Here is a 142,846-nt window from a genome sequence, read left to right as displayed (position 1 = left end):
AAACCAAATCACATTTTATTGGTCACATACATCTTTAACAGATGTTATTGTGGGTGTAGCAAAATGCTTGTGGTTCTAGCTCCGACAGTGCACTAATATCTAACAAGTGATATCTAACATTTTCACAACATATACCCAATACACTCAAATCTAAGTAATTGAATCTAGGTTTTTCTGTAGACATGACCCATCACATCCATCCATCCCAGAGGGTGGAGGGGTACCTGTATCAGTGGTTTTGACCAGATAGACACCTGCAGACACACAGTATAGTGCCCCCCATGTACTCTCCTAAGATTGGACTTTTCTATACCACGTATCACATGCCTGTACATTAATGATCTGCCTTCTGTCTGTACTGGGTCTGAAGTTCTGCATTTATGCAGATGATACAGTGATATATGTGCATGTTCTTCACAAAGAGGGCAACATATGCTACTGAGCCAGATGTCTATGTGTCAGGGGAGAAGCTCCAGGTGGTATCTGATTTTAAGTACTTTGCCATCATACTTGATTCCAACCTCTTTTTTAAAAAGCATGTGAAATAGGTCATTCAAATAACCAAATTCAACATAGCTAATTTCCGATTTATACGAAATTGTTTGACTACAGAGGTAGCAAAACTGTACTTCAAATCTATGAAACTCCTCCACTTAACATACTGCTTGACTAGTTGGGCCCAAGCTTGCTGTACAACATTAAAACCTATTCAGTCTGTCTACAAACAGGCACTCAAAGTGCTTGATAGGAAGCACAATAGCCATCATCACTGTTACATCCTCAGAATGCATGAGCTCCTGAGTTGGGAAAATCTTGTGCAATACACCGACGCATGTCTTGTATTCAAGATCCTAAATGGCCTGGCTCCCCTTCCACTCAGTATTTTTGTTAAACAGAAAACCCAAACATATGGCAGCAGATCCACAAGGTCTGCCATGAGAGGTGACTGTATAGTTCCCTTAAGGAAAAGCACCTTTAGTAAATCCGTTTTCGCTGTGAGAGCTTCCCATGTCTGGAATACACTGCCATCAGACACACATAACTGCACCACATATCACACTTTCACAAAATGCTTGAAGACATGGCTAAAGGTCAATCAGATTTGTGAACATAATCCCTAGCTGTGTATTGCCGCCTTCCATGTTGTCTGTAGCTTGTGAGGTGTGGAAACACTTTGTTGCTTTTATGAATTTTGTCTTGCTGCTTTTTGTTCTATGTTGCTCTGTCTGTATGGTACGTCTTGCTTGTCTTATGTTGCTCTGTCTGTATGCTATGTCTTGCTTGTCCTATGTTGCTCTACGTGTGCTCACTGCTCAATGATTGTCTATATTGTAATTGTTTTTAATAACCTGCACAGGGACTGCGGTTGAAAATTAGCCGGCTGGCTAAAATCGGCACTTTTACTGAAACGTTGATTAATGTACACTGTCCCTGTAAAAATAAATTCAAACTCAAAATCTGAACATATTACTATGTAGTAACTATTAGTAGACCATATTACTATGTAGTAACTATTAGTAGACCATGTTAATATGTAGTAACTATTAGACCATATTACTATGTAGTAACTATTAGTAGACCATGTTACTATGAAGTAACTATTAGTAGACCATATTACTATGTAGTAACTATTACACCATATTACTATGTAGTAACTATTACACCATATTACTATGTAGTAACTATTAGAAGATCATGTTACTATGAAGTAACTATTAGTAGACCATGTTACTATGTAGTAACTATTAGACCATATTACTATGTAGTAACTATTAGTAGACCATATTACTATGTAGTAACTATTAGTAGCCCATATTACTATGTAGTAGCTATTAGTAGACCATGTTACTATGTAGTAACTATTAGTAGATCATGTTACTATGTAGTAACTATTAGTAGATCATATTACTATGTAGTAACTATTAGTAGATCATATTACTTTGTAGTAACTATTATACCACATTACTATGTAGTAACTATTAGTAGACCATATTACTATGTGGTAACTATTAGACCATATTACTATCTAGTAACTATTAGTAGACCATATTACTATGTGGTAACTATTACACCATATTACTATGTAGTAACTATTAGTAGACCATGTTACTACGTAGTAACTATTAGTAGACCATATTACTATGTATTAACTATTAGTAGACCATGGTACTATGTAGTAACTATTAGTAGACCATATTACTATCTAGTAACTATTAGTAGACCAGATTACTCTGAAGTAACTATTAGTAGACCATATTAATATGTAGTAAATATTAGTCGATCATGTTTCCCTCCCTAAAATCCTCTGACCATGTTACTATGTAGTAACTATTAGTAGACCATATTACTATGTAGTAACCTTTAGTAGACTATGTTACTATGTAGTAACTATTAGTAGATCATGTTACTATGTAGTAACTATTAATAGACTATATTACCATGAAGTGACTATTAGTAGACCATGTTACAAAGTAGTAACTATTAGTAGACCATGTTACTTTGTAGTAACTATTAGTAGATCATATTACTATGTAGTAACTATTAGTGGACCATATTACTATGTAGTAACTATTAGTAGACCATGTTACTACGTAGTAACTATTAGTAGACCATATTACTATGTATTAACTATTAGTAGACCATGGTACTATGTAGTAACTATTAGTAGACCATATTACTATCTAGTAACTATTAGTAGACCAGATTACTCTGAAGTAACTATTAGTAGACCATATTAATATGTAGTAAATATTAGTCGATCATGTTTCCCTCCCTAAAATCCTCTGACCATGTTACTATGTAGTAACTATTAGTAGACCATATTACTATGTAGTAACCTTTAGTAGACTATGTTACTATGTAGTAACTATTAGTAGATCATGTTACTATGTAGTAACTATTAATAGACTATATTACCATGAAGTGACTATTAGTAGACCATGTTACAAAGTAGTAACTATTAGTAGACCATGTTACTTTGTAGTAACTATTAGTAGATCATATTACTATGTAGTAACTATTAGTGGACCATATTACTATGTAGTAACTATTAGTAGACCATGTTACTACGTAGTAACTATTAGTAGACCATATTACTATGTATTAACTATTAGTAGACCATGGTACTATGTAGTAACTATTAGTAGACCATATTACTATCTAGTAACTATTAGTAGACCAGATTACTCTGAAGTAACTATTAGTAGACCATATTAATATGTAGTAAATATTAGTCGATCATGTTTCCCTCCCTAAAATCCTCTGACCATGTTACTATGTAGTAACTATTAGTAGACCATATTACTATGTAGTAACTATTAGTAGACCATGTTTCTCATCCTAATATCCTCTGACTATGTTACTATGTAGTAACTATTAGTACACCATGGTACTATGTAGTAACTATTAGTAGACCATATTACTATGTAGTAACTATTAGGAGACCATGTTTCTCATCCTAATATCCTCTGACCATGTTACTATGTAGTAACTATTAGTAGACCATATTACTATGTAGTAACTATTAGTAGCCCATATTACTATGTAGTAACTATTAGTAGAATACAGTAGAATACAAAAAACTGTCCCACAGCAAGATCCAGTATTTAAGTTGAAGTTCATCATATGACAAGCTTAACGTTATGACTATAACTTCTTATGGCTATAATCTCGTTAACGGGATGATATGACAACAGCCAGTGAAAGTGCAGGGCGCCAAATTCAAACAACTGAAATCTCAATAAAAATTTCTCAAACATACATGTATCTTATACCATTTTAAAGGTAATCTTGTTAATCCCACCAAAGTTTTCAGCGAAAGCACCACAAACGATTATGTTAGGTCACCGCAAAATCACAGACAAACTGTCACGCCCTGGCCTTAGTATTCTTTGTTTTCTTTATTATTTTAGTTAGGTCAGGGTGTGACATGGGTAATTTATGTGGGTTTTGTAGTGTCTAGGGTGGTTGTAAGGTTTAGGGGGTTTATTTAGAGTAGTTGGGTTTATGTTTAGTATAGTTGTCTAGCTGTGTCTATGTTGTGTGTAGTTGTCTAGGAAAGTCTATGGTTGCCTGAATGGGTTCCCAATTAGAGACAGCTGGTTTCTGTTGTCTCTGATTGGGAGCCATATTTAAGGTAGCCATAGGCTTTAGTTTGTTGTGGGTAATTGTCTATGGTGAACGTTTGTAGCATGTGTGTGTGCACTTCGTTTATAGCTTCACGGTTGTTCATTGTTTTGTTAGTTTGTAAGTGTTTTGTTTCGTTTTTTCCTTCTTCACAATAAAAAGAAGATGGCTTATTTTCCACATGCTGCGTTTTGGTCCGTCTCTCCCCCACACGATCGTGACAGAATTACCCACCAACATCGGATCAAGCGGCGTGTAAAGCGGCAACAGGACCCACCTACACAGGATTCTTGGACATGGGAGGAGATACTGGATGGTAAGGGACCTTGGGCACAACCGGGAGAATATCGCCTCCCTCGTGAAGAGCTAGAGGCAGCGAAAGCCGAGAGGAGGCGATATGAGGAGGCAGCACGGAAGCAAGGCTGGAAACCCGTGAGTAATACCCAAAAATTTCTTGGGGAGGGGCTCATGGGGAGTGTGGCGAGTCCAGATGGGAGATCTGCGTCAACTTCCCGTGCTACCCGTGATGACTCTAAGAGGGAACCTGAGCCAGTCGGGCTGATATTGGAGGTGAGCAATGGGAATGATACAGAGACTGTTAAGGATTTATTGGGGAGGTTGGAAGAGAGTGAAATGAGGGAGCTGCTGTGTTGGTGCGTGAGGCACAAGATCCACCCGACAGAGCGTGTGCGGGATGTGATGTTACCTGAGTCAGCGCTCCATGCTCGTCCTGATGTGCGTGCTAACCGTCTGGGAATGACAGTTCCACGAACCAGGCCTCCTGTACGCCTCCCTAGTCCTGCACCTCCTGTATTAGCTCCACGTACTAACTCTCCTGTGACAGTCTCCAGCCCAGTACCACCAGTGCCTCCTCCACGCACTAGCCCTATGGTGCGTGTCTCCAGTCCTTTACCACCAGTGCCTAAACCACGCACCAAGCCTCCTGTGTGTCCCCAGAGTCCTGTGCGTCCTGTTGCTGCTCCCCGCACTAGCCCTGAGATGCGTGTCCCCAGCCCGGTACCACCAGTTCCGGCACCACGCACTAGGCCTAATGTGCGTCCCCAGGGTCCAGTATGCCCTGTTCCTGCTCCCCGCACTAGCCCTGAGATGCGTGTCCCCAGCCCGGTACCACCAGTTCCGGCACCACGTACTAGGCCTAATGTGCGTCCCCAGGGTCCAGTATGCCCTGTTCCTTCTCCCCGCACTAGCCCTGAGATGCGTGTCCCCAGCCCGGTAACACCAGTTCTCGCGATACATGGCCCCATTCATCCTCCCCTCAATACGGTGCAGTCGTCCTGTTCCCTTTGCAGAAAAGCATCCCCAAAGAATTATGTTTCCACCTCCATGCTTCACGGTTGGGATGGTGTTCTTGGGGTTGTACTCATCCTTCTTCTTCCTCCAAACACTGCGAGTGGAGTTTAGACCAAAAAGCTCTATTTTTGTCTCATCAGACCACATGACCTTCTCCCATTCCTCCTCTGGATCATCCAGATGGTCATTGGCAAACTTCAGACGGGCCTGGAAATGCACTGGCTTGAGCAGGGGGACCTTGCGTGCGCTGCAGGATTTTAATCCATGACGGCGTAGTGTGTTACTAATGGTTTTCTTTGAGACTGTGGTCCCAGCTCTCTTCAGGTCATTGACCAGGTCCTGCCGTGTAGTTCTGGGCTGATCCCTCACCTTCCTCAGGATCATTGATGCCCCACGAGTTGAGATCTTGCATGGAGCCCCCAGACCGAGGGTGATTGACCGTCATCTTGAACTTCTTCCATTTTCTAATAATTGCGCCAACAGTTGTTGCCTTCTCACCAAGCTGCTTGCCTATTGTCCTGTAGCCCATCCCAGCCTTGTGCAGGTCTACAATTGTATCCCTGATGTCCTTACACAGCTCTCTGGTCTTGGCCATTGTGGAGAGGTTGGAGTCTGTTCGATTGAGTGTGTGGACAGTTGTCTTTTATACAGGTAACGAGTTCAAACAGGTGCAGTTAATACAAGTAATGAGTGGAGAACAGGAGGGCTTCTTAAAGAAAAACTAACAGGTCTGTGAGAGCCGGAATTCTTACTGGTTGGTAGGTGATCAAATACTTATGTCATGCAATAAAATGCAAATGAATTACTTAAAAATCATACAATGTGATTTTCTGGATTTTTGTTTTAGATTCCGTCTCTCACAGTTGAAGTGTACATACGATAAAAATTACAGACCTCTACATGCTTTGTAAGTAGGAAAACCTGCAAAATCGGCAGTGTATCAAATACTTGTTCTCCCCACTGTATATATAGTGTTTTATGACAAACCGTTTTTTACAAATCCGTCAAGACACCAACTTAGACTTTACCGTGAAATGCTTTACTTACAAGCCCTTAACCAACAGTGCAGTTCAAGAAGAAGGAAATGTTAACCAAGTAGACTAAAATAAAAAGTAATAATAAAAAGTAACACAATGAGAATAACGAGGCTATATACAGGGGGCACTGGTACCGAGTCAGTGTGCGGGGGTACAGGCTAGTTGTACAAGTAATCTGTACATGAAGGCGGGGGCGTAGTGACTATGCATAGATAACAAACAACCAGCGAGTAGCAGCAGTGCACAAAAGGGAGTGGGGTGGGTCAATGTAAATTGTCCGGTGGCGATTTTATGAATTGTTCAGCAGTCTTATGACTTGGGGGTAGAAGCTGTTGAGGAGGCTTTTGGTCCTAGACTTGGCGCTCCGGTACCGCTTGCCGTGCGGTAGCAGAGAAAACAGTCTATGACTTGGGTGACTGGAGTCTCTGACAATTTTGTGGGCTTTCCTCTGACACCGCCTATTATATAGGTCCTGGATGGCAGGAAGCTTGGCCACAGTGATGTACTGGGCCGTTCGCAATACCCTCTGTAGCGCCTTACGGTCAGATGCCGAGCAGTTGCCATACCAGGCGGTGATGCAACCGGTCAGGATGCTCTCGATGCTGTGTTACCTTTTCAGGATCTTGGGACCCATGCCAAATCTTTTCAGTCTCCTGAGGGGGAAAAGGTTTTGTTGTGCCCTCTTCATGACTGTCTTGGTATATACCCACGTGGGTGATTGAAAGATGAACTGAGGTCCATACTCCAGTCCAGTTGATGGTGGTAATGCACCTTAAAGTTGGTTTCCAATCGCCATATAAAGTCCAAAGAAGAAAAAGAAGCCTGAAGGAAGGAGAAATTACGAGAAACAAATTCTGTTTACCGTTTGGGGCGTCGCGACTTGTTACCTATTTTGATGTGATATTAAAGTATTAAGTGAAATTATTTTGATGTGATATGAAAGTACAGCGATTTATGTTTCTAGAAACGTATCGCAATTGAGAATCGATTCACATTTAGGTGGATTATTTGACTATTTTACCTGCCAGAGCCAGTCTACCTCTGAAAATAACATACAGTCCTTGGACCTTGAGGAGTAATGGGGGCATCAATCAGCAGTAGCAACAATAACAAAGCGTACTCCCTGCCCGTTTCGGTAAAAAGCTGAGGGATGGGGCTGGAGAAATGTAACCATCCATGATATCAACAATATAGTTTTAACCATGTTTTGAGGATATACGGTGTTTGTTTATATTTACTGACAACATTGGAGTAAAAAAAGCTTATATTTGGGGTTCTGATGGGGTATGACAGTTGAACTAAGCTCATGATGCATTTATAAGTGAATTCTTCAAGAAACAGATGTGAACATATTAATGTATAAATCCCTAAATGGATGTAACAACTGCTGATTGCCCCGTTAAAACTACATATTGGGCTAATCTAATAGGAGATATTGAGGACTACAGTATTTCAGGAATTGTCATTGGACGCATTTGATCAATTGTTAACGTTTGGTTGATGGTCCACTCTTGATGTTCTACACATTACAGTGTAGCTTCAGCCATTCCTACAGAACAACATTAAAGTGTAGAACCCCTAAACTGCATATTGGTTCAACGACTGCAGAGACGGTACTTACTGGTGTTAAACAGATCTCCAACCTCCTCTTCTTCCTCCAATGTGACAGTAATCTCCCCCTCCTCCTCTTTCACTCCAAAAACTGCCTCCTCCTCTTTCTCTTCCTCCACTTCTGTTACTGTAACATCCTCCTCCTCTTTCACTCTGAACGCATCTTCCTCTTCTTTCACTGAAACGTCTTTCTCTTCTTCTTTCACGGTAGCAGCCTCACCCTCTACTTGTTTTTGTACTGTAACATCCTTCTCTTCAACCTCCTCTTTCATGATAGCTTCTTTCTCCGTCCAGCAGACCCCCTCTTCTTTAGCAGGAGGAGAGTAGCTTAGTGAACTCATGGTCGGGGATGTTAGCTAGCTAGCATTAGCGACTAGCCTAGTTCTAAGCTAACTTAGCAAACCAGCTAGCTGATCAAAACAACGTAAATATATAATTGAATGGGCCAACAAGTACATACGACAGAAGTGTGTAACAGCGACTAATATACGCCAAAACAGTGTAAAGAGCGTGAATGTTGTAGCTATATTTGCTAGAAAGCTACCGAGGTGTCTGACTAGCTGTTGTTGTTGAAGGAGCGCCACGTCCACTAGATTATACGTCACACTAGCAGCATCGCCTGAACCTAAAAGACGCACGTCGCCATCTGCTGACTGGTGTGGGCAACGCAATTGAGGAACCAAAATTGTGTTTTTCATTGATTTCCTAAAAGTTGAATATTATATTAAGTAGTTCAAAGAGAAGCATTTGTTGATTGATTCGTGTTTAATGAGTGTGAAATTAAAACAAACTTTACACCCACTACATATTTGCATTGAACCATACTTCTGACATGGATCATTTTGACCACAGAGGCATATCTTTGATCATAGCCAAAATGTGGTTTATTCAAATCTTCCAATTTTTCATGACTTTGTCAATCAACTTGTTCTTAATCAATCTAAATCATGGTTTAGTGTTTCTGTATCAAAATGGACTTTTAACAAATTCAAATCCTTTGGAGTCATTTTGACCCCAGCCAAAATGCACCTTTGATAAATAGGACGTTTATTTCAAACCAAATCACATTTTATTGGTCACATACATCTTTAACAGATGTTATTGTGGGTGTAGCAAAATGCTTGTGGTTCTAGCTCCGACAGTGCACTAATATCTAACAAGTGATATCTAACATTTTCACAACATATACCCAATACACTCAAATCTAAGTAATTGAATCTAGGTTTTTCTGTAGACATGACCCATCACATCCATCCATCCCAGAGGGTGGAGGGGTACCTGTATCAGTGGTTTTGACCAGATAGACACCTGCAGACACACAGTATAGTGCCCCCCATGTACTCTCCTAAGATTGGACTTTTCTATACCACGTATCACATGCCTGTACATTAATGATCTGCCTTCTGTCTGTACTGGGTCTGAAGTTCTGCATTTATGCAGATGATACAGTGATATATGTGCATGTTCTTCACAAAGAGGGCAACATATGCTACTGAGCCAGATGTCTATGTGTCAGGGGAGAAGCTCCAGGTGGTATCTGATTTTAAGTACTTTGCCATCATACTTGATTCCAACCTCTTTTTTAAAAAGCATGTGAAATAGGTCATTCAAATAACCAAATTCAACATAGCTAATTTCCGATTTATACGAAATTGTTTGACTACAGAGGTAGCAAAACTGTACTTCAAATCTATGAAACTCCTCCACTTAACATACTGCTTGACTAGTTGGGCCCAAGCTTGCTGTACAACATTAAAACCTATTCAGTCTGTCTACAAACAGGCACTCAAAGTGCTTGATAGGAAGCACAATAGCCATCATCACTGTTACATCCTCAGAATGCATGAGCTCCTGAGTTGGGAAAATCTTGTGCAATACACCGACGCATGTCTTGTATTCAAGATCCTAAATGGCCTGGCTCCCCTTCCACTCAGTATTTTTGTTAAACAGAAAACCCAAACATATGGCAGCAGATCCACAAGGTCTGCCATGAGAGGTGACTGTATAGTTCCCTTAAGGAAAAGCACCTTTAGTAAATCCGTTTTCGCTGTGAGAGCTTCCCATGTCTGGAATACACTGCCATCAGACACACATAACTGCACCACATATCACACTTTCACAAAATGCTTGAAGACATGGCTAAAGGTCAATCAGATTTGTGAACATAATCCCTAGCTGTGTATTGCCGCCTTCCATGTTGTCTGTAGCTTGTGAGGTGTGGAAACACTTTGTTGCTTTTATGAATTTTGTCTTGCTGCTTTTTGTTCTATGTTGCTCTGTCTGTATGGTACGTCTTGCTTGTCTTATGTTGCTCTGTCTGTATGCTATGTCTTGCTTGTCCTATGTTGCTCTACGTGTGCTCACTGCTCAATGATTGTCTATATTGTAATTGTTTTTAATAACCTGCACAGGGACTGCGGTTGAAAATTAGCCGGCTGGCTAAAATCGGCACTTTTACTGAAACGTTGATTAATGTACACTGTCCCTGTAAAAATAAATTCAAACTCAAAATCTGAACATATTACTATGTAGTAACTATTAGTAGACCATATTACTATGTAGTAACTATTAGTAGACCATGTTAATATGTAGTAACTATTAGACCATATTACTATGTAGTAACTATTAGTAGACCATGTTACTATGAAGTAACTATTAGTAGACCATATTACTATGTAGTAACTATTACACCATATTACTATGTAGTAACTATTACACCATATTACTATGTAGTAACTATTAGAAGATCATGTTACTATGAAGTAACTATTAGTAGACCATGTTACTATGTAGTAACTATTAGACCATATTACTATGTAGTAACTATTAGTAGACCATATTACTATGTAGTAACTATTAGTAGCCCATATTACTATGTAGTAGCTATTAGTAGACCATGTTACTATGTAGTAACTATTAGTAGATCATGTTACTATGTAGTAACTATTAGTAGATCATATTACTATGTAGTAACTATTAGTAGATCATATTACTTTGTAGTAACTATTATACCACATTACTATGTAGTAACTATTAGTAGACCATATTACTATGTGGTAACTATTAGACCATATTACTATCTAGTAACTATTAGTAGACCATATTACTATGTGGTAACTATTACACCATATTACTATGTAGTAACTATTAGTAGACCATGTTACTATGTAGTAACTATTAGTGGACCATATTACTATGTAGTAACTATTAGTAGACCATATTACTATGTAGTAACCTTTAGTAGACTATGTTACTATGTAGTAACTATTAGTAGATCATGTTACTATGTAGTAACTATTAATAGACTATATTACCATGAAGTGACTATTAGTAGACCATGTTACAAAGTAGTAACTATTAGTAGACCATGTTACTATGTAGTAACTATTAGTAGACCATGTTACTTTGTAGTAACTATTAGTAGATCATATTACTATGTAGTAACTATTAGTGGACCATATTACTATGTATTAACTATTAGTAGACCATGGTACTATGTAGTAACTATTAGTAGACCATATTACTATCTAGTAACTATTAGTAGACCAGATTACTCTGAAGTAACTATTAGTAGACCATATTAATATGTAGTAAATATTAGTCGATCATGTTTCCCTCCCTAAAATCCTCTGACCATGTTACTATGTAGTAACTATTAGTAGACCATATTACTATGTAGTAACTATTAGTAGACCATGTTTCTCATCCTAATATCCTCTGACTATGTTACTATGTAGTAACTATTAGTACACCATGGTACTATGTAGTAACTATTAGTAGACCATATTACTATGTAGTAACTATTAGGAGACCATGTTTCTCATCCTAATATCCTCTGACCATGTTACTATGTAGTAACTATTAGTAGACCATATTACTATGTAGTAACTATTAGTAGCCCATATTACTATGTAGTAACTATTAGTAGAATACAGTAGAATACAAAAAACTGTCCCACAGCAAGATCCAGTATTTAAGTTGAAGTTCATCATATGACAAGCTTAACGTTATGACTATAACTTCTTATGGCTATAATCTCGTTAACGGGATGATATGACAACAGCCAGTGAAAGTGCAGGGCGCCAAATTCAAACAACTGAAATCTCAATAAAAATTTCTCAAACATACATGTATCTTATACCATTTTAAAGGTAATCTTGTTAATCCCACCAAAGTTTTCAGCGAAAGCACCACAAACGATTATGTTAGGTCACCGCAAAATCACAGACAAACTGTCACGCCCTGGCCTTAGTATTCTTTGTTTTCTTTATTATTTTAGTTAGGTCAGGGTGTGACATGGGTAATTTATGTGGGTTTTATAGTGTCTAGGGTGGTTGTAAGGTTTAGGGGGTTTATTTAGAGTAGTTGGGTTTATGTTTAGTATAGTTGTCTAGCTGTGTCTATGTTGTGTGTAGTTGTCTAGGAAAGTCTATGGTTGCCTGAATGGGTTCCCAATTAGAGACAGCTGGTTTCTGTTGTCTCTGATTGGGAGCCATATTTAAGGTAGCCATAGGCTTTAGTTTGTTGTGGGTAATTGTCTATGGTGAACGTTTGTAGCATGTGTGTGTGCACTTCGTTTATAGCTTCACGGTTGTTTATTGTTTTGTTAGTTTGTAAGTGTTTTGTTTCGTTTTTTCCTTCTTCACAATAAAAAGAAGATGGCTTATTTTCCACATGCTGCGTTTTGGTCCGTCTCTCCCCCACACGATCGTGACAGAATTACCCACCAACATCGGATCAAGCGGCGTGTAAAGCGGCAACAGGACCCACCTACACAGGATTCTTGGACATGGGAGGAGATACTGGATGGTAAGGGACCTTGGGCACAACCGGGAGAATATCGCCTCCCTCGTGAAGAGCTAGAGGCAGCGAAAGCCGAGAGGAGGCGATATGAGGAGGCAGCACGGAAGCAAGGCTGGAAACCCGTGAGTAATACCCAAAAATTTCTTGGGGAGGGGCTCATGGGGAGTGTGGCGAGTCCAGATGGGAGATCTGCGTCAACTTCCCGTGCTACCCGTGATGACTCTAAGAGGGAACCTGAGCCAGTCGGGCTGATATTGGAGGTGAGCAATGGGAATGATACAGAGACTGTTAAGGATTTATTGGGGAGGTTGGAAGAGAGTGAAATGAGGGAGCTGCTGTGTTGGTGCGTGAGGCACAAGATCCACCCGACAGAGCGTGTGCGGGATGTGATGTTACCTGAGTCAGCGCTCCATGCTCGTCCTGATGTGCGTGCTAACCGTCTGGGAATGACAGTTCCACGAACCAGGCCTCCTGTACGCCTCCCTAGTCCTGCACCTCCTGTATTAGCTCCACGTACTAACTCTCCTGTGACAGTCTCCAGCCCAGTACCACCAGTGCCTCCTCCACGCACTAGCCCTATGGTGCGTGTCTCCAGTCCTTTACCACCAGTGCCTAAACCACGCACCAAGCCTCCTGTGTGTCCCCAGAGTCCTGTGCGTCCTGTTGCTGCTCCCCGCACTAGCCCTGAGATGCGTGTCCCCAGCCCGGTACCACCAGTTCCGGCACCACGCACTAGGCCTAATGTGCGTCCCCAGGGTCCAGTATGCCCTGTTCCTGCTCCCCGCACTAGCCCTGAGATGCGTGTCCCCAGCCCGGTACCACCAGTTCCGGCACCACGTACTAGGCCTAATGTGCGTCCCCAGGGTCCAGTATGCCCTGTTCCTTCTCCCCGCACTAGCCCTGAGATGCGTGTCCCCAGCCCGGTAACACCAGTTCCGGCAACACGCACCAGGCCTACAGTGCGCCTCAGCCGGCCAGAGTCTGCCGTCTACACAGCGATGCCTGAACTGCCCGTCTGCCAAGCGCCATCTGAGCCATCCGTCTACCCAGCGCCATCTGAGCCATCCGTCTACCCAGCGCCATCTGAGCCATCCGTCTGCCCCGAGCCATTAGAGCCGCCCGTCTGTCCCGAGCCGTCAGAGCCGTTCGTCAGTCAGGAGCCGCTAGAGCCATTCGTCAGACAGGATCTGCCAGAGCCGCCAACCAGACAGGATCTGCCAGAGCCGCCAACCAGACAGGATCTGCCAGATCCGCCAGCCAGCCATGTGCAGCCAGATCCGCCAGCCAGCCATGTGCAGCCAGATCCGCCAGCCAGCCATGAGCAGCCAGATCCGTCAGCCAGCCATGAGCAGCCAGATCCGTCAGCCAGCCATGAGCAGCCAGATCCGTCAGCCAGCCATGAGCAGCCAGATCCGTCAGCCAGCCATGAGCAGCCAGATCCGTCAGCCAGCCATGAGCAGCCAGCCATGAGCAGCCAGCCATGAGCAGCCAGATCCGTCAGCCAACCATGAGCAGCCAGATCCGTCACCCAACCATGAGCCGTCCAACCAGGATCCGCCAGAGCCGTCCAGCCAGGTTCCGCCAGAGCCGTCATCCAGCCAGGATCCGTTCCTCAGTCCGGAGCTGCCGTTCCTCAGTCCGGAGCTGCCCCTTATCCGGGTGCTGCCCCTTATCCTGGTGCTGCCCCTTATCCTGGTGCTGCCCCTTATCCTGGTGCTGCCCCTTAGTCCGGAGCTGCCCCTTAGTCCGGAGCTGCCCCTTAGTCCGGAGCTGCCCCTTAGTCCGGAGCTGCCCCTTAGTCCGGAACTGCCCCTTAATCCAGTGGGGTTAATGTGGAGGGTGGCCATTTGGAGGAAGCTACGGAGGCGGGTAGTGACTGTGGTGGGGTGGGGACCACGACCAGTGCCGGAGCCGCCACCGTGGAAGGACGCCCACCCAGACCCTCCCCTAGACTATGTGCTGGTGCGCCCGGAGTTCGCACCTTAAGGGTTATGTCACGCCCTGGCCTTAGTATTCTTTGTTTTCTTTATTATTTTAGTTAGGTCAGGGTGTGACATGGGTAATTTATGTGGGTTTTGTAGTGTCTAGGGTGGTTGTAAGGTTTAGGGGGTTTATTTAGAGTAGTTGGGTTTATGTTTAGTATAGTTGTCTAGCTGTGTCTATGTTGTGTGTAGTTGTCTAGGAAAGTCTATGGTTGCCTGAATGGGTTCCCAATTAGAGACAGCTGGTTTCTGTTGTCTCTGATTGGGAGCCATATTTAAGGTAGCCATAGGCTTTAGTTTGTTGTGGGTAATTGTCTATGGTGAACGTTTGTAGCCTGTGTGTGTGCACTACGTTTATAGCTTCACGGTCGTTTATTGTTTTGTTAGTTTGTAAGTGTTTTGTTTCGTTTTTTTCCTTCTTCACAATAAAGAGAAGATGGCTTATTTTCCACATGCTGCGTTTGTCCGTCTCTCCCCCACACGATCGTGACACAAACACAGTCATTTTTCCAGCCAAAGACAGTAGTCACAAAAAGCAGAAATAGAGATCAAATTAATCACTAACCTTTGATGATCTTCATCAGATGACACTCATAGGACTTCATGTTACACAATACAGAAATGTTTTGTTCGATAAAGTTAATATTTTTATCCAAAAACCTCTGTTTACATTGGCGCCATGTTCAGAAATGCCTCCAATAGGCCTCATTCTTTCCATGTACTGTGTGGTTGTGTTATCTAGAGGGAACCCATTAGCACGGTAGACTCTGGTGCCTTCTTTCCGTGGGCACAAAACTAAAGAGAAAATCAACTTGCTTGCTCCTTTTTGTTCTGTCAACATTTCGGTAGGGATGTTACGTTTGATACCGGAGCTACGAGGCATGCGTCCAAATCTCTAAGCAGTAAACTTCAAAGCAGTGTGCTGATGCCTGTATCACTTTATCAGCAGCACGTCATCAATGAAGTCTGAAGCTTCATTTCGTTGAATAACCACCTGATTGGTTTGGTATTGGGCTTGTTCGACACTGCAGGCGACGGCTAACTGACTGATCTACAAATCACCTTACATCAGAAATAACTACTTATTATTATTTATAAATCATTCAGCTAGTCACCATTTACCCACAATGCAGCATGTACTTGATGCAAAATGAATAGGAAATATAGTCAAGGCGTTGACAAGGTTATAAATAATAATTTATATTTGGAATAATAATTGTGTCCTTCAAACTTTGCTTTCGTCAAAGAATCCTCCATTTGCAGCAATTACAGCCTTGCAGACCTTTGGCATTCTAGTTGTCAATTTGTTGAGGTAATCTGAAGAGATTTCCCCCCATGCTTCCTGAAGCACCTCCAACAAGTTGGATTGGCTTGATGGGCACTTCTTATGTACCATACGGTCAAGCTGCTCCCACAACAGCTCAATAGGGTTGAGATCCGGTGACTGTGCTGACCACTCCATTATAGACAGAATACCAGCTGACTGCTTCTTCCCTAAATAGTTCTTGCATAGTTTGGAGCTGTGCTTTGGGTCATTGTCCTGTTGTAGGAGGAAATTGGCTCCAATTAAGCACCGTCCACAGGGTATGGCATGGCGTTGCAAAATGGAGTGACTTCTTCAAGATCCCCTTTACCCTGTACAAATCTCCCACTTTACCACCACCAAAGCACCCCCAGACCATCACATTACCAGCCACCATGCTTGACAGAAGGCATCAAGCACTCCTCCATCATCTTTTCATTTTTTCTGCATCTCACGGATGTTCTTGTTTGTGATCCAAACACCTCAAACTTAGATTCGTCTGTCCATAACACTTTTTTCCAATCTTCCTGTCACGCCCTGGCCTTAGTTATCTTTGTTTTCTGTAATATTTTGGTTAGGTTAGGGTGTGACAGGGGGGATGTTTGTGTTATTTGTCTCATCTTGGGTGGTTGTATGGTATAAGGGGTTTTGGTAGAGTGTATGGGTTTGTGTTGAGTGTAGGTATCTAGGTATGTCTATGGTTGCCTGAATGGTTCTCAATAAGAGACAGCTGTCATTCATTTGTCTCTGATTGGGAGCCATATTTAAGGCAGCCATAGGCATTGGGCTGTTGTGGGTAATTGTCTATGTGTAGTGTTTAGTGTCAGCACTATTTGTTTGAATAGCTTCACGGTCTTCTGTTTGTTGTTTTTGTTCGTTTGTTTCATCTTCATAATAAAGAAGATGTCTTTCTATCACGCTGCGCCTTGGTCCACTCTTTCACCTCAAGACGATCGTGACACTTCCTCTGCCTAACGTCTGTGTTACTTTGCCCATCTTAATCTTTTATTTTCTTTAAAACAGTCTGAGATATGGATTTTTCTTTGCAACTCTGCCTAGAAGGCCAACATCACGGAGTCGCCTCTTCACTGTTGACGTTGAGACTGGTGTTTTGCGGGTACTATTTGATAAAGCTTCCAGTTGAAAACTTGAGGTGTCTGTTCCTCAAATTAGACACTAATGTACTTGTCCTCTTGCTCAGTTGTGCACTGGGGCCTCCTTCTATTCTGGTTAGAGACAGTTTGCGCTGTTCTGTGAAGGGAGTAGTACACAGCATTGTACAAGATCTTTAGTTTCTTGGCAATTTCTCGCATGGAATAGCCTTCATTTCTCAGAAAAATAATAGACTAACGGTTTTCAGAAGAAAGTTATTTGTTTCTGGTCATTTTGAGCCTGTAATCGAAACCACAAATGCTGATGCTCCAGATACAACTAGTTTAAAGAACGACAGTTTTATTGCTTCTTTAATCAGCACAACATTTTTCAGCTGTGATAACATAATTGCAAAAGGGTTTTATAATGATCAATTAGCCTTTTAAAATGATAAACTTGGATAATATAAAATATAGATTATATTTTGATTTCTTTAACACTTTTTTTGGTTACTACATGATTCCATGTGTCACGTTCCTGACCTGTTTTCCTTTGTTTTGTATTCATTTTAGTTGGTCAGGGCGTGAGTTGGGTGGGTTTGTCTATGTTTGTATTTCTATGTGGGGTTTTGTGTTCGGCCTGGTATGATTCTCAATTAGAGACAGGTGTGTATTGTTTGTCTCTAATTGAGAGTCATACAAAGGCAGCCAGGGTTTCACTGGTGTTTTGTGGGTGTTTGTTCCTGTGTCCTCACAGGACAGTTGAAGGTTAGTCACGTTTGTTGTTTTGTAGTTTGTAGTGTCTTGTTTGCTGTTTGTTCATTAAAAGATGGCTTATTTCCCTCAATCCGCATCTTGGTCCTATCCATGCTCCTCCTCGTTAAAGGGGGAGAACAACATTGACTGCCTTTACAGAAACACCCACCACAACAGGACCAAGCGGATTGAGGAGAGAGAAAAGGAACTACAGCAATGGGGAAAAGAGGAATGGACTTGGGAGGAGATTCTGGACGGAGAAGGACCCTGGGCACAGCCAGTGGAGTGTCGCTGCCCCAAAGCGGAGCTGGAGGCAGCGAAAGCGGAGAGGCGGCATTATGAGGCGCTTGCAAGGCAGAGTGGCTGGAAACCCGAGAGGCTCACCCAAAAATTTCTTGGGGGGGGGGCTAAAGGGGAGTGTGGCGAAGCCGGGTTGGATACCTGAGCCAACTCCCCGGGCTTGCCGTGGAGTAAGAGGGCGTCGTACTGGTCAGACACCGTGTTATGCGGTGAAGCGCACGGTGTCCCCAGTACGCGTGCTAAGCCCAGTGCGGGCTATTCCACCTTGCCGCACTGGGAGGGCTAGGTTGGGCATCGAGCCGGATGCCATGAAGCCGGCCCAACGTATCTGGCCTCCAGTACGTCTCCTCGGGCCGGCGTACATGGCACCAGCCTTACAGGTGGTGTCCCCAGTTCGCCTGCATAGCCCAGTGCGGGCTATTCCACCTCGCCGCACTGGCAGGGCTACGGGGATCATTCAACCTGGTAGGGTTGGGGAGGCTCGGTGCTCAAGAGCACGTGTCCTCCTTCACGGTCCGGTATATCCGGCGCCACCTTCCCACCCCAGCTCAATACCACCAGTGCCTACACCACGCACCAGGCTTCCAGTCCATCTCCAGAGCCCTGTTCCTCCTCCACGTACTCTCCCTATGGTGCGTGTCTCCAGCCCAGTGCCTCCAGTTCCGGCACCACGCACCAAGCCTCCTGTGCGCCTCCAGAGCCCTGGACGCACTGTTCCTTCTCCCCGCACTCGCCCTGAGGTGCGTGCCCTCAGCCCGGTACCTCCAGTTCCGGTACCACGCACCAGGCCTAGAGTGCGCCACGAGAGTCCAGTGTGCCCTGTTCCTGTTCCCCGCACTCGCCCTGAGGTGCGTGCCCTCAGCCCGGTACCTCCAGTTCCGGTACCACGCACCAGGCCTATAGTGCGTCTCAGCCGGCCAGAGTCTGCCGTCTGCCCAGCGGTGCCTGAACGGCCCGTCTGCCCAGCTCCGTCTGAGCCATCTGTCTGCCCAGCGCCGTCTGAGCCATCTGTCTGCCCAGCGCCGTCTGAGCCATCTGTCTGCCCAGCGCCGTCTGAGCCATCTGTCTGCCCAGCGCCGTCTGAGCCATCTGTCTGCCCAGCGCCGTCTGAGCCATCTGTCTGCCCAGCGCCATCTGAGTCAGCCGTCTGCCACGAGCCATTAGAGCCGCCTGTCTGTCCCGAGCCAGTAGAGCCGTCCGTCAGTCAGGAGCCGCTAGAGCCGTCCGTCAGTCAGGAGCTGCCAGAGACGCCCGCCAGTCAGGAGCTGCCAGAGACGCCCGCCAGTCAGGAGCTGCCAGAGACGCCCGCCAGTCAGGAGCTGCCAGAGACGCCCGCCAGTCAGGAGCTGCCAGAGACGCCCGCCAGTCAGGAGCTGCCCGCCAGTCAGGAGCTGCCCTACAGTCAGGAGCTGCCCTACAGTCAGGAGCTGCCCGCCAGTCAGGAGCTGCCCGCCAGTCAGGAGCTGCCCTACAGTCAGGAGCTGCCCTACAGTCCGGAGCTGCCCTACAGTCCGGAGCTGCCCTACAGTCCGGAGCTGCCCTACAGTCCGGAGCTGCCACTCAGCCCGGACCTGCCGGAGTCCCTCAGCCCGGACCTGCCGGAGTCCCTCAGCCCGGACCTGCCGGAGTCCCTCAGCCAGGACCTGCCGGAGTCCCTCAGCCAGGACCTGCCGCCCCTTATCCCGGTGCCGCCCCTTGTCCCGGTGCTGCCCCTTGTCCCGGTGCTGCCCCTTGTCCCGGTGCTGCCCCTTGTCCCGGTGCTGCCCCTTGTCCCGGTGCTGCCCCTTGTCCCGGTGCTGCCCCTTATCCCGGTGCTGCCCCTTATCCCGGTGCTGCCCCTTCATTTAGGTGGGGTTAGTGGGAGGGTGGTCATTGGGAGGGGGATAAAGAAGCGGGGATTGATTATGGTGGGGTGGGGACCTCGTCCACCGCCAGAGCCGCCACCGTGGACAGACGCCCACCCAGACCCTCCCCTAGACTTTGTGCTGGTGCGCCCGGAGTTCGCACCTTAAGGGGGGGGTTCTGTCACGTTCCTGACCTGTTTTCCTTTGTTTTGTATTCATTTTAGTTGGTCAGGGCGTGAGTTGGGTGGGTTTGTCTATGTTTGTATTTCTATGTGGGGTTTTGTGTTCGGCCTGGTATGATTCTCAATTAGAGACAGGTGTGTATTGTTTGTCTCTAATTGAGAGTCATACAAAGGCAGCCAGGGTTTCACTGGTGTTTTGTGGGTGTTTGTTCCTGTGTCCTCACAGGACAGTTGAAGGTTAGTCACGTTTGTTGTTTTGTAGTTTGTAGTGTCTTGTTTGCTGTTTGTTCATTAAAAGATGGCTTATTTCCCTCAATCCGCATCTTGGTCCTATCCATGCTCCTCCTCGTTAAAGGGGGAGAACAACATTGACTGCCTTTACACCATGAGTTATTTCATAGTTTTGATGTCTTCACTATTATTCTACACAGTAGATAATAGTTAAAATAAAGAAATAACATTGCATTTTTAGGTGTGTCCAAACAATTGACCGGTACTGAATATGCATTGTGGAGGAGAACTGATCCTAGATCTGTACAAAGGCATAACATCTACAGCAGGAACAACTGTCTGTGTTAAAAAGGCCCAGCTGGATTGAATTGAGCTATTTAAAATGACATATGAGTCTGAAATTATTTGTAATATTTTTTTAAAGGAGTGGGGAATTTTTTACAATTAGGAAATAATATTTCATATTTTACTCATACCTCAGCCAGCATTGTGAATGGTTAGGAAATAATATTTCATGTTTTACTCGTACCTCACCCAGTATTGTGAATGGTTAAGAAATAATATGTCATGTTTTACTCGTACCTCAGCCAGCATTGTGAATGGTGTCTGAGGCGGTGACATACGAGACCATGGCAGTAAATCTAATACTTAGGTGTTTTTAGTCATGCATGAAAGGTCTGGGGTGGTTCTGTGGGAATAAGTTACTGACCTTGGAATAAATTTCTGGCGATGCTGGAAAGGCCTGAATCAAACCCAATGTCCATCTGGCACACTGGCAGGGTCCGAATCAACCCAATGTCCACCTGGTACACTGGCAGGGACTGAATTAAACCCAATGTCCACCTGGCACACTGGCAGGATCTGAATCAAACCCAATGTCCATCTGGCACACTGGCAGGGTCCGAATCAACCCAATGTCCACCTGGTACACTGGCAAGGACTGAATTAAACCCAATGTCCACCTGGCACACTGGCAGGATCTGAATCAAACCCAATGTCCACCTGGCACACTGGCAGGGTCTGAATCAAACCCAATGTCCACCTGGCACACTGACAGGGAATGACCACCTGGCACGCTGGCAGGGAATGTCCACCTGGCACACTGACAGGGTCTGAATCAAACCCAATGTCCACCTGGCACACTGGCAGGGTCTGAATCAAACCCAATGTCCACCTGGCACACTGACAGGGTCTGAATCAAACCCAATGTCCACCTGGCACACTGACAGGGTCTGAATCAAACCCAATGTTAAGGGGAGGGAAGATTGGTCAAGAGGGTGATGATTATTGTTGTTCTACTGCCTGATTGTTATGCAAAAACACTGTTTATAAAAGCTTTGTTAAAGAACAAGAAGGGTCACAGACTGTTTACAAAAGCTTTTGTTAAATGTGCACAACAGTTTTCAGCTGTGCTAACATAATTGCAAAAGGGTTTTCTAATGATCAATTAGACGTTTAAAATGATTATCTTGGATTAGCTAACACAATGTGCCATTGGAACAGAGGAGTGATAGTTGCTGATAATGGGCCTCTGTACGCCTATGTAGATATTTCATAAAAAATCAGCCGTTTCCAGCTACAATAGCCATTTACAACATTAACAATGTCTACACTGTATTTCTGATCAATTTGATGTTATTTTAATGGACAAAAAATGTGGTTTTCTTTCAAAAGCAAGGACATTTCTAAGTGACCCCAAACTTTTGTACGGTAGTATACATCTACATGATGTATTGTTACACCATGTAGAAGCAGTATAGACCTAGTCTGTTCCTTATATACATCTACATGATGTATTGTTACACCATGTAGGAGCAGTATAGACCTAGTCTGTTCATTATATACATCTACATGATGTATTGTTTCACCATGTAGGAGCAGTATAAACCTACAGCAGCTACTTATTTAGACTTGATTCTGCCTTAAATGTGCTGTAGTAAACATTTTTTATTCGCACTAATCAATCAACACATTCCTGTCTTTGTACGTCTCAATGTGATAGTATTAAATCCATTTAAAACAATCATTGTCTGTACATAAGAAAAAAAATATTTAACTGCGTTTCCCACTCCAGTCAACAGACGGCGATGTGCGTCTTTCAGGCAATGCTGCTAGCATGACGTATAATCTAGTGGACGGTTCTTCATAAACAGCTAGTCAACCACCTCGGTAGCTTGCTAGCCAAAATAGCCGAAAGATTCAAGCTATTTATACGCTTTTGGTCTATATTAGCTATTGTATTTTAAACACATTTGTCGTATCTACCTGATAACATATTTGATTTAATACTTACGTTATTTTGTATTAGTCAGCTAGTCAGCTAGTAGCTGGCTGGTTAAGTTAGCACTAGCCTAGTCGCTAATGATAGCTAACTAGCCAATATCCCCGACCATGAGCTCCCTAAACTACTCTCCTCCTGTTAAAGAAGAGGATGTCTGCTGGACGGAGAAAGAAGCTCTGGGGCTGAACATTGTCGTGAAAGAGGAGAAGGAAGAGGAGGATGTCACAGTTAAACAAGAAGTAGAGAGTGAGGCTGTTACAGTAAAAGAAGAGGAAGACACGTTCAGAGTGAAAGAGGAGGAGGAGGAGTATGTTATGGTGAAAGAAGAGGAGGACGATAAAGAGGAGGATGTCGTTTTTGGAGTGAAGAAGGAAGGAGAGATTACTGTCACATTGGAAGATGAAGAGGAGGAGATAGGAGAACTGATTAACACCCGTAAGTACCGCTTTAAATTTGTTTTTAACTTTGGATATTTTGTGTCAATATTTTGTGTGGCCACCATCATTTTCCAGCACTGCCTTAACCCTCTTGGGCATGGAGTTCACCAGAGCTTCACAGGTTGCCACTGGAGTCCTCTTCCACTCCTCCATGACGACATCACAGAGCTGGTGGATGTTAGAGACCTTGCACTCCTCCACCTTCCGTTTGAGGATGACCCACAGATGCTCAATAGGGTTTAGGTCTGGAGACATGCTTGGCCAGTCCATCACCTTTACCCTCAGCTTCTTTAGCAAGGCAGTGGTCGTCTTGGAGGTGTGTTTGGGGTCGTTATCATGTTGGAAAAGTGCCCTGCGGCCCAGTCTCCAATGGGAGGGGATCATGCTCTGCTTCAGTATGTCACAGTACATGTTGGCATTCATGGTTCCCTCAATGAACTGTAGCTCCCCAGTGCCGGCAGCACTCATGCAGCCCCAGACCATGACACTCCCACCACCATGCTTGACTGTAGGCAAGACACACTTGTCTTTGTACTCCTCACCTGGTTGCCGCCACACACGCTTGACACCATCTCGGTCTCATTAGACCACAGGACATGGTTCCAGTAATCCATGTCCTTAGTCTGCTTGTCTTCAGCAAACTGTTTGCGGGCTTTCTTATGCATCATCTTTAGAAGAAGCTTCCTTCTGGTACGACAGCCATGCAGACCAATTTGATGCAGTGTACTGCGTATGGTCTGAGCACTGACAGGCAAACCCCCACCCCTTCAACCTCTGCAGCACTCATACGTCTATTTCCCAAAGACAACCTCTGGATATGACGCTGAGGACGTGCACTCAACTTCTTTGGTCGACCATGGCGAGGCCTGTTCTGAGTGGAACCTGTCCAGTTAAACCGCTGTATGGTCTTGGACACCGTGCTGCAGCTCAGTTTCAGGGTCTTGGCAATCTTCTTATAGCCCAGGCCATCTTTATGTAGAGCAACAATTCTTTTTTTTCAGATCCTCAGAGAGTTCTTTGCCATGTTTGAGCGTGAGAGCAATGACACCAAATTGAACACACCTGCTCCCCATTCACACATGAGACCTTGTAACACTAACGAGTCACATGACACCAGGGAGGGAAAATGGCTAATTGGGCCCAATTTGGACATTTTCACTTAGGGGTGTACTCACTTTTGTTGGCAGCGGTTTAGACATTAATGGCTGTGTGTTGAGTTATTTTGAGGGGACAGCAAATTTACACTGTTTTACAAGCTGTACACTCACTACTTTACATTGTAGCAAAGTGTTATTTCTTCAGTGTTGTCACATGAAAAGACATACTCAAATATTTACAAAAATGTGAGGGGTGTACTCACTTTTGTGATATACTGTATATATTTGAGAAGGGTCTATCTGCTGACAACTACTATGGGATCCCCTCCTTTGTCGTCCGCTCTACACATATTCCTCTCCTTTTGATATCTTTAAAATATTAATTTGAGATATTTAGATGTTTTATTTACTACATTTTAGTAGCTTCCTGTCCACATAACATTGAGATCTACAGCCAGTTTGGGTGATGTCACTGATCTCGCTCAGTAATGCCCATTATAATGCTACCAGGGTTTCCGTGACGGGAAGATTTAAATTTACTGGCCGTTTTGAGAACTTTACTCGACACATCTTGGGTGCATAACCCATTAGGGTTGTTCACCCACGGTGCTCAGAATGACAGAAATCACATTTAGATGAGGGTAATGGATCTGAACAGAACGTGGAACTCCTGTAATGAAGCAGTTTGGGCCTTTCGTTTCTGGACAACGGAATAAAGTTGATTTGAAAACCAATAGAACAGGAGAGAAATGGCATAGTGGTGGGTCCAATAGAACAGGAGAGAAATGACATAGTGGTGGGTCCAATAGAACAGGAGAGAAATGACATAGTGGTGGGTCCAAAGAACAGGAGAGAAATGACATAGTGGTGGGTCCAATAGAACAGGAGAGAAATTACATAGTGGTGGGTCCAATAGAACAGGAGAGAAATGGCATAGTGGTGGGTCCAATAGAACAGGACAGAAATGGCATAGTGGTCAGTCCAATAGAACAGGAGAGAAATGACATAGTGGTGGGTCCAAAGAACAGGAGAGAAATGACATAGTGGTGGGTCCAATAGAACAGGAGAGAAATGACATAGTGGTGGGTCTAATAGAACAGGAGAGAAATGACATAGTGGTGGGTCCAATAGAACAGGAGAGAAATGACATAGTGGTGGGTCCAGTAGAACAGGAGAGAAATGACATAGCGGTGGGTCCAATCGAACAGGAGAGAAATGACATAGTGGTGGGTCCAATAGGTAAATACATTTGCCCAAATTATATAATTACTCCTGTCTATACAGAAATAAATACTTTACCAGAAAGCATGACGTTTCCACAGAGGAATCAGGGATCATTAGCTTCTTTAAAAAAATACCTGTGTATGGTTTCAAAGCACAAGCTTGTAGACTTATGCCTATTTGGGCAGTGTGTGTGGCAATAGACCTCACTGATTATTGAGGTTCAGCTGTCAGTGAAAAGCATCTCAAATATGTGTGAAGATAATGTATCTTGAGTATTATTTAAAATGTTGAGACAAGAAGGGGAGGGTTGTGTGGTGAAGATATAAGTGAGTCTCTCTTCAGAATGTCCTCCGCTGGCTTCCACCAATTCTTGCTCCTTCATTGTTTCATTGTGTGAATTGATTGCCCTTAGATTGAGTTTATTATATCAATTCCCCATTACAAATGTCACCAGTAGTAAATGTACCGTTAATTCCTGTCATTTGGTTACATTCATTTCTGTTAATGCATGTATTAATTAGTCATTTTTTAAAAACCTTTATTTAACCAGGTAGGCCAGTTGAGAACAAGTTGTCATTTACAACTGCGACCTGGCCAAGATGAAGCAAAGCAGTGTGACAAAAACAACAACACAGAGTTACACACAAACAAACGTACAGTCAATAGAAAAATCTATGTACAGTGTGTGCAGATGTAGAAGAGTAGGGAGGTAAGGCAATAAATAGGCCATAGTGGCGAAATAATTACAATTTAGCATTAACACTGGAACGATAGATGTGCAGATGATGGTGTGCAAGTAGAGATACTTGGGTGCAAAAGAGCAAGAGGATAAATAACTAAGGGGATGAGGAGGTTGGGTGTGCTATTTACAGATTGGCTGTGTACAGGTGCAGTGATCGGTAAGCTGCTCAGACAGCTGATGCTTAAAGTTAAAGAGGGAGATATGACTCCAGCTTCAGGGATTTTTGCAATTCGTTCCAGTCATTGGCAACAGAGAACTGGAAATAAAGGCGGCCAAAGTAAGTGTTGGCTTTGGGGATGACCAGTGAAATATACCTGCTGGAGCGCGTGCTACAGGTGGGTATTGCTATGGTGACCAGTGAGCTGAGATAAGGCAGGGCTTTACCTAGCAAAGACTTATGGATGACCTGGAGCAAGTGGGTTTGATGGCGATTATGTACTGAGGGTCAGCCAACGAGAGCATACAAAATTACCAGCACAAACTGAATTAAACTCCTTTTCTGGATGTATCTCAGCAAAAAGAGGGGAGAGGGAAACATCTTTACTCTGTTCAGCAATCTGCTGCTTCCTAGTAGAAACATCTGTACTCTCTTCATCAATCAGCTGCTTCCTAGAAACATCTTTACTCTGTTCAGCAAGCTGCTGCTTCCTAGAAACATCTTTATTCGGTTCATCAACCAGCTGCTTCCTAGAAACATCTTTACTCTGTTCAGCAACCAGCTGCTTCCTAGAAACATCTTTACTCTGTTCAGCAACCAGCTGCTTCCTAGAAACATCTTTACTCTGTTCATCAACCAGCTGCTTCCTAGAAACATCTTTACTCTGTTCATCAACCAGCTGCTTCCTAGAAACATCTTTATTCTGTTCATCAACCAGCTGCTTCCTGGAAACATCTTTACTCTGTTCATCAACCAGCTGCTTCCTAGAAACATCTTTACTCTGTTCATCAACCAGCTGCTTCCTAGAAATATCTTTACTCTGTTCAGCAACCAGCTGCTTCCTAGAAACATCTTTACTCTGTTCAGCAACCAGCTGCTTCCTAGAAACATCTTTACTCTGTTCATCAACCAGCTGCTTCCTAGAAACATCTTTACTCTGTTCAGCAACCAGCTGCTTCCTAGAAACATCTTTACTCTGTTCAGCAAGCTGCTGCTTCCTAGAAACATCTTTATTCTGTTCATCAACCAGCTGCTTCCTAGAAACATCTTTACTCTGTTCAGCAAGCTGCTGCTTCCTAGAAACATCTTTACTCTGTTCAGCAAGCTGCTGCTTCCTAGACATCCAAGTGTCAACTGTAGGGATCTTCTCTTCATTGAGGTTCTACAAACTCTCACCTTTGGGGTTTTCAAAGGAGAGGTCAACTCAGGAGTTTACCAAAATCAGGATCCCCCATAAACGTCTCAGACAGATCGACCATGGTGGGATCGCGAACATCCTCAACACTAGACTTGCCCCCGGTGACTTTCTTAGACAGAGCACGTGTAACGGCACATGCTGGGAACACTGTAGGGTACTTTTCTGATAACCCATCAGGTTCCTCAATTCTGGGTTCCTTACAAACGACAGGATTTGGCACAACCTTCCCTCCAGCCAAATCCTTTCCGAATATGAATGAAACCCTCTACTAACACACTGGAACCAGTTGCTGAAGTGTCAAACGCAAAACACGCTCCAACATGAAGGGCTTCCCCAGTATAGTACGGTAGAAACACCCTCCAACGTGAAGGGCTTCCCCAGTATAGTACTGTAGAAACACCCTCCAACATGAAGGGCTTCCCCAGTATAGTACTGTAGAAACACCCTCCAACATGAAGGGCTTCCCCAGTATAGTACTGTAGAAACACCCTCCAACATGAAGGGCTTCCCCTGTATAGTACTGTAGAAACACCCTCCAACATGAAGGGCTTCCCCAGTATAGTACTGTAGAAACACCCTCCAACGTGAAGGGCTTCCCCAGTATAGTACTGTAGAAACACCCTCCAACGTGAAGGGCTTCCCCAGTATAGTGCTGTAGAAACACCCTCCAACATGAAGGGCTTCCCCTGTATAGTACTGTAGAAACACCCTCCAACATGAAGGGCTTCCCCGGTATAGTACGGTAGAAACACCCTCCAACGTGAAGGGCTTCCCCAGTATAGTACTGTAGAAACACCCTCCAACGTGAAGGGCTTCCCCAGTATAGTACGGTAGAAACACCCTCCAACATGAAGGGCTTCCCCGGTATAGTACTGTAGAAACACCCTCCAACGTGAAGGGCTTCCCCAGTATAGTACTGTAGAAACACCCTCCAACGTGAAGGGCTTCCCCAGTATAGTACTGTAGAAACGCCCACCAACATGAAGGGCTTCCCCAGTATAGTAGTGTAGAAACACCCTCCAACATGAAGGGCTTCCCCAGTATAGTACTGTAGAAACACCCTCCAACGTGAAGGGCTTCCCCAGTATAGTACTATTGAAACACCCTCCAACATGAAGGGCTTCCCCTGTATAGTACTGTAGAAACACCCTCCAACATGAAGGGCTTCCCCAGTATAGTACTGTAGAAACACCCTCCAACATGAAGGGCTTCCCCAGTATAGTACTGTAGAAACACCCTCCAACATGAAGGGCTTCCCCAGTATAGTACTGTAGAAACACCCTCCAACGTGAAGGGCTTCCCCAGTATAGTACTGTAGAAACACCCTCCAACGTGAAGGGCTTCCCCAGTATAGTACTGTAGAAACACCCTCCAACATGAAGGGCTTCCCCGGTATAGTACTGTAGAAACACATGGAACAACAGTAACCATAGTAACACATTGGATAACATTCACAACATGGAACAACAGTAACCATAGTAACACATTGGATAACATTCACAACATGGAACAACAGTAACCATAGTAACACATTGGATAACATTCACAACATGGAACAACAGTAACCATAGTAACATTGTTTCCCCCAAAAAAATCTAAAGGAAGTTTGTTCTGAAGTGTTTGTCCTGTATCTGAGATAAATATAGATGTAAAATATATAAAATAAAATTATATGTCTTTAACCCCTTATTTATGTCACTAAAGTCTTTCCACATTTTGTTACGTTACAGCCTTATTCTACTATGGATTAAATAAATAACAATCCTCATCAATCTACAGTCATGGCCAAAAGTTTTGAGAATGACACAAATATTAATTTCCACAAAGTTTGCTGCTTCAGTGTCTTCAGATATTTTTGTCAGATGTTACTATGGAATACTGAAGTATAATTACAAGCATTTCATAAGTGTCAAAGGCTTTTATTGACAATTACATGAAGTTTATGCAAGAGTCAATATTTCCCGTGTTGACCCTTCTTTTTCAAGACCTCTGCAATCCGCCCTGGCATGCTGTCAATTAACTTCTGGGCCACATCCTGACTGATGGCAGCCGATTCTTGCATAATCAATGCTTGGAGTTTGTCAGATTTTGTGGGGTTTTGTTTGTCCACCCGCCTCTTGAGGATTGCCCACAAGTTCTCAATGGGATTAAGGTCTGGGGAGTTTCCTGGCCATGGACCCAAAATATCAATGTTTTGTTCCCTGAGACACTTGGTTATCACTTTTGCCTTATGGCAAGGTGCTCCATCATGCTGGAAAAGGCATTGTTCGTTACCAAACTGTTCCTGGATGGTTGGGAGAAGTTGTTCTCGGAGGATGTGTTGGTTCCATTCGTTTTTCATGGCTGTGTTCTTAGGCAAAATTGTGAGTGAGCCCACTCCCTTGGCTGAAAAGCAACCCCACACATGAATGGTCTCAGGATGCTTTACTGTTGGCATGACACAGGAGTGATGGTAGCGCTCACCTTGTCTTCTCCGGACAAGCTTATTTTCCAGATGCCCCAAACAATCGGATTTGGGATTCATCAGAGAAAATGACTTTACCCCAGTCCTCAGCAGTCCAATCCCTGTACCTTTTGCAGAATATCAGTCTGTCCCTAATGTTTTTCCTGGAGAGAAGTTAGTTGTTTACTGCCCTTCTTGACACCAATCCATCCTCCAAAAGTCTTCACCTCACTGTGCGTGCAGGTGCACTCACACCTGCCTGCTGCCATTCCTGAGCAAGCTCTGTACTGGTGGTGCCCCGATCCCACAGCTGAATCAACTTTAGGAGACGGTCCTGGCGCTTGCTGGACTTTCTTGGGCGCCCTGAAGCTTTCTTCACAACAATTGAACAGCTCTCCTTGAAGTTTTTGATGATCCGATAAATGGTTGATTTAGGTGCAATCTTACTGGCAGCAATATCCTTGCCTGTGAAGCCCTTTTTGTTCAAAGCAATGATGATGGCACGTGTTCCCTTGCAGGTAACCATGATTGACAGAGGAAGAACAATGATTCCAAGCACCACCCTCCTTTTGAAGCTTCCAGTCTGTTATTCGAACTCAATCAGCATAATAGAGTGATCTCCAGCCTTGTCCTCGTCAACACTCCCACCTGTGTTAACGAGAGAATCACTGACATGTCAGCTGGTCCTTTTGTGGCAGGGCTGAAATGCAGTGGGAATGTTTTTGGGGGATTCAGTTCATGTGCATGGCAAAGAGGGACGTTGCAATTAATTGCAATTCATTTGATCACTCTTCATAACATTCTGGAGTATATGCAAATTGCCATCATACAAACTGAGGCAGCAGACTTTGTGAAAATTAAAATGTGTCATTCTCAAAACTTTTGGCCACGACTGTACACACAACAGCTCATAATGAAAAAGCTAAAATAGGTTTGTAGAAAACATGTCACATGTATTAAAAAGAAAAAACAGATGCCTTAATTTACATAAGTATTCAGACTGTTTGCTATGAGACTTGAAATTGATCTCAGGTGCATACTGTTTCCGTTGATCATCGTTGAGATGTTTCTGCAACTTGATTGGAGTCCACCTGTGGTAAATTCAATTGATTGGACATGATTTGGAAAGGCACACACCTGTCTGGCTACCACAGCATTCTGAAGCGATACGCCATCCCATCTGGTTTGTGCTTAGTGGGACAATCATTTGTTTTTCAACAAGACAATGACCCCACACACCTCCAGGCTGTGTAAGGGCTATTTGATCAAAAAGGAGAGTGATGGAGTGCTTCATCAGATGACCTGGCCTCCACAATCACCTGCCCTCAACCCAATTGAAATGGTTTGGGATGAGTTGGACCACAGAGTGAAGGAAAACAGCCAACAAGTGCTCAACATATGTGGGAACTCCTTCAAGACTGTTGGAAAAGCATTCCAGGTGAAGCTGGTTGAGAGAATGCAAAGAGTGTGCAAAGCTGTCATCAAGGCAAAGGGTGGCTACTTTGAAGAATCTAAAATATATTTTGATTTGTTTACCACTTTTTTGGTTACTACATGATTCCATATGTGTTATTTCATAGTTCTTATGTCTTCACTATTATTCTACAATGTAGAAAATAGTAAAAATAAAGAAAAACCCATGAATGACTAGGTGTGTCCAAACTTTTGACTGATACTGTATATCTCATGAATGTTTTTGCATTCAGTTACAAAAAGTGACTTTTTTACCACTTCTTCCATATGCAAACATGTAAGGAAAGCTTCTTTTTTTTAATCAAAAGGAATGTTGTCAAAAATGTATTGAATTCAAATGGATTTACCCAGCCTACAAAGCACTACAGCCACTCTGTGATGACCAGTTCTGCTCTTTTATTGAGGGATCTAGTCTAGATTAAACCTCATAGGAAGACAGTTTTATCATGTGGAGGTTTCAGTTAGGTCTCTGTGTAACTAGATACTGTTTGTCTTTGACAGGAGAAAGAGCAGACTCTCACTATGACAGCAGGAAGAGTCCTTCAGGGGAACCAGATCCAGAGACGCCCAAACCAGCGGGACAACACCACTGCTCCCACTGTGAAAAGAGTTTTCGCTGGTTAGGGAACCTAAAACGCCATGAGAGGACACACACAGGAGAAAAGCCATACCACTGCTTCCAATGTGAAAAGAGATTTTCCAGATCAGGGGACCTAAAAGCTCATGAGAGTACACACACAGGATTAAAGCCTTACCACTGCTTCTTATGTGAAAAGAGATTTTCCCGATCAGGGGACCTAAAAGCTCATGAGAGGACCCACACAGGAGAAAAGACTTTCCAATGTTCCCAGTGTGGAAAGAGTTTTACCCTGTTAGCTAATCTGAAAAGGCATGAGAGAATACACACAGGAGAAAATCCTTATCACTGTTCCCACTGTGGAATGAGTTTTATTCAGTTAGCAAGCCTGAAGGCACATGAGTGGACACACACAGAAGAAAAGACTTTCCAGTGTTCCCAGTGTAGCAAGATTTTTACTCTGTTAGCTAACCTGAAAAGGCATGAGAGAATACACACAGGAGAAAAGCCTTACCACTGCTTCCAGTGTGAAAAGAGATTTTCCCGATCAGGGGACTTAAAAGCTCATGAGTGGACACACACAGGAGAAGAACCTTTCCATTGTTCCCAGTGTAGAAAGCGTTTTACTGTGTTAGCTAACCTGAAAAGGCATGAGAGAATACACACAGGAGAAAAGCCTCATCGCTGTTCCCACTGTGGAATGAGTTTTATTCAGTCGAGGAGCCTGAAGGAGCATGAGTGGACACACACAGGAGAAAAGCCTTTTCAATGTTCCCAGTGTGGAAAGAGTTTTATTGTGTTAAGTAACCTAAAAAGACATGAGAGAATACACACAGGAGAAAAGCCATTCCAATGTTCCCATTGTGGAAACAGTTTTACTCAGAGAGGGCACCTACAAGAGCACGAGAGAATACACACAGGAGAAAAGCCTTACCACTGCTCCCAGTGTAAAAATAGATTTTCCCGGGTAGGGGACCTAAAAGCTCATGAGAGGACACACACAGGAGAAAAGCCTTTCCAATGTTCCCAGTGTAGAAAGAGTTTTAACGCGTTAGCTACCCTGAAAAGGCATGAAAGGATACACACAAAAGAAAAGCCGGGCACCGAAGACGTGGATGTCGATTAAGGCAGCCCCCCGCACCTCTCTGATTCAGAGGGGTTGGGTTAAATGGGGAAGACACATTTCAGTTGAATGCATTCAGTTGTACAACTGACTAGGTATCTCCCTTTCCCATTCCCTATTATAGAGCTCTGCTCAGTCTATAAACATGCAAGAAAGGTTAGATTTTATGTTCTACATTATTATTATTATTATTATTAGGGCAGCCACCAAGTTATGAAAATTATGGTATGTTCTGAAAACTGACTTCAGGTTTTTGAGGATTCTAGCCTCGCAGGAAGACGGTTGTATTTTATGGAGGTTTAATTCAGTTCTCTTTTTAGTATTTAACTAAATACTCTGTCTTTGGTAGGAGAGGGACCAGACTTATCACTGTTCCCACTGTGGAATGAGTTCTCTTCAGTTAGGTTCTCTTCAGTTAGGGAGCCGGAAGGAGCATGAGTGGACAAACACAGGAGAAAAGCCTTACCATTACTCCCAGCGTTAAAAACAGATTTAAACGAGTAGGAGACCTTAAAGCTCATGAGAGAATACACACAGGAGAAAAGCCTTTCCAATGCTCCCAGTGTGGAAATAGTTTTATCTGGTTCAGGAGCCTGAAGAAGCATGAGAGAATACACACTGAAAAAGCCCTATCACTGCTCTCTCTCTGTGTGGAAGAACATTTTCCCAGTCAGAGAACCTGAAATCACATGAGAGAATAGAAAGGCTGTATTCCGACTTATATTTTTGACTGAGAATTTGTGTTTTTGTTTTGTGCCACATTAAATCATATTAGGATTATACCTGTCTATATAAGGTCCCACAGTTTACAGTGCATGTCAGAGCAAATTCCAAGCCATGAGGTCGAAGAAATTGTCCGTAGAGCTCAGAGACAGGATTGTGTCAAGGCACAGATCTGGGGAAGGGTACCAAAAAATGTCTGCAGAATTGAAGGTCCCCAAGAACACAATGGTCGCCATCATTCTTAAATGGAAGAAGTTTGGAACCACCTAGACTCTTCCTAGAGCTGGCCGCCCGGCCAAACTGAGCAACCGGGGGAGAAGGACCTTGGTCAGGGAGGTGACCAAGAACCCGATGGTCACTCTGAGCTCCAGAGTTCCTCTGTGGAGATGGGATAACCTTCCAGAAGGACAATCATCTCTGCAGCACTCCACCAATCAGGCCTTTATGGTAGAGAGGCCAGACGGAAGCCACTCCTCAGTAAAAGGCACATGACAGCCCGCTTGGAGTTTGCCAAAAGGCACCTAAAGACTCTCAGACCATGAGAAACAAGATTCTCTGGTCTGATGAAACCACGATTGAACTCTTTGGCCTGACTGCCAAGTGGCTCGCCTAGCGTAAAGCGTGGTGGTGGCAGCATCATGCTGTGGGGATGTTTTTCAGCGGCAGGGACTGGGAAACTAGTCAAGATCGAGGGAAAGATGAACAGTGCAGAGAGATCCTTGATGAAAACCTGCTACAGAGAGCTCAGGACCTCAGACTGGGGTGCAGGTTCACCTACCAAAGGGACAATGACCCTAAGCCCACAGCCAAGACAATGCAGGAGTTGCTTCAGGAGAAGTCTCTGAATAACCTTGAGTGGCCCAGCCAGAGCCCGGACTTGAACCCGATCGGAGACCTGAAAATAGCTGTGCAGCGACGCTCCCCATCCAACCTGACAAAGCTTGAGAGGATCTGCAGAGAAGAATGGGAGAAACGCCCCAAATACAGATGTGCCAAGCTTGTAGCGTGATACTCCAGAAGACTCAAGGATGTAATCGCTGCCAAAGGTGTTTCAACAAAGTACGTAGTAAACGTCTGAATACTTATGTAGATTTTTCAGTTTATATTAATAAATTAGCAAAAAGATTTAAAAACGTGTTTTTGGTTTGTCATTATGGAATATTGTGTGTAGATGGAGTATTTTAAAATTTTTAAATCCATTTTAGAATAAGGCTGTAACGTAACAAAATTTGGAAAAAGTGAAGGGGTTTAAGTACTTTTCGAATGCACTGTGTTGTTGCATCATGTAGGAGCAGTATAGACCTAGTCTGTTCATTATATATACACTTGTTCTTGTTAACAAACTATAGTTTTGGCAAGTTGGTTAGGACATCTACTTTGTGCATGACACAAGTCATTTTTCCAACAATTGTTTACAGACAGATTATTTCACTTATAATTCACTGTATCACAATTTCAGTGGGTCAGAAGTTTACATACACAAAGTTAGTTGTGCCTTTAAACAGCTTGGAATATTCCAGAAAATTATGTCATGGCTTTAGAAGCTTCTGATAGGCTAATTGACAATTTGAGTCCATTGGAGATGTACCTGTGGATGTATTTCAAGGCCTACCTTCAAACTCAGTGCCTCTTTGCTTGACATAATGGGAAAATCAAAAGAAATCAGTCAAGACCTCAGAAAAAAATGGTAGACCACAAGTCTGGTTCATCCTTGGGAGCAATTTCCAAACGCCAGAAGGTACCACGTTCATCTGTACAAACAATAGTACACAAGTATAAAAACCATGGGCCCAAGCAGCCGTCATACCGCTCAGGAAGGAGACGTGTTCTGCCTCCTAGAGATTAACGGACTTTGGTGCGAAAAGAGCAAATGTATCCCAGAACAACAGTAAAGGACCTTGTGAAGATGCCGGAGGAAACGGGTACAAAAGTATCTATATCTACAGTAAAACAAGTCCTATATCGACATAACCTGAAAGGTCGCTCAGCAAGGAAAAAGCCACTGCTCCAAAACCGCCATAAAAAAAGCCAGACTACGGTTTGCAACTGCACATGGGGACAAATATTGTACTTTTTGGAGAAATGTCCTCTGGTCTGATGAAACAGAACTGTTTGGCCATAATGACCATTGTTATGTTTGGAGAAAAAAGGGGGAGGTGAAGAACACCATCCCAATCGTGAAGCATGGGGGTGGCAGCATCATGTTGTGTGGGTGCTTTGCTGCAGGAGGGACTGGTGCACTTCACAAAATAGATGGCATTATGAGGGAGGAAAAATATATGGATATATTGAAGCAACATTTCAAGACATCAGTCAGGAAGTTACAGCTTGGTCGCAAATGGGTCTTCCAAATAGACAATGACCCAAGCATACTTCCAAAGTTGTGGCAAAATGGCTTAAGGACAACAAAGTCAAGGTATTGGAGTGGCCATCACAAAGCTCTGCCTTCAATCCTCTAGACAATTTGTGGGCAGAACTGAAAACATGTGTGCGAGCAAGGAGGCCTACAAACCTGACTCAGTTACACCAGCTTTGTCAGGAGGAATGGGCCAAAATTCACCCATCTTATTGTGGGAAGATTGTGGAAGGCTACCTGAAACGTTTGACCCAAGTTAAACAATTTATAGGCAATGCTACCAAATACTAATTGAGTGTATGTAAACTTCTGACCCACTTGGAATGTGATGAAAGAAATAAAAGCTGAAATAAATCATTCTCTCTACTATTATTCTGACATTTCACATTCTTAAAATAAAGTGGTGATCCTAACTGACCTGAGACTAAATGTCAGGAATTGTGAAAAACTGAGTTTAAATGTATTTAGCTAAGGTGTATGTAAACTTACGACTTCAACTGTTTATGTACCTAAATGTTTCAAATCCATCATTTTTATGATTATAAATTTGATAATAATGGAATATCTACATAGGCGTACAGAGGACCATTATCAGCAACCATAACTCCTGTATTCCAATGTCTCGTTGTGTTAGCTAATCCATGTTTATCATTTTAAAAGGTTAATTGATCAGTAGAAAACCATTTTGCAATGATGTTAGCACAGCTGAAAACTGTTGTGCTGATTTAACAAAGCTTTTGTAAACAGTGTGCTTGTTCTTTAACAAAGCTGAAAACTGTTGTTGTTTTGATTTGAAGAAGCAATAAAAATGAAATAACTTTTTTTTTCTGGGACAAAAGTCCTACTGTATTATAATATAATAATAATATAAATTATATATAGTCCAGTGTTATGGGTCTATATTATTGTTAGGTGAAGTTATGGGTCCTACAGTCGGTCTATGTTGTTGTTAGGTGAAGTTATGGGTCCTACAGTAGGTCTATGTTGTTAGGTGAGGTTATGGGTCCTACAGTAGGTCTATGTTGTTGTCGGGTGAGGTTATGGGTCCTACAGTAGGTCTATGTTGTTAGGTGAGGTTATGGGTCCTACAGTAGGTCTATGTTGTTAGGTGAGGTTATGGGTCCTACAGTAGGTCTATGTTGTTGTCGGGTGAGGTTATGGGTCCTACAGTAGGTCTATGTTGTTAGGTGAGGTTATGGGTCCTACAGTCGGTCTATGTTGTTAGGTGAGGTTATGGGTCCTACAATAGGTCTATGTTGTTAGGTGAGGTTATGGGTCCTACAATAGGTCTATGTTGTTAGGTGAGGTTATGGGTATTTCAGTAGGTCTATGTTGTTAGGTGAGGTTATGGGTCCTACAGTAGGTCTATGTTGTTAGGTGAGGTTATGGGTCCTACAGTAGGTCTATGTTGTTAGGTGAGGTTATGGGTCCTACAATAGGTCTATGTTGTTAGGTGAGGTTATGGGTCCTACAGTAGGTCTATGTTGTTAGGTGAGGTTATGGGTATTTCAGTAGGTCTATGTTGTTAGGTGAGGTTATGGGTCCTACAGTAGGTCTATGTTGTTAGGTGAGGTTATGGGTCCTACAGTAGGTCTATGTTGTTAGGTGAGGTTATGGGTCCTACAATAGGTCTATGTTGTTAGGTGAGGTTATGGGTCCTACAGTCGGTCTATGTTGTTAGGTGAGGTTATGGGTCCTACAGTAGGTCTATGTTGTTAGGTGAGGTTATGGGTCCTACAGTAGGTCTATGTTGTTAGGTGAGGTTATGGGTATTTCAGTAGGTCTATGTTGTTAGGTGAGGTTATGGGTCCTACAGTAGGTCTATGTTGTTAGGTGAGGTTATGGGTCCTACAGTCGGTCTATGTTGTTAGGTGAGGTTATGGGTCCTACAGTCGGTCTATGTTGTTAGGTGAGGTTATGGGTCCTACAGTAGGTCTATGTTGTTAGGTGAGGTTATGGGTCCTACAGTAGGTCTATGTTGTTGTCGGGTGAAGTTATGGGTCCTACAGTAGGTCTATGTTGTTAGGTGAGGTTATGGGTCCTACAGTAGGTCTATGTTGTTAGGTGAGGTTATGGGTCCTACAGTAGGTCTATGTTGTTGTCGGGTGAGGTTATGGGTCCTACAGTAGGTCTATGTTGTTAGGTGAGGTTATGGGTCCTACAGTCGGTCTATGTTGTTAGGTGAGGTTATGGGTCCTACAATAGGTCTATGTTGTTAGGTGAGGTTATGGGTCCTACAATAGGTCTATGTTGTTAGGTGAGGTTATGGGTATTTCAGTAGGTCTATGTTGTTAGGTGAGGTTATGGGTCCTACAGTAGGTCTATGTTGTTAGGTGAGGTTATGGGTCCTACAGTAGGTCTATGTTGTTAGGTGAGGTTATGGGTCCTACAATAGGTCTATGTTGTTAGGTGAGGTTATGGGTCCTACAGTAGGTCTATGTTGTTAGGTGAGGTTATGGGTATTTCAGTAGGTCTATGTTGTTAGGTGAGGTTATGGGTCCTACAGTAGGTCTATGTTGTTAGGTGAGGTTATGGGTCCTACAGTAGGTCTATGTTGTTAGGTGAGGTTATGGGTCCTACAATAGGTCTATGTTGTTAGGTGAGGTTATGGGTCCTACAGTCGGTCTATGTTGTTAGGTGAGGTTATGGGTCCTACAGTAGGTCTATGTTGTTAGGTGAGGTTATGGGTCCTACAGTAGGTCTATGTTGTTAGGTGAGGTTATGGGTATTTCAGTAGGTCTATGTTGTTAGGTGAGGTTATGGGTCCTACAGTAGGTCTATGTTGTTAGGTGAGGTTATGGGTCCTACAGTCGGTCTATGTTGTTAGGTGAGGTTATGGGTCCTACAGTCGGTCTATGTTGTTAGGTGAGGTTATGGGTCCTACAGTAGGTCTATGTTGTTAGGTGAGGTTATGGGTCCTACAGTAGGTCTATGTTGTTGTCGGGTGAAGTTATGGGTCCTACAGTAGGTCTATGTTGTTAGGTGAGGTTATGGGTCTTACAGTAGGTCTATGTTGTTAGGTGAGGTTATGGGTCCTACAGTCGGTCTAAGTTGTTAAGTGAGGTTATGGGTCCTACAGTCGGTCTATGTTGTTAGGTGAGGTTATGGGTCCTACAGTCAGTCTATGTTGTTAGGTGAGGTTATGGGTCCTACAGTCAGTCTATGTTGTTAGGTGAGGTTATGGGTCCTACAGTCGGTCTATGTTGTTAGGTGAGGTTATGGGTCCTACAGTAGGTCTATGTTGTTAGGTGAGGTTATGGGTCTTTCAGTAGGTCTATGTTGTTAGGTGAGGTTATGGGTCCTACAGTAGGTCTATGTTGTTGTCGGGTGAGGTTATGGGTCCTACAGTAGGTCTATGTTGTTGTCGGGTGAGGTTATGGGTCCTACAGTAGGTCTATGTTGTTGTCGGGTGAGGTTATGGGTCCTACAGTAGGTCTATGTTGTTAGGTGAGGTTATGGGTCCTACAGGAGGTCTATGTTGTTAGGTGAGGTTATGGGTCCTACAGTAGGTCTATGTTGTTGTCGGGTGAGGTTATGGGTCCTACAGTCGGTCTATGTTGTTAGGTGAGGTTATGGGTCCTACAGTCGGTCTATGTTGTTAGGTGAGGTTATGGGTCCTACAGTAGGTCTATGTTGTTAGGTGAAGTTATGGGTCTTTCAGTAGGTCTATGTTAGGTGAAGTTTATTTTTTTTATTTCACCTTTATTCAACCAGGTAGGCAAGTTGAGAACAAGTTCTCATTTACAATTGCGACCTGGCCAAGATAAAGCAAAGCAGTTCGACACATACAACAACACAGAGTTACACATGGAGTAAAACAAACATACAGTCAATAATACAGTAGAAAAAACTATTATATACAATGTGAGCAAATGAGGTGAGATAAGGGAGGTGAAGGCAAACAAAATATATATATAAATAAATAAAAATATAAAAAAGGCCATGGTGGCGAAATAAATACAATATAGCAAGTAAAACACTGGAATGGTAGATTTGCAGTGGAAGAATGTGCAAAGTAAAGATAGAAATAATGGGGTGCAAAGGAGCAAAATAAATAAATACAGTAGAGGGAGCGGTAGTTGTTTGGGCTAAATTATAGATGGGCTATGTACAGGTGCAGTAATCTGTGAGCTGCTCTGACAGCTGGTGCTTAAAGCTAGTGAGGGAGAAGTGTTTCCAGTTTCAGGGATTTTTGTAGTTCATTCCAGTCATTGGCAGCAGAGAACTGGAAGGAGAGGCGGCCAAAGGAAGACTTGGTTTTGGGGGTGACCAGAGAGATATACCTGCTGGAGCGCGTGCTACAGGTGGGTGCTGCTATGGTGACCAGCGAGCTGAGATAAGGGGGGACTTTAGTGGGTTTGGAGACGAGTATGAAGCGAGGGACAGCCAACGAGAGCGTACAGGTCGCAGTGGTGGGTAGTATATGGGGCTTTGGTGACAAAACGGATGGCACTGTGATAGACTGCATCCAATTTATTGAGTAGGGTATTGGAGGCTATTTAGTAAATGACATCGCCGAAGTCGAGGATCGGTAGGATGGTCAGTTTTACAAGGGTATGTATGGCAGCATGAGTGAAGGATGCTTTGCTGCGAAATAGGAAGCCAATTCTAGATTTAACTTTGGATTGGAGATGTTTGATGTGAGTCTGGAAGCAGAGTTTACAGTCTAACCAGACACCTAGGTATTTGTAGTTGTCCACATATTTTAAGTCAGAACCGTCCAGAGTAGTGATGTTGGACGGGCGGGCGAGTGCAGGCAGCGATCGGTTGAAGAGCATGCATTTAGTTTCACTTGTATTTAAGAGCAATTGGAGGCCACGGAAGGAGAGTTGTATGGCATTGAAGCTCGTCTGGAGGGTTGTTAACACAGTGTCCAAAGAAGGACCAGAAGTATACAGAATAGTGTTGTCTGCGTAGAGGTGGATCAGAGACTCACCAGCAGCAAGAGCGACATCATTAATGTATACAGAAAAAAGAACGGTCCAAGAATTGAACCCTGTGGCACCCCCATAGAGACTGCCAGAGGCCCGGACAACAGGCCTTCCGATTTGACACACTGAACTCTATCAGAGAAGTAGTTGGTGAACCAGGTGAGGCAATCATTTGAGAAACCAAGGGTATCGAGTCTGCCGATGAGGTGATTGGCAGAGTCGAAAGCCTTGGCTAGGTCATTGAATACGGCTGCACAGTATTGTTTCTTATCGATGGCGGTTAGGATATCGTTTAGGACCTTGAGCGTGGCTGAGGTGCACCCATGACCAGCTCTGAAACCAGATTGCATAGCGGAAAAGGTATGGTGGGATTCGAAATGGTCGGTAATCTGTTTATTGACTTGGCTTTCAAAGACCTTAGAAAGGCAGTGTAGGATAGATATAGGTCTGTAGCAGTTTTGGTCAAGAGTGTCCCCCCCTTTGAAGAGGGGGATGACTGCAGCTGCTTTCCAATCTTTGGGAATCTCAGACGACACGAAAGAAAGGTTGAACAGGCTAGTAATAGGGGTTGCAACAATTTTGGCAGTTAATTTTAGAAAGAAAAGGTCCAGATTGTCTAGCCCGGCTGATTTGTAGGGGTCCAGATTTTGCAGCTCTTTCAGAACATCAGCTCAGCTGACTGGATTTGGGAGAAGGAGAAATGGGGAAGGCTTGAGCGAGTTGCTGTGGGGGTTGCAGTGCTGTTGACCGGGGTAGGGGTAGCCAGGTGGAAAGCATGGCCAGCCATAGAAAAATGGGTCCTACAGTAGGTCTATGTTGTTGTTAGGTGAAGTTATGGGCCCTACAGTAGGTCTATGTTGTTGTTAGGTGAAGTTATGGGTCCTACAGTAGGTCTATGTTGTTGTTATGTGAGGTTATGGGTCCTACAGTAGGTCTATGTTGTTAGGTGAGGTTATGGATCCTACAGTAGGTCTATGTTGTTGTTAGGTGAAGTTATGGGCCAATTTGGCATACACTTGGTGTACAAACCATCAGTTTCAGGCTGATGGAAAAGCTAGCAAAAGAGCCTTTTACTGGTTGAAGTGTTTTTTTTAAGTATAAAGCAGTTGATTTGCAACAATAACACAATAACACACAGGACATTCAAATGAGACTTATAATTATAATCCAAAAGTAGTGTGAAATGCACTCATATCAGCACTTTTAATAACTTTCTTCTAGCCTACAATCATCGATGTTTCTACTGATGTGAAAACAAGACAAAATAGGACTTTCTCACTTGACTGTCTTAAGACAATTGTGAAATAATTTTAACATTCATTACAGACGTCAATTGTTGTACAACATGGCTACGCTGTTGGCATCACCTTTTACAGTGGATTTCTGCTGTTGTGGGCCTTTAACCATCTGTCTGACTTTGTTCACGCAGGAGAGAGATGGGACTATCTTGGATCCTCTGGGGAGCCTCAACAACTTCATGATGCTGACGAGGCAGAGAAGAGTCTCTCCAGATCAGAACACCTCAAGACACACCTGCAGAGAACCACAGGGAAGAAATCGCATTGCTGCTCTGACTGTGGGAGGAGATTCACCTCTTCAGCAGGCATTACAATTCATCAGAGAATCCACACAGGAGAGAAACCTTATAGCTGTGATCAATGTGGGAAGAGATATCTTACATGTAGCAGTTTGACTAAACACCAGAGAACACACACAGGAGAGAAACTTTTAAGCTGCTCTGACTGTGGAAAGAGTTTTGTTTCTTCAAGATGTTTAGAATCACACCCGAGAACACACACAGGAGAGAAACCTTATAGCTGTGATCAATGTGGGAAGAGATTTGTTACATCTAGCAGTCTGACTAAACACCAGAGAACACACACAGGAGAGAAACCGTATAACTGTAACCAATGTGGGAAGACTTTTAGTCAGTCATTCAGCCTGATATCACACCGGAGAACACACACAGGAGAGAAGCCTTATAGCTGTGATCAATGTGGGAAGAGTTTTGTTACGTCTAGCAGTCTGACTATACACCAGAGGACACACACAGGAGAGAAACCTTATAGCTGTGATCAATGTGACAAGAGATACTCTAGTAAAAGATCTCTGATCAAACATCAGAAAAAACATACATGAAGGAGTTATTTCACGATATCAATTAAATAAAATCTCACAATGTAGAATGTTTAAACATTGTAGAAGGAGTATTTTAAAAATGTCACAATGTAGAACCCTAAACGTTTGCCCCCTGTTCAATTGATTTCAGCATGATATGGATATTAGCCTCACGGAAAAATCTAGGGTCTGAATTGAAAAGAGTACTATTTATGTGATTTAACAAAAAGTGACTAACAAAAAAAAGAGTTGCATTACACTTACCACGTTGGCGACCCACTTGAATCAAAATGTAGCTAGCTGTTTTCCACAAATTGTCCTCTAACCAGGGATGTACAAATTATTCCCAGATTCCGTGTGTTTTTTGAGCTGTTAGTTTTAACAGGACGTGCAACCTCATCTCCCTCCTCTCGCACAAATGATTTCAACGTGATATCGATGAGAGATGACAAATAAGTGTTGCGTTCCTTTGTTTAGCGACCCCTACATTTCAATGCATCACTCCAAAATGTAGCTGACTGTCTTCTGCAGGTTGTCCTCTAACCAGTGAGGTAAAAGATATCTCCCATTTCAATGTTTTCTTTAGTTGTTAGTTTCAACAGCACGTAGAACTGATTTCCCCCCTAATCGATATCAGTGATTTATTGCTACTTGTCAAAGCAACAGCGTTGCTGGTGCTTGTGCAGTTTATTAGGTGCTTGTTTAAAAAAAAACATACAAGTCATATGATTATTGTGGCAGATGTTTGTGTACATAGCACATGTTATGTTTAGGTTTTGAATATATCACAAACTGTTTCTGCATATTGGTTATTGATTTAGACATGTTAAAACTGTGTTTTTACATTGGGGCTATTCCACCGAGCAAAATGTCATTGAAAAGAAGACTATGCCCGACGTCCAATATCCGTTCGGTTGTAGTTGAAAGTGAAAGTTGAAAATATGTATTTTCGGGTCGTTTTGTCAATGACTTGAAAATCACTTAATTTCAACGTACTTGCAGCCTATATGGACGCAGTATAATAAATGGGTCTGTAATCAATTTTATTAACAATCATACATCACTCCAGTATTTATTGACAACATTCAAGTGCTAATTGTCTTTATTCCACTACTGAAGAAGCATGATTCAAATCACCTCATATTTCAAACATTCAGCCTGACAAAATATACATTTTTATTATTCCATGCCTCACCATTAAGTTAATTACTGCCAATACATATTCACAAAGGGGTGTACATTTGATCACAATTTATTTTGACTGCACGTTTTTCCATATTGGAGATGAGTTTTGTTTGGACTCGTTCCAAGTGGAATAGAAGCTAGTGAGTTTTAGGATTCTATAAAAAGAGAAAGGAGAAAAGATACGATTGTATATTATAATTTAGAAGTACGTCAGAGTAACACCAGTAAATACTAATATTTGTACACACATGTGGTTTTAAAGCAGCAATGGTTTTTGTTTTGCATACATTTTAAAGTGAAAAAATGCTTACTTAACCATAGTTCCTCACAGAGATCTATAGTTCCTCACAGCGATCTATAGTTCCTCACAGAGATCTATAGTTCCTCACAGAGATCTATAACTCCTCACAGAGATCTATAGTTCCTCACAGAGATCTATAGTTCCTCACAGAGATCTATAGCTCCTCCTAGAGATCTATAGTTGCTCACAGAGATCTATAGTTGCTCACAGAGATCTATAGTTCCTCACAGAGATCTATAGTTCCTCACAGAGATCTATAGCTCCTCCTAGAGATCTATAGTTCCTCACAGAGATCTATAGTTCCTCACAGAGATCTATAACTCCTCGCTACTCCCTCTGCTGGGAGTATGTTTGGAGAGCTGCTTCGTAGCTATGGAGTCCTTGAAAAAGCAAATGGAATGGTTGTTGTGAGTACCTAAGAATTTCTTACATTTTATATCGATTTTGTGAATATATGAAAATATGATACATTGTATGTGTGTATAATCGATTGCTAGAGATTTAATAAAGTAATACTGGGAATATAATTAGATACAATTTAAACAACCCATATGTAGACCAATGTAGGTTTTGAGTTGGTATCTTTAATGGATAATTTGATCAAGTTGAGGTTTAAGCATTATTAAACTGTCTACAAAGTCTGGGCAATTGTCTCAGAAACTGATGTGAGTGTGTCCACTTTAGGGTAAGTTACCCTAACAAAACGCTTATTGGATTTTCGCCGTCCGGGTTCTACATTTGAAATAAAACTGCACTTAAACTTCTTATTGCTGCAATCCCGTTAACGGGATCGATATGACAACAGCCAGTGAAAGTGCAGGGTGCCAAATTCAAACAACAGAAATCTCATAATTAAAATTCCTCAAACTTACATGCATCTCATACCATTTTAAAGGTAATCTTGTTGTTAATCCCACCAAAGTGTCCGATTTCAAATAGGCTTTTCAGCGAAAGCACCACAAACGATTATGTTAGGTCACCACCAACTCACAGAAAAATTCTGCCATTTTTCCAGCCAAAGAGAGGAGCCACAAAAAGCACAAATAGAGATCAAATTAATCACTAACCTTTGATCTTCATCAGATGACACTCATAGGACTTCATATTACACAATATGTATATGTCTTGTTCGATTAAGTTCATATTTATATCCAAAAACCTCAGTTTACATGCGCCATGTTCAGAAATGCCTCCAAAATATCCGGAGAAATTGCAAAGAGCCACGTCAAATAACAGAAATACTCAATCAATCAATCAATCAAGTTTATTTTATATAGCCCGTCGTACATCAGCTAATATCTCGAAGTGCTGTACAGAGACCCAGCCTAAAACCCCAAACAGCTAGAATGCAGGTGTAGAAGCACGGTGGCTAGGAAAAACTCCCTAGAAAGGCCAAAACCTAGGAAGAAACCTAGAGAGGAACCAGGCTATGAGGGGTGGCCAGTCCTCTTCTGGCTGTGCCGGGTGGAGATTATAACAGAACTATGCCAAGATGTTCAAAAATGTTCATAAGTGACAAGCATGGTCAAATAATAATCATGAATCATTTTCAGTTGGCTTTTCATAGCCGATCATTAAGAGTTGAAAAACAACAGGTCTGGGACAGGTGGCGGTTCCATAACCGCAGGCAGAACAGCTGAAACCGGAACAGCAGCAAGGCCAGGCGGACTGGGGACAGCAAGGAGCCACCACGCCCGGCAGTCCCGACGTATGGTCCCAGGGCTCAGGTCCTCCGAGAGAAAGAAAGAGAGAAGGAGAAAATTAGAGAGAGCCAAGATTTTCAAAATGTTCATAAATGACAAGCATGGTCAAATAATAATCAGGAATAAATCTGTTGGCTTTTCATAGCCGATCATTAAGAGTTGAAAACAGCAGGTCTGGGACAGGTAGGGGTTCCGTAACCGCAGGCAGAACAGTTGAAACTGGAATAGCAGCAAGGCCAGGCGGACTGGGGACAGCAGGGAGTCGTCATGCCCGGTAGTCCTGACGTATGGTCCTAGGGCTCAGGTTCTCAGAGAGAGAGAAAGAAAGAGAGAACGAGAGAATTAGAGAAAGCATACTTAAATTCACACAGGACACTGGATAAGACAGGAGAAGTACTCCAGGTATAACCAACTGACCCTAGCCCCCCGACACAAACTACTGCAGCATAAATACTGGAGGCTGAGACAGGAGCGGTCAGGAGACACTGTGGCCCCATCCGAAGATACCCCCGGACAGGGCCAAATAGAAAGGATATAACCCCACCCACTTTGCCAAAGCACAGCCCCCGCACCACTGGAGGGATATCTTCAACCACCAACTTATAATCCTGAGACAAGGCCGAGTATAGCCAACAAAGATCTCCACCACAGCACAAACCAAGGGGAGGCGCCAACCCAGACAGGAAGATCACGTCAGTAACTCAACCCACTCAAGTGACGCACCCCTCCCAGGGACGGCATGAAAGAGCACCAGTAAGCCAGTGACTCAGCCCCTGTAATAGGGTTAGAGGCAGAGAATCCCAGTGGAGAGAGGGGAACCGGCCAGGCAGAGACAGCAAGGGCGGTTCGTTGCTCCAGAGCCTTTCCGTGCACCTTCACACTCCTGGGCCAGACTACACTCAATCATATGACCTACTGAAGAGATAAGTCTTCAGTAAAGACTTAAAGGTTGAGACCGAGTCTACGTCTCTCACATGGGTAGGCAGACTGTTCCATAAAAATGGAGATCTATAGGAGAAAGCCCTGCCTCCCGCTGTTTGCTTAGAAATAGGGACAATTAGGAGGCCTGCGTCTTGTGAACGTAGCGTACGTACTGGTATGTACGGCAGGACCAACTCGGAAAGATAGGTAGGAGCAAGCCTATGTAACGCTTTATAGGTTAACAGTAAAACCTTGAAATCAGCCATTGCCTTAACAGGAAGCCAGTGTAGGGAAGCTAGCACCGGAGTAATATGATCAAATTTCTTGGTTCTAGTCAGGATTCTAGCAGCCGTATTTAGCACTAACTGAAGTTTATTTAGTGCTTTATCCGGGTAGCCGGAAAGTAGAGCATTGCAGTAGTCTAACCTAGAAGTAACAAATGCATGGATTAATTTTTCTGCATCATTTTTGGACAGAAAATTTCTGATTTTTGCAATGTTACGTAGATGGAAAAAAGCTGTCATTGAAACAGTCTTGATATGTTCGTCAAAAGAGAGATCAGGGTCAAGAGTAACGCCGAGGTCCTTCACAGTTTTATTTGAGACGACTTTACAACCATCAAGATGAATTGTCAGATTTAACAGAAGATCTCTTTGTTTCTTGGGACCTAGAACAAGCATCTCTGTTTTGTCCGAGTTTAAAAGTAGAAAGTTTTCAGCCATCCACTTCCTTATGTCTGAAACACAGGCTTCTAGCGAGGGCAATTTTGGGGCTTCACCATGTTTCATTGAAATGTACAGCTGTGTGTAATCCGCATAGCAGTGAAAGTTAAAATTATGTTTTCGAATAACATCCCCAAGAGGTAAAATATATAGTTAAAACAATAGTGGTCCTAAAACGGAACCTTGAGGAACACCGAAATGCACAGTTGATTTGTCAGAGGACAAACCATTCACAGAGACAAACTGATATCTTTCCGACAGGTAAGATCTAAACCAGGCCAGAACTGGTCCGTGTAGACCAATTTGGGTTTCCAGTCTCTCCAAAAGAATGTGGTGATCGATGGTGTCAAAGGCAGCACTAAGGTCTAGTAGCACGAGGACAGGTGCAGAGCCTCGGTCTGACGCCATTAAAAGGTCATTTACCACCTTCCCAAGTGCAGTCTCAGTGCTATGATGGGGTCTAAAACCAGACTGAAGCATTTCGTATACATTGTTTGTCTTCAGAAAGGCAGTGAGTTGCTGCGCAACAGCTTTTTCTAAAATTTTTGAGAGGAATGGAAGATTCGATATAGGCCGATAGTTTTTTATATTTTCCGGGTCAAGGTTTGGCTTTTTCAAGAGAGGCTTTATCACTGCCACTTTTAGTGAGTTTGGTACACATCCGGTGGATAGAGAGCTGTTTATTATGTTCAACATAGGAGGGTCAAGCCCAGGAAGCAGCTCTTTCAGCAGTTTAGTAGGAATAGGATCCAGTATGCAGCTTGAAGGTTTAGAGGCCATGATTATATTCATCATTGTGTCAAGAGATATAGTACTAAAACACTTAAGTGTCTCTCCCGATCCCAGGCCCTGGCAGAGCTGTGCAGATCCAGGACAGCTAAGCCCTGGAGGAATAGGCAGATTCAAAGAGGAGTCCGTAATTTGCTTTCTAATGGTCATGATCTTTTCCTCAAAGAAGTTCATGAATTTATTACTGCTGAAGTGAAAGCCATCCTCTCTTGGGGAATGCTGCTTTTTAGTTAGCTTTGCAACAGTATCAAAAATAAATTTTGGATTGTTCTTATTTTCCTCGATTAAGTTGGAAAAGTAGGATGATCGAGCAGCAGTGAGGGCTCTTCGCTACTGCACGGTACTGTCTTTCCAAGCTAGTCGGAAGACTTCCAGTTTGGTGTGGCGCCATTTCCGTTCCAATTTCCTGGAAGCTTGCTTCAAAGCTGTATACCAGGGAGCTAGTTTCTTATGACAAATGTTTTTCGTTTTTAGGGGTGCATCTGCATCTAGGGTATTGCGCAAGGTTAAACTGAGTTCCTCAGTTAAGTGGTTAACTGATTTTTGTCCTCCGACGTACTTGGGTAGGCAGAAGGAGTCTGGAAGGGCATCAAGGAATTTTTGTGTTGTCTGAGAATTTATAGCACGACTTTTGATGCTCCTTGGTTGGGGTCTGAGCAGATTATTTGAAAACTAGGTCCAGAGTATGACTGTGGCAGTGAGTAGGTCCAGAGACATGTTGGACAAAACCCACTGAGTCGATGATGGCTCCGAAAGACTTTTGGAGTGGGTCTGTGGACTTCTCCATATGAATATTAAAATCACCAAAAATTAGAATATGATCTGCTATAACTACAAGGTCTGATAGGAATTCAGGGAACTCAGAGAGGAACGCTGTATTTGGCCCAGGAGGCCTGTAAACAGTAGCTATAAAAAGTGATTGAGTAGGCTGCATAGATTTCATGACTAGAAGCTCAAAAGACGAAAACGTCATTTCTTTTTTTGTAAATTGAAATTTGCTAACATAAATGTTAACAACACCTCCGCCTTTGCGGGATGCACGGGGGATATGGTCACTAGTGTAACCAGGAGGTGAGGCCTCATTTAACACAGTAAATTCATCAGGCTTAAGCCATGTTTCAGTCAGGCCAATCAGATCAAGATTATGATCAGTGATTAGTTCATTGACTATGACTGCCTTTGAAGTGAGGGATCTAACATTAAGTAACCCTATTTGGAGATGTGAGGTATCATGATCTCTTTCAATAATGGCAGGAATGGAGGAGGTCTTTATCCTAATAAGATTGCTAAGGCGAACACCGCCATGTTTAGTTTTGCCCAACCTAGGTCGAGGCACAGACACAGTCTCAATGGGTATGGGTATGGCTGAGCTGACTACACTGACTGTGCTATTGGCAGACTCCACTAAGCTGGCAGGTTGGCTAACAGCCTGCTGCCTGGCCTGCACCTTATTTCATTGTGGGGCTAAAGGAGTTAGAGCCCTATCTATGTTGGTAGATAAGATGAGAGCACCCCTCCAGCTAGGATGGAGTCCGTCACTCCTCAGCAGGTCAGGCTTGGTCCTGTTTGTGGGTGAGTCCCAGAAAGAGGGCCAGTTATCTACAAATTCTATCTTTTGGGAGTGGCAGAAAACAGTTTTCAACCAGCGATTGAGTGCTGAGACTCTGTTGTAGAGCTCGTCACTCCCCCTAACTGGGAGGGGGCCAGAGACAATTACTCGATGCCGACACATCTTTCTAGCTGATTTACACGCTGAAGCTATGTTGCACTTGGTGACCTCTGACTGTTTCATCCTAACATCGTTGGTGCCGACGTGGATAACAATATCTCTATACTCTCTACACTCGCCAGATTTAGCTTTAGCCGGCACCATCTTTAGATTAGCCTTAACGTTGGTAGCCCTGCCCCCTGGTAAACAGTGTATGATCGCTGGTGATTCGTTTTAAGTCTAATACTGCGGGTAATGGAGTCGCCAATGACTAGGGTTTTCAATTTGTCAGAGCTAATGGTTGGAGCCTTCGGCGTCTCAGACTCCGTAGCGGGAGGAGTAGAGACAAGAGAAGACTCAGCCTCAGACTCCGACTCGCTACATAATGGGGAAAACCGGTTGAAAGTTTCTGTCGGCTGAATGAGCGACACCAGTTGAGCATTCCTACAGCATTTCCCTCCAGAAGCCATGAGAAAGTTGTCTGGCTGCGGGGACTGTGCGGGGGGGTTATACTAACGTTACTATCTGTACTTACTGGTGGCACAGACGCTGTTTCTTCCTTTCCTACACTGAAATTACCCTTGCCTAACGATTGCGTCTGAAGCTGGGCTTGCAGCACAGCTATTCTCGCCGTAAGGCGATTGTTCTCCTGTATATTATGAGTACAGTGACTGCAATTAGAAGACATCATGTTAATGTTACTACTTAGCTTCGGCTGTTGAAGGTGCTGACGAACCATGTCCAGATAAAGCGTCCGGAGTGAAAAAGTTGAATGAGGGGAAAAAAAAGTTGCGATGGAAAAACTAAAAATATAAACGGTAATTAAAAACAAAAACAAAAACAAAACGTAAAGTTGTCAGCTAGCAAAGTAAAGTTGTCAGCAAAACACACAGCAACGCACAGCAACAAAACGCACAGCAGACACGTCTCATCCTAAACTTTGATTAAAGATTCAAGTTTTACATAGAATTAAAGATACACTTGTTCTTAATGCAACCGCTGTGTCAGATTTCAAAAAGCTTTACGGCAAAACACAATATTCAATAATCTAAAAACAGCGTTCAGCCACAAAAGCAAGCCATACAGTTACCCGCCCAAATTGTGCAGTCAACAAAACTCATAAAAAGCATTATAAATCTTCACTTACCTTTGCTGATCTTCGTCGGAATGCACTCCCAGGACTCCCACTTCCACAATAAATGTTTTTTTTTTTCGGTAATGTCCATCATTTATGTCCAAATAGCTATTTTTGTTGTGTGTTTGGTATACAAATCCAACGTCAGGAAAGCGCGTTCACTAAAACCTGACGAAATGTCCAAAAGTTCCATAACAGTCCGTAGAAACATGTCAAACGATGTATTGAATCAATCTTTAGAATGTTTTTAACATAAATCTTGAATAACGTTCCAACCGGAGAATTACATTGACTTCAGATGAGCGATGGAATGGAGCTCCCTCTCATGTGAATGCGCATGGTCAAAGAATGGTCACCTCATGGCAGACCTGACTAATTCTCCTCTCATCCGACCCCCCTTCACAGTAGAGTCATCAGACAAAGTTCTACAGACTGTTGACATCTAGTGGAAGCCGTAGGAAGTGAAAACTCATCCATATCTCGTTGTGATTTCAGTTTCCACTTCCTGTTTGGATTTTTTCTCAGGTTTTTGCCTGCCATTTGAGTTCTGTTATACTCACAGACATAATTCAAACACTTTTAGAAACTTCAGAGTGTTTTGTATACAATACTAATAATAATATGCATATATTAGCAACTATGACTGAGGAGAAGGCCGTTTACTCTGGGCACCTCTGAGCACGTTTCATCCAAGCTACCTCAATACTGCCCCTGCAGCCATAAGAAGTGTCCACCCCCCAGATTATACGTCACACTGGCAGAATCACCTGAAAGACACACATCGCCATCTGCTGACTGGAGTTGGTATCGCAGTTGATAAAATACTTTCAGACAAAAAGCTAAAAAGCGACTGCTCCTAAAAACCAACGACTCCCTTTGAAAACGGGCAATGTGGCATCAGAAACATGTATTATAGTGTTAAAATGTACTACACAGTGTAGCTAAATAGAATACTTTTGGTCATACCCACTCAGCACGTGACATTCAAGGACGTCGAATTATGGGAAATATCAGGTCTGTCCTTTGTGGCCGCTATTTCGCCCCAAAATAGTCATCCCAAATCGAGCTGTGTATAACTATGTAAATGTCTCTCGGACATGGTGGCTTTCATCAATATACACTATAAAAAGTAAAGGTTCCCGGAGAATCTGAGGGGAAATTGAAACTGTGGGGGAACCCCTTAAAGTAATTTAAAGAATATTTTGTGGGAACCCCTATAAGTTATTTGAAGAACCCCTTATCATGGTTCCTCAAAGAATCTTTTGGGGTACATTTTTTAAACTCCCTGTCCACCCTCCCTCCATAATTATTTTTTTTTTAAATAATAATAACAATATTGACAACAATAACTTCACCCCAACTTCTCTTATCCCCAGAACACAGTAACATAAGTGCTTTTCTGACATTTTGGGGAAATTGAAGGGAAAATAAAAATACAGCCCTAGCAGAGCCCCAGGTCCCATGGGGACGTCCTCGAGGGCGTGGATGTTCTCCCCATCAAAGGCCAGCGGGATTTCACTCTCATGGTGAAATGGATTTCCGCCGATGTGCAGGAAAGGAGTGAAAAGCGGTGAAATCTGTGTCAAGAAAAGATTAATACACATACAATTATCAAAGAACATAACAAATATTCAGCTGTAGTTTTATATAAGCATTCACACCTATGTTTATGAAGAAACAGATGATTTGTGCAAAGGCATACTTTTTCACGGACATAAAGGCCACTCAGGTCCTCATTGAAGAGGTAGGGCAAGAGCAGAATCGCTGCTGTGGTCTCCAGTCCAAGTAAAGTAAAGCAAAGCAATGATGTTACTACACTTGCTAATTTTATTACAAAATACATATGAGAAAGGGGAGGAATAAGAGCAAATCCCTCTTCTGTATTGTCCTTCAGGAACTGTCAAAATAGCAGGATGATGTCCTCACCCCTGCCTCGCCTCTCTACCTCTGATAATCCTTGAATTATCTTTTTGTCTATATCCAATCCATGGACTTGATTCATTTCTGACAAGATCTGAAAAGATAATTTGCACACATCTGTATCCTAATGGATTTCAGTTTGTATTGACTGCTATGTAGGTTAAATGTACACTTCAAATGCAGCTGTCCTACAACATATCTGTACCTTCTTCTTGATCCCAATTGCATTGTGTCCATGTTCTGTCCTATAAGAATTTCAAAGGAAGAGAAAATGTGTCAAAGAATAGTCTTGCAAGCATAACAAAAATATATATATTAAATAAATATTGAAAAATAAATGGCATCGACATACAATTGAATGCAAAATAGAAGAACATATTGGAGAAAGCACTAGCCAATGCAGTACTGCTATACAGGCCTAATATCACATTTCAAGATATCTTTGTACACAAATTGTTCAATATTTTAGCAGACTGACTTGAAAGATTATACGCAACATTGTGCTGCGTGGCAATACTGTGTTTGGATTCTGAAGGGCATTTATACAATAGAGGTAGTCTAGACACTGTATTAATACCATTATGCATTTGAATCCCATCTACAGCTACCATCTAAGATATTAATTTCCCTCCACAAGGGGGCGTACATGTAACGTTTCCAAAATGGGATAGTATTGTACATGTAACGCTTCCAAAATGGGATAGTATTGTCCATGTAACGTTTCCAAAATGGGATAGTATTTTACTTGAAACGTTTCCAAAATGGGATAGTATTGTACATGTAACGTTATGCCCCCTATGAGTGAATAGTATTGCATGCTGTAGCAGGCTATATAAAGAGGAAGACCTCCATTGACGATTCAGTTCGTTGTAACATCTCGTCTGGACAGGTCGCCGTCCTTAGTTAGTTAGTTAGTTGGTTAACGAAGCTAACATTAGCTAGTTCATTCTCACAAAAGTGAGAACTGCTCTAGATTGGAAACTTACGTTAATGAGTGTAAAGCCATATTAGCTTTATGGAAACGAAATACAATATATGGGAAAGAATATAGTTCAGGGAAATAATCCAAACCTAGTTCTTGCTAGTTAGGACATAACCTTAGCTAGTGTTAGGATTTATGTTTATGCACTATAGCCTGTTAGCATATTGTTTGAAGATGAATATTGTGTGTGTAAGGACTGACAAACACAGGCCATAAAAGCTGTGGTCAGTCTGGAGAGGGGAGGGGTGCATCACTCTAGGCCAACCTGGGTGGTTGGGAGACTGTTCAGTACCATATTAGGAATTGTGTGAGTGAAGAATCAAAGGGAGACACAAGACGGAGCTAATCTACCCAGCAACCAGATGTGGACAAAGGAACGCGCCAAGGGGCTTGGACAAGTCCGAGGGCCAGCAAAGGCGGGGCAAAGTCTAAACCGCGCCCAGCCTCTACTGTGATAGGCCAACAGACGCGTTGGAACTACGTCATCACTGTATAAGAACAGCTGTTTACGTACTTCCTGCCAGTTCCCTGTTTACCCTGCGCGGTGAATACAGCGAACCCGTATATACAAAAATTGCATTTGCCATTCATTGTTTGCGGTAATTAAACATAATTAAAGAAAGTTAGCAGACCTTGCTTTTTATTTATCCGGACACCGGATGTGTTACACGCAGCGTTCACACTAGCTAGATCTGAAAAGATCATTTGCACACATTTGTATGCTAAAAGATTTCAGTTTGTATTGACTGCTATGTAGGTTAAATGTACACTTCAAATGCAGCTGTTCTACAACTGTGAGAAGGAGGTGAGAAGGCGAACTGACGGGTTCAACGTCAGTCATTCATTCTGTACTATGAGTCTGGTCTAACATTGTTAGTACTGAAAAACCCTACTGCACATTGTGGTGGAAATTCTAACCAATCAGGAGAGAATTTGTCATTTCTTCAAACAATCAACCTTTATTTGATAAGAATTGCAATAATGTAGCTGGTCAGCCCTGCACTCTGAGGTGGAAGGCCGAGAGCTCGATGACACAAGGAGTTCAGAAGCCTTATATAGTCAAACTATCTTGTGCATATAGAAAACACGTGAATGAGACACAAACTAACTGTGAATTGGTAGTCTCGTTCTGTAGCAACAGATAGTTATTCTAGTCTTCTAGTGAGGTGTCAAAACAACAGGAAATCACTCTAGACACAGTTCCTCTGCAGTAGATCAAGCTCCTTTGGCCTGTCTGCCCAGAGGGTGTGTCTAGAGCTAGTCTAGAGATAAATCAAGAGATAAATCAAACCCAGCCTGAACTGTGTGATGTAGTAGGGAGTTGTAGTTTCTCTAGAGATAAATCAGATCCAGCCTGAACTGTGTGATGTAGTAGGGAGTTGTAGTTTCTCTAGAGATAAATCAGATCCAGACTGAACTGTGTGATGTAGTAGGGAGTTGTAGTTTCTCTAGAGATAAATCAGACCCAGACTGAACTGTGTGATGTAGTAGAGTTGTAGTTTCCAACAGGCCAATATTCTACATAGTTTAGCGCATAAAACGTAATTAACTACAATGAACATAATCCATTGTGTGCCTACTTGTCTTATCTGTGTTTCTTTTACACCTTCTATGTAAAAGAGACAGAAGAATGCATGATGGTCAATGCTATCTGGGACATCCCTACCCTAAACCCTTAACCCCTACCTTAACCATTTTAAATGTCAACTTCAATGGGCTAGGGACGTCCCAAATATGTATCTTTACCTGAAAATACATGATCTGTGGTATTCAGCAGTCATAAAGCCTTAATTACTTTAATGAACTACTAAAATAGTGATTTTGTCAGACAGTATAGACAGCAGCTCTACACTTTATTGACTGACTGATCCATTCATCCTTCCATCCCTCCTAAGCCTTCCTCTCCTCTGAAGACCCAGTGAGGGTGGAGCTCAGTCAGAGAGCTGTTGAGGGACTGGTTAGGAAGAACACTTCTACAGCCAGAGAGGTGAGGTCACACATGGTTTAGATGGTAAATATTTATGTCCCCTTAGTGGTTCATCACGTCAGCAAAAGGGAATATGTTCCATCATTTATTATTTTTTATTTACATTACTGCAAATTGTCCACTGATATTGGTGCAGTGGTGGGCCGTCAGGGCCTGCAAGGCCTTCTCTGCTGGCCTAAACATCATCAGAATATAATTTTTTTTTAAATATATTTTCCCACAAATATCTATTAAATTATTCCCCAGAGTAAGAGTTATACTCTTCATTTCATAGCTTTCCTCTTGGTTGCACTGCTTCCAGCCCCAGGTTGAGATTTGGAGGGCTTGTCTTTATGTTAGATCTTTTATCCAATCATATTTAGCCATCATGTGTTGCCAGGGGTCTAAAATCTGCCCTCATGCCTTCAGAATCAACAGTGCGGGCGCTTGTCGCTTATAGTGAATGGAAATGAAAATTTAGTGTCAACCAATCAGCTTTAGAGTTGGCTATTGTACGCCTGCTGGCTGGCTCCAGTGTTACACAGGAGCCAGCTGGCAGGCGTAGTGCGTGCACGTCTTTTGATTGGATTACCAATATTGAGAGGCAGGTCCTATGGAGATCTAGGAAACTGAATTTGATAAACGAATTAATTTGCGTACTACTAAGCTGTTTTTTCAACCCACAATGGCGGAAGGAGGAGAAGATATCGATTTGGTCGAGGATATAATTATAACGCCATTCTCAAGACGAACTTTTCAAGAAAAGTTAGACATTGTAAGGAGAGGTCGCCCGACGCCACAAAGCCTGTCACAGGCGGGAAAGGGCTTCGTTCGCTCGCCACTTTCAAAGTTTCAACTACGAGCGCTGTCAATGGGGTGAGCGCTGTCAATGGCTCCTTGGCTCCGAGAAGCACTGCAAACTGTACTGCTGGGAATGCCTATTATTTGCAAGTGATCGATTTGGTGTTTGGAGCCACACTGGCTTTGCAAACTTGAGTTGTCTAACCAAGGCAGCAACGAGACACTAAAGTACGGCTGGGCACTAACAAGCAATGGTGCTTTTGAAAACTTTTGGAGACACCGGAGTGGATCTACAGCTCAAAGAACACGCGCGCAGGGCAACGGAACAATGAAAAGGTGAAGGGAAATATTGAAAAGACTCATTGATTGTGTCATGTTTTTGTCAAATGTCAATTTGTCAATTTCAAGGTGACGCAACGCCTGGTTATACTGCGTTTCTGTCTAAATGTATAGTGTCTAGAGCCATGGCATCATAATGAGGTGGATTAATTCGGGTGGGACTGTGTAGTACCTCACTGAAGGCCCAGGCCCCAGGCCCACGGCACGCCACTGTATTGGTGTAATTTCTCACCCCTTTTGGCTGAATGAAAGTTAATTTCCCCTCAGGCACATGCACTTGTTCTTTGATATTATGAAGGTCATTTGTGTCAAATGTACTTTTCCCCACATCTCTTTACATTGCTTATGCATATTTGGTGGCCAGACTCAAATTCCAAACACAATGCCCATCCTGGCAGATCTAAACCTAATGCGAGCACATTGTGACTTTTGTGCATTCAGACCTAATGCAGACCTTGTGCATCCAGACCTATTGCAGACGTCACATTTAGGTGCCAGGTGTAACTGAGGCCATAGATGCTCCATATCCATTACTTTGAGTGTTTTATATAATATGACTAAATGTGTTTCTTTCTGTGTTGCAGGGGCAGTCAAGAAATGGAACAGCAAGGCCACAGAACATGACATAAGCAGAGCTGTGGGAGACCACCTCAAGCCCCTGGTAGAGCCGGGGGTGGTGTTTACCACTCCATTACGCCTTCAGCGGGCTTGAAAAGTGGGATTGATCCATTTCTTTACTTCAGTTCTCAATAGTTGAATCCTTTGACATATTGTTGAATTCAAAGATATTCATTTTCAACAAATGCACTAGGTTGGTTGAAAAGTGATAAACTATATACTGTTTTTCATACTAAGATGGACAAAGATATGTGTTGCTTTTGCACATATTTGTTCATTGGTTTAGCAAGATTCTGGTTATTGGTCAGTCATTGGGTTCATTTGTTTTGCAATATGATCAAATCAAGCTTTATTTATACAGCACATTTCAGACAAGGATGCAACAATGGCTTCCTAGGAAAAAACGATTTACAACAAACAGAAGATAAAAAAACGATTAACAACTGAGAGACTAATGAGCATTCTAAGGAAATGCCATTTGATTCAAATATTAATAATTGGATGCAATATCCAACCCAAAATAGAACCATGTTTTTTTAGGGGGGGGGGGGGGGGGGGGTCTGTAGACACAATGGGGGTGTCCACTGAAAATTGACTAGTAACAACAACTGGGACCTAAAAGACACCCACCATGAGACCCACTAAATCTGCCCAAGAAGAAGCAAACAAAAGAAAAACCCACACCAAACTAAAAGACAGGAAGCAAACCAAAAAAGTGGAGCAACTAAAGGTGTTGACTCTCCACATTGATCAAGACAACTGGAGCACTGGGCCAGACACTCTTAAATAGAACCTGGACCAGCTCAGGTGAAACACCTTCCCACTAACAAGATGGACAAGCCAGTACAGGTGTAACACATACTAACTAAAGAGGTGACACCAATCAGTGAGCCCTACGTGCTAATGAGCTATACGTGCTAAAGACCAACCTAAAAACATAAATGGAAAAACCAAAGACAACAAATATATCCCCCCCCACTATCTTCTAGAATTCCCGTCTTCCTAAAACTCACTAGCTTCTAGGACTCTTGTCCCCTTGAAACGAGCCCAAACAAAACTAATCTCCAATGCAGAAAAACGTGCAGTCAAACTAAATTGGGATCAATGGCAACGCACTGGCTAAACGCAAAACGTGTTGACTGCCCACCCTTGAGACAATCAGCAACCAACTCCTGCAATATCCATAGTAACGTTCCACCTCACTGCGGAGCTTCTCTCCCTTTTCAGGGTTCACTCGATAGGCATGTTGTTGGATCGGGGCCCAGTCCCCAATGTCATGCTCTAGTACATTTGGGTTGGCACATCTGAGAATGAACCCTGATATTCTAAAAGCAGGGCAACAACGTCAATATAATAGTACCCAAAAATTGTCAGTTGGTTGCAGAAATAATTATGATTACTAAATGTTACATGACTTGTAAAGATGAAATATCAAAACCAAATGTACACCCCTTTGTTAAAATGTATTGGCAATAATTAACTTAATGGTGATGCATGGAATAATAAAACGTGTATCTTTTGTCATGCTGAATGTTTGAAATATGAGGTGATTTCAGTCCTGCTTCTTCAGTAATAGAATAAAGACAATTAGCACTTGGATGTTGTAAAGAAATACTGGACTGATGTAAGATTGTTAATAAAATTGATTATAGACCAATTTATTATGCACGTTTGTGGCCTGCTGGAGGTCATTTTGCAGGGCTCTGGCAGTGCACCTCCTTGCACAAAGGCGGAGGTAGCGGGCCTGCTGCTGGGTTGTTGCCCTCCTACGACCTCCTCCGCATCTCCTGATGTACTGGCCTGTCTCCTGGTAGCGCCTCCATGCTCTGGATACTACGCTGACAGACACAGCAAACCTTTTTGCCACAGCTCGCATTGATGTGCCATCCTGGATGAGCTGCACTACCTGAGCCACTTGTGTGGGTTGTAGACTCCGTCTCATGCTACCACTAGAGTGAAAGCACCGGCAGTATTCAAAAGTGACCAAAACATCAGCCAGGAAGCATAGGAACTGAGAAGTGGTCTGTGGTCACCACCTGCAGAACCACTCCTTTATTGGGGGTGTCTTGCTAATTGCCTATAATTTCCACCTTTTGTCTATTCCATTTGCACAACAGCATGTAAAATCTATTGTCAATCAGTGTTGCTTCCTAAGTGGACAGTTTGATTTCACAGAAGTGTGATTGACTTGGAGTTACATTGTGTTGTTTAAGTGTTCCCTTTATTTTTTTGAGCAGTGTATATATATTTTTTTACAAGTTTCCAAATCAATAACCAATATGTAGAAACAGTTTGGGATAAATTGAAAACCTAAACATAAAATGGGCTATATACACAAACATCTGCCACAATAATCATATTACTTGTATTTTTTAAAACAAGCACCTTGTAAACTGCACCAGAAATGCTTATGTTTTGACAAGTAGCAATAAATCACTGATATCGATTAGGGGGGAAATCAGGTTGTATGTGCTGTTGAAATGAACACAACTAAAAAAAACACATGGAAATGGGAGATATCCTTTACCTCACTGGTTAGAGGACAACCTGCAAAAGACAGTCAGCTACATTTTGGAGTGATGCCTTTCAATGTAGGGGTCGCTAAACAAAGGAACGCAACACTGTTAAGTTTAACAACACTTTTTGTTAGTCACGTTTTGTGTTAAATCACATAAATAGTACTCTTTCAATTCAGAGCCTGGATTTTTCCCCTGAGGCTAATATCCATATCATGCTGAAATCAATTGAACAGGGGACGACATTGTGACATCATTAAAATACTCCTTCTACACATTTAAAACATTCTACAGTGTGACAATATTTCATTGATATCATGAAACAACTCCTTCATGTATGTATTTTCTGATGTTTGATCAGAGATCTTTTATTAGAGTATCTCTTGTCACATTGATCACAGCTATGAGATTTCTCTCCTATGTGTGTCTGCTGGTGAACAATCAGATTGCTAGATGTAGTAAAACTCTTTACACATTCTTCACAGCTATAAGGTTTATTTCCTGTGTGTCTTCTCTGGTGTGATACCAGGTTGCCTGACTGAGTAAAACCTTTCCCACATTGATCACAGCTATAAGGTTTCTCTCCTGTGTGTGTTCTCTGGTGTGATTTTAATTGTCCTGAGCGAACAAAACTCTTTCCACAGTCAGAGCAGCTAAAAGGTCTCTCTCCTGTGTGGATTTTCTGGTGAATTTTAATGTCTGCTGAGGAGGCGAATCTCTTCCCACATTGCGCACAGATATAAGATTTCTCTCCTGTGTGTGTTCTCTGGTGTAATATCAGGCTGAATGACTGAGTAAAACTCTTCCCACATTGAATACAGCTATAAGGTTCCTCTCCTGTGTGTGTTCTCTGGTGTAATATCAGACTGGATGACTGAGTAAAACTCTTCCCACATTGGTTACAGTTATATGGTTTCTCTCCTGTGTGCGTTCTCTTGTGTTTAGTCAGACCGCTAGATGTAACATATCTCTTCCCACATTGATCACAGCTATAAGGTTTCTCTCCTGTGTGTGTTCTCTGGTGTGATTCTAAACATCCTGAAGAAACAAAACTCTTTCCACAGTCAGAGCAGCAGTGAGTTCTCTTCCCTGTGGGTCTCTGCTGGTGTTTCTTGGGGTGTTCTGATCTGGAGAGGCTTTTTTCTGCTTCATGATGTTGAGGTTCCCCAGAGGATCCATGATAATCATGTCTCTCTCCTGTGTGAGCAACAAAGTCAGACAGATAGTTAAAGGCCCACAACAGCGGAAATCCACTATAAAAGGTGATGCCAACAGCATAGCCATGATGTTGTACAACAATTGACGTGTGTAATGAATGTTACATTTATTTGAAATTTGTCTTAAAATGAGCAAGAACAGTCATATTTTGTCTTGTTTTCACATTAGTAGTAACATCTAAGATTGTAGACTAGAAATAAGCTATTCATGTTGTTGAAACTCTAAGCAGTGTGCCAGACAACTTTTAGTCTCCAATTAAGGACCTTTCTGTGTTTGCTAAAATTGTGGCACGAGGGCGATGCACACGCAATCTGGTTGTAGAAACTCTTCCATGCTAATGAGGAAACCACTATTTAAATAAAGGTTACATTTGAAAACTTTTTATAAAACATACAGAGCATTCAGAAAGTTCAGACCACTTCCCTTTTTACACATTTTGTTAAGTTACAGCCTTATTGAAATGTTTAATGCCTGTCCAAGAGACTGTTGACCAATCGCGTTCACATTGTCATGCTGTGACGAGCAGTTCCTAAGCAAATTCTCACAAAAATCCCTTTTTAAAGTCAGGGTATGAGTCGATAAACATGCCTATTTTCCCCAAAAGTACGAAATGTCACGATTGAAAAGCTATATTACAGAGAAGTAAATTATCTCACACCTTTGAAAATATTTGTGAGATAATGTAATGTTGTGCTTGTTCACGGAGGGTAATTCATGCTAATGTAATTTTTTAAGCTGTTAAGAATTTGTTCTAGTTAAATAAAGGTAAATAAAAATAAACAATTGAAATAGTGTTTTATGATAAACCGTTTTCTACAAATCCGTCAAGGCACCAACTTTGAGAAGGTTCTAAAACAAAGGTTTCAAACCAATTCATGAATGTAATTGAATCTAGGTATGTTTCACCTTTAATGTAATGGAATCTAGGTATGTTTCACCTTTAATGTAATTGAATCTAGGTATGTTTCACCTTTAATGTAATGGCATGAAAAAATAAATGGCTGAATATTATACAATGACTTATAAACAGCTCTAACAATTTCACCTCCACAGGAAATCTACACTGGCAATTCTAGAATATACTATATAGTCTATAAACCTGGTTAAACTATGATTATGACTTCATGGATGAATTCTAAAATATAGTATATATATTCTATAAACCTGGTTAAACTATCATTATGACCTCATGGATGAATTCTAGAATATACTATATAGCCTAGAAACCTGGTTAAACTATCATTATGACCTCATGGATGAATTCTAGAATATACTATATAGCCTAGAAACCTGGTTAAACTCATTATGACATCATGGTCAGTGAATTCAGCCCTGAGCTGGACTCCAACCTGGGTCCAGTGACCGTCAAGCCAACACCTTATTACTGTTACGCCAAGATGTCTGAACTTCTTGACGAGGTCGCTAGGTGTTGGGTTAAGGTTGCTACAATAGCTTTCTCTATGAATTTGAGAGTGGTTACATTTCTCCAGCCCCAAGTCTCTGGGCAGCCATTTTGTTTCTGTTTAAATACTAGGTTGTCCCTTTAAAAAATCCACACAACAATCAACCAATCGGCAGTTGAAACCATAACAAAGCTGTAATTCCACCACTGTTTCAGTAATAAGATGATGATGGGGCTGGAGAAATGTAACTACTCTCAAATTCATAGACAGACCTATGATGGAAGGACTGACCATCCATGATATCAACATTATAGTTTTAACCATGTTGGGGCTATACAGTGTTTGTTTATCATTTACATTGTTTCTAAACATTGGAGTAAAAAAAGCTTTTTTGTGGTTCTGATGGGCTACAACAGTTGAACTAACTCATGAGGCATGTGTTATATTCTTCAAGAATCAATGGCTATAAATAAATAATTCAAAAGTCCCAATATGGATACAGCAATTGCAGATTTCCGCTTTAACACCAAACATCAGTTCAACACCTGCAGAGTTTGTGCCTCTGTTTTTAAGACAGTACTTACTAGTATTAATCAGGGCCCGGTGTCCCAATAGCATCTTATGGCTAAGTTCATCATTAGAACCATTGGATGCCTTAAGATGCGTTTGGGAAACCGGGCCTAGATATCCAGTTTCCTCCTCTTCATCCTCTTCTTCTTCCAATGTGACAGTAATCTCCCCCTCCTCCTCTTTCACTTCAAAAACAGCATCCTCCTCCTTTTTCACTCTCAATGCGTCTTCCTCTTCTTTCACTGAAACCTCTTTCTCTTCTTTAACGGAAACGTAAATCTCCTCTTCTTTCACGGTAACAGCCTCACCCTCTTTCACTCTAAACGCGTCTTCCTCTTCTTTCACTGAAACGTCTTTATCTTCTTCTTTCACGGTAACAGCCTCACCCTCTACTTGTTTTTGTATTGTAACAGCCTCCTCTTCCACCTCCTCTTTCACGAGAGCTTCTTTCTCCGTCCAGCAGACCCCCTCTTCTTTAGCAGGAGGAGAGTAGCTTAGTGAGCTCATGGTCGGAGATGTTAGCTAGCTAGGCTAATGCTAACTGACTAATTACAACAACGCCGTAAATATGAAATAAAATCGGATAACTAACTAGACAACAGAAGTGGGTTTAAAACACAGTGGCTAATATACACTAAAGCGTCTAAAGAGCTTTGTTAGTTCGGCTATTTAGGCTAGCAAGCTACCGAGGTGTCTGATTAACTGTTGTTGCTGTTGAAAGAAGCGTTCCGTCCACTAGATTATACGTCACACAAGCAGCATTGTCTTAAAGTCGCACATCTGCTGACTGGAGTGGGTAACGCAGTTGAGTAAATGTACATTTTATTTTCAGACAACAAGTTAAAGTGTAGGAAGCATGAGTTTTTACTCACCAGTGTAACAACACAGTGTGGTTAAAGACTTAGTAACCTAGTTGTATTCACGATCTGGTTACCTATAAGTATTTGAATTATCACATATCTTAAATGTTTTATTTCACCTTTATTTAACCAGGTAGGCTAGTTTAGAACAAGTTCTCATTTACAACTGCTACCTGGCCAAGATAAAGCAAAGCAGTGTGACACAAACAACAACACAGAGTTACACATGGAATAAACAAACGTACAGTCAATAAAACAAGAGAAAAGTCTATATACAGTGTGTGCAAATGAGGTGAGATTAGGAAGGTAAGGCAATAAATAGGCCGTAATGACGAAGTAATTACAATTTAGCAATTAAACAATGGAGTGATATTTGTGCAGAAGATGGATATGCAAGTAGAGATACTGGGGTGCAAGGGAGCAAAAAATTAAGAACAATATGGGGATGAGGTACAGTTGAAGTCGGAAGTTTGCATACACCTTAGCCAAATACATATAAACTCAGTTTTCACAATTCCTGACATTTAATCCTAGTAAAAATTCTCTGTCTCGGGTCAGTTAGGATCAACACTTCATTTTAAGAATGTGAAATGTCAGAATAATAGTAGAGAGAATTATATATTTCAGCTTTTATTTCATTAATCACATTCCCATTGGGTCAGAAGTTTACACTCAATTAGTATTTGTTAGCATTGTCTATAAATTGTTTAACTTGGGTCAAATGTTTCAGTTAGCCTTCCACAAGTTTCCCACAATAAGTTGGGTGAATTTTGGCCCATTCCTCCTGACATAGCTGGTGTAACTGAGTCAGGTTTGTAGACCTCCTTGCTCGCACACACTTTTTCAGTTCTGCCCACAAATGTTCTATAGGATTGAGATCAGAGCTTTGTAATGGCCACTCTAATACCTTGACTTTGTTGTCCTTAAGCCATTTTGCCACAATTTTGGAAGTATGCTTGGGGTCATTGTCCATTTGGAAGACCCATTTGCAACCAAGCTTTAACTTCCTGACCGAAGTGTCAGGAAGTTAAAAGCAGATGTCCTAACCGACTTGCCAAAACTATAGTTTGTTAACAAGAAATGTATGGACTGCTTGAAAAATGAGTTTTAATGATTCAAACCTAAGTGTATGTAAACTTCCGACTTCAACTGTACGTGATCAATAACTGTAGTTGGATAGGCTATTTACAGATGGGCTATGTACAGGTGCAATGATTTGTAAGTTGCTTTGACAGCTGGTGCTTCATTAAAGTTAGTGAGGGAGATATGAGTCTCCAGCTTCAGTGATTTTTGCAATTTGTTCCAGTCATTGGCAGCAGAGAACTGGAAGGAAAGGCAGCCAAAGGAGGTGTTGGCTTTGGGGATGACCAGTGAAATATACCTGCTGGAGTGCGTGCTACGGGTGGGTGCTGCTATGGTGACCAGTGAGCTGAAATAAGGCGGGGCTTTACCTATGTATTTATTTATGTATTCATTTATTTCGGGATTAATCCACAGCAGATTTATGGAGAATTGCTGTGGGTGAGTTGAAAATTGAATGGTCCCGGCGTATAAATGTATAAAGTTGACATTACATCATAAAATGTATTTCATCCATACTGTGTGTATCCCATCTTTGCAACTTTGGAAATAAATGAACTATCCATCCATTGCTCCTTCCTGTGTTGACTCACTGACTTCAGGGACTAGGAACTAACTCGATATCTAGCTCAAGCTTGCCATCGTTAACCACCTTGTGCTTATGTTTTCTACTGGGAACCCGTTAGCATGGTAGGCTCTGGTGCCTTCTTTCCGTGGGTTCAAAAGGACAGAGGAAATCAACCTGCTTGCTTTTTGTTTTGTCAACTTTTCATTAGGGGGGTTACGTTTGATACCAGAGCTACGAGGCATGCGTCAAAATCGCTAAGCAGTAAACTTCAAAGCATTGTGCCGATGCCTGTATCACTTTATCAGCAGCATGTGATCAATGATGTCTGGAAATGAATTTCATAGTATTGGTATTGGGCTTGTTCGATATTGCAGCCGACACTGCAGGCGACTGGCGACTGACTGATCTTCAAATCACCTTGCATCATAAATAACTACTCATTATTACTTATAAATCAGTCAGCCAGTCACCATGTACCCACAATGCAGCATGGATTTGATGCTCTCAAACACGGCCAGTGGTTTAGTAGATGACATAAAGGCTATGCTATGCACATGCTACACTGTGGGACATAATCTATAAAAATGTGTCTGTTCTAAATTCTGTGTTGCTCAAAGCCTTGAGTAATGAACCTATTTTTGACACAAATGGCTCGAAAGCGTCAATGCTTCAGGAAGCTTTCTTTCCCCATCACTACTTTTCAGCATGTTCTCTGTGAAATAGACTACGGGAGTTTTGTAACTTTTTCCACCTTGGCTTAGTGCTACCGCGCTAGCTGACTGACATCTGGAATCTATCTATTTTGGATGTTGGGGATTTTCCCTGCCATCCTTCTGTATGTCTCTGCTCTTTTGATCTGCAGTTATTTTTTAGATGTGTTTTGTTCGATGGCGTTATGTATTTACAAAACAGTAGTTTACTTTAATTACTCAAGTCATGAGTTCAAACGATTGGTTTAATTTGAAGTTCTACATTTGAAGTTATTTCTGTTGTAGTTTACATCATAGAGAATAGGCTGGTCCTTCATATTACTTTACACCTGACTTTGGCATTCTTCTGAATTCTGATTGGTTTTATGTAATAACTCCAAAAATAGAACAGTGAGGTGTAACTTTGCATTGGGACTTTATTTTATATTTTATAAACAATACAAAACATACACATACACATACAAACAACAACATCATACAAACATTACCTACATTAACTAGAACACACCCCCATCTCCATTAACTACATCACACCTGCCTAGACCCACTAGAACACACCTACATCTCCATTAACTACATCACACCTGCCCAGACCCACTAGAACACACCCCCATCTCCAGCGCCCGCATCACTCTCCGTCACATGGCCTCAAACTCCACCATTTTATTTCTCTCTGTCGCCCAGCACTTTACATTTTTAGATAATAAAGCATTTGACCTTTCCATTGCATTAACAACGGAGGATTTGTTGATTTCCAGTATCCCTCTACACATGTACTGAATTGGAATTATCCCTCTACACATCTACTGAACTGGAATTATCCCTCTAAACATGTACTGCACAGAAATTATCCCTCTACACATGTACTGCACTGGAATTATCCCTCTACACATGTACTGCACTGGAATTATCCCTCTACACATGTACTGCACTGGAATTATCCCTCTACACATGTACTGCACTGGAATTATCCCTCTACACGTGTACTGTACTGGAATTATCCCTCTACACATGTACTGCACTGCAATTATCCCATTGGCTGGCAGAAACTTGCTGTTTTTTTTATTGAGCAATCAAGGCTGGCTCAGTGATTTTTGTGATTGGTTGCATTTCAGTCACATGTGCATACGGGTGAGGGGTGTCTGATGTCTGCAGGTCAATGCAACTGAGAATGGTTGGAAAAATTACTTGTGTCATGCACAAAGTAGATGTTCTAACCAACTTGCCAAAACTTTTTTCAATGACTTAACAACTTAATGTCAACGTACTTGCAGCCTATACACATGGACGCAGTATAATAAATTGGTCTATAATCAATTTTATTAACAATCATACATCACTCCAGTATTTCTTGACAACATTCAAGTGCTAATTGTCTTTATTTAACTACTGAAGAAGCATGATTCAAATCACCCCATATTTCAACTATTCAGCCTGACAAAAGATACATGTTTTATTATCCCTTGCCTCACCATTAAGTTAATTACTGCCAATACATATTCACAAAGGGGTGTACATTTGGTTTTGATATTTCATATTTACAATTCATGTAACATTTAGTAATAATTATTTATGCTACCAACTGACAACTGTTGGTACTATTATAATGACATTGTTGCCCTGCTTTTAGAAGATCAGGGTTCATTCTCAGATGTGCCAACCCAAATGTACTAGAGCATGACATTGGGGACTGGGACATGTCTGTGGTAAGGACAACTTGGTTGCTGATTGTCTCAAGGGTGTTGCATCCATGTATGAAATGTGCTGTGTAAATAAAGCTTGATTTGATTTGATTTGAACATATTGCAAAACAAATGAAACCAATGACTGATTAATCAATAGACTCTTGCAAAACCAATGAACATATCTGTGCAAAAGCAACATGTATCTTTGTCCATTTTACTATGAAAAATAGTATACATTCAGTATATCTTACACTGTGTCAAAATAGTGCATGGTATGTAAATTTTGTTTCACTTTTCAACCAACCCAGTACGTTTGCTGAAAATTATAAATGCCCCTGCAACACAGAAACACATTTAGTCATATTATATAAAACACTCAAAGTAATGGATATGGAGCATCTATGGCCTCAGTTACACCTGGCACCTAAATGTGACTTCTGTCATCTGATCACTCCTAGCTGCATTAGGTTCAGATCTACCAGGATGGGCCTTTGACATAGTCAGTCAGGCCACCGAATATAAATAAGCAATGTAAAGAGTAGTGGGGAAAAGTACATTCTACACAAATTACCTTCATAATAACAAAGACTTAATGTGTGTTCCTGAGGGGAAATTAACTTTCCTACTGACAAAATGGGTGAGAAATTACACCAATACCAGTGGACAATTTGCACTGCTGCTGAAAAACATCTCCACAGTATGATGCTACCACCACCATGCTTTACCGTAGGGACGGTGCCAATTTTCCTCCAGACATGACACTTGGCATTCAGACCAAAGAGTTCAATCTTGGTTTAATCAGACCAGAGAATCCTGTTTCTCATTGTCTGAGAGTCCTTCAGGTGCCTTTTGGCAAACTCCAAGCGGGCTGCCATGTACCTTTTTGCTGAGGAGTGGCTTCAGGAGTGGCTCTGACATGCACTGTTACCTGTGGGACCTTATATAGAAAAGTGTGTGCCTTTCCAAATCATGTCCAATCAATTGAATTTATCACAGGTGGACTCCAATCAAGTTGTAGAAACATCTCAAGGATGATTAGTGGAATCAGGATGCACCTGAGCTCAATTTCGAGTCTCATAGCAAAGGTTCTGAATACTTAAGTAAATACATTTGTAAAAATGTCTAAAAACCTGTTTTGGGTTTGTCATTGTGGGGTATTGTGGGGTATTGTGATGTCATTATGGGGTATGGTGATGTCATTGTGAAGGTTGATGAGGTTGAAAAATTATTCAAATTTTTTCTATTTAATAAATTTTAGAGTAAGGCTGTAACGTAACAAAATGTGGAAAAGGTGAAGGGGTCTGAATACTTTACGAATTCACTGTATACCGCTGGCCGAGTTTTCTACCATTGGCAGTTTTGTACACAGTCACATGATACGTGGTATAGAAATTTCCAATCTTAGGCGAGTACATGGGAGGCACTATACTGTGTGTCTGCAGGTGTCTATCTGGTCAAAACCACTGATACAGGTGCCCCTCCACCCTCTGGTGGGATGGATCATGTCTACAGAGAAACCTAGATTCAAATACTTAGATGTGTGTGTATTGGGTATATGTTGGGAAATTGTTAGATATTACTTGTTAGATATTACTGCACTGTCGGAGCTAGAACCACAAGAATGTTGCTACACACGCAATAACATCTGCTAAACATGTGTATGTGACCAATAAAATGTGATTTGATTTTGATTTGATATAAATGTCCTATTTATCAAAGGTGCATTTTGGCTGGGGTCAAAATGACTCCAAAGGATTTTAATTTGTTAAATGTCAATTTTGATACAGGAACACTAAACCATGATTTAGATTTATTAAGAACAATTTGATTGACAAAGTCATGAAAAATTGGAAGATTTGAATAAACCACATTTTGGCTCTGATAAAAGATATGCATCTTGGGTCAAAATGATCCATGTCAGAAGTATGGTTCAATGCAAATACGTAGTGGGTGTAAAGTTTGTTTTAAATTCTCACTCATTAAACACGAATCAAACAACACATGCTTCTCTTTGAACGACTTAATGTAATAGTCAACTTATATGAAATAAATGAAAAATACAATTTTGGTTCCTCAACTGCGTTCCCCACTCCAGTCAGCAGATGGCGACGTGCGTCTTTTAGGTTCAGGCGATGCTGCCAGTGTGACGTATAATCTAGTGGACGGGACGCTCCTTCAACAACAACAGCTAGTCAGACACCTCGGTAGCTTTCTAGCAAACATAGCTACAACATTCACGCTCTTTACACTGTTTTGGCGTATATTAGTCGCTATTACACACTTCTGTCGTATGTACTTGTTGACTCATTTAATTATATATTTACGTTGTTTGTCAGCTAGCTGGTTTGCTAAGTTAGCTTAGAACTAGGCTAGTCGCAAATGCTAGCTAGCTAACATCCCCGACCATGAGTTCACTAAGTTTCTCTCCTCCTGCTAAAGAAGAGGCGGTCTGCTGGACGGAGAAAGAAGCTCTCGTCAAAGAGGAGGAGGAAGAGGAGGCTGTTTCAATACAAAAACAAGTAGAGGGTGAGGCTGTTACCGTGAAAGAAGAAGAGAAAGACGTTTCAGTGAAAGAAGAGGGAGATGCGTTCAGAGTGAAAGAAGAGGAAGATATGTTCAGAGTGAAAGAGAGGGAGGATGTTACAGTAAAAGAAGAGGAGAAAGAGGAGGATGCAGTTTTTGGAGTGAAAGATGAGGAGGGGGAGATTACTGTCACATTGGAGGAAGAAGAGGAGGTTGGAGATCTGTTAAACACCAGTAAGTACCGTCTCTGCAGTCATTGAATCAATATGCAGTTTAGGGGTTCTACATTTTAATGTTGTTCTGTAGGACTGGCTGAAGCTACACTGTAATGTGTAGAACATCAAGTGTGGACCATCAACCAAACGTTAACAATTGATCAAATGCGTCCAATGACAATTCCTGAAATACTGTAGTCCTCAATATTTTCTATTAGATTAGCCCAATAGGTAGTCTTAAAGGGGCAATCAGCAGTTGTTTCATCCATTTTGGGAATCATACATTAATGATATGTACCCATTTGTTTCTTGAAGAAATCACTTATAAATGCCTCATGAGCTTAGTTCAAATGTCGTACCCCATCAGAACCCAAATATAAGCATTTTTTTTTTACTCCAATGTTTGTCAGTAAATATAAACAAACATTGTGTATCCTCAAAACATGGTTAAAACTAGAATGTTGATATCATGGATGGTTACATTTCTCCAGCCCCATCCCTCAACTTTTTACCGAAACGGGCAGGGAGTACGCTTTGTTATTGTTTCTACTGCTGATTGCTGCCCCCATTACTCCTCAAGGTCCAAGGACTGTATGTTATTTTTAGAGGTAGACTGGCTATGGCAGCTAAAATAGTCAAATATTCCACCTAAATGTGAATCGATTCTCAATTGCGTTACGTTTCTAGAAACATAAATCGCTGTACTTTCATATTACATCAAAATAATTTCACACAATACTTTCATTTCACATCAAAATAATTGAATAATTTAATAATAACTGCTCGGTAAAGCATTTTCACGGTAAAGTTTAAGTTGGTGTCTTGATGGATTTGTAAAAAACGGTTTGTCATAAAACACTATATATATTTTTTTTAAATGTTGCTGACACCCCTCCCTAGAGGTGTGTCATTATTGGGATTCATTGCTGATTCCTTCTTGTAGTTCACTATGAGGTGTCTAGTGATACAGGTTAAGGGCCCTGTTGGAGATTGGTGGTTGGTAGTGGAGTCGAGGGAACAAGCAGGGTTGGACAGGGCCATGTTATTATCCCACACACAGTCTCTGTGGTTCATATGAACCCCATTCCTGGGAATTAGATTTGATTACAAATTGCCCCTGTCTGTTACCACAGAAGGGTTCCGTCTGTCCCATTCCCAGCTAGGTTACGAGGAGCTTTGTCACCAGTACCTATGACTGGTTGATAGGGGAAACCTCCATGCTTATTATAGAAAAAGTAATTAGGGGGAAACTATTTAGTAAACTGAAATAGAACAACAAACCTGTTTGAAAAATGAAAACTATTCCAAAACTATATTTGACTCCAAAACTAAAATAGCCTAAAAAAATAACCAGCATGAATTATGTTCAGTTTGAATAATTTATATCTTAACTTCGGGCAAAAATATAATTGAGTTTTAAATCAAGTTTATTTTATATAGCCCTTCGTACATCAGCTAATATCTCGAAGTGCTGTACAGAAACCCAGCCTAAAACCTCAAACAGCAAGCAATGCAGGTGTAGAAGCACGGTGGCTGGGAAAAACTCCCCAGAAAGGCCAAAACCTAGGAAGAAACCTAGAGAGGAACCAGGCTATGAGGGGTGGCCAGTCCTCTTCTGGCTGTGCCGGGTGGAGATTATAACAGAACATGGCCAAGATGTTCAAAATGTTCATAAATGACCAGCATGGTCAAATAATAATCAGGAATAAATGTCAGTTGGCTTTTCATAGCCGATCATTAAGAGTTGAAAACAGCAGGTCTGGGACAGGTAGCACGTCCGGTGGACAGGTCAGGGTTCCATAAGCGCAGGCAGAACAGTTGAAACTGGAACAGCAGCAAGGCCAGGTGGACTGGGGACAGCAAGGAGTCATCATGCCCGGTCGTCCTGACGCATGGTCCTAGGGCTCAGGTCCTCCGAGAGAGAGAAAGAAAGAGAGAAGGAGAGAATTAGAGAGAGCGTACTTAAATTCACACAGGACACTGGATAAGACAGGAGAAGTACTCCAGATATAACCAACTGACCCTAGCCCCCCGACACATAAACTACTGCAGCAAAAATACTGGAGGCTTGAGACAGGAGGGGTCAGGAGACACTGTGGCCCCATCCGATGATATCCCCGGACAGGGCCAAACAGGAAGGATATAACCCCACCCACTTTGCCAAAGCACAGCCCCCGCACCACTAGAGGGATATCTTCAACCACCAACTTACAATGGTCAGGCGCCAACCCAGACAGGAAGATCACGTCAGTAACTCAACCCACTCAAGTGACGCACCCCTCCTAGGGCCTCATGAAAGAGCACCAGAAAGACATTGACTCAGCCCCTGTAATAGGGTTAGAGGCAGAGAATCCCAGAATCCCAAAATATTTTTTATGTGGTTTTAAAGCTTCTGGACCTGGTGGCTGGTAAATGCTGCCATGGGAGGGCAATGTGTCAAATAGACCTAGCCATCCTTCACTATCACTTGCTATCACCAGAAATACTTTAAGAAATGAGGATATTGGAAACTCCTTTCGATTCGTATTAACACCTTAAAGAAAATAATATTGGCATGAATTACCCTCTCTAAACAAGAAGCACAACAATACAAATATTTTCAGAGATGTGAGATAATTCACTTGTTCTCTGTAATATCGTATAGCTTTGCAATCGTAACATTCCCTATTTTCCTTGAAAGTACGAATGTTTCTCGACTCATACCCTGACTTTAAAAAGGGATTTTGTGAGAATTAGCTTAGGAACTGTGTGTCACAGTATGACAATGTGAACACGATTGGTTGACAGTCTCTTGGACAGGCTTTATATACGCGTTGACATTTTCTGGAATAGTTTTTATTTGAAAACGTTTTTGTTTACTTGCCTGCCTATTGAATTTGGAATGCATTGTACTGTTCATCTGAAACTCTCTGAGATAATTCATTTGATACAGCAGTAGCAATACAGGGATATAACATCTACAGGAAAGACAGGAATGCTTATGGGGGAGCTGTTGCTGTATACAGTCCATTTGGAAAGTATTCAGACCCCTTGACTTTTTCCACGTTTTTGTTACTTTAACCTTTACTTAATATCCGTCCCGGATCCGGGATCCTCCTCATCAAAAATGCTGACTAGCATAGCCTAGCCTAACGGGACAGGGATATCATATAATATAATTTTCACGAAATCACAAGTCCAATACAGCAAATGAAAGATAAACATCTTGTGAATCCAGCCATCATTTCCGATTTTTAAAATGTTTTACAGCGAAAACACTATGTATTTCTATTAGCTAACCACAATAGCCAAACACACAACCACATATTTTCACCATGTTTCCACCGCATATGTAGCTTTCACAAAACCGACAAAATAGAGATATAATTAGTCACTAACCAAGAAACAACTTCATCAGATGACAGTCTTATAACATGTTATACAATACATTTATGTTTTGTTCGAAAAATGTGAATATTTGAGGTATAAATCATAGTTTTACATTGCAGCTACCATCACAAATAGCACCGAAGCAGCCAGAATAATTACAGAGAGCAACGTGAAATACATAAATACTCATCCTAAAACATTTATGAAAAATACATGGTGTACAGCAAATGAAAGATAAACATCTTGTGAATCCAGCCAATATTTTTTTTAAAGTGTTTTACAGCAAAAACACAATGTAGAATTATATTAGCTTACCACAATAGCCAAACACACAAATGCATTTATTCACCACAAGGTAGCTTTCGCAAAAACCAGCAAAAGATATAAAATTAATCACTAACCTTTGGACAACTTCATCAGATGACAGTCTTATAACATCATGTTATACAATACACTTATGTTTTGTTCGAAAATGTGCATATTTAGCGCTGCAATCGTGGTTATACATTGTGAATATGTAGCAACATTTTCCCAGAATGTCCAGAGATATTTTGGACACTCACCTAATCTGACCAAAGAACTCATCATAAACTTTACATAAAAATACTTGTGGTATGGCAAATGAAAGATACACTGGTTCTTAATGCAACCGCTGTGTTAGATTTTTTTAAATAACTTTACCATAACATACAGCTTGCGTTATTGTGAGACAGCACTCACCAACACGGCGGAGAATAGGAGTCAATATTTTACACAGAAATACGAAATAACATCATACATTTTTTCTTACTTTTGTTGAGCTTCCATCAGAATGTTGTACAAGGAGTCCTTGGTCCAGAATAAATCGTTGTTTGGTTTTAGAATGTCCATTTCTTCTGTCGAATTCGCGCCACAATGCTAGCCAAGGTTACTAACATTCCCATCCTCTCTTGGCGCAAAGAACGGAAAACTCCAAAAGTCCCAATAAACGTTGAATAAACTGATAAAACTCGGTTGAAAAAACCTACTTTATGATGTTATTATCAAATGTATCAAATAAAATCAGAGCCGGAGATATTCGCCGTGTATACCGACCGCTTTTCAGAAGACAATGTGGAGTTCCTTCGCGCGCCTTGGAAAACTGACAAAATGGCTGACCTGTCACTCCAAAAGCTCTTGTTCGACCTCAGATCAAGTTAGACACCCCATTCCACCTTCCACTGCCTGTTGACATCTAGTGGAAGGCGTATGAAGTGCATGCATATCGCTAAATATAAGGCAATTGAATAGGCAGGCCCTGAAACAGAGCCTCGTTTTCAGATTTTTCACTTCCTATATGGAAGTTTGCTGCAAAATGAGTTCTGTTTTACTCACAGATATAATTCAAACTGTTTTAGAAACTTGAGAGTGTTTTCTATCCAATAGTAATAATAATATGCATATTGTATGATCTAGAATAGAGTACGAGGCCGTTTAAATTGGGCACAATTTTTTCCAAAGTGAAAACAGTGCCCCCCTATTGACAAGAAGTTTTAAAGCCTTATTCTAAATTTTATTAAATTTGTTTTTTTCCCTTTCATTTAGCTAATTTATTTGGCACACCTGCATTTGGGGAGTTTCTCCCATCCTTCTCTGCAGATCCTCTCTAGCTTTGTAAAGTTGGATGGGAACATCACTGCACAGCTATTTTCAGGTCTCTCCAGAGATGTTAGCTCGGGCTCAAGTCCGGGCTCTGGCTATGTCACTCAAGAACATTCAGAGACTTCTACTGAAGCCACTCCTGCGTTGTCTTGGCTGTGTGCTTAAGGTCGTTGTCCTGTTGGACGGTGAACCTTTGCCCTAGTCTGAGGTACTGAGCACTCTGGAGCAGGTCTTTCATCAAGGATCTCTCTGCACTTTGCTCTGTTAATATTTCCCTCGATCCTGACTAGTTTCCCAGTCCCTGCTGCTGAAAAATATCCCCACAGCATCATCCTGCCACCACCATGCTTCACCGTAGGGATGGTGCCAGGTTTCCTCCAGACGTGAAGCTTGGCATTCAGGCCAAAGAGTTCAATCTTGGTTTCAACAAGCCAGAGAATCTTGTTTCTCATGGTCTTAGAGTCTTAAGGTGCCTTTTGTCAAACTCCAAGTGGGCTGTCGTGTGCCTTTTACTGAGGCGTGGTTTCCGTCTGGTTGGTCTGATTGGTGGAGTGCTGCAGAGATGGTTGTCCTTCTGGAAGGTTCTCCCATCTCCATAGAGGAACTTTGGAGCTCTGTCAGAGTCACCATCAGGTTTTTGGTCACCTCCCTGACCAAGGCCCTTCTCCCCCAATCGCTCAGTGACCAGCGCTAGGAAGAGTATTTAATTTAAGAATGATGGAGGCCACTGTGTTCTTGGGGACCTTCAATGCTGCAGAATTTTTTTTGGTACCCTTCTCCAGATCTGTGCCTCGACACAATCCTGTCTTGGAGCTCTACAGACAATTGCTTCGACCTCATTGCTTGGTTTTTGCTCTGACATGCACTGTCAACTCTGGGACCTTATATAGACAGGTGTGTGCCTTCCAAATCATGTCCAATCAATTGAATTTATCACAGGTGGACTCTGAACAAGTTGTAGATACATCTCAAGGATGATTAATGGAAACAGGATGCACATTAATGCAATTTTGAGTCTCATAGCAAAGGGTCTGAAAATGTATGTAAATAAGGTATTTCAGTTTTTTACCTGTTTCCACTTTTTCTTTATCGTGTGTAGATTAATGAGGATTCTATTTTTTTTTAAATCCATTTTAAAATAAAGCTGTAACATAACAAAATGTGTTAAAAGGGGAGGGGTCTGAACTTCCTGCATGAACTATGTTTATTTAATTTAAAATGTAACCTTTATTTAATTCACAATCACGGCCGGTTGTGACACAGCCTGGACTCGAACAGGGGGGTCTGTAGTGACGCCTCAAGCACTGAGATGCAGTGTCTTAGACTGCTGCAACACTCAGGAGCCCCAAAATCATGTTCTAGTGCTGTCCCCACCTAAAATAAATCTTAGTCACCCAAGAGTCGTCTGTTCATTCTAATTCAATCGATTGGTTGAAATGTATGTATTTTTCCATATATATACACACCCCATGTGTTTTAATAAGATCAACTATATGTACTGAACTGGTCTGATGCTTTAAGCATGCGTTTGATTAAATAATTAAGACACGCAAATGACTCGAGGGAGCCAAGATAACCAAGATAACCTAACCAGAAGGAGAAAAATACTGCCGTTATGCTCTTGAAGTTTCCGGTAATGGGCTACACCAGAGGTCAGCAACCTTTTCCATTTGGAGTGCCAAGTTATCTTACCATTTCTACCTATCTGCGTCCCAGTAAGGATTTTCATCTGCACATTTTACTGGAACAGTTTAAAATAATTCATAATAGTATATCAAAATCATAGAATGTAGATTAATCATAGAATGTAGATTAATCTACATTCTATCTAAATCTAAATGAAAATTATACAAATTTAAAAGTAACTTTTATTGCCATTGCCAACTATGTAAAAATATCCTACATAAAGCCAACAAATTTAAATATTGCAGCCTGCAGGTAGAAAATATCCTATAAATCACATTGGCTGCACATGACCTGTCTACAACTTAACTGGAAACATTGTATCAACTATCAACTTGGTCGGCCCAAAACTGGAGATAGCAAGCTTGCAACATTGTATAAAATATTGTATAATATAAAATATTCCTGCGCCAGTGAGTTTGGGACAGACACAGCTGTCGGCTATTTGTGCAAAGAATAAGAAGTAATCAGGTATTTTATGACATTTCCACTGGATCAGAGCGTTAAATTTTTCCCTTTTATGCTGAGTGGTTATCGAAAGGGCGAGAGCTGGAAATATTTTACGAAAATACTTTGAGGAACTATTGTCATTCACAATTGATTTTAATTAGACTTTGTTTACTTGCTGTTTGAGGTGAAGAAAAAATTACTTTCAGAAGCTCCACAACTCATTAGTGGTGGTGCGTTAAGACAATCAGAAATACTATCAGACATCTCCAAATGGGCACATTCATAGGCCTAAATTTGCGTGTGACCTTTCTCAACATTGGCAGGAGTGTTTCAAACGAAAGACAATGAATACATTGACAAAACTGCCGCATCTTTTGCTGGGTCAGGTCTGGATGGTCTGCCAGGGGCCGTTTCATTTAGTGTCCGTTTGGGTCGGTTGGGGAATGATTCTATTTCCCCATAGTATGTTGTACCGAAGTTGACCGACTGAAAGGGAGTGTAACTTTGATTATAATTACACTTCCCTGAAGGAGGGAAACAAGGTACAACACCAGTTTGGCCCCACCCCTTCCTGGGTCGGTGAAGAGCCGTTATAAATTTAAGGAAGAAATCCGAGCCTCACACTCATCACCTGTAGAATAGTATGTTGTACCTAGTTTCCCTCCTTCAGGGAACAGTAGTTTAACGTGTGGATTTAATAGTATGTTGTACCTAGTTTCCCTCCTTCAGGGAACAGTAGTTATAGTCATAACGTTAAGCTTGTCATATGATGAACTTCAACTTAAATAGGGGATCTTGCTGTCAGACAGTTGTTTTGTATTCTGAAATGCACTCAAACTACGTATCATTTAGTGGCTCCTTATGTTATGCTGGGAAAACGGTTTTCGTGGGCACAGAAATACTAAATAATTTCAGAGTTTGCTAAATCCAATGGTTTTTAACTGAGAGCCGTCTTGTAATCCAAGATAGCGTAGCAGTAAATTGTGTTTGTTGTTATGTTTTTTTCATCTTCTTTTGTATATTTTGCAATATATTTCAATATTTTTTTCCATTTTAAAATTAAATATACCTTCCGGCAACCCGCCTGACCCAGTGTGATACGGATCTGCTATTTTTTTGACCTTATAGTAAGAACCTCCATCAGCAGCTAGCCATCAGAAGCTATCCAGCTAATTAGCTACTAGCTATTTAGTCATTGTTAGCCACTGCTAGCAGTCTTTACCTTTTTTAGCTCGGACACCAGCTGCTTTTAGCCTGGATAATACCTGCCAGTCTGCACAGCGCGATATCAACCCTGAGCATATCGGACTGTTTTACTCCATTACATCACCGTATTACTGCCGTAAGCTCTGGACCATTACACCAGATAATCGCAGCTAGCTAGCTGCTACCGAGTGGCCCAGCCTCGAAGCTAGCCTTGAGCCAGGCCCATCACCCGGCCTGCTCAGTGGACCCTATGATCACTCGGCTACACAGCTGATGTCTCCCAGACTCTTCACTAAGACAACTAGAAGCCACTACATCACCGGATTCCTGCCGTAAGCTCTGGACCTTTGCACCGGATTGGCTATAGTGGCTAACGCCCTTGTCCCGAATCTAGCACCAGTTAGCCTCGAGCCAGATGCTTCTCCCGGCTAGCAAAGAAAATTTCTCCAGCTACAATACCTCTTTTTCCAATTGGCCTGGACCCTTTGTCAACACCGAGCCCCGCCGATCCATCACGACTGGTCTGCCGACGTAATTCTGTCCTATGTGCCCTCAACCGGCCTTTGCAGGACGTCGGTGACGCCTTTGTCCCGAAGCTAGCACCAATTAGCCTCGAGCCAGGCGCATCTCCCGGCTAGCATAGTAACGACTACCTAACGGCTTCCCTGTTTAATATATTGCTGTCCACTGGGCCCTATGATCACTTGGCTACATAGCTGATGCCTGCTGGTTTGTTCATTAATCACGGGTCTCCATTTTGTTTATTTTGTTTATCTGTCAGCCACAGCCTCGAACTCAGGCCCTGTGTGTAGTTAACTGACCCTCTCTGCCCATTCATCGCCATTTTACCTGTTGTTGTCTTAGCTAGCTCTCCCAATCAACACCTGTGATTGCTTTATGCCTCGCTTTGTCTCTCTCTAATGTCAATATGCCTTGTATACTGTTGTTTAGGGTAGTTGTCATTGTTTTATTTTACTGTGGAGCCCCTAGTCCCACTCAACATGGCTCAGAGAGCTCTTTTGTCCCACCCCCCAGACATGCGGTGATCTCACCTAGCATAACTAGTGCCTCCAGAGATGCAACCTCTCTTATCGTCACTCAATGCCAAGTTTACCTCCACTGTACCCGCACCCTACCAAACCCTGTCTGTACATTATGCATTGAATCTATCCTACCACGCCCAGAAATCTGCTCCTTTTATTCTCTGTTCCCAACGCACTATTCGACCAGTTCTGATAGCCTTTAGCCATACCCTCATCCTACTCCTCTGTTCCCCGGGTGATGTAGAGGATAACCCAGGCCCTGCGTGTCCCCAGGCACCCTCATTTGTTGACTTCTGTGATCGAAAAAGCCTTGGTTTCATGCATGTTAACATTAGAAGCCTCCTCCCTAAGTTTGTTTTACTCACTGCTTTAGCTAACTCCGCCAACCTTAATGTCCTTGCTGTGTCTGAATCCTGGCTTAGGAAGGCAACCAAAAATTCTGAAATTTCCATCCCCAACCACAACATTTTCCGTCAAGATAGAACTGTCAAAAAGAGAGGAGTTGCAATCTACTGCAGAGATGGCCTGCAGAGTTCTGTCATACTTTCCAGGTCCATGATCAAACAGTTCTAGCTTCTAATTTGAAAAATTCATCTCTCCAGAAATAAGTCTCTCACTGTTGCCGCCTGTTATAGACGCCCCTCAGCTCCCAGCTGTGCCCTGGACACCATATGTGAATTGATTGCCCCCTTTCTATCTTCAGTTCGTTCTATTAGGTGACCTAAACTGGGATATGCTTAACACCTCGGCCGTCCTATAATCCAAGCTAGATGCCCTCAATCTCACACAAATTATCAAAGAATGCACCAGGTACAATCCTAAATCCGTAAACATGGGCACCCTCATAGATATTATCCTGACCAACTTGCCCTCCAAATACACCTCTGTTGTTTTCATTCAGGATCTCAGCAATCATTGCCTGCATCCGTAATGGGTCTGCGGTAAAACGACCACCCCTCATCACTGTCAAACGCTCCCTAAAACACTTCTTTAAGCAGGCCTTTCTAATCGACCTGGCCTGGGTATCCTGGAAGGATTTTGACCTCATTCCGTCAGTAGAGGATGCCTGGTTGTTCTTTAAAAGTCATTTCCTCACCACCTTAAATGAGCATGCCCCTTTAAAAAATGTAGAACTAAGAACAGATATAGCCCTTCGTTCACTCCAGACCTGACTGCCCTCGACCAGCACAAAAACATCCTGTGGCGTACTGCACTAGCATCAATTAGTCCTCGTGATATGCAACTTTTCAGAGTCAGGAACCAATACACACAGTCAGTTAGGAAAGCAAAGGCTAGCTTTTTCAAACAGAAATTTGCATCCTGTAGCTATAATACCAAAAGGTTTTGTGACACTGTAAAGTCCATGGAGAATAAGAGCACCTCATCCCAGGAAACACTGTCACCACCGATAACGCCACGATAATCGAGAATCTCAATAAGCATTTCTCTACAGCTGGCCATGCTTTCCTCCTGGCTACCCCAACCCCGGCCAACAGCTCCACACCCCCTGCAGCTACTTGCCCAAGCCTCCCCAGCTTCTCCTTCACCCAAATCTGAGAGAGCTGCAAAACCTGGACCCAAACAAATCAGCTGGGCTAGACAATCTGGACCCTCTCTCTCTAAAATGATCTGCCTCCATTGTGGTAACCCCTATTACTAGTCTGTTCAAACTCTCTTTCGTATCGTCCGAGATTCCTAAAGATTTGGAAGCTGCCGCGGTCATCCCCCTCTTCAAAGGGGGTGACACTCTAGACCCAAACTGTTACAGACCTATATCCATCCTGCCCTGCCTTTCTAAAGTCTTCGAAAGCCAAGTTAACAAACAGATCACTGAGCATTTTGAATCCCACCGTACCTTCTCCGCTGTGCAATCCGGTTTCTCAGCTGGTCACGGGTGCACCTCAGCCACACTCAAGGTTCTAAACGATATCATAACCGCCATCGATAAAAGACAGTACTGTGCAGCCATCTTCATTGACCTAGCCAAGGCTTTCAACTCTGTCAATCACCATATTCTTATCGGCAGACTCAACAGTCGATAAGAACAACCGATCAATCAACAACCGATCGCTGCCCGCACCTGCCCGACTAGCATCACTACTCTGGACGGTTCTGACTTAGAATACAGTGGGGAGAAGAAGTATTTGATACACTGCCGATTTTGCAGGTTTTCCTACTTATAAAGCATGTAGAGGTCTGTAATTTTTATCATAGGTACACTTCAACTGTGAGAGACGGAATCTAAAACAAAAATCCAGAAAATCACATTGTATGATTTTTAGGTAATTAATTTGCATTTTATTGCATGACATAAGTATTTGATCACCTACCAACCAGTAAGAATTCTGGCTTTCACAGACCTGTTAGTTTTTCTATGTGGACAACTACAATACCTAGGTGTCACGATCGTCCATGGGAGAGAGAAAGGACCAAGGCGCAGCGTGTAAATAATACATCTTCTCTTTATTTAGGAGAGGAACTAACGAAGCAAAACAACAAATCCAAGAACGTGAAACCAAAACCGACTAAATGCAAAACATGCAAACCTGAAACAGACCTAGACACAGACTAAGACAATGACTAAATCAATGACCCAACAAACACATGATGCCTATGGCCGCCTAAAATATGGCTCCCAATCAGAGACAAATGAAAGACACCTGTCTCTGATTGAGTAACCACTCAGGCAACCATAGACATACCTAGAAACCCTCACTAAACCATAGACATACCTAGACATACTCACTCAACACAAAACCACACACACAAAACCCAACAACCCCTTAACCATATAACCACCCAAACACAAACCTTCCCCATGTCACACCCTGACCTAACAAAAATAATAAAGAAAACAAAGATAACTAAGGTCAGGGTGTGACATAACCCCCCCCTTAAGGTGCGAACACCGGGCGCACCAACATAAAGTCTAGGGGAGGATCCGGGGTAGGCCTTAATATGGCGGCGGCTCGGGTGCAGAACGTGGCCCCCACTCCACCATAGTCGATCTCCGCTTCGGTGTCTCTGGTAGATCCTGGCTGAATGGCGGATTCAGCCGATCCTGGCTGGCGGGCCACTCTGGCTGATCATGGCTGGTGGGCGACTCTGGCTGATCATGGCTGGTGGGCGACTCTGGCTGATCATGGCTGGCGGGCGACTCTGGCTGATCATGGCTGGCGGGCGACTCTGGCTGATCATGGCTGGCGGGCGACTCTGGCTGATCATGGCTGGCGGGCGACTCCGGCTGATCATGGCTGGCGGGCGACTCCGGCTGATCATGGCTGGCGGGCGACTCCGGCTGATCATGGCTGGCGGGCGACTCTGGCTCGTGGCAGACGGATGGCTCAGACAGCGCTGGGCAGACGGATGGCTCAGATGGCGCTGGGTAGACGGATGGCTCAGATGGTGCTGGGTAGACGGATGGCTCAGACGGCGCTGGGTAGACGGATGGCTCAGATGGCGCTGGGTAGACGGATGGCTCAGATGGCGCTGGGTAGACTGGCAGCTCTGACGACTCGGGGCAGACTGGCAGCTCTGACGGCTCGGGGCAGACTGGCAGCTCTGACGGCTCGGGGCAGACTGGCAGCTCTGACGGCTCGGGGCAGACTGGCAGCTCTGACGGCTCGGGGCAGACTGGCAGCTCTGACGGCTCGGGGCAGACTGGCAGCTCTGACGGCTCGGGGCAGACTGGCAGCTCTGACGGCTCGGGGCAGACTGGCAGCTCTGACGGCTCGGGGCAGCTCTGACGGCTCGGGGCAGACTGGCAGCTCTGACGGCTCGGGGCAGACTGGCAGCTCTGGCCGGCTGAGACGCACTATAGGCCTGGTGCGTGGTGCCGGAACTGGTGGTACCGGGCTAGGGACACGCACCTGAAGGCTAGTGCGGGGAGCAGCAACAGGAAACACTGGGCTCTTAAAGCGCACTGTAGGCCTAGTGCGTGGTACCGGCACAGGTGGTACCGGGATGAGGACACGCACCTCAGGGCGAGTGCGGGGAGAAGCAACAATGCGAACAGGGCTCTGGAGACACCCTGGAATCCTGGGGCGTGGTGCCGGAACTGGTGGTACTGGGCTGGGGCGGAAAGGTGTTACAGGAGGTGTAGGACTAGGAATGCACACAGGAGGCCTGGTTCGTGGGACTGTCATTCCCAGACGGTTAGCACGCAACTCAGGACGAGCATGGAGAACTGACTCAGGTAACATCACCTCCCGCACACGCTCTGTCGGGTGGATGTCGTGCCTCACGCACCAACACAGCAGGTCCCTCTTTTCACTCTCCTCCAAACTCCTCATTAACTCCTTAACAGTCTCTGTATCCTTCCCATTGCTCACCTCCAGTATCTGCACAACGGGCTCTGGTTCCCTCCTTTCACGCTGCTTGGTCCAAATTGGTTGGGTCATTCTGTCACGATCGTCCATGGGAGAGAGAAAGGACCAAGGCGCAGCGTGTAAATAATACATCTTCTCTTTATTTAGGAGAGGAACTAACGAAGCAAAACAACAAATCCAAGAACGTGAAACCAAAACCAACTAAATGCAAAACATGCAAACCTGAAACAGACCTAGACACAGACTAAGACAATGACTAAATCAATGACCCAACAAGCACATGATGCCTATGGCCGCCTAAAATATGACTCCCAATCAGAGACAAATGAAAGACACCTGTCTCTGATTGAGAAACCACTCAGGCAACCATAGACATACCTAGAAACCCTCACTAAACCATAGACATACCTAGACATACTCACTCAACACAAAACCACACACACAAAACCCAACAACCCCTTAACCATATAACCACCCAAACACAAACCTTCCCCATGTCACACCCTGACCTAACAAAAATAATAAAGAAAACAAAGATAACTAAGGCCAGGGTGTGACACTAGGTGTCTGGTTAGACTGTAAACTCTCCTTCCAGACTAATATATAGCATCTCCAATCCAAAATTAAATCTAAAACCGGCTTCCTATTTCGCAACAAAGCCTCCTTCACTTACGCTGCAAAACATACCCTCGTAAAACTGACTATCCTACCGATCCTTGACTTCGGCGATGTAATTTACAAAATAGCCTCCAACACTCTACTCAGCATATTGGAAGCAGTCTATCACAGTTCCATCTGTTTTGTCACTAAAGCCCCATATACCACCCACCACTGGGACCTGTATGCTCTTGTCGGCTGGTCCTCGCTACATATTCGTCGCCAAACCCATTGGCTCCAGGTCATCTATAAGTCTTTGCTAAGTTAAGCTCCGCCTTAACTCAGCTCACTGGTCACCATAGCAACACCCACCCGTAGCATGCGCTCCAGCAGGTATCTCTCACTGGTCATCCCCAAAGCCAACACCCCCTTTGGCCACCTTTATTCCAGTTCTCTGCTGCCAATGACTGGAACGAATCGCTGAAGTTGGAGACTTATATCTCCCTCACTAACGTTAAGCATCAGCTATCTGAGCAGCTTACCGATCGCTGCAGCTGTACACAGCCCATCAGTAAATAGCCCATCCAACTACCTACCTCATCCCCATGTTTTTATTTACTTTTTTTGCTCTTTTGAACACCAGTATTTCTACTTGCACATCATCATCTGCACATCTATCACTCCGGTGTTAATTTGCTAAATTGTAATTACTTCGCTACTATGGCCTATTTATTGCCTACCTCCTCACGCCATTTGCACACACTGTATATAGACTCTTTTTTTCAATTGTGTTATTGACTGTACTCTTGTTTATTCCATGTGTAACTCTGTGTTGTTTTTGTCGCACTGCTTTGCTTTATCTTGGCCAGGTCACAGTTGTAAATGAGAACTTGTTCTCAACTGGCCAACCTGGTTAAATAAGGGTGAAATAAAAAATATAAAAAGTAAATATACAAATATCGTAACTTTATTGACAACACCTAAATAGATACTGTCATTAACGCGGTTCTTCAATAATTACACAGAATTCTTAATACTGTAGCTGTTTTGTTAGTCACATGTTCAACTATTATCAGCTGATCCAGGAAATCATTTTCTGAATGATAATCGCATGACAAACATCACGACATGCAACAACAACCAAAGTGCTTCTTCAGTCATTACTCTGGTAAAGACAGTTATGCCGTGCTCCACGTTGGATCCAACATCCCTACTTTGGTCATAATGTGTAGAGAACTGTTCCATGATGGATGGGCTATTGTACAACACACAGAGCTATTTTCCTATATTTGTTGTTAGGTGAAGTTATGGGCCAATTTGGCAAACCGTGTACAAACCCTCATTGTCAGGCTGATGGAAAAGCTAGCCAAAGAGCATTTTACTGGTTGAAGTGTTTTTTTAAGTATAAAGCAGTTGATTTGCGATGATGACACAAACATTATATTAAGCAGGACGTTAAAACAAGCCTTAAAATTATAATCCAAAGTAGTGTGAAATGCACTCATAAGCAACCTGGAAATGGAGGTTACTCCCCTGAGTTTTCCCCCGTTCACATTCAGAATACATTGTGAAAACTAAAATCTTTGCTCACCATTTTTGCTCCAGGCAGCTATACTACATCCATAACTATCGGTTTCCTCATTAGTGGGGAGGAGTTTCTACAACCAAATTGCATGTGCATCGCACTCATGCCGCAATTTTAGCAAACCCAAAATGGGGCCTATGTTGGAGACCAAAAGTCGTCTGGCACACTGCTTAGAGTTTCAACAACATTAATAACTTATTTCTAGTCTACAATCTTAGATGTTACTACTAATGTGAAAACAAGACAAAATATGACTATTCTTGCTAATTTTAAGACAAATGTCAAATAATCATTACATTCATTACAGACTTGGCTACGCTGTTTTACAGTGGATTTCCACTGTTGTGGGCCTTTAACCATCTGTCTGACTTTGTTGTTCACACAGGAGAGAGACGGGAATATCGTGGGTCCTCTGGGGATCCTCAACAACCTCATGATGCTGACAAAGCAGAGAAGAGTCTCTCCACATTAGAACACCTCAAGAAACACCCGGAGAGATCCACAGGGAAGAGATCTCACCGCTGCTTTGACTGTGGGAAGAGTTACTCAAGATCAGGTTCACTAAAGGTACACCAGAGAATTCACACAAGTGATAAATCTCACTGTTGCTCTGACTGTGGGAAGAGTTTTACTCGGTCAACCAGCCTGATATCACACCAGAGAACACACACAGGAGAGAAACCTTATAGCTGTATTCAATGTTTGAAGAGTTTTGTTTCATCTGGCGGCCTGACAGCACACCAGAGAACACACACAGGAGAGAAATATTTTAGCTGTAATCAATGTGAGAAGAGTTTTGTTTCATCTGGCAGCCTGACAGCACACCAGAGAACACACACAGGAGAGAAACCTTATAGCTGTGCTCAATGTGGGATGAGTTTTACTACCTCTAGCAAGCGGACTAGACACCAAAGAACACACACAGGAGAGAAACCTTATAGCTGTAACCAATGTGGAAAGAGTTTTGCTTCATCTAGAGTTCTGACTGTACACCAGAGAACACACACAGGAGAGAAATATTTTAGCTGTAATCAATGTGGGAAGAGTTTTGTTTCATCTGGCAGCCTGACAGCACACCAGAGAACACACACAGGAGAGAAACCTTATAGCTGTGCTCAATGTGGGAAGAGTTTTACTAAGTCTAGCAATCTGACACGACACCAGAGAACACACACAGGAGAGAAACCTTATAGCTGTAATCAATGTGGGAAGAGATACTCTGATAAAAGATATTTGATTAAACATCAGAAAGTACATATAGTTGTTTCATGATATCAATGAATTAATGTCACAATGTAGAATATTAACACATTGTTGTAGGAGTATATTAATAATGTCACAATGTAGAAGCCTAAACATTTGCCCCCTTATCAACTGATTTCAGCATGATATGGATATTAGCCTTTTAACAAAAAGTGACTGACAAAAATAGAGTCGTTACACTTACCACGTTGGTGACCCACTTGAATCAAAATGCAACACTTCAAAATGTAGCGATCTGTTTTCTACAAATTGTCCTCTAACCAGGGATGTACACATTATTCCCAGATTCCATGTGGTTTTTGAGCTGTTAGTTTTAACAGGACATGCAACCTCATCTCCCTCCTCTCGCACAATTGATTTCAACATGATATCGATTAGTTATGACATGTGTTGCGTTCCTTTCTTTAGCGACCCCTACATTTAAATGCATCACTCCAAAATGTAGCTGACTGTCTTCTAACCAGTGAGGTGAAAGATATCTCCTTTTCCATGTGTTTTTTTAGTTGTATTGTTTTCAACATCACGTACAACCTGTTTTCCTCCCTAATCGATATCAGCGATTTATTGCTGCTTGTGCAGTTTATAAGGTGCTTGTTTAAAAAAAATACAAGTAATATGATTATTGTGGCAGATGTTTGTGTACATAGCACATTTTATGTTTAGGTTTTCAATATATCACAAACTGTTTCTGCATATTGGTTATTGATTTGGACACGTTAAAAGTGTGTTTTTACATTGGGGCTATTCCACGGAGCAAAATGTAATTGAAAAGAAGACTATGCCAAGGTCCAATATTTGTTCGGTTGTAGTTGAAAATATGTATTTTCGGGTCATTTTTTAAATTACTTTAAAACGTACTTTCAGTAGCCGAGTGGTTAGAGCAGTAACCGAAAGGTTGCTGGATCGAATCCCCAAGCTGACAAGGTAAAATTATGTTGTTCTGCCCCTGAACAGGGCAGTTAAGCCACTGATCCTAGGCCGTCATTGTCGATAAGAATTTGTTCTTAACTGACTTGCCTAGTTAAATAAAAAGTGGACTAGAGTTCTTGAAGTGAGTTTTCGGAAAATTTGAAAAAAATAAATCTATTGTATATTATTAATTAGAAATACGTGTTTTTAATTGTTGACAGCCAGTAGACGCCATGTTTATATTGGTGAAGGTGAAGCATTGTAGTTGTTTATAATGTGAAATGGAAGTTGTTTTCTGTTGGTGATGAGAACTCATCCATCAAAAATATAGGATGTATTTGTTGTCTTAAAGGGGAAGGTTTTACAGGCTTTGGTTTTTCCATTTATGTTTTGAGGTTGGACTTTAGCACGTATAGCTCGTTAGTATGTAGGGCGCACTGATTGGTGTCACCTCTTTAGTCAGTATGTGTTACACCTGTGCTGGCTTGTCCATCTCGTTAGTGGGAAGATGGTTCACCTGAGCTGGTCCAGGTTCTATTTAAGAGTGTCTGGCCCAGTGTTCCAGTTGTCTGGATAGATGTGGAGAGTCAACACCTTTAGTTGCTCCACCTTTTTGGTTTACTTCCTGTCTTTAAGTTTGGTGTGGGTTTTTCTTTTGTTTGCTTCTTCTTGGGTAGATTTAGTGGGTCTCTTTTAGGTCCCAGTTGTTGTTGCTAGTCAATTTTCAGCGGACACCCTCAGTGTCTTTCAGAACCCCTCCTAAAAAACAAGCTTATATGTTGGGTTGGATATTGCATCCGATTAATATTTTAATCAATGGAATTTCCTTAGGGTGCTCATTAGTCTTTCAGTTGTTAGTCTTCTGTTTGTTGTGTACTAAATATTTGTTTATTTTCATTGTCTTTTATTAGTTTTTTTTCCTGTGAAGCCAATGTGCTGTATAAATAAAGCTTGATTTGATTTCAACAACAAAATGTTATTTTTATTTCACTTTTATTTAACCAGTTAGGCCAGTTGAGAACAAGTTCTAATTTACAACTGCAACCTGGCCAAGATAAAGCAAAGCAGTGCGACAAAAACAACAGAGTTACACATGGGATAAACAAAAGTACAGTCAATAACACAACAGAAAAATCTATATACAGTGTGTGCAAATGGAGTAAGGAGGTTAGGCAATAAATGGGCCATAGTGGTGAAATAATTACAATTTAGCAATTAAACACGAGTGATAGATGTGCAGAAGATGAATGTGCAAGTAGAGATACTAGGGTGCAAAGGAGCAAAAATAAATAATTTGGGGATGAGGTAGTTGCGTGTGGCTGTGTACAGATAGGCTGTGTAGAGGTGCAATGATCGGTAAGCTGCTCTGACAGCTGATGCTTAAAGTTAGTGAGGGAGATATATATATGAACCCAATGACCGACCAATCGAAATACTCTTAGTCCCTCTTAGTATGAAAATCAGTGTCAATCCCATGTCAAAGGATAAACTACTGAAATCAGAAACAAACAAATGGATCAACCAGATCAATCCCACTTTTCCACCTGGCACCTAAATGTGACTTCTGTCAAACGATCACGCCAAACTGCATTAGGTTTAGATCTACCAGGATGGGCCTTTGACATAGTCTGGACACAGTCAGGCCACTGAATATGCATAAGCAATGTAAAGAGATGGGGTGAATGGGTAGGGGAAAGTACATTTTACACAAATTACCTTCATAATATCAAATGTGTGTGTCTGAGGGGATATTAACATTCATACAGCCAAAAGGATTAGAAAATTACACCAATATCAGTGGACAATTTGCACTAATGTAAATAAACATAGATGGAACCTTTTTTTTTTTTTTTTTTTTTTGCTGACGTGATGAACCGCGAAGAGAATATAAATATTTACCATCTAAACCTTGTGTGACCTCTCACCTCTCTGGCTGTAGAAGTGTTCTTCCTAACCAGTCCCTCAACAGCTCTCTGACTGAGCTCCACCCTCACTGGGTCTTCAGAGGAGAGGAAGGCTGAGGAGGGATGGAAGGATGAATGGATCAGTCAGTCAATAAAGTGTTGAGCTGTTGTCTATGCTGTCTGACAAAATCACTATTTTAGTAGTTCATTAAAGTAAATAAGGCTTTATGACTGCTAAATACCAATTATCAATCACTTAGATCATGTATTTTCAGGTAGAGATACATTCTTGGGACGTCCCTAGCCCATTGAAGTGGACATTTAAAATGGTTAAGGTAGGGGTTAGGGTAGGGGTTAGGGTAGGGATGTCCCAAGGGTCCCGGATAGCATTGACCATCATGTATTCTTCTGTCTCTTTTACATAGCAGGTGTAAAATAAATAGACAAGACAAGTAAACATGCAGGTCATTATGGTCATTGTAGTTTAAAAATAGCATCTAATTATCCCTATCTGTATGTGGGGTTGTTAGAGAAGAACGTGATTATCAGGCTCTGAAAATACTTAATTGATGACGTGTTCCATCTATTCCATGGCACAGCAGAGGAACTTCATCGATTCCACTCCTTCATCAATACAAGCAGTGAACATCTGAAATTCACCCTCACCTTTGATGCGCATGAAACAAGTTATCTGGACATTTTGACTAAGAGGGAGGGAGGGAGGGAGGGTGGTTTTAGCACAGACCTATACAGGAAGCCGATTGACAGGAATTCCCTGTCACGCGGAGACAACTTCCACCCTACACCCCTAAAAAATATCCTCCCCATCAGCCAATGAAGTCGCATACACAGGATTTGTACTACACAGAGTGACTATGACAAACAAGCCACTGTCTGGATGAGCGTTTCAGACAGCGGGGTTACCCAGAGGAATGGCTGCATGACGCAAGGGACGCAACTTCAAATACTGTATAGGTAGATAGATAGCTAAGTGAATTAAATATCAGCAACTACCTAACTTCATATTAGCTATCGTGATGTATTTATCACGTAAAAAACAAACTCCAAATGCATTTGTAGGTAGCTAGCTAACAGCCATGGAGGAGGGTGAAAGGATAGCAGCCCCAACTGTCAAAGTAGTAGAGGCTATTCTGGATGGGGCAGGTACTTTTGTGTAGTTCCTGTCCCTAGAAGTGAGGATGGAGATAATAGTAAAATAATATTCAGTGCGGTGTAATTTGATTATAATGAAGTCTGTTTCTTGTGAGGTTTTCTGTCCTCAGATAAAGAGCGCTATGAAAGCCTGTCTACATATGAAGAGGTCCCAATGAAGAGCAGTGGTTTTCAGTCCTGGGGACTCAAAGAGGAGCACATTTTGTTTTTTCCTTAGCACTGCACAACTGATTCAAATTATCAACTCATCAATCAAGCTTCAAGTGGTATTTATGTATTCATTTGTGATGTTATCCTTGATATGATCCTGTTATTGTCACATGCACATATGTGTGCCCATGCATTTATCAATCCAATGTTATCATGATTTGTTATCAGGAATATTATACTTTAGTAATCTACAATGAACTGGTGATGTAACAGTCTAATAATTACATTGTCTTCCATATTCCTACAGATACCTTGTAACTGGAGATTCCTTCAAAACGATTGCCTACAGTTAACGTGTAGGGCACTGCAAGGTTGGGTGACCAGGGACATCTGGGACTGCCTCCTGGAGGAATTCAGGTGTGTGAAGGCTAACTGTCCTGCGTAACTTCATGAGGATGGACACAAGGACCAGGAGAGGATCTGCAGCTCGCCGCCGTGTGCCAGAGGAGGAGTCTGCTGCTCTGCAGGATGTTTCAAGGATGGGGTCCAACAGCGGAGCAAGAGAGGAAATCCGTGTGCAGGAGATCTTCACCTCCTACTTCTTCAAAGAGGGTGCTGTTCCCTGGCAACACCATAGACTACACTATGCACAACCAAAGGCTCTTTTAAGAGCCATTCACATTGCAGTAAGAGTATTCTTCCATTTACTTAGCTATGTCAACTGCAGTTATTCAATTCTTAGTTTCTCTCTCTTTGATTTCTACTTCTCAGGTGAGGGTGCTGTTTAGGTAAGGGTGTGATGTCTGTACAAAAATAAAACAGGCTATTTTAAAATCACCCATATTAAAAATGTTTAGAACAATTAGACACCCTATAACCTACACACTCATGTATCAATCTGATTGATGGTTTGTGTTGTGCAGTAAGCAGGGTCAGGTGTATAACTGTGTATAACTGTGGCTTCTTCCACCTTCAAAGAATAGGCACGAGGGCCAACCATGGAGAATAGTAAGACACTTCATTATTTCTATAACTATGCAATATTGTTTGTCCTTGTGTGTCCGTTAATGTTTTTCAGCATAAAGTACTCTGCAGCCACTTCGTGTGGTGTGGACACCAGATGAGGCCACACACAGATTCCTGTTGAACACTGTCACTTTAACTACCTTATTTTTTCAATAACAGTCTCTCTCCTTCACTTCATCCCTTTCTCCCCTTCTCCATAAATCCTCTCGGTTATATCAGCTGTGTTGGTGAACCCCTCCCACATCTGGACTGGCTACATAGAGGGCACAGCATGATCAGATGTGAGAGGTCACTTGGTCAGGTCAACAGGAAGTATTATTAAAGAGATGCTTTACATTGAAATACAGATAGAGATGCAGTAGTCCCAGAGTTAATGATCCAAGGTCAGTTTATATTATACAGGAAGTATTATTAAAGAGATGCTTTACATTGAAATACAGACAGAGATGCAGTAGTCCCAGAGTTAATGATCCCAGGTCAGTTTATATTATACAGGAAGTATTATTAAAGAGATGCTTTACATTGAAATACAGATAGATGCAGTAGTCCCAGAGTTAATGATCCCAGGTCAGTTTATATTATACAGGAAGTATTATTAAAGAGATGCTTTACATTGAAATACAGATAGAGATGCAGTAGTGCCAGAGTTAATGATCCCAGGTCAGTTTATATTATACAGGAAGTATTATTAAAGATATGATTTACATTGAAATACAGATAGATGCAGTAGTCCCAGTGTCACGTACTGACCATAGTTCTTATGTGTTTTGCAAGTTTTAGTGTTGGTCAAGACGTGAGCTGGGTGGGCATTCTATGTTGTGTGTCTAGTTTGTCTGTTTCTGTGTTCGGCCTAATATGGTTCTCAATCAGAGGCAGCTGTCAATCGTTGTCCCTGATTGAGAATCATATATAGGTGGCTTGTTTTGTGTTGGGATTTTGTGGGTGGTTGTTTCCTGTCTTTGTGTTTTGTCTGCACCAGAAAGGACTGTATCGGTTTGCCACATTTGTTATTTTGTTTTGTAAGTGTTCACGTTTATTTGTCGTAATTAAACATGTTGAGCACTGGCTACGCTGCGTGTTGGTCCGATCCCTGCTACATTCTCTCTTCTCGTGAAGAGAGGGAAGGCTGCCGGTACAGAACCACCCACCAATTTCGGACCAAGCAGCGTAGCAACGGGCAGCAGCGGCAGCAGCAGCGGGACCAGGAGAAATGGACATGGGAGGACGAGCTGGACGGTAAAGGACCCTGGGCAGAGCCAGAGGAGTATCGCCGCCCCAAAGCAGAGCTGGAGGCAGCAAAAGCGGAGAGGCGGCGTTTTGAGGAGCTAGCTCGGCAGCGGGAGCCGGATCTGAGTTACACCACTTGGAAGGAAATAAACAGGTGGTCGGTTGACCCAGGGAGAGTGCCGGAGCCCGTCTGGGATTCCATGGAGCAATGTGCGGAGGGATACCGGCGAATGAGGTTAGCACGACAGTACGGTAGGAAGCCCAAGAAGAAACCCCAAAAATGTCTTGGGGGGGGGGGGGGGGGGGGTCCTAAAGGGTAGTGTGGCGAAGTCAGGTAGGAAACCTGCGCCCACTTCCCAGGCTTACCGTGGAGAGCGGGAGTACGGGCAGACACCGTGTTATGCTGAAGAGCGCAGGGTGTCTCCTGTACGTGTGCTTAGCCCGGTGCGGTACATTCCAGCTTCACGTATCGGCCGGGCTAGATTGAGCATTGAGCCAGGTGCCATGAAGCCGGCTCAACGCGTCTGGTCTCCAGTGCGTCTCCTCGGGCCGGCAGCCTTACGCATGGTGTCCCCGGTTTGCCAACACAGCCCAGTGCGGGTTATTCCACCTCCCCGCACTGGTCGGGCTACGGGGAGCATTCAACCAGGTAAGGTTGGGCAGGCTCGGTGCTCAAGGGAGCCAGTACGCCTGCACGGTCAGGTATATCCGGCGCCACCTTCCCACCCCAGTCCAGTACCACCAGTGCCTACACCACGCACCAGGTTTCCTGTGTGTCTCCAGAGCCCTGTTCCTTCTCCACGCACTCTCCCTGTGGTGCGTGTCTCCAGCCCAGTACCTCCAGTTCCGGCACCACGCACCAAGCCTCCTGTGCGTCTCCAGAGCCCTGTACGCACTGTTCCTTCTCCCCGCACTCGCCCTGAGGTGCGTGTCTCCAGTCCGGTACCACCAGTTCCGGCACCACGCACCAGGGCTACTGTGCGCCTCAGCAGGTCAGAGTCGGCCGTCTGCCCAACGCCGCCTGCACTGCTCGTCTGCCCAGCGCCGCCTGAGCTGCCTGCCTGCCCAGCGCCGCCTGAGCTGCCTGCCTGCCCAGCACCGCCTGAGCTGCCTGCCTGCCCAGCGCCGCCTGAGCTGCCTGCCTGCCCAGCGCCGTCTGAGCTGCCTGCCTGCCCAGCGCCGTCTGAGCTGCCTTTCTGCCCAGCGCCGCCAGAGCCGCCCGCCAGTCAGGAGCCGCCAGTCAGGAGCCGCCAGAGCCTCCCGCCAGTCAGGAGCCGCCAGAACCGCTCCAGCCAGTCAGGAGCCGCCAGAGCCACTCCCGCCAGTCAGGAGCCGCCAGAGCCGCTCCCGCCAGTCAGGAGCCACCAGAGCCGCCCGCCAGTCAGGAGCCGCCAGAGCCGCCCGCCAGTCAGGAGCCGCCAGAGCCGCCCGCCAGTCAGGAGCCGCCAGAGCCGCCCGCCAGTCAGGAGCCGCCAGAGCCGCCCGCCAGTCATGAGCTGCCCGAGCCACCCGCCAGTCATGAGCCGCCCGCCAGTCATGAGCCGCCCGCCAGTCATGAGCCGCCCGCCAGTCATGAGCCGCCCGCCAGTCATGAGCCGCCCGCCAGTCGTGAGCCGCCCTCCAGTCGTGAGCCGCCCTCCAGTCGTGAGCCACCCTCCAGTCATGAGCCCTCCAGTCCCCCTTCTTCGGAACCATGACGACTGCTGCCGCCCAGGGGCTGTCTGAGGGCTCAATGAAGTCTGCCCGCTGCATCTCCAACACAGCCTTGTCTGCTGATGCTTAAAGTTAGTGAGGGAGATATATATATGAACCCAATGACCGACCAATCGAAATACTCTTAGTCCCTCTTAGTATGAAAATCAGTGTCAATCCCACTGGGCATTCTATGTTGTGTGTCTAGTTTGTCTGTTTCTGTGTTCGGCCTAATATGGTTCTCAATCAGAGGCAGCTGTCAATCGTTGTCCCTGATTGAGAATCATATATAGGTGGCTTGTTTTGTGTTGGGATTTTGTGGGTGGTTGTTTCCTGTCTTTGTGTTTTGTCTGCACCAGAAAGGACTGTATCGGTTTGCCACATTTGTTATTTTGTTTTGTAAGTGTTCACGTTTATTTGTCGTAATTAAACATGTTGAGCACTGGCTACGCTGCGTGTTGGTCCGATCCCTGCTACATTCTCTCTTCTCGTGAAGAGAGGGAAGGCTGCCGGTACAGAACCACCCACCAATTTCGGACCAAGCAGCGTAGCAACGGGCAGCAGCGGCAGCAGCAGCGGGACCAGGAGAAATGGACATGGGAGGACGAGCTGGACGGTAAAGGACCCTGGGCAGAGCCAGAGGAGTATCGCCGCCCCAAAGCAGAGCTGGAGGCAGCAAAAGCGGAGAGGCGGCGTTTTGAGGAGCTAGCTCGGCAGCGGGAGCCGGATCTGAGTTACACCACTTGGAAGGAAATAAACAGGTGGTCGGTTGACCCAGGGAGAGTGCCGGAGCCCGTCTGGGATTCCATGGAGCAATGTGCGGAGGGATACCGGCGAATGAGGTTAGCACGACAGTACGGTAGGAAGCCCAAGAAGAAACCCCAAAAATGTCTTGGGGGGGGGGGGGGGGGTCCAAAAGGGTAGTGTGGCGGAGTCAGGTAGGAAACCTGCGCCCACTTCCCAGGCTTACCGTGGAGAGCGGGAGTACGGGCAGACACCGTGTTATGCTGAAGAGCGCAGGGTGTCTCCTGTACGTGTGCTTAGCCCGGTGCGGTACATTCCAGCTTCACGTATCGGCCGGGCTAGATTGAGCATTGAGCCAGGTGCCATGAAGCCGGCTCAACGCGTCTGGTCTCCAGTGCGTCTCCTCGGGCCGGCAGCCTTACGCATGGTGTCCCCGGTTTGCCAACACAGCCCAGTGCGGGTTATTCCACCTCCCCGCACTGGTCGGGCTACGGGGAGCATTCAACCAGGTAAGGTTGGGCAGGCTCGGTGCTCAAGGGAGCCAGTACGCCTGCACGGTCAGGTATATCCGGCGCCACCTTCCCACCCCAGTCCAGTACCACCAGTGCCTACACCACGCACCAGGTTTCCTGTGTGTCTCCAGAGCCCTGTTCCTTCTCCACGCACTCTCCCTGTGGTGCGTGTCTCCAGCCCAGTACCTCCAGTTCCGGCACCACGCACCAAGCCTCCTGTGCGTCTCCAGAGCCCTGTACGCACTGTTCCTTCTCCCCGCACTCGCCCTGAGGTGCGTGTCTCCAGTCCGGTACCACCAGTTCCGGCACCACGCACCAAGGCTACTGTGCGCCTCAGCAGGTCAGAGTCGGCCGTCTGCCCAACGCCGCCTGCACTGCTCGTCTGCCCAGCGCCGCCTGAGCTGCCTGCCTGCCCAGCGCTGCCTGCCTGCCCAGCACCGCCTGAGCTGCCTGCCTGCCCAGCGCCGCCTGAGCTGCCTGCCTGCCCAGCGCCGTCTGAGCTGCCTGCCTGCCCAGCGCCGTCTGAGCTGCCTGCCTGCCCAGCGCCGTCTGAGCTGCCTGCCTGCCCAGCGCCGCCAGAGCCGCCCGCCAGTCAGGAGCCGCCAGAACCGCTCCAGCCAGTCAGGAGCCGCCAGAGCCACTCCCGCCAGTCAGGAGCCGCCAGAGCCGCTCCCGCCAGTCAGGAGCCGCCAGAGCCGCCCGCCAGTCAGGAGCCGCCAGAGCCGCCCGCCAGTCAGGAGCCGCCAGAGCCGCCCGCCAGTCAGGAGCCGCCAGAGCCGCCCGCCAGTCATGAGCCGCCCGAGCCACCCGCCAGTCATGAGCCGCCCGCCAGTCATGAGCCGCCCGCCAGTCATGAGCCGCCCGCCAGTCATGAGCCGCCCGCCAGTCATGAGCCGCCCGCCAGTCATGAGCCGCCCGCCAGTCGTGAGCCGCCCTCCAGTCGTGAGCCGCCCTCCAGTCGTGAGCCACCCTCCAGTCATGAGCCCTCCAGTCCCCCTTCTTCGGAACCATGACGACTGCTGCCGCCCAGGGGCTGTCTGAGGGCTCAATGAAGTCTGCCCGCTGCATCTCCAACACAGCCTTGTCTGCTGATGCTTAAAGTTAGTGAGGGAGATATATATATGAACCCAATGACCGACCAATCGAAATACTCTTAGTCCCTCTTAGTATGAAAATCAGTGTCAATCCCACTGGGCATTCTATGTTGTGTGTCTAGTTTGTCTGTTTCTGTGTTCGGCCTAATATGGTTCTCAATCAGAGGCAGCTGTCAATCGTTGTCCCTGATTGAGAATCATATATAGGTGGCTTGTTTTGTGTTGGGATTTTGTGGGTGGTTGTTTCCTGTCTTTGTGTTTTGTCTGCACCAGAAAGGACTGTATCGGTTTGCCACATTTGTTATTTTGTTTTGTAAGTGTTCACGTTTATTTGTCGTAATTAAACATGTTGAGCACTGGCTACGCTGCGTGTTGGTCCGATCCCTGCTACATTCTCTCTTCTCGTGAAGAGAGGGAAGGCTGCCGGTACAGAACCACCCACCAATTTCGGACCAAGCAGCGTAGCAACGGGCAGCAGCGGCAGCAGCAGCGGGACCAGGAGAAATGGACATGGGAGGACGAGCTGGACGGTAAAGGACCCTGGGCAGAGCCAGAGGAGTATCGCCGCCCCAAAGCAGAGCTGGAGGCAGCAAAAGCGGAGAGGCGGCGTTTTGAGGAGCTAGCTCGGCAGCGGGAGCCGGATCTGAGTTACACCACTTGGAAGGAAATAAACAGGTGGTCGGTTGACCCAGGGAGAGTGCCGGAGCCCGTCTGGGATTCCATGGAGCAATGTGCGGAGGGATACCGGCGAATGAGGTTAGCACGACAGTACGGTAGGAAGCCCAAGAAGAAACCCCAAAAATGTCTTGGGGGGGGGGGGGGGGGGGGTCCAAAAGGGTAGTGTGGCGGAGTCAGGTAGGAAACCTGCGCCCACTTCCCAGGCTTACCGTGGAGAGCGGGAGTACGGGCAGACACCGTGTTATGCTGAAGAGCGCAGGGTGTCTCCTGTACGTGTGCTTAGCCCGGTGCGGTACATTCCAGCTTCACGTATCGGCCGGGCTAGATTGAGCATTGAGCCAGGTGCCATGAAGCCGGCTCAACGCGTCTGGTCTCCAGTGCGTCTCCTCGGGCCGGCAGCCTTACGCATGGTGTCCCCGGTTTGCCAACACAGCCCAGTGCGGGTTATTCCACCTCCCCGCACTGGTCGGGCTACGGGGAGCATTCAACCAGGTAAGGTTGGGCAGGCTCGGTGCTCAAGGGAGCCAGTACGCCTGCACGGTCAGGTATATCCGGCGCCACCTTCCCACCCCAGTCCAGTACCACCAGTGCCTACACCACGCACCAGGTTTCCTGTGTGTCTCCAGAGCCCTGTTCCTTCTCCACGCACTCTCCCTGTGGTGCGTGTCTCCAGCCCAGTACCTCCAGTTCCGGCACCACGCACCAAGCCTCCTGTGCGTCTCCAGAGCCCTGTACGCACTGTTCCTTCTCCCCGCACTCGCCCTGAGGTGCGTGTCTCCAGTCCGGTACCACCAGTTCCGGCACCACGCACCAGGGCTACTGTGCGCCTCAGCAGGTCAGAGTCGGCCGTCTGCCCAACGCCGCCTGCACTGCTCGTCTGCCCAGCGCCGCCTGAGCTGCCTGCCTGCCCAGCGCTGCCTGCCTGCCCAGCACCGCCTGAGCTGCCTGCCTGCCCAGCGCCGCCTGAGCTGCCTGCCTGCCCAGCGCCGTCTGAGCTGCCTGCCTGCCCAGCGCCGTCTGAGCTGCCTGCCTGCCCAGCGCCGTCTGAGCTGCCTGCCTGCCCAGCGCCGCCAGAGCCGCCCGCCAGTCAGGAGCCGCCAGAACCGCTCCAGCCAGTCAGGAGCCGCCAGAGCCACTCCCGCCAGTCAGGAGCCGCCAGAGCCGCTCCCGCCAGTCAGGAGCCGCCAGAGCCGCCCGCCAGTCAGGAGCCGCCAGAGCCGCCCGCCAGTCAGGAGCCGCCAGAGCCGCCCGCCAGTCAGGAGCCGCCAGAGCCGCCCGCCAGTCATGAGCCGCCCGAGCCACCCGCCAGTCATGAGCCGCCCGCCAGTCATGAGCCGCCCGCCAGTCATGAGCCGCCCGCCAGTCATGAGCCGCCCGCCAGTCATGAGCCGCCCGCCAGTCGTGAGCCGCCCGCCAGTCGTGAGCCGCCCGCCAGTCGTGAGCCGCCCTCCAGTCGTGAGCCGCCCTCCAGTCGTGAGCCACCCTCCAGTCATGAGCCCTCCAGTCCCCCTTCTTCGGAACCATGACGACTGCTGCCGCCCAGGGGCTGTCTGAGGGCTCAATGAAGTCTGCCCGCTGCATCTCCAACACAGCCTTGTCTGCCGCCTCCTGGCGTGCCAGCGGGATACCGCGGGGACCCATCTTGATGGGTCGAGCATCACCTGTGTCGATCTCATGATGCACCAGATGAGTCTGACTCACCTCTTCCTCACTCAGCGCAAAGCTGTCTCTGAATTCAAACAGCAACTGCCACAACCGTTCCTGCTGCTCGGGGTCAAGACCAACACAGTTCCTCCCCCATAACTCCCTCACTGCAGACAGTGTCCTCTCCTCTCCCATCTGGGGTAGCTGGGCTGGGGGGGCGCGGCCCGGGCTCACAGAGGGCTGTGTTGTGGAGGTAGCTGGGGGAATGTAACACGCCGCTGTAGGTGACAGGGGGGCTGGGGAAAAGTCACACACAGATGTGGGGGGGGGGGGGGGGGCAGCCATGAGTCTCTGCTGCTTTAACTGTTGGAGTAAAGGGCTTGTTGGGTTGAGTGAATGTGACATTAGGGGGGGCCATGGTGTCTTCCGGCCCTCCCTGGAAGCTCAGTGTGCCCCTGTTAAGGTTTAACTGGCAGCCTGTGCTCCTAAGAAAGTCCAACCCCAGGATACAAGGGTCCTGCACAGCCGCCACCCACACAGGATGACGCACAGTCCTGCCCCCTACTGTCAGAGTCATTATTCCCTTCCCTTTCATGGGTGCCAGCTCACCTGTGACTGTGCGGAGTTGCACAGTTGTAGGCTCACACTGAGTCCAACCTGGCACAATATCTGGCCTCACCAGGGTTACTGTGGACCCAGTGTCCACCAGGGCGGAGCAGGGCACCCCCTCCACAGTGACAGGGACATGACAAAAGTCCCCAACACAGGTCCGGCCCACCACAACAACAGGCTCGATCCGCTTGCCCTTGTCTGCTTCTGGGGGAAGTGAAGCCTTGCTTCCCCATTTGTGCCGGTGTGCTCCTCCTGAAGAAGATGGTGGTTGGGATAGAAAACCAGGGGTCCGCACTACCCGGTCTATGCGGACCCCGAGCCGTTTCCCTGAGCTCTGGGGGACAAGGGGCAAACCCGGCGCAGATGGCCTGGCTGGCCACAACCCCAGCAGACCCTGGGACCAGGGCGTGTGTTTCGTGCCGCCTGTAGCGACACAGCACGAATGAGTTCTGTCATTTCAGCCACCCATGCAGGCTTTTCCAGCTCCGGGCTGCTCTGCCCCCCAGCTCCCACAGAGGGTCTGTCTCCCTGCACCCCCACCAAAGCGCCAGCCCACACCCGCTCCCTCTCCAAAGCCATCTCCAAGGCTATCTGCAATGACTCAGGATGAGCCAGCTGGGTCTGTATGCGCAGCTCCGTAGGAGAGCGCCCGTATGAACTGGTCCCGTGCTAGCTCGCTCTGCACGGAGGGGGGCATGTGAGCATATGCCCGCCGTGAGAGGCTCTCAATGTCATTAGCTAGCACCCGTAGAGGCTCTCCAGGCTGCCTGCGTCTATTACTCAGTTCGGAGCGCAGGAGCTGGGCGCAGGAGCCCGGGCTGTACACACTCCTCAGTGCCTCCTCAGTGCTCCCACTAAAGCACCATAATCACGTCTGTCCTCGGGGCTAATCAATATCAAACAAGCCAGAGCTTCATCCGTGAGGCATAAAGCCAACCGCAGTGCCCTATCTTCATTCAACCACCCCCTAAAATGAGCTAACAGTTCAAACTGAGCATGAAAAACTTCCCAATCCGCCTTACCGGAATACTTCGGGGTCTTAACAGATACGGACGCAGCCGGGAACTGGGCGCCGCCTTGTTTGTTTACATCCCGAGCCCCAGATTCCTCCTCCTGCCGCGTCGACGTCACCCCTTCGGCCCGCCCACCAGATTCCGCGCGAAGCACAGTCGACGAAGCACTCATGCACGCTTCAACAGCCATCACTCTAACGTCCTCCCTCAAGCGGCCTCTGGGCTCCGACGCCCTGGCGATCTCCTCAGCCAGATCCTCCGACGTCCATGCACACGCACCTCCTTGGCCATAATCGTCCCCTACCTCCACCTTCGGATTCCCTCGAAGCATTTTCAACCCCGTTATCACCTACGGTAGCTAGCCACAGAAGTCAGCTAGCTAGCTGGCTAACTTTTATCAACGTTTTTACTTCTGACACCAATGTAATGACCTGACTAGATCATAAAGGAGCAATTGTCCAGACAGAGGATTGAGTTTACGAATTGACGGTTTATTAACCCAACTTTACACGGCTACTGTTTGGCCGTAGCCTAGGCCAAATAAATTAAAGATAACCACAAGCCAACCGTGACATTCTCTTGTGAAGGCCAGACATAAGAGAGAGAACAAAGGCTAAACCTGGTCTTAACTTCCAATGCTCCATCCCCCTGCCCAACCCCCCTCCACGCCACTCCGCCAACCGCCACGATGCCCGGCATCAGAACATTCCAGGGATTCCCGTGATTGGCAGATAGCAGGTTGATTGGCATGTCGGACCCCGCGAACACCAGGTACTGGTAAGTACAACACAACCACCTACTAGCCTAACACATAACACACAGCTGTCTGTGCGGGTCGCTACAATACTATTAGTTAATTGTAGTATACTGTAACTACATACTTAATGAGTATATACTACATACTATTAGTTAATTGTGGTGTACTTTAACCGAACCTTTTCCTTTCAGTTGAGCGCTCTTCTCCTGTCTACCGGAAGTTCATGCTGTTGCTATGCAACCTAACTAGTAACACATTACTAGTTAGACATTTTACGACTTCAGGTTGTGTTTTTAAATCCAATCTTGAATACCAGAGTGCTTCATAAATTCAGAGCGTTGTCAGATTGTCCGTTTGTAAATTCATCCCGTTTCTCTCGGAGCCACTGGGCCGAGGAGTTGGGTTGATTTGACCTTTCTGACCTCAGCTTGCTAGCTACTTCCAGATACAAATGACTCTGAACATTTTACTCGCCCTAGCAGAGCTGGTTAGGCAGTTTTCATGTTATCCAGAGTGACTGTAACTGTGCTGCTGTAAAAACATTTAATGACGGGTTTTTTTTGCCTCCGTTTACTGACACCTGGACATATTCAACCGGTGTTGAGCGCTAGTAAATTCATTATTTTGTTCTGATGGTACTCAGACGAGAGTGATCTGAAATTGGAATAGATAGCCAGAGAGGATTTATGAAAGCACCCGAATGTCCATTGAGAAAGTACAACGACTATATCATTTAGCTAAGATTGACGGGAATAATCAAGTCAATAAATGTTGGGTAGTTAGTTAGATAGAATATAGTTCATATACTGGCAAGTTTGATGTATACGTAGCCAACTAACGTTAGGTAGCTAGTTAACATACCGGTACATACTGCTGTAATAACATGCTAACAAATTGTCAGCCAAAATAACGTGTAAGGTAACTTATTTGAAAAGTCATTACTTTATTACATTGCTCAACATTTTCTTAACATTTGTCATAATCAGATAAAGTAATGAATTTGTATCGGCTCTCGTTGGACTTTTGAATATTTTCCGCCATTTTCTTCAAATCTGAAAAACGTGAAGCCACGCCCATTTCCTGAAGAATTGCATTATGGGCCCTAAAGTACTGCGTGTTTACGACATATTTTGGTGAATTTAGTATCACATCCGGGAACTTTTGGCCTACTAACTACATCATACTATGACCAATAAGCATACTATATACTCAATACACGTAACAAATAGTATGGTTAGTCTGAGTATTCTAACACAGCTAATGACTTATCAACAGCTCTAACAATTTGACCCCCACAGGAAATCTACACTGGCAGTTATAGAAAGACCCATTTACTATATAACCATTGATTCTTGAAGAATATAAACTTATAAATGCCTCAAATGTTTCAACTGTATTACCCCATCAGAAACCAAAACATAAGCTTGTATAACGCCACTGTTTGTAAACAAGCCCTGTATAGCCTTGAAATCTTGTTTAAAACTATCATTTTGACCTTACCGTCAATCTTATCTAAATGCCAGTTCTTGTATTCATAGTGTAGTCAATTCAGAGGGTAGCCCTGAGCTGGACTCAAACCTGGGTCCAGCGACTGTCAAGCCAACACCTTATAACTGTTACGCCAAGATGTCTGAACTTCTTGACGAGGTCGCTAGGTTTTGGGTTAAGGTTGCTACAATAGATTTCTCTATGAATTTGAGAGTAGTTACATTTCTCCAGCCCCCAACCCTCAGCTGTTTACCAAACCAAGTCTCTGGGCAGCCATTTTGTTTCTGTTTAAATCCTAGGTTGTCCCTTTAAAAAGGCCACACAACAATCAATCAACCAATCTGCAGTTGAAACAATAACAAAGCTGTAATATCACCACTGTTTTGCTAAAAAATCAAATCAAATGTTATTTGTCACATACACATGGTTAGCAGATGTTAATGCGAGTGTAGCGAAATGCTTGTGCTTCTAGTTCCGACAATGCAGTAATAACCAACGAGTAATCTAACCTAACAATTCCACAACTACTACATTATACACACAAGTGTAAAGGGATAAAGAATATGTACATAAAGATATATGAATGAGTGATGGTACAGAACGGCATAGGCAAGATGCAGTAGATGGTATCGAGTACAGTATATACATATGAGATGAGTAATGTAGGGTATGTAAACATAAAAGTGCATAGTTTAAAGTGGCTAGTGATACATGTATTACATAAAGATGGCAAGATGCAGTAGATGATATAGAGTACAGTATATACATATACATTATATTAAGTGGCATTGTTTAAAGATGATGGATGGGGCTGGAGAAATGTAACTAGTCTCAAATTCATAGGCAGACCTATGGATGCAAGGACTGACTATCCATGATATCAACATGATAGATTTAACCATGTTGAGGCTATACAGTGTTGGTTTACATTGTTTCTAAACATTGGAGTAAAAAAAGCTTATTTGGGGTTCTGATGGGCTACAACAGTTGAACTAAGCTCATGAGGCATGTGTTATATTCTTCAAGAATCATAAATAATACATATTTTAAAAGTCTAAATATGGATATAGCAATTGCAGATTTCCGCTTTAACACCAAACATCAGTTCAACACCTGCAGAGTTTGTGCCTCTGTATTTAAGACAGTACCTACTAGTGTTAATAAGGGCCCGGTTTCTCAAAACCATCTTATGGCTAAGTTCATCATTAGAACCATTGGATGCCTTAAGATGCGTTTGGGAAACCGGGCCCGATATCCAGTTTCCTCCTCTTCTTCCTCCTCCTTTTTGGATGTGACAGTCATCTCCCCCTTCTCCTCTTTCACTCCAAAAACCGCATCCTTCTCTTTCACTCCAAAAACTGCATCCTCCTCTTTCTGATCACGTCTTCCTCTTCTTTCACTGTAACGTCTTTCTCTTCTTCTTTCATGGTAACAACCTCAACCTCAACTTGTTTTCGTATTGAAACAGCATCCTCTTCCTCCTCCTCTTTAACGAAAGCTTCTTTCTCTGTCCAGCAGTCTTCATCTTCTTTATCAGGAGGAGAGTAGCTTAGTGAACTCATGGTCGGGGATGTTAGCTAGCTAGGCTAATGCTAACTTAACTTTTTTAGGATAGGGGGCAGCATTTTCACCTTTGGATGAATAGCGTGCCCAGAGTGAACTGCCTCCTACTCTGTCCCAGATGCTAATATATGCATATTATTATTACTATTGGATAGAAAACACTCTGAAGTTTCTAAAACTGTTTGAATGATGTCTGTGAGTATAACAGAACTCATATGGCAGGTGAAAACCTGAGAAGAATCCAACCAGGAAGTGGGATATCTGAGGTTGGTCGATTTTCAACTCAGTCCCTATTGAATGCACAGTAGGATATGGATCTGTTTGCACTTCCTACGGCTTCCACTAGATGTCAACAGTCTGTAGAACCTTCAATGATGCTTCTACTGTGATGTGGAGCCGGATGGGAGCTGTTTGAGTCAGTGGTCTGGCAGAGAGCCAGGTCCTGGTCATGCGCATTTCACATGATAGCGACCTGCGTTCCATTGCATCTCTACAGACAAAGGAATTCTCCGGTTGGAACGTTATTGAATATTTATGATAACAACATCCTAAAGATTGATTCTATACTTAGTGTGACAAGTTTCTTCGACCTGTAATATAACTTTTTGAAGTTTTTGTCCGACGTTCGCCTGGACCTGCACGAGCGTTTGGATATGTGTACTAAACGTGCTAACAAAAGTAGCTACTTGGACATAAATAATGGACATTATCGAACAAAACAACAATTTATTGTGGAACTAGGATTCCTGGGAGTGCATTCTTATGAAGATCATCAAAGGTAAGGGAATATTTATAATGTCATTTCTGATTTCTGTTGACTCCAACATGGCGGAATTTTTTGTTTATTTTCTGAGCGCCGTCTCAGATTATTGCATGGTTTGCTTTTTCCGTAAAGTTTTTTTGAAATCTGACACAGCAGTTGCATTAAGGACAAGTGGATATTTAATTCTATGTAAAACATGTATCTTTCATCAAAGTTTATGATGAGTATTTATATTATTTGACATTTCTGAACATGGCGCCAATGTAAACTGAGGTTTTTGGATATAAATATTAACTTTATCAAACAAAACATATATGTATTGTTGTAACGCTCGTCTTGTGGTGAATGAGCGGACCAAGGCGCAGCGGGTGATGAAGACATAATGAATATTTATTAACAGAACGACGAAACATGAAAACTCTTAAACAAACTACAAAACAAATAAACGACGTAGACTGACCTAAAACATGAGAACTTACAAATACACGAAGAACGCACAAACAGGTATAGACTACAAACAAACGCTACAGTCCCGTGTGGTACGAACATACATACAGACACGGAAGACAATCACCCACAAACAAACAGTGTGAACAACCTACCTAAATATGGTTCTCAATCAGAGGAAACGTAAAACACCTGTCCCTGATTGAGAACCATATCAGGCTAATAGACAATGAACCTAAACATAGAAACACATAACATAGAATGCCCACCCCAACTCACGCCCTGACCATACTAAACAAATACAAAAACAAGGAAAACAGGTCAGGAACGTGACAGAACCCCCCCCCTCAAGGTGCGAACTCCGGGCGCACCACCTAAAGTCTAGGGGAGGGTCTGGGTGGGCATCTGTCCACGGTGGCGGCTCTGGCTCAGGACGGGGTCCCCACCCCACCATAGTCCATCCCCGCTTTCGTAACCTCCTCCTATTGACCACCCTCCAAATTAACCCCACTGGATTAAGGGGCAGCACCGGACTAAGGGGCAATACCGGAATGAGGGGCAACACCGGAATGAGGGGCAACACCGGACTGAGGGGCAACACCGGACTGAGGGGCAGCTCCGGACTGAGGGGCAGCTCTGGCTGGTCATGGCTGGCTGACGGCAGCTCTGGCTGGTCATGGCTGGCTGACGGCTCTGGCTGGTCATGGCTGGCTGACGGCTCTGGCTGGTCATGGCTGGCTGACGGCTCTGGTGGTCATGGCTGGCTGACGCTCTGGTGGTCATGGCTGGCTGACGGCTCTGGCTTGTCAAGGCTGGCTGACGGCTCTGGCTGGTCATGGCTGGCTGACGGCTCTGGCTGGTCATGGCTGGCTGACGGCTCTGGCTGGTCATGGCTGGCTGACGGCTCTGGCTGGTCATGGCTGGATGACGGCTCTGGCTGCTCCTGTCTGGCGGAAGGCTCTGGCTGCTCCTGTCTGGCGGAAGGCTCTGGCTGCTCCTGTCTGGCGGAAGGCTCTGGCTGCTCCTGTCTGGCGGAAGGCTCTGGCTGCTCCTGTCTGGCGGAAGGCTCTGGCTACTCCTGTCTGGCGGAAGGCTCTGGCTACTCCTGTCTGGCGGAAGGCTCTGGCTGCTCCTGTCTGGCGGAAGGCTCTAGCGGCTCCTGTCTGGCGGACGGCTCTAGCGGCTCCTGTCTGGCGGACGGCTCTAGCGGCTCCTGTCTGGCGGACGGCTCTGAAGGCTCATGGCAGACGGGCGGCTTTGCAGGCTCAGTACAGACGGGCGGCTTTGAAGGCTCAGTACAGACGGGCGGCTTTGAAGGCTCAGTACAGACGGGCAGTTCATGCGGCGCTTGGCAGACGGACAATTCAGACGGCGTTGGGCAGACGGGCAGTTCAGACGGCGTTGTGGAAGACAGGCCGTTTCTGGCGCCGCTAGGCAGACGGGCAGTTCAGGCGCCGCTGGGCAGACGGCAGACTCTGGCCGGCTGAGAAGTACTGTAGGCCTGGTGCGTGGTGCCGGAACTGGAGGTACCGGGCTAAGGACACGCACCTTCAGGCTAGTGCGGGGAGCAGCAACAGGACGCACAGGACTCTGGAGGCGCACAGGAGGCTTGGTGCGTGGTGTAGGCACTGGTGGTAATGGGCTGGAGACACGCACCACAGGGCGAGTGCGTGGAGGAGGAACAGGGCTCTGGAGACGCACAGGAAGCCTGGTGCATGGTGGAGGCACTGGTGGTACTGGGCTGGGGCGGGGAGGTGGCGCCGGAAATACCGGACCGTCCAGGCGTACTGGCTCCCTTGAGCACTGAGCCTGCCCAACCTTACCTGGTTGTATGCTGCGTGGAGGTGGAATAACCCGCACTGGGCTGTGTAGGCGAACCGGGGACACCATGCGTAAGGCTGGTGCCATGTATGCCGGCCCGAGGAGACGCACTGGAGACCAGACGCGTTGAGCCGGCTTCATGGCACCTGGCTCAATGCCCAATCTAGCCCTGCCAGTGCGGGGAGGTGGAATAACCCGCACCGGGCTATGCACACGTACAGGAGACACCATGCGCTCTACTGCGTAACACGGTGTCTGCCCGTACTCTCGCTCTCCACGGTAAGCTCGGGGAGTTGGCGCAGGTCTCCTACCTGACTTCGCCACACTCCCTTGTATCCCCCCCCCCCCCAAGAAATTTTTGGGCTTGACTCACAGGCTTCCGTGCTAGTCGCGTACCCTCATAACGCCGGTTCCTCTCTCCGGTTGCCTCTGCTCTCCTAATCGCCTCCAGCTGTTCCCATGGGAGGCCATCCTTTCCAGCCAGGATCTCCTCCCATGTGTAGCAACCCTTGCCGTCCAAAACATCCTCCCATGTCCATTCCTCCTTCGTGCGCTGTTGCTTTCTCCCGTTACACCGCTGCTTGATCCTTTGTTGGTGGGTGATTCTGTAACGGTCGTCTTGTGGTGAATGAGCGGACCAAGGAACAATGGGTGATGAAGACATAATGAATATTTATTAACAGAACGACGAAACACGAAAACTCTTAAACAAACTACAAAACAAATAAACGACGTAGACTGACCTAAAACATGAGAACTTACAAATACACGAAGAACGCACGAACAGGTACAGACTACAAACAAACGCTACAGTCCCGTGTGGTACGAACATACATACAGACACGGAAGACAATCACCCACAAACAAACAGTGTGAACAACCTACCTAAATATGGTTCTCAATCAGAGGAAACGTAAAACACCTGTCCCTGATTGAGAACCATATCAGGCTAATACACAATGAACCTAAACATAGAAACACATAACATAGAATGCCCACCCCAACTCACGCCCTGATCATACTAAACAAATACAAAAACAAGGAAAAACAGGTCAGGAACGTGACAATTGTGTAACATGAAGACCTATGAGTGTCATCTGATGAAGATCATCAAAGGTTGGTGATTAATTTTATCTATATTTCTGCTTTTTGTGACTCCTATCTTTGGCTGGAGAAATGGCTGTGTTTTTTTGACTTGGCGGTGATCTAACATAATCATATGTTGTGCTTTCGCTGTAAAGCATTTTTGAAATCGGACAAGATGGGTAGATTAACAAGATGTTTATCTTTCATTTGCTGTATTGGACTTGTTAATGTGTGAAAGTTCCATATTTCAAAAAAATATTTTTGAATTTCCCGCGCTGCCTTTTCAGCGGAATGTTGTCGAGGGGTTCCGCTAGCGGGAACGCATGTCCTAGACAGGGTTAACCAGCCCGCTAGCTGACTAATAACTACAACACCGTAAATATGAAATTAAATCGGATAACTAACTAGACGACAGAAGAGGGTTTAAAACATAGTGGCTAGTACACACTAAAGCATCTAAAGAGCTTTATTGGTTCGGCTATTTTGTCGAGCAAGCTACCGAGGTGGCTGACTAACTGTTGCTGCTGTTGAAAGAAGCGTTCCGTCCACTAGATTATACGTCACACTAGCAGCATTGCCTTAAAGTCGCACATCGTCATCTGTTGACTGGAGTGGGTAACGCAGTTGAGTAAAATGTATATTTAATTTTCAGACAAAAAGTTAAAGTGTAGGAAGCATGAGTTTTTACTCACCAGTGTAACAAAACAGTGTGGTTAAAGCCTTAGTAAATTAGTTATATTGAAGATCTGGTTACCTACAAACAGTAATGTTTTTGCGTCATTACATATTTATTCACTTATTTCCAGATATCTTCGAAACTACCCACAATGCACTATTTCTCAACGTCATATGGAGGATCTACTCTGTGCTACGGAGTTTGTATGCTAGCTCGGTAGCTAGCTCAAGCTTGCAAATGTTAGCCACACCTCATGCTTTCCATGTACTGTGTGGTTGTGTTATCTAGAGGGAACCCATTAGCACGGTAGACTCTGGTGCCTTCTTGCCGTGGGCACAAAACTAAAGAGAAAATCAACCTGCTTGCTCCTTTTTGTTTTGTCAACTTTTTGGTAGGGATGTTACGTTTGATACCGGTTGATATACTGCTTAGCGTCCAAATCGCTAAGCAGTATACTTCAAAGCAGTGTACCGATGTCTGTATCACTTTATCAGCAGCACGGGATCAATGACTTCTGAAGCTTCATTTCGTCGAACAACCACCTGATTGGTTTGGTATTGGGCTTGTTCGACATTGCAGGCATCAGTCAGCCAGTCACCATTTACCCACAATGCAGCATGGATTTGATGCTCTCGAACACGGCCAGTGGCTTAGTAAATTAGATAAAGGCTATGATGTGCACGTGCTACGGTGTGGGATGTCATCTATAATAATGACCTAAAGGCTATGCTGCTACGTGCTACGGTGCGGGACGTCATCTATAATAATGACATAAAGGCTATGCTGCTATGGTGTGGGATGTCATCTATAATAATGACATAAAGGCTATGCTGCTACGTGCTACGGTGTGGGATGTCATCTATAATAATGACATAAAGGCTATGATGCTACGTGCTACGGTGTGGGATGTCATCTATAATAATGATATAAAGGCTATGCTGCTACCATGTGGGATGTCATCTATAATAATGACATAAAGGCTATGCTGCTACGTGCTACGATGTGGGATGTCATGTATAATAATGATATAAATGCTTTGCTGCTACGGTGTGGGATGTCATCTATAATAATGATATAAAGGCTATGTTACTACGTGCTACATCTATAATAATGACATAAAGGCTATACTGCTACGGTGTGGGATGTCATCTATAATAATGACATAATGGCTATGCTGCTACGTGCTATGGTGTGGGATGTCATCTATTACAATTACATAAAGGCTATGCTGCTACGGTGTGGGATGTCATCTATAATAATGATATAAAGGCTATGCTGCTACGGTGTGGGATGTCATGTATAATAATGATATAAAAGCTATGCTGCTACGGTGTGGGATGTCATCTATAATAATGTCATAAAGGCTAAGCTGCTACGTGCTACTCTACGGTGTGGGATGTCATCTATAATAATGACATGAAGGCTATGCTGCTTACGTGCTACGGTGTGGGACGTCATCTATAATAATGACATGAAGGCTATGCTGCTACGTGCTACGGTGTGGGATGTCATCTATAATAATGACATAATGGCTATTCTGCTACGGTGTGGGATGTCATCTATAATAATGAGATAAAGCCTATGCTGCTACGTGCTATGGTGTGGGACGTCATCTATAATAATGACATTAAGGCTATGCTGCTACGTGCTACGGTGTGGGATGTCATCTATAATAATGACATAATGCTATGCTGCTACGTGCTATGGTCTGGGATGTCATCTATTACAATTACATTAAGGCTATGCTGCTACGTGCTACGGTGTGGGATGTCATCTATAATAATGATATAAAGGTTATGCTGCTACGTGCTACGGTGTGGGATGTCATCTATAATAATGACATAAAGGCTATGCTGCTACGTGCTACGGTGTGGGATGTCATCTATTATAATGACATAAAGGCTATGCTGCTACGTGCTACGGTGTGGGATGTCATCTATAATAATGACATAAAGGCTATGCTGCTATGGTGTGGGATGTCATCTATTATAATGGCATAAAGGCTATGCTGCAGTGTGGGATGTCATCTTTAATAATGACATAAAGGCTATGCTGCAGTGTGGGATGTCATCTTTAATAATGACAAAAAGGCTTTGCTGCTACGGTGTGGGATGTCTTCTATAATAATGACATAAAGGCTATGCTGCTACGTGCTACTGTGTGGGATGTCATCTATAATAATGATATAAAGGCTATGCTGCTACGTGCTACGCTACGGTGTGGGATGTCATCTATAATAATGACATAAAGGCTATGCTGCTACGGTGTGGGATGTCATCTATAATAATGTCATAAAGGCTAAGCTGCTACGTGCTACGCTACGGTGTGGGATGTCATCTATAATAATGACATAAAGGCTATCCTGCTACTGTGTGGGATATCATCTATAATAATGACATAATGGCTATGCTGCTACGTGCTATGGTGTGGGATGTCATCTATTACAATTACATAAAGGCTATGCTGCTACGGTGTGGGATGTCATCTATAATAATGATATAAAGGCTATGCTGCTACGGTGTGGGATGTCATGTATAATAATGATATAAAAGCTATGCTGCTACGGTGTGGGATGTCATCTATAATAATGTCATAAAGGCTAAGCTGCTACGTGCTACTCTACGGTGTGGGATGTCATCTATAATAATGACATGAAGGCTATGCTGCATACGTGCTACGGTGTGGGACGTCATCTATAATAATGACATGAAGGCTATGCTGCTACGTGCTACGGTGTGGGATGTCATCTATAATAATGACATAATGGCTATGCTGCTACGGTGTGGGATGTCATCTATAATAATGAGATAAAGCCTATGCTGCTACGTGCTATGGTGTGGGACGTCATCTATAATGATGACATTAAGGCTATGCTGCTACGTGCTACGGTGTGGGATGTCATCTATAATAATGACATAATGCTATGCTGCTACGTGCTATGGTCTGGGATGTCATCTATTACAATTACATTAAGGCTATGCTGCTACGTGCTAGGGTGTGGGATGTCATCTATAATAATGAGATAAAGCCTATGCTGCTACGTGCTACGGTGTGGGACGTCATCTATAATAATGACATAAAGGCTATGCTGCTACGTGCTACGGTGTGGGATGTCATCTATAATAATGACAAAGGCTATGCTGCTACGGTATAGGATGTCATCTATAATAATGACATAAAGGCTATGCTGCTACGTGCTACGATGTGGGATGTCATCTATAATAATGACATAAAGGCTATGCTACTACGGTGTGGGATGTCATCTATAATAATGATATAAAGGCTATGCTGCTACGTGCTACGGTGTGGGATGTCATCTATAATAATGATATAAAGGTTATGCTGCTACGTGCTACGGTGTGGGACGTCATCTATAAAAATGACATAATGCTATGCTGCTACGTGCTATGGTCTGGGATGTCATCTATTACAATTACATTAAGGCTATGCTGCTACGTGCTACGGTGTGGGATGTCATCTATAATAATGACATAAAGGCTATGCTGCTACGTGCTATGGTGTGGGATGTCATCTATTACAATTATATAAAGGCAATGCTGCTACGGTGTGGGATGTCATCTATAATAATGACATAAGGGCTATGCTGCTTACGTGCTACGGTGTGGGACGTCATCTATAATAATGACAAAGGCTATGCTGCTACGGTATAGGATGTCATCTATAATAATGACATAAAGGCTATGCTGCTACGTGCTACGGTGTGGGATGTCATGTATAATAATGATATAAAGTCTTTGCTGCTACGGTGTGGGATGTCATCTATAATAATGACAAAGGCTATGCTGCTTACGTGCTACGGTGTGGGATGTCATCTATAATAATGACATAAAGGCTATGTTGCTACGGTGTGGGACGTCATCTATAATAATGACAAAGGCTATGCTGCTTACGTGCTACGGTGTGGGACGTCATCTATAATAATGACATAAAGGCTATGCTGCTACGGTGTGGGATGTCATCTATAATAATGATATAAAGGCTATGCTGCTACGGTGTGGGATGTCATGTATAATAATGATATAAAAGCTATGCTGCTACGGTGTGGGATGTCATCTATAATAATGTCATAAAGGCTAAGCTGCTACGTGCTACTCTACGGTGTGGGATGTCATCTATAATAATGACATGAAGGCTATGCTGCTTACGTGCTACGGTGTGGGACGTCATCTATAATAATGACATGAAGGCTATGCTGCTACGTGCTACGGTGTGGGATGTCATCTATAATAATGACATAATGGCTATTCTGCTACGGTGTGGGATGTCATCTATAATAATGAGATAAAGCCTATGCTGCTACGTGCTATGGTGTGGGACGTCATCTATAATAATGACATTAAGGCTATGCTGCTACGTGCTACGGTGTGGGATGTCATCTATAATAATGACATAATGCTATGCTGCTACGTGCTATGGTCTGGGATGTCATCTATTACAATTACATTAAGGCTATGCTGCTACGTGCTACGGTGTGGGATGTCATCTATAATAATGATATAAAGGTTATGCTGCTACGTGCTACGGTGTGGGATGTCATCTATAATAATGACATAAAGGCTATGCTGCTACGTGCTACGGTGTGGGATGTCATCTATTATAATGACATAAAGGCTATGCTGCTACGTGCTACGGTGTGGGATGTCATCTATAATAATGACATAAAGGCTATGCTGCTATGGTGTGGGATGTCATCTATTATAATGGCATAAAGGCTATGCTGCAGTGTGGGATGTCATCTTTAATAATGACATAAAGGCTATGCTGCAGTGTGGGATGTCATCTTTAATAATGACAAAAAGGCTTTGCTGCTACGGTGTGGGATGTCTTCTATAATAATGACATAAAGGCTATGCTGCTACGTGCTACTGTGTGGGATGTCATCTATAATAATGATATAAAGGCTATGCTGCTACGTGCTACGCTACGGTGTGGGATGTCATCTATAATAATGACATAAAGGCTATGCTGCTACGGTGTGGGATGTCATCTATAATAATGTCATAAAGGCTAAGCTGCTACGTGCTACGCTACGGTGTGGGATGTCATCTATAATAATGACATAAAGCCTATGCTGCTACGGTGTGGGATGTCATCTATAATAATGTCATAAAGGCTAAGCTGCTACGTGCTACGCTACGGTGTGGGATGTCATCTATAATAATGACATAAAGGCTATCCTGCTACTGTGTGGGATATCATCTATAATAATGACATAATGGCTATGCTGCTACGTGCTATGGTGTGGGATGTCATCTATAATAATGATATAAAGGCTATGCTGCTACGGTGTGGGATGTCATGTATAATAATGATATAAAAGCTATGCTGCTACGGTGTGGGATGTCATCTATAATAATGTCATAAAGGCTAAGCTGCTACGTGCTACTCTACGGTGTGGGATGTCATCTATAATAATGACATGAAGGCTATGCTGCTTACGTGCTACGGTGTGGGACGTCATCTATAATAATGACATGAAGGCTATGCTGCTACGTGCTACGGTGTGGGATGTCATCTATAATAATGACATAATGGCTATGCTGCTACGGTGTGGGATGTCATCTATAATAATGAGATAAAGCCTATGCTGCTACGTGCTATGGTGTGGGACGTCATCTATAATAATGACATTAAGGCTATGCTGCTACGTGCTACGGTGTGGGATGTCATCTATAATAATGACATAATGCTATGCTGCTACGTGCTATGGTCTGGGATGTCATCTATTACAATTACATTAAGGCTATGCTGCTACGTGCTACGGTGTGGGATGTCATCTATAATAATGAGATAAAGCCTATGCTGCTACGTGCTACGGTGTGGGACGTCATCTATAATAATGACATAAAGGCTATGCTGCTTACGTGCTACGGTGTGGGATGTCATCTATAATAATGATATAAAGGCTATGCTGCTACGGTGTGGGACGTCATCTATAATAATGATATAAAGGCTATGCTGCTACGGTGTGGGACGTCATCTCTAATAATGACATAAAGGCTATGCTGCTACGTGCTACGGTGTGGGATGTCATCTATAATAATGATATAAAGGCTATGCTGCTTATGTGCTACGGTGTGGGATGTCATCTATAATAATGACAAAGGCTATGCTGCTACGTGCTACGGTGTGGAATGTCATCTATAATAATTACATAAAGGCTATGTTGCTACGGTGTGGGACGTCATCTATTACAATTACATAAAGGCTATGCTGCTTACGTGCTACGGTGTGGGACGTCATCTATAATAATGACAAAGGCTATGCTGCTTACGTGCTACGGTGTGGGACGTCATCTATAATAATGACATAAAGGCTATGCTGCTACGGTGTGGGACGTCATCTATAATAATGACATAAAGGCTATGCTGCTACGGTGTGGGATGTCATCTATAATAATGACATAAAGGCTATGCTGCTACGGTATAGGATGTCATCTATAATAATGACATAAAGGCTATGCTGCTACGTGCTACGGTGTTGGATGTCATCTATAATAATGACATAAAGGCTATGCTGCTACGGTGTGGGATGTCATCTATAATATTGACATAAATGCTATGCTGCTACATGCTACGATGTGGGATGTCATCTATAATAATGACATAAAGGCTATGCTACTACGGTGTGGGATGTCATCTATAATAATGATATAAAGGCTATGCTGCTACGTGCTACGGTGTGGGATGTCATCTATAATAATGATATAAAGGTTATGCTGCTACGTGCTACGGTGTGGGACGTCATCAATAAAAATGACATAATGGCTATGCTGCTACGTGCTATGGTGTGGGATGTCATCTATTACAATTATATAAAGGCAATGCTGCTACGGTGTGGGATGTCATCTATAATAATGACATAAGGGCTATGCTGCTTACGTGCTACGGTGTGGGACGTCATCTATAATAATGACAAAGGCTATGCTGCTACGGTATAGGATGTCATCTATAATAATGACATAAAGGCTATGCTGCTACGTGCTACGGTGTGGGATGTCATGTATAATAATGATATAAAGTCTTTGCTGCTACGGTGTGGGATGTCATCTATAATAATGACAAAGGCTATGCTGCTTACGTGCTACGGTGTGGGATGTCATCTATAATAATGACATAAAGGCTATGTTGCTACGGTGTGGGACGTCATCTATAATAATGACAAAGGCTATGCTGCTTACGTGCTACGGTATGGGACGTCATCTATAATAATGACATAAAGGCTATGCTGCTACGGTGTGGGATGTCATCTATAATAATGATATAAAGGCTATGCTGCTACGTGCTACGGTGTGGAATGTCATCTATAATAATTACATAAAGGCTATGTTGCTACAGTGTGGGACGTCATCTATTACAATTACATAAAGGCTATGCTGCTTACGTGCTACGGTGTGGGACGTCATCTATAATAATGACAAAGGCTATGCTGCTTACGTGCTACGGTGTGGGATGTTATCTATAATAATGACATAAAGTCTATGCTGCTACGTGCTACTGTGTGGGATGTCATCTATAATAATGAGATAAAGCCTATGCTGCTACTTGCTACGGTGTGGGATGTCATCTATAATAATGATATAAAGGTTATGCTGCTACTGTGTTGGATGTCATCTATAATAATGATATAAAGGCTATGCTGCTACGTGCTACAGTGTGGAATGTCATCTATAATAATGACATAAAGGCTATGCTGCTATGTGCTACTGTGTGGGATGTCATCTATAATAATTACATAAAGGCTATGTTGCTATGGTGTGGGATGTCATCTATAATAATGACATAAAGTCTATGCTGCTACGTGCTACGGTGTGGGATGTCATCTATAATAATGACATAAAGGCTATGCTGCTACGTGCTACGGTGTGGGATGTCATCTATTATAATGACATAAAGGCTATGCTGCTACGTGCTACGGTGTGGGATGTCATCTATAATAATGACATAAAGGCTATGCTGCAGTGTGGGATGTCATCTTTAATAATGACATAAAGGCTATGCTGCAGTGTGGGATGTCATCTTTAATAATGACAAAAAGGCTTTAGTGCTACGGTGTGGGATGTCTTCTATAATAATGATACAAAGGCTATGCTGCTACGTGCTACGCTACGGTGTGGGATGTCATCTATAATAATGACATAAAGGCTATGCTGCTACGGTGTGGGATGTCATCTATAATAATGTCATAAAGGCTAAGCTGCTACGTGCTACGCTACGGTGTGGGATATCATCTATAATAATGACATAAAGCCTATGCTGCTACGGTGTGGGATGTCATCTATAATAATGTCATAAAGGCTAAGCTGCTACGTGCTACGCTACGGTGTGGGATGTCATCTATTATAATGACATAAAGGCTATGCTGCTTACGTGCTACGGTGTGGGACGTCATCTATAATAATGACAAAGGCTATGCTGCTACGTTATAGGATGTCATCTATAATAATGACATAAAGGCTATGCTGCTACGTGCTACGGTGTGGGATGTCATGTATAATAATGATATAAAGTCTTTGCTGCTACGGTGTGGGATGTCATCTATAATAATGACATAAAGGTTATGCTGCTACGGCGTGGGATGTCATCTATAATAATGACAAAGGCTATGCTGCTTACGTGCTACGGTGTGGGATGTCATCTATAATAATGACATAAAGGCTATGTTGCTACGGTGTGGGACGTCATCTTTAATAATGACAAAGGCTATGCTGCTTACGTGCTACGGTGTGGGACGTCATCTATAATAATGACATAAAGGCTATGCTGCTACGTGCTACGGTGTGGGATGTCATCTATTATAATGACATAAAAGCTATGCTGCTTACGTGCTACGGTGTGGGATGTCATCTATAATAATGACAAAGGCTATGCTGCTACGGTGTGGGATGTCATCTATAATAATGATATAAAGGCTATGCTGCTACGGTGTGGGACGTCATCTATAATAATGACATAAAGGCTATGCTGCTACGTGCTACGGTGTGGGATTTCATCTATAATAATGATATAAAGGCTATGCTGCTTATGTGCTACGGTGTGGGATGTCATCTATAATAATGACAAAGGCTATGCTGCTACGTGCTACGGTGTGGAATGTCATCTATAATAATTACATAAAGGCTATGTTGCTACGGTGTGGGACGTCATCTATTACAATTACATAAAGGCTATGCTGCTTACGTGCTACGGTGTGGGACGTCATCTATAATAATGACAAAGGCTATGCTGCTTACGTGCTACGGTGTGGGACGTCATCTATAATAATGACATAAAGGCTATGCTGCTACAGTGTGGGACGTCATCTATAATAATGACATAAAGGCTATGCTGCTACGGTGTGGGATGTCATCTATAATAATGACATAAAGGCTATGCTGCTACGGTATAGGATGTCATCTATAATAATGACATAAAGGCAATGCTGCTACGTGCTACGGTGTGGGATGTCATCTATAATAATGACATGAAGGCTATGCTGCTTACGTGCTACGGTGTGGGACGTCATCTATAATAATGACATGAAGGCTATGCTGCTACGTGCTACGGTGTGGGATGTCATCTATAATAATGACATAATGGCTATGCTGCTACGGTGTGGGATGTCATCTATAATAATGAGATAAAGCCTATGCTGCTACGTGCTATGGTGTGGGACGTCATCTATAATAATGACATTAAGGCTATGCTGCTACGTGCTACGGTGTGGGATGTCATCTATAATAATGACATAATGCTATGCTGCTACGTGCTATGGTCTGGGATGTCATCTATTACAATTACATTAAGGCTATGCTGCTACGTGCTACGGTGTGGGATGTCATCTATAATAATGAGATAAAGCCTATGCTGCTACGTGCTACGGTGTAGGACGTCATCTATAATAATGACATAAAGGCTATGCTGCTACGTGCTACGGTGTGGGATGTCATCTATTATAATGACATAAAAGCTATGCTGCTTACGTGCTACGGTGTGGGACGTCATCTATAATAATGACATAAAGGCTATGCTGCTACGGTGTGGGATGTCATCTATAATAATGATATAAAGGCTATGCTGCTTATGTGCTACGGTGTGGGATGTCATCTATAATAATGACAAAGGCTATGCTGCTACGTGCTACGGTGTGGAATGTCATCTATAATAATTACATAAAGGCTATGTTGCTACGGTGTGGGACGTCATCTATTACAATTACATAAAGGCTATGCTGCTTACGTGCTACGGTGTGGGACGTCATCTATAATAATGACAAAGGCTATGCTGCTTACGTGCTACGGTGTGGGACGTCATCTATAATAATGACATAAAGGCTATGCTGCTACGGTGTGGGACGTCATCTATAATAATGACATAAAGGCTATGCTGCTACTGTGTGGGATGTCATCTATAATAATGACATAAAGGCTATGCTGCTACGGTATAGGATGTCATCTATAATAATGACATAAAGGCTATGCTGCTACGTGCTACGGTGTTGGATGTCATCTATAATAATGACATAAAGGCTATGCTGCTACGTGCTACGGTGTTGGATGTCATCTATAATAATGACATAAAGGCTATGCTGCTACGGTGTGGGATGTCATCTATAATATTGACATAAATGCTATGCTGCTACATGCTACGATGTGGGATGTCATCTATAATAATGAAATAAAGGCTATGCTACTACGGTGTGGGATGTCATCTATAATAATGATATAAAGGCTATGCTGCTACGTGCTACGGTGTGGGATGTCATCTATAATAATGATATAAAGGTTATGCTGCTACGTGCTACGGTGTGGGACGTCATCTATAAAAATGACATAATGGCTATGCTGCTACGTGCTATGGTGTGGGATGTCATCTATTACAATTATATAAAGGCAATGCTGCTACGGTGTGGGATGTCATCTATAATAATGACATAAGGGCTATGCTGCTTACGTGCTACGGTGTGGGACGTCATCTATAATAATGACAAAGGCTATGCTGCTACGGTATAGGATGTCATCTATAATAATGACATAAAGGCTATGCTGCTACGTGCTACGGTGTGGGATGTCATGTATAATAATGACAAAGGCTATGCTGCTTACGTGCTACGGTGTGGGATGTCATCTATAGTAATGACATAAAGGCTATGTTGCTACGGTGTGGGATGTCATCTATAATAATGACAAAGGCTATGCTGCTTACGTGCTACGGTGTGGGATGTCATCTATAATAATGACATAAAGGCTATGTTGCTACGGTGTGGGACGTCATCTATAATAATGACAAAGGCTATGCTGCTTACGTGCTACGGTATGGGACGTCATCTATAATAATGACATAAAGGCTATGCTGCTACGGTGTGGGATGTCATCTATAATAATGATATAAAGGCTATGCTGCTACGTGCTATGGTGTGGGATGTCATCTATTACAATTATATAAAGGCAATGCTGCTACGGTGTGGGATGTCATCTATAATAATGACATAAGGGCTATGCTGCTTACGTGCTACGGTGTGGGACGTCATCTATAATAATGACAAAGGCTATGCTGCTACGGTATAGGATGTCATCTATAATAATGACATAAAGGCTATGCTGCTACGTGCTACGGTGTGGGATGTCATGTATAATAATGACAAAGGCTATGCTGCTTACGTGCTACGGTGTGGGATGTCATCTATAGTAATGACATAAAGGCTATGTTGCTACGGTGTGGGATGTCATCTATAATAATGACAAAGGCTATGCTGCTTACGTGCTACGGTGTGGGATGTCATCTATAATAATGACATAAAGGCTATGTTGCTACGGTGTGGGACGTCATCTATAATAATGACAAAGGCTATGCTGCTTACGTGCTACGGTATGGGACGTCATCTATAATAATGACATAAAGGCTATGCTGCTACGGTGTGGGATGTCATCTATAATAATGATATAAAGGCTATGCTGCTACGTGCTACGGTGTGGAATGTCATCTATAATAATTACATAAACGCTATGTTGCTACGGTGTGGGACGTCATCTATTACAATTACATAAAGGCTATGCTGCTTACGTGCTACGGTGTGGGACGTCATCTATAATAATGACAAAGGCTATGCTGCTTACGTGCTACGGTGTGGGATGTCATCTATAATAATGAGATAAAGCCTCAACTGCTACGTGCTACGGTGTGGGACGTCATCTATAATAATGACATAAAGTCTATGCTGCTACGTGCTACTGTGTGGGATGTCATCTATAATAATGAGATAAAGCCTATGCTGCTACTTGCTACGGTGTGGGATGTCATCTATAATAATGATATAAAGGTTATGCTGCTACTGTGTTGGATGTCATCTATAATAATGATATAAAGGCTATGCTGCTACGTGCTACAGTGTGGAATGTCATCTATAATAATGACATAAAGGCTATGCTGCTATGTGCTACTGTGTGGGATGTCATCTATAATAATTACATAAAGGCTATGTTGCTATGGTGTGGGATGTCATCTATAATAATGACATAAAGTCTATGCTGCTACGTGCTACGGTGTGGGATGTCATCTATAATAATGACATAAAGGCTATGCTGCTACGTGCTACGGTGTTGGATGTCATCTATAATAATGACATAAAGGCTATGCTGCTACGGTGTGGGATGTCATCTATAATATTGACATAAATGCTATGCTGCTACATGCTACGATGTGGGATGTCATCTATAATAATGAAATAAAGGCTATGCTACTACGGTGTGGGATGTCATCTATAATAATGATATAAAGGCTATGCTGCTACGTGCTACGGTGTGGGATGTCATCTATAATAATGATATAAAGGTTATGCTGCTACGTGCTACGGTGTGGGACGTCATCTATAAAAATGACATAATGGCTATGCTGCTACGTGCTATGGTGTGGGATGTCATCTATTACAATTATATAAAGGCAATGCTGCTACGGTGTGGGATGTCATCTATAATAATGACATAAGGGCTATGCTGCTTACGTGCTACGGTGTGGGACGTCATCTATAATAATGACAAAGGCTATGCTGCTACGGTATAGGATGTCATCTATAATAATGACATAAAGGCTATGCTGCTACGTGCTACGGTGTGGGATGTCATGTATAATAATGACAAAGGCTATGCAGCTTACGTGCTACGGTGTGGGATGTCATCTATAATAATGACATAAAGGCTATGTTGCTACGGTGTGGGATGTCATCTATAATAATGACAAAGGCTATGCTGCTTACGTGCTACGGTGTGGGATGTCATCTATAATAATGACATAAAGGCTATGTTGCTACGGTGTGGGACGTCATCTATAATAATGACAAAGGCTATGCTGCTTACGTGCTACGGTATGGGACGTCATCTATAATAATGACATAAAGGCTATGCTGCTACGGTGTGGGATGTCATCTATAATAATGATATAAAGGCTATGCTGCTACGTGCTACGGTGTGGAATGTCATCTATAATAATTACATAAACGCTATGTTGCTACGGTGTGGGACGTCATCTATTACAATTACATAAAGGCTATGCTGCTTACGTGCTACGGTGTGGGACGTCATCTATAATAATGACAAAGGCTATGCTGCTTACGTGCTACGGTGTGGGATGTCATCTATAATAATGAGATAAAGCCTCAACTGCTACGTGCTACGGTGTGGGACGTCATCTATAATAATGACATAAAGTCTATGCTGCTACGTGCTACTGTGTGGGATGTCATCTATAATAATGAGATAAAGCCTATGCTGCTACTTGCTACGGTGTGGGATGTCATCTATAATAATGATATAAAGGTTATGCTGCTACTGTGTTGGATGTCATCTATAATAATGATATAAAGGCTATGCTGCTACGTGCTACAGTGTGGAATGTCATCTATAATAATGACATAAAGGCTATGCTGCTATGTGCTACTGTGTGGGATGTCATCTATAATAATTACATAAAGGCTATGTTGCTATGGTGTGGGATGTCATCTATAATAATGACATAAAGTCTATGCTGCTACGTGCTACGGTGTGGGATGTCATCTATAATAATGACATAAAGGCTATGCTGCTACGTGCTACGGTGTGGGATGTCATCTATTATAATGACATAAAGGCTTTCCTGCTACTGTGTGGGATATCATCTATAATAATGACATAAAGGCTATGCTGCTTACGTGCTACGGTGTGGGACGTCATCTATAATAATGACAAAGGCTATGCTGCTACGTTATAGGATGTCATCTATAATAATGACATAAAGGCTATGCTGCTACGTGCTACGGTGTGGGATGTCATGTATAATAATGATATAAAGTCTTTGCTGCTACGGTGTGGGATGTCATCTATAATAATGACATAAAGGTTATGCTGCTACGGCGTGGGATGTCATCTATAATAATGACAAAGGCTATGCTGCTTACGTGCTACGGTGTGGGATGTCATCTATAATAATGACATAAAGGCTATGTTGCTACGGTGTGGGACGTCATCTATAATAATGACAAAGGCTATGCTGCTTACGTGCTACGGTGTGGGACGTCATCTATAATAATGACATAAAGGCTATGCTGCTACGTGCTACGGTGTGGGATGTCATCTATAATAATGACATAAAGGCTATGCTGCTACGTGCTACGGTGTGGGATGTCATCTATAATAATGATATAATGGCTATGCTGCTTATGTGCTACGGTGTGGGATGTCATCTATAATAATGACAAAGGCTATGCTGCTACGTGCTACGGTGTGGAATGTCATCTATAATAATTACATAAAGGCTATGTTGCTACGGTGTGGGACGTCATCTATTACAATTACATAAAGGCTATGCTGCTTACGTGCTACGGTGTGGGACGTCATCTATAATAATGACAAAGGCTATGCTGCTTACGTGCTACGGTGTGGGACGTCATCTATAATAATGACATAAAGGCTATGCTGCTACGGTGTGGGACGTCATCTATAATAATGACATAAAGGCTATGCTGCTACGGTGTGGGATGTCATCTATAATAATGACATAAAGGCTATGCTGCTACGGTATAGGATGTCATCTATAATAATGACATAAAGGCTATGCTGCTACGTGCTACGGTGTGGGATGTCATCTATAATAATGACATAAAGGCTATGCTGCTACGGTGTGGGATGTCATCTATAATATTGACATAAATGCTATGCTGCTACATGCTACGGTGTGGGATGTCATCTATAATAACGACATAAAGGCTATGCTACTACGGTGTGGGATGTCATCTATAATAATGATATAAAGGCTATGCTGCTACGTGCTACGGTGTGGGATGTCATCTATAATAATGATATAAAGGTTATGCTGCTACGTGCTACGGTGTGGGACGTCATCTATAAAAATGACATAATGGCTATGCTGCTACGTGCTATGGTGTGGGATGTCATCTATTACAATTATATAAAGGCTATGCTGCTACGGTGTGGGATGTCATCTATAATAATGACATAAGGGCTATGCTGCTTACGTGCTACGGTGTGGGACGTCATCTATAATAATGACAAAGGCTATGCTGCTACGGTATAGGATGTCATCTATAATAATGACATAAAGGCTATGCTGCTACGTGCTACGGTGTGGGATGTCATGTATAATAATGATATAAAGTCTTTGCTGCTACGGTGTGGGATGTCATCTATAATAATGACAAAGGCTATGCTGCTTACGTGCTACGGTGTGGGATGTCATCTATAATAATGACATAAAGGCTATGTTGCTACGGTGTGGGACGTCATCTATAATAATGACATAAAGGCTATGCTGCTACGGTGTGGGATGTCATCTATAATAATGATATAAAGGCTATGCTGCTACGTGCTACGGTGTGGAATGTCATCTATAATAATTACATAAAGGCTATGTTGCTACGGTGTGGGACGTCATCTATTACAATTACGTAAAGGCTATGCTGCTTACGTGCTACGATGTGGGACGTCATCTATAATAATGACAAAGGCTATGCTGCTTACGTGCTACGGTGTGGGATGTCATCTATAATAATGACATAAAGGCTATGTTGCTACGGTGTGGGATGTCATCTATAATAATGATATAAAGGCTATGCTGCTACGTGCTACGGTGTGGAATGTCATCTATAATAATTACATAAACGCTATGTTGCTACGGTGTGGGACGTCATCTATTACAATTACATAAAGGCTATGCTGCTTACGTGCTACGGTGTGGGACGTCATCTATAATAATGACAAAGGCTATGCTGCTTACGTGCTACGGTGTGGGATGTCATCTATAATAATGAGATAAAGCCTCAACTGCTACGTGCTACGGTGTGGGACGTCATCTATAATAATGACATAAAGTCTATGCTGCTACGTGCTACTGTGTGGGATGTCATCTATAATAATGAGATAAAGCCTATGCTGCTACTTGCTACGGTGTGGGATGTCATCTATAATAATGATATAAAGGTTATGCTGCTACTGTGTTGGATGTCATCTATAATAATGATATAAAGGCTATGCTGCTACGTGCTACAGTGTGGAATGTCATCTATAATAATGACATAAAGGCTATGCTGCTATGTGCTACTGTGTGGGATGTCATCTATAATAATTACATAAAGGCTATGTTGCTATGGTGTGGGATGTCATCTATAATAATGACATAAAGTCTATGCTGCTACGTGCTACGGTGTGGGATGTCATCTATAATAATGACATAAAGGCTATGCTGCTACGTGCTACGGTGTGGGATGTCATCTATTATAATGACATAAAGGCTATGCTGCTACGTGCTACGGTGTGGGATGTCATCTATAATAATGACATAAAGGCTATGCTGCAGTGTGGGATGTCATCTTTAATAATGACATAAAGGCTATGCTGCTACGTGCTACTGTGTGGGATGTCATCTATAATAATGATACAAAGGCTATGCTGCTACGTGCTACGCTACGGTGTGGGATGTCATCTATAATAATGACATAAAGGCTATGCTGCTACGGTGTGGGATGTCATCTATAATAATGTCATAAAGGCTAAGCTGCTACGTGCTACGCTACGGTGTGGGATGTCATCTATAATAATGACATAAAGCCTATGCTGCTACGGTGTGGGATGTCATCTATAATAATGTCATAAAGGCTAAGCTGCTACGTGCTACGCTACGGTGTGGGATGTCATCTATAATAATGACATAAAGGCTTTCCTGCTACTGTGTGGGATATCATCTATAATAATGACATAAAGGCTATGCTGCTTACGTGCTACGGTGTGGGACGTCATCTATAATAATGACAAAGGCTATGCTGCTACGTTATAGGATGTCATCTATAATAATGACATAAAGGCTATGCTGCTACGTGCTACGGTGTGGGATGTCATGTATAATAATGATATAAAGTCTTTGCTGCTACGGTGTGGGATGTCATCTATAATAATGACATAAAGGTTATGCTGCTACGGCGTGGGATGTCATCTATAATAATGACATAAAGGCTATGTTGCTACTGTGTGGGATGTCATCTATAATAATGATATAAAGGCTATGCTGCTACGTGCTACGGTGTGGAATGTCATCTATAATAATTACATAAAGGCTATGTTGCTACGGTGTGGGACGTCATCTATAATAATGACAAAGGCTATGCTGCTTACGTGCTACGGTGTGGGACGTCATCTATAATAATGACATAAAGGCTATGCTGCTACGGTGTGGGACGTCATCTATAATAATGACATAAAGGCTATGCTGCTACGGTGTGGGATGTCATCTATAATAATGACATAAAGGCTATGCTGCTACGGTATAGGATGTCATCTATAATAATGACATAAAGGCTATGCTGCTACGTGCTACGGTGTGGGATGTCATCTATAATAATGACATAAAGGCTATGCTGCTACGGTGTGGGATGTCATCTATAATATTGACATAAATGCTATGCTGCTACATGCTACGGTGTGGGATGTCATCTATAATAACGACATAAAGGCTATGCTACTACGGTGTGGGATGTCATCTATAATAATGATATAAAGGCTATGCTGCTACGTGCTACGGTGTGGGATGTCATCTATAATAATGATATAAAGGTTATGCTGCTACGTGCTACGGTGTGGGACGTCATCTATAAAAATGACATAATGGCTATGCTGCTACGTGCTATGGTGTGGGATGTCATCTATTACAATTATATAAAGGCTATGCTGCTACGGTGTGGGATGTCATCTATAATAATGACATAAGGGCTATGCTGCTTACGTGCTACGGTGTGGGACGTCATGTATAATAATGATATAAAGTCTTTGCTGCTACGGTGTGGGATGTCATCTATAATAATGACAAAGGCTATGCTGCTTACGTGCTACGGTGTGGGATGTCATCTATAATAATGACATAAAGGCTATGTTGCTACGGTGTGGGACGTCATCTATAATAATGACATAAAGGCTATGCTGCTACGGTGTGGGATGTCATCTATAATAATGATATAAAGGCTATGCTGCTACGTGCTACGGTGTGGAATGTCATCTATAATAATTACATAAAGGCTATGTTGCTACGGTGTGGGACGTCATCTATTACAATTACGTAAAGGCTATGCTGCTTACGTGCTACGATGTGGGACGTCATCTATAATAATGACAAAGGCTATGCTGCTTACGTGCTACGGTGTGGGATGTCATCTATAATAATGACATAATGCTATGCTGCTACGTGCTATGGTCTGGGATGTCATCTATTACAATTACATTAAGGCTATGCTGCTACGTGCTACGGTGTGGGACGTCATCTATAATAATGACATAAAGTCTATGCTGCTACGTGCTACTGTGTGGGATGTCATCTATAATAATGAGATAAAGCCTATGCTGCTACGTGCTACGGTGTGGGATGTCATCTATAATAATGATATAAAGGTTATGCTGCTACTGTGTTGGATGTCATCTATAATAATGATATAAAGGCTATGCTGCTACTGTGTGGGATGTCAACTATAATAATGATATAAAGGCTATGCTGCTACGTACTACAGTGTGGAATGTCATCTATAATAATGACATAAAGGCTATGCTGCTATGTGCTACTGTGTGGGATGTCATCTATAATAATTACATAAAGGCTATGTTGCTATGGTGTGGGATGTCATCTATAATAATGACATAAAGTCTATGCTGCTACCGTGTGGGATGTCATCTATAATAATGATATAAAGGTTATGCTGCTACGTGCTACGGTGTGGGATGTCATCTATAATAATGACATAAAGGCTATGCTGCTACGTGCTACGGTGTGGGATGTCATCTATTATAATGACATAAAGGCTATGCTGCTACGTGCTACGGTGTGGGATGTCATCTATAATAATGACATAATGGCTATGCTGCTACGTGCTATGGTGTGGGATGTCATCTTTTACAATTACAAAAAGGCTATGCTGCTACGTGCTACGGTGTGGGATGTCATCTATAATAATGACATAAAGGCTATGCTGCTATGGTGTTGGATGTCATCTATTATAATGACATAAAGGCTATGCTGCAGTGTGGGATGTCATCTTTAATAATGACATAAAGGCTATGCTGCATTGTGGGATGTCATCTTTAATAATGACAAAAAGTCTTTGCTGCTACGGTGTGGGATGTCTTCTATAATAATGACATAAAGGCTATGCTGCTACGTGCTACTGTGTGGGATGTCATCTATAATAATGATATAAAGGCTATGCTGCTACGTGCTACGCTACGGTTTGGGATGTCATCTATAATAATGACATAAAGGCTATGCTGCTACGGTGTGGGATGTCATCTAAAATAATGTCATAAAGGCTAAGCTTCTACGTGCTACGCTACGGTGTGGGATGTCATCTATAATAATGACATAAAGCCTATGCTGCTACGGTGTGGGACGTCATCTATAATAATGACATAAAGGCTATGCTGCTACGTGCTCCGGTGTGGGATGTCATCTATAATAATGATATAAAGGCTATGCTGCTTACGTGCTACGGTGTGGGATGTCATCTATAATAATGACAAAGGCTATGCTGCTTACGTGCTACGGTGTGGGACGTCATCTATAATAATGACATAAAGGCTATGCTGCTACGGTGTGGGACGTCATCTATAATAATGACATAAAGGCTATGCTGCTACGGTGTGGGATGTCATCTATAATAATGACATAAAGGCTATGCTGCTACGGTATAGGATGTCATCTATAATAATGACATAAAGGCTATGCTGCTACGTGCTACGGTGTGGGATGTCATCTATAATAATGACATAAAGGCTATGCTGCTACGTGCTACGCTACGGTGTGGGATGTCATCTATAATAATGACATAAAGGCTATGCTGCTACGGTGTGGGATGTCATCTATAATAATGTCATAAAGGCTAAGCTGCTACGTGCTACGCTACGGTGTGGGATGTCATCTTTAATAATGACATAAAGCCTATGCTGCTACGGTGTGGGATGTCATCTATAATAATGTCATAAAGGCTAAGCTGCTACGTGCTACGCTACGGTGTGGGATGTCATCTATAATAATGACATAAAGGCTATCCTGCTACTGTGTGGGATATCATCTATAATAATGACATAAAGGCTATGCTGCTTACGTGCTACGGTGTGGGACGTCATCTATAATAATGACAAAGGCTATGCTGCTACGTTATAGGATGTCATCTATAATAATGACATAAAGGCTATGCTGCTACGTGCTACGGTGTGGGATGTCATGTATAATAATGATATAAAGTCTTTGCTGCTACGGTGTGGGATGTCATCTATAATAATGACATAAAGGTTATGCTGCTACGGCGTGGGATGTCATCTATAATAATGACAAAGGCTATGCTGCTTACGTGCTACGGTGTGGGATGTCATCTATAATAATGACATAAAGGCTATGTTGCTACGGTGTGGGACGTCATCTATAATAATGACAAAGGCTATGCTGCTTACGTGCTACGGTGTGGGACGTCATCTATAATAATGACATAAAGGCTATGCTGCTACGTGCTACGGTGTGGGATGTCATCTATTATAATGACATAAAAGCTATGCTGCTTACGTGCTACGGTGTGGGATGTCATCTATAATAATGACAAAGGCTATGCTGCTACGGTGTGGGATGTCATCTATAATAATGATATAAAGGCTATGCTGCTACGGTGTGGGACGTCATCTATAATAATGACATAAAGGCTATGCTGCTACGTGCTACGGTGTGGGATGTCATCTATAATAATGATATAAAGGCTATGCTGCTTACGTGCTACGGTGTGGGATGTCATCTATAATAATGACAAAGGCTATGCTGCTACGTGCTACGGTGTGGAATGTCATCTATAATAATTACATAAAGGCTATGTTGCTACGGTGTGGGACGTCATCTATTACAATTACATAAAGGCTATGCTGCTTACGTGCTACGGTGTGGGACGTCATCTATAATAATGACAAAGGCTATGCTGCTTACGTGCTACGGTGTGGGACGTCATCTATAATAATGACATAAAGGCTATGCTGCTACGGTGTGGGACGTCATCTATAATAATGACATAAAGGCTATGCTGCTACGGTGTGGGATGTCATCTATAATAATGACATAAAGGCTATGCTGCTACGGTATAGGATGTCATCTATAATAATGACATAAAGGCTATGCTGCTACGTGCTACGGTGTGGGATGTCATCTATAATAATGACATAAAGGCTATGCTGCTACGGTGTGGGATGTCATCTATAATATTGACATAAAGGCTATGCTGCTACATGCTACGGTGTGGGATGTCATCTATAATAATGACATAAAGGCTATGCTGCTACGGTGTGGGATGTCATCTATAATAATGATATAAAGGCTATGCTGCTACGTGCTACGGTGTGGGATGTCATCTATAATAATGATATAAAGGTTATGCTGCTACGTGCTACGGTGTGGGACGTCATCTATAAAAATGACATAAAGGCTATGCTGCTACGTGCTATGGTGTGGGATGTCATCTATTACAATTATATAAAGGCTATGCTGCTACGGTGTGGGATGTCATCTATAATAATGACATAAGGGCTATGCTGCTTACGTGCTACGGTGTGGGACGTCATCTATAATAATGACAAAGGCTACGCTGCTACGGTATAGGATGTCATCTATAATAATGACATAAAGGCTATGCTGCTACGTGCTACGGTGTGGGATGTCATGTATAATAATGATATAAAGTCTTTGCTGCTATGGTGTGGGATGTCATCTATAATAATGACATAAAGGTTATGCTGCTACGGCGTGGGATGTCATCTATAATAATGACAAAGGCTATGCTGCTTACGTGCTACGGTGTGGGATGTCATCTATAATAATGACATAAAGGCTATGTTGCTACGGTGTGGGACGTCATCTATAATAATGACAAAGGCTATGCTGCTTACGTGCTACGGTGTGGGACGTCATCTATAATAATGACATAAAGGCTATGCTGCTACGGTGTGGGATGTCATCTATAATAATGATATAAAGGCTATGCTGCTACGTGCTACGGTGTGGAATGTCATCTATAATAATTACATAAAGGCTATGTTGCTACGGTGTGGGACGTCATCTATTACAATTACATAAAGGCTATGCTGCTTACGTGCTACGGTGTGGGACGTCATCTATAATAATGACAAAGGCTATGCTGCTTACGTGCTACGGTGTGGGACGTCGTCTATAATAATGACATAAAGGCTATGCTGCTACGGTGTGGGACGTCATCTATAATAATGACATAAAGGCTATGCTGCTACGGTGTGGGATGTCATCTATAATAATGACATAAAGGCTATGCTGCTACGGTATAGGATGTCATCTATAATATTGACATAAAGGCTATGCTGCTACGTGATACGGTGTGGGATGTCATCTATAATAATGACATAAAGGCTATGCTGCTACGGTGTGGGATGTCATCTATAATAATGATATAAAGGCTATGCTGCTACGTGCTACGGTGTGGGATGTCATCTATAATAACGATATAAAGGTTATGCTGCTACGTGCTACGGTGTGGGACGTCATCTATAATAATGACATAATGGCTATGCTGCTACGTGCTATGGTGTGGGATGTCATCTATTACAATTATATAAAGGCTATGCTGCTACGGTGTGGGATGTCATCTATAATAATGACATAAAGGCTATGCTGCTACGTGCTACGGTGTGGGATGTCATCTATTACAATTACATGAAGGCTATGCTGCTACGGTGTGGGATGTCATCTATAATAATGACATAAAGGCTATGCTGCTACCTGCTACGGTGTGGGATGTCATCTATAATAATGACATAATGGCTATGCTGCTACGTGCTATGGTGTGCGATGTCATCTATTACAATTACATAAAGGCTATGCTGCTACGGCGAGGGATGTCATCTATAATAATGACATAAAGGCTATGCTGCTACGTGCTACGGTGTGGGATGTCATCTATAATAATGACATAAAGGCTATGCTGCTACGTGCTACTGTGTGGGATGTCATCTATAATAATGATATAAAGGCTATGCTGCTACGTGCTACGGTGTGGGACGTCATCTATAATAATGACATAAAGGCTATGCTGCTACGGTGTGGGATGTCATCTATAATAATGACATAAAGGCTATGCTGCTACGGTATAGGATGTCATCTATAATAATGACATAAAGGCTATGCTGCTACGTGCTACGGTGTGGGATGTCATCTATAATAATGACATAAAGGCTATGCTGCTACGGTGTGGGATGTCATCTATAATAATGACATAAAGGCTATGCTGCTACATGCTACGGTGTGGGATGTCATCTATAATAATGACATAAAGGCTATGCTGCTACGGTGTGGGATGTCATCTATAATAATGATATAAAGGCTATGCTGCTACGTGCTACGGTGTGGGATGTCATCTATAATAATGATATAAAGGTTATGCTGCTACGTGCTACGGTGTGGGACGTCATCTATAATAATGACATAATGGCTATGCTGCTACGTGCTATGGTGTGGGATGTCATCTATTACAATTATATAAAGGCTATGCTGCTACGGTGTGGGATGTGTCCTTCTGCCCCCCCCCCCCCCCCCCCCTTAAAAGATCTAGATGCACTATTGTAAAGTGGCTGTTCCACTGGATGTCATAAGGTGAATGCACCAATTTGTAAGTCGCTCTGGATAAGAGCGTCTGCTAAATGACTTAAATGTAAAATGTAAATGGATGTCATCTATAATAATGACATAAAGGCTATGCTGCTACATGCTACGGTTTGGGATGTCATCTATAATAATGACATAAAGGCTATGCTGCTACGGTGTGGGATGTCATCTATAATAATGATATAAAGGCTATGCTGCTACGTGCTACGGTGTGGGATGTCATCTATAATAATGACATAAAGGCTATGCTGCTACCTGCTACGGTGTGGGATGTCATCTATAATAATGACATAATGGCTATGCTGCTACGTGCTATGGTGTGCGATGTCATCTATTACAATTACATAAAGGCTATGCTGCTACGGTGAGGGATGTCATCTATAATAATGACATAATGCTATGCTGCTACGTGCTATGGTCTGGGATGTCATCTATTACAATTACATTAAGGCTATGCTGCTACGTGCTACGGTGTGGGATGTCATCTATAATAATGAGATAAAGCCTATGCTGCTACGTGCTACGGTGTGGGACGTCATCTATAATAATGACATAAAGGCTATGCTGCTTACGTGCTACGGTGTGGGATGTCATCTATAATAATGATATAAAGGCTATGCTGCTACGGTGTGGGACGTCATCTATAATAATGATATAAAGGCTATGCTGCTACGGTGTGGGACGTCATCTATAATAATGACATAAAGGCTATGCTGCTACGTGCTACGGTGTGGGATGTCATCTATAATAATGATATAAAGGCTATGCTGCTTATGTGCTACGGTGTGGGATGTCATCTATAATAATGACAAAGGCTATGCTGCTACGTGCTACGGTGTGGAATGTCATCTATAATAATTACATAAAGGCTATGTTGCTACGGTGTGGGACGTCATCTATTACAATTACATAAAGGCTATGCTGCTTACGTGCTACGGTGTGGGACGTCATCTATAATAATGACAAAGGCTATGCTGCTTACGTGCTACGGTGTGGGACGTCATCTATAATAATGACATAAAGGCTATGCTGCTACGGTGTGGGACGTCATCTATAATAATGACATAAAGGCTATGCTGCTACGGTGTGGGATGTCATCTATAATAATGACATAAAGGCTATGCTGCTACGGTATAGGATGTCATCTATAATAATGACATAAAGGCTATGCTGCTACGTGCTACGGTGTTGGATGTCATCTATAATAATGACATAAAGGCTATGCTGCTACGGTGTGGGATGTCATCTATAATATTGACATAAATGCTATGCTGCTACATGCTACGATGTGGGATGTCATCTATAATAATGACATAAAGGCTATGCTACTACGGTGTGGGATGTCATCTATAATAATGATATAAAGGCTATGCTGCTACGTGCTACGATGTGGGATGTCATCTATAATAATGATATAAAGGTTATGCTGCTACGTGCTACGGTGTGGGACGTCATCTATAAAAATGACATAATGGCTATGCTGCTACGTGCTATGGTGTGGGATGTCATCTATTACAATTATATAAAGGCAATGCTGCTACGGTGTGGGATGTCATCTATAATAATGACATAAGGGCTATGCTGCTTACGTGCTACGGTGTGGGACGTCATCTATAATAATGACAAAGGCTATGCTGCTACGGTATAGGATGTCATCTATAATAATGACATAAAGGCTATGCTGCTACGTGCTACGGTGTGGGATGTCATGTATAATAATGATATAAAGTCTTTGCTGCTACGGTGTGGGATGTCATCTATAATAATGACAAAGGCTATGCTGCTTACGTGCTACGGTGTGGGATGTCATCTATAATAATGACATAAAGGCTATGTTGCTACGGTGTGGGACGTCATCTATAATAATGACAAAGGCTATGCTGCTTACGTGCTACGGTATGGGACGTCATCTATAATAATGACATAAAGGCTATGCTGCTACGGTGTGGGATGTCATCTATAATAATGATATAAAGGCTATGCTGCTACGTGCTACGGTGTGGAATGTCATCTATAATAATTACATAAAGGCTATGTTGTTACGGTGTGGGACGTCATCTATTACAATTACATAAAGGCTATGCTGCTTACGTGCTACGGTGTGGGACGTCATCTATAATAATGACAAAGGCTATGCTGCTTACGTGCTACGGTGTGGGATGTTATCTATAATAATGACATAAAGTCTATGCTGCTACGTGATACTGTGTGGGATGTCATCTATAATAATGAGATAAAGCCTATGCTGCTACTTGCTACGGTGTGGGATGTCATCTATAATAATGATATAAAGGTTATGCTGCTACTGTGTTGGATGTCATCTATAATAATGATATAAAGGCTATGCTGCTACGTGCTACAGTGTGGAATGTCATCTATAATAATGACATAAAGGCTATGCTGCTATGTGCTACTGTGTGGGATGTCATCTATAATAATTACATAAAGGCTATGTTGCTATGGTGTGGGATGTCATCTATAATAATGACATAAAGTCTATGCTGCTACGTGCTACGGTGTGGGATGTCATCTATAATAATGACATAAAGGCTATGCTGCTACGTGCTACGGTGTGGGATGTCATCTATTATAATGACATAAAGGCTATGCTGCTACGTGCTACGGTGTGGGATGTCATCTATAATAATGACATAAAGGCTATGCTGCAGTGTGGGATGTCATCTTTAATAATGACATAAAGGCTATGCTGCAGTGTGGGACGTCATCTTTAATAATGACAAAAAGGCTTTGCTGCTACGGTGTGGGATGTCTTCTATAATAATGACATAAAGGCTATGCTGCTACGTGCTACTGTGTGGGATGTCATCTATAATAATGATACAAAGGCTATGCTGCTACGTGCTACGCTACGGTGTGGGATGTCATCTATAATAATGACATAAAGGCTATGCTGCTACGGTGTGGGATGTCATCTATAATAATGTCATAAAGGCTAAGCTGCTACGTGCTACGCTACGGTGTGGGATGTCATCTATAATAATGACATAAAGCCTATGCTGCTACGGTGTGGGATGTCATCTATAATAATGTCATAAAGGCTAAGCTGCTACGTGCTACGCTACGGTGTGGGATGTCATCTATTATAATGACATAAAGGCTATGCTGCTTACGTGCTACGGTGTGGGACGTCATCTATAATAATGACAAAGGCTATGCTGCTACGTTATAGGATGTCATCTATAATAATGACATAAAGGCTATGCTGCTACGTGCTACGGTGTGGGATGTCATGTATAATAATGATATAAAGTCTTTGCTGCTACGGTGTGGGATGTCATCTATAATAATGACATAAAGGTTATGCTGCTACGGCGTGGGATGTCATCTATAATAATGACAAAGGCTATGCTGCTTACGTGCTACGGTGTGGGATGTCATCTATAATAATGACATAAAGGCTATGTTGCTACGGTGTGGGACGTCATCTATAATAATGACAAAGGCTATGCTGCTTACGTGCTACGGTGTGGGACGTCATCTATAATAATGACATAAAGGCTATGCTGCTACGTGCTACGGTGTGGGATGTCATCTATTATAATGACATAAAAGCTATGCTGCTTACGTGCTACGGTGTGGGATGTCATCTATAATAATGACAAAGGCTATGCTGCTACGGTGTGGGATGTCATCTATAATAATGATATAAAGGCTATGCTGCTACGGTGTGGGACGTCATCTATAATAATGACATAAAGGCTATGCTGCTACGTGCTACGGTGTGGGATTTCATCTATAATAATGATATAAAGGCTATGCTGCTTATGTGCTACGGTGTGGGATGTCATCTATAATAATGACAAAGGCTATGCTGCTACGTGCTACGGTGTGGAATGTCATCTATAATAATTACATAAAGGCTATGTTGCTACGGTGTGGGACGTCATCTATTACAATTACATAAAGGCTATGCTGCTTACGTGCTACGGTGTGGGACGTCATCTATAATAATGACAAAGGCTATGCTGCTTACGTGCTACGGTGTGGGACGTCATCTATAATAATGACATAAAGGCTATGCTGCTACGGTGTGGGACGTCATCTATAATAATGACATAAAGGCTATGCTGCTACGGTGTGGGATGTCATCTATAATAATGACATAAAGGCTATGCTGCTACGGTATAGGATGTCATCTATAATAATGACATAAAGGCTATGCTGCTACGTGCTACGGTGTGGGATGTCATCTATAATAATGACATAAAGGCAATGCTGCTACGGTGTGGGATGTCATCTATAATAATGACATGAAGGCTATGCTGCTTACGTGCTACGGTGTGGGACGTCATCTATAATAATGACATGAAGGCTATGCTGCTACGTGCTACGGTGTGGGATGTCATCTATAGTAATGACATAATGGCTATGCTGCTACGGTGTGGGATGTCATCTATAATTATGAGATAAAGCCTATGCTGCTACGTGCTATGATGTGGGACGTCATCTATAATAATGACATTAAGGCTATGCTGCTACGTGCTACGGTGTGGGATGTCATCTATAATAATGACATAATGCTATACTGCTACGTGCTATGGTCTGGGATGTCATCTATTACAATTACATTAAGGCTATGCTGCTACGTGCTACGGTGTGGGATGTCATCTATAATAATGAGATAAAGCCTATGCTGCTACGTGCTACGGTGTAGGACGTCATCTATAATAATGACATAAAGGCTATGCTGCTACGTGCTACGGTGTGGGATGTCATCTATTATAATGACATAAAAGCTATGCTGCTTACGTGCTACGGTGTGGGACGTCATCTATAATAATGACATAAAGGCTATGCTGCTACGGTGTGGGATGTCATCTATAATAATGATATAAAGGCTATGCTGCTTATGTGCTACGGTGTGGGATGTCATCTATAATAATGACAAAGGCTATGCTGCTACGTGCTACGGTGTGGAATGTCATCTATAATAATTACATAAAGGCTATGTTGCTACGGTGTGGGACGTCATCTATTACAATTACATAAAGGCTATGCTGCTTACGTGCTACGGTGTGGGACGTCATCTATAATAATGACAAAGGCTATGCTGCTTACGTGCTACGGTGTGGGACGTCATCTATAATAATGACATAAAGGCTATGCTGCTACGGTGTGGGACGTCATCTATAATAATGACATAAAGGCTATGCTGCTACTGTGTGGGATGTCATCTATAATAATGACATAAAGGCTATGCTGCTACGGTATAGGATGTCATCTATAATAATGACATAAAGGCTATGCTGCTACGTGCTACGGTGTTGGATGTCATCTATAATAATGACATAAAGGCTATGCTGCTACGGTGTGGGATGTCATCTATAATATTGACATAAATGCTATGCTGCTACATGCTACGATGTGGGATGTCATCTATAATAATGAAATAAAGGCTATGCTACTACGGTGTGGGATGTCATCTATAATAATGATATAAAGGCTATGCTGCTACGTGCTACGGTGTGGGATGTCATCTATAATAATGATATAAAGGTTATGCTGCTACGTGCTACGTGTGGGACGTCATCTATAAAAATGACATAATGGCTATGCTGCTACGTGCTATGGTGTGGGATGTCATCTATTACAATTATATAAAGGCAATGCTGCTACGGTGTGGGATGTCATCTATAATAATGACATAAGGGCTATGCTGCTTACGTGCTACGGTGTGGGACGTCATCTATAATAATGACAAAGGCTATGCTGCTACGGTATAGGATGTCATCTATAATAATGACATAAAGGCTATGCTGCTACGTGCTACGGTGTGGGATGTCATCTATAGTAATGACATAATGGCTATGCTGCTACGGTGTGGGATGTCATCTATAATTATGAGATAAAGCCTATGCTGCTACGTGCTATGATGTGGGACGTCATCTATAATAATGACATTAAGGCTATGCTGCTACGTGCTACGGTGTGGGATGTCATCTATAATAATGACATAATGCTATACTGCTACGTGCTATGGTCTGGGATGTCATCTATTACAATTACATTAAGGCTATGCTGCTACGTGCTACGGTGTGGGATGTCATCTATAATAATGAGATAAAGCCTATGCTGCTACGTGCTACGGTGTAGGACGTCATCTATAATAATGACATAAAGGCTATGCTGCTACGTGCTACGGTGTGGGATGTCATCTATTATAATGACATAAAAGCTATGCTGCTTACGTGCTACGGTGTGGGACGTCATCTATAATAATGACATAAAGGCTATGCTGCTACGGTGTGGGAAGTCATCTATAATAATGATATAAAGGCTATGCTGCTTATGTGCTACGGTGTGGGATGTCATCTATAATAATGACAAAGGCTATGCTGCTACGTGCTACGGTGTGGAATGTCATCTATAATAATTACATAAAGGCTATGTTGCTACGGTGTGGGACGTCATCTATTACAATTACATAAAGGCTATGCTGCTTACGTGCTACGGTGTGGGACGTCATCTATAATAATGACAAAGGCTATGCTGCTTACGTGCTACGGTGTGGGACGTCATCTATAATAATGACATAAAGGCTATGCTGCTACGGTGTGGGACGTCATCTATAATAATGACATAAAGGCTATGCTGCTACTGTGTGGGATGTCATCTATAATAATGAC

General features: G+C 43.3%; 3 protein-coding genes across 5 annotated transcripts; 2 read left to right on the top strand and 1 right to left on the bottom strand.

Moving 5' to 3' along the window:
* The first annotated feature begins 22,718 nt into the window (after positions 1–22,718).
* Positions 22,719–45,532, top strand: LOC129860428 (gastrula zinc finger protein XlCGF17.1-like). Of its 3 annotated transcripts, XR_008760374.1 has the most exons (3): positions 22,719–23,292; positions 32,130–35,110; positions 42,768–45,527. XR_008760374.1 is itself a non-coding variant. In XM_055930815.1 (2 exons), exons 1-2 carry the CDS (start codon positions 22,968–22,970, stop codon positions 43,475–43,477), a joined length of 1,035 nt encoding a protein of 344 aa, XP_055786790.1. In that variant the 5' UTR covers positions 22,719–22,967; the 3' UTR covers positions 43,478–45,532. The 3 variants fall into 3 exon arrangements, 2 of the variants coding, with proteins under 2 accessions (XP_055786790.1, XP_055786789.1); XM_055930815.1 differs by lacking the exon at positions 32,130–35,110 and having other exon boundaries at positions 42,768–45,532; XM_055930814.1 differs by lacking the exon at positions 42,768–45,527 and having other exon boundaries at positions 32,130–37,291.
* A 13,729-nt stretch (positions 45,533–59,261) lies between these two features.
* On the bottom strand, positions 59,262–64,978 carry LOC129860431 (zinc finger protein 436-like). The gene is made up of 2 exons (XM_055930818.1): positions 64,268–64,978; positions 59,262–62,259 (listed from the first exon to the last, which is right to left on the bottom strand). The coding sequence occupies exons 1-2, from the start codon at positions 64,758–64,760 to the stop codon at positions 61,394–61,396; spliced, it is 1,359 nt and encodes a 452-aa protein (XP_055786793.1). The 5' UTR covers positions 64,761–64,978; the 3' UTR covers positions 59,262–61,393.
* A 6,312-nt stretch (positions 64,979–71,290) lies between these two features.
* LOC129860432 (zinc finger and SCAN domain-containing protein 2-like) lies at positions 71,291–91,771 on the top strand. Its single transcript, XM_055930819.1, has 2 exons — positions 71,291–71,913; positions 88,161–91,771. Exons 1-2 carry the CDS (start codon positions 71,562–71,564, stop codon positions 89,045–89,047), a joined length of 1,239 nt encoding a protein of 412 aa, XP_055786794.1. The 5' UTR covers positions 71,291–71,561; the 3' UTR covers positions 89,048–91,771.
* Positions 91,772–142,846: the final 51,075 nt, after the last annotated feature.

Source organism: Salvelinus fontinalis, chromosome 8 (assembly GCF_029448725.1).
Source record: "Salvelinus fontinalis isolate EN_2023a chromosome 8, ASM2944872v1, whole genome shotgun sequence".
NCBI classification, from domain to species: domain Eukaryota; kingdom Metazoa; phylum Chordata; class Actinopteri; order Salmoniformes; family Salmonidae; genus Salvelinus; species Salvelinus fontinalis.
Note: the sequence above shows the minus strand (reverse complement) of the source record. Positions and strands in the feature narration are given on the sequence as shown.

Coding starts and splice junctions, on each gene's coding strand:
- LOC129860428 (XM_055930814.1), top strand. CDS start 22,968: ATGAGCTCCCTAAACTACTCTCCTCCTGTTAAAGAAGAGGATGTCTGC. Junction 23,293..32,129: donor AGGAGAACTGATTAACACCC/GTAAGTACCGCT, acceptor TGTCTTTGACAG/GAGAAAGAGCAGACTCTCAC.
- LOC129860431 (XM_055930818.1), bottom strand. CDS start 64,760: ATGAGCTCACTAAGCTACTCTCCTCCTGCTAAAGAAGAGGGGGTCTGC. Junction 62,260..64,267: donor CCGGGCCCTGATTAATACTA/GTAAGTACTGTC, acceptor TTGCTCACACAG/GAGAGAGACATGATTATCAT.
- LOC129860432 (XM_055930819.1), top strand. CDS start 71,562: ATGAGTTCACTAAGTTTCTCTCCTCCTGCTAAAGAAGAGGCGGTCTGC. Junction 71,914..88,160: donor TGGAGATCTGTTAAACACCA/GTAAGTACCGTC, acceptor TTGTTCACACAG/GAGAGAGACGGGAATATCGT.